We start from the raw sequence: 127,990 nt of genomic DNA on the forward strand, positions 1-127,990 counted from the left end.
ACAAACAAAACCCCACATACTTCTGAAAATGGAAGCGAAACGCAGATCCGTCCGATGTGCAGAGGCACTGAGGACTTGCAGCTCCAAACACAGGCACAAGGAGCAGCTGCTGCTGTTCTGTAGGGGATTTGCTGGTCCTGGAGGATGGAAACGGTCCTCGGGGTAAGGGTGGAAAAACCATGGCCATATACCAAAGCCACAGGCTGTGGCAGTAGCTGCAGTAGGAAGGCTCTCAGTCCAAAATGTGCCCTTTCCTTTCCTCCAAGGAAGGCAGACAGGGAGCTCTGGGGGAATCTGGGACTCCCACAATGAGCAGGGTAACTCCCTCCTGTGCTGTCTGTTGAAGCGATGTAAATTTTGCAGATGAGGTGAAATGAAAGGGAAAAGATATCAAATGTAGTCAAAGCAAAAAAAAAAAAAAAGGCAAAGGGTGCTTGTTGTTCTTCCTGTATTTCCTAATGAACACATGCATGTAGAGGTGCAGGAAACAAAGAGGATGTGTCCTCACCCATCGTTTCCTGGCCAGAACATCAGCCAGCAGAGAACAAACGGCAGCCCCCAGCGAGAGCCGTCCCCAGCAGGTGCAGGAGTCGAGGTGTTCATTCCCACTTGCTGCTGGACACCTCGGAGGCACACCCCCTTCATTTCTTGCCTTGTTGCCATGCTTACTTTCGACACATCAATTTGGACTGCAAACCCCAGGACTGTGACCTGCAGCAGGGTTTGGAGGGGGATGCGAGGCGCACAGAGGCGGCAGCAGCTGCTCCTTAGAGGCGCCGGAGGCAGGGAGCTGCAAGCCCAGGGGAGCACCTGCAGGTCCCATCTTTTCTGCGGCAGAAAAAGGGGATGAAATTTTAAGCAGACCTTCCCACAGATTTTGTGGAGCTGGAAGTGAGGGCCTCAGCTTGCTGCTCCACCTACACCTGCATCCATCTTATATGCACCATCTTACATACACCATCTGCAGACCCGGCTCAGAGCATTGCAGGGTCTGGCTTTCCCCAGGATTTCAAGCCACCTGATTTACTCTCCTTTCTATCAAGAGACCTGCTCGATCTCTAATTTATATCTTTTAATCAGGGGACCAAAGTGTGGGAGAGCTCAAGGGAAACATGCCCCTTTTTAAACAAAGTTATTGCTTTAATAAACATGGGAAGGAGGCAGTAACGGACTAGGGCGCTTCCCCTGCTTAAAAAATTAGTAATTAAGCCCTGCTCTTAATTTAAGGGAAGATTGGTCCTAGGGAACAGAAACTTACTCTTTGGCAAGGTGATAGCAGCAGTGGTGTGACGGTGGGGACGTGCAGAGGTCCCTTGCCACTGGGGGGACTTTGTCCCACAGAGGGCACGGCTCTCCCTCTGCCCACAGCAAGCCCAAGTCCTGGGAGCCCCGGAGGTTTTGTCCGAGCCCAAGCCGGCCTTCACCGTGGCAGCGAGGGCACAGGGAGCTGGTCAGAGCACTTAGACATCATTAGTTAATTAATTAGCCACTATGCAAAGTGTAACCGCGAGCTGCAGAATTAAGGCAGGAGCTCTAAGCTGCTACACAGCAGACCTTCTTCAAGAAGCGGTGCGTTGTTATTTCATTATTATTATTATTATTATGGCCTGGTTTCCAGTGGTATTTTGGTAAAAATCTGCAACGATCTCGAGTGCTGCAGTGGGAATTCAGGAGTGCCGTGCGGGAGCAGCGTATCCCACTGGGGTGCTTGCCCCGGGGTCCTGGGAACGCTGCCGGCACCTTGCTGAGCCCCACATCTGTGTGAGCACCCCAACCCCAAAAGCAGGCTGCCCTCTTACAGCAGCAGCAAGTTGTCTTCCCTCCCTCCTGCCTCCTTTCTTCCAAGCAGAAGTCAGCTCACAGAGCGAGGTGACTGTGAGCAGTAAGAACACGAGCTGTCAGCTTCGCCCAGCAGGAAGACGGCCGGTGTGTGACCCAGGTGGGATTTCCTCCCTGAGCAATTTAACGCGCCGTCCCCTGGCTGCTGTCGTTTGGGAGAGGTGAGGTGTAGCCTCGCTGGCTGCCTGCCTCCCGTCGAGAGGGAATAGCTCCGTGCACAGCACAGATTTGGGGTGGGACAGGCGCTGCTTTATTCATCGTGTTCTTTTAGCGGGGCAGGAGGGCACGCCAGAGGCATTTGTGCTACCAAAGGCTGCCAAGGATGTATCTCAAATGCACCGAGCACCCCTTGTGGACCAAGGGCTGATGAAGAAGGCCCTGCAGTTCCTGCAGTAAGCACCTCATCAAAGAAAACGTTCGACACAGCTAGCCGGTTTTCTTAATAACAATATAATGTTACAGTGCAAAGCCACTGCTTGAAACTAATCGGGGCGTTCGGCTAATCCTGTTCTATTCACCGTAATTTAATTTGAAAACAACTTTAAAGCTTCATTTGCTCCATGTTTCCCTTCAGTCCATGCTCCCTTACAGGAAGGAGCATCGAGCAGTGCCCACAAGGCTTTGTCCCCGTGGACCCACAGCAGCTGGGGACCGCAGGTCCCATCCCAGTGCTCCTCGGATGGCCGAAACATCCTCACCAGGGAGGAGAATCCAAGAGGGTGAATTCAGCCTGTGAATTCAGTTGGTGCCACCCTGTGTGGCCCCTGGGATGAGGGTTTTGGGGTGCTCACAGACAGCAATTGAAGGTTGGAGGAGCCACAGCTCCTGCACACTCACACGGGTGGTATTTTAGCAGGACCTGCAGGGCTCCCGGCCGTGCTGCGGGGCCGTGGTGGCAGCTGGCAGTGGTGGGACGCTGAGAGCTGGCCAGGGTCCAGGCAGGCAGCTTGCAGAGAGGGCTCCAGTTGCTGCCGTTTGCCTTTCTGCTGTGATTTATTGCTCCGTCTGCTCCCAGCTGGAACGGGAAGCAGGGCTTTGGGAAAGGGGTTGCGGCACAATCCAAGCATAACCTTGGGGGATTTCGGAGTTGCCTTTTTATTTTCCTTCTTGCTGTTACTGGAAGAAGTTCCAGAGTGAAATATAAAACACAGTGGGAAGCCCTTCAGGGCTTGGTTTTCTCAAACGCCACGCTGTAACTTGGGGGAGCAACAGTGACTTGCAAAACGCAGCAATTGCCGTGATGAATCTGAAGGGCGAGGTGCGCTGAGATGTTGGTTTCTGGGCTTTAGGCTGATTTACGGTGTTCTCAGAGCAGCTGTCCTGCTCCTTCACTGCCGTCCTTCTCTCTTGCACACACACAGATAAATTTTCTGCAGATCCCCACTTTTAGTGCTCAATTTTAAGTTGTGGTGCAAGTTGATGCCAGAAGATACACGCTCCCCTCTCCCATCCATGAGGCACATGGCCTCCCTGCTCTTTCAGGTTTTTTTTTTCTCCACGAGCATGTTTTTTCAGCATCCCCAGCCTGCAGATCCGCAGGCTGCTGCCTTTAGGGCTTCTTTCCTTGCTGGGACAGGAGGAGGAGGGAGGTATTCTGTCCGCTCTCAGCTCTTGCGACTGCTTTCTGATGATGCCCGTGCCCTAACTTTGATCTAGGTAATGACTCCGAGCTCTCGTTAAAGCACCATTTCATGTCGTGCCTTTCATGCTTCCTTGTCATCTTGTTTATTCTGCCGCACCCTTTGAAGTGACGAAGCCGTACGTGCTGCACATCGCAGCAGGCTCCGACGCTGGGCATCATCATCATTATGTTTAAGAAGGAGTTTGCAGAGCAGCAGCAAGGCTGCCCCAGCATGAAGGAGCCCCCACAAGGACGGGGCAGCAGCAGGAGCCGGGGCAGGGGGACGTGGGGTGCTTGCTGAGCCCCACCAGTGACAGCAGGGCCTCAGGTGGCACTCAGGCTGCGGTGCTCGGTGTGGCACAGGGACTGATCTCCAGCAGAGCCATTGCTTGGTGTCCACACTTTTAAAAAGCAGTAACAACAGCTGCTTGAGAACAGCCCCGGTGATGCTGCCACCACTCGTTTTCCCTGTTAGCTAATGAAGTCATCAGGTCGCGAGCAACAGCCTCGTCTCAGGCCATAGGAGTGTGACTGTCCTTTTATTCTGCCTTTCAGCTTCTTGCCCCTCTGTGCACGTGTAAAGGAGTAATTCTGTGTCATATCTTGCTTGGCAGCACGTCGGAAGCCCATGCCAGGCAAAGTGGGAAGTGTGGCTGAAGAATTCCCTTTATGCGTTCACTTGTAATTAAAATAATCTCGGTGTTCACCAGGTTGTTCTGCGTTTGCCCATGAAAATGCTCCTTGGGCAGAAATCTCACACCTAGCTTTGCCCACCTGGACTGAACCTCCCGGGGCCTGGACACGAGGTCTGGTTTTTCCCTGAGCGGCTGCAGCTCTGCAGTCGAACAGGAGCTGGAAACACGAGGCCAGCATCCCACCAGGTGTGCACAGCAAGGAGACAAAGGTAGCAGGAAGGGTTTTTTTGCAAGGCAAGTTAGTGTGAAAGGTGTTTTCTCATTCCTGACCATTTGCAGGTGAAACAAAGCCTTTCTTCTTGACGTTCACGTGCTTGGGATTCTTCCTAGAAGTGCTGTGAGCCCTTCCATCTCAGACAGCGCTGCCCTGCACTGGAAATTCTGGTGATCTGACCTGGAGATGGGTGCTGTAAAACATCCCACAGATACCCGGTGTTTCCTGCTGTGGTGTTCTGCTGCGGGGCCTTTGCACCATGTATATATTAGCCCTGCTTTCTGCAGCGTAATGAATCCGGGCCTTTAGGGAGAATTAGCAGTGTATTAACACTGCATCTGAAAAATTAAAGGAATAGTCAAGCAAATTTCTTTTTATTGACTTTTAGCGAGCCATTTAATCCAAACATCTCGTTAACTGCAATATAACTATACTATATAATGGGTTTTGCAATAAGAACAATTAGCTTCGCAATTAGCATAAGAGTGAGCGCTCTGCAACTGCCTGCAATTGGCAACGGGCCTATTAAAAATGTGTCCTGTAGAGGAAAAATAATAGCATTTCAGATGGGTAGATTGAAACCATTTGACTTTAAGCACCAATAATATTTCTTCTATTGATCCGGTGTCCCAGATGATCTAGGAGCGAGGAGGGAAGGTTAGCTGCTCACGGCAAACTTATTGCTCCTCTGTCATTGGCATGGCGTCAGTCAGAGTGATTTGCAGGGTAAACCACGGAGTCCTGCAGTAATTAGCCCGTCCCATTAATACTCGGGCTGCTTGATCACCCTCACTCGGTAGTGATGGAGCTGCAGGGTCCCCAGGGCTGCGGGTGGCTCAGCCTCCGGCGGGCACACGCCTGCGTGGGCTGCACATCTGATGGCAGAGGTGGAGATTTCTGCTCTTGGGATTTTCCCTGTCAAAGGTCTGAATGTCCCCGTGCCACCTCTGGAACCCCTTCCCAGCAAAATGTTTGTCCGGGGGGGTGCTGAAGCTCACGAGGAAATTGTGTTCCATCACCTGTGCGACAGTCACCGGCCTCTCCTCGGAGCGTCTCTTGCTTACAAAACCGAAGACAACAGGCTTTGACATAGGCTAGTGAATAAATAACAAGCATCAGAAATGTCAGCAGGCAGGTTTTACTTAAATCTCCGAGCCAACAACGCTAACTTAAACTTAATGATGCACCATTACAGCCTCTCGGAGCATCCTGCCTGCCAAACAATATGCTCTGTGAAAACTGATATCATCTGCCTGTTATCTCCAGCACAGCCTCGTCGGGGTGCTTTATTGATTTTCTGCACAATCACAGGAAAAAGTCTTTCCTTTTTTTTCCCTCTTGTGTCTTTTATGATTCTGGAGGATTTGTTTCCACTCATCTGTCATTTTTCACCCACTCATATCTCAGCTGTTTTATAATGGTAAAAGAAAAAAACACAAAGCACTGTTGATTTGCTCAGCCACGTTAACAAACATAAAGCTGAGGAGCAGAGGTGGCGATCGCCACCAGCAGCCACGGGGACAGACAGACAGGAGCAGGAGCTTCGCTGCCAGAAAGAAAACCCAACCGTTTTTCCAATTCCCAGAAACCACAAGAAGAAATATTTTCCAACAACTCTCTGAAAGCTATCAAAACCCACTTTTTTCACTTCTCTATGCCCCCCACTCACGGCACACCATTTATTAATTATTGCACCCCCAGCCCGCAGCTCCTTGGTGGCAATTAACAGCGTCCCTGTTCTCAGGAGGGAAAACACAGGAGCAAAAACCAGCTCTGGTGTTTTCACCACCAATGTGATCGCAAAGAGAGCGTTCCAGCCACTGATAAAAATAATTCCTGCCTGGCAGTCAGCTGTTGGCCTATCGCAGGGCCTGAGCCCAAGTCCCTTTGGGCCACACGAACGACCTCCCAGCTTTGTAACGCTGGCCCAGTGGCCGGGTGCCTCTCACAGGTCACCCACAGATGTCTTGATCCCCCGTGTGAACACCCAGGTGCTCACCCAGTGACTTTCCAACTCATTAAAGTCCCCATTAAATCAGCTGCCCCCCACCTCGTGGGCCAAGCAACCCCAAAGATCAGCCTGGCTGCTGCAGAGCTGGTCCCATTGCCTTGGGAGCAGCACCCCCGACACCAAACGGCTGAGCCAGAGGGGAAATCAAAGAAAAACCAGCGGTGCTGACGTTCTCAGAGAGCTCAGAGCTGCCACCCGGCCTCATTGCCTCATGGCTGGGTTTGTGCTTGCCTCCAAAACGTCGCAGCGATGGCACAGCATCTTGCAGCCCAGGAATAATTGCGACATGAGCTGGAGCCAAGGGCTGAGCTGCCCCGCTGCCCTCTTTCCTCTCCAACAGGCTAAATCGCCAGCAATAATCTGAAGTCAGCTTGGTAAGACAACTGGGGAGATTCCCTCTTGATGAATGCCTGTCTGCCTTTAGTTTGTTGCATGACGATGAGACTTAAAGGAACGGTTTGGCCTTTGGAAAAGAGTCCTCTTAAGACACTTGAATTTCTGAACTTTTGTATCATTTACTCCATGATTTTCCAGGGGCTCTGTTGTAACCCCCAGCATCTTCAGTGCAGGATTTTCTGCACCCTTCACATTTTCTAACATAGCTGGCTGAGTATTTTACATTTATGACGCCTACCTGTGCCATGGTGTTGTTTAGGTGCTTTGAAATGTCACTCGCCGTATGCTGCCGATATTATTACAAACGAGCTCTGCTAAAGAGCTTTGCTCGTGGTTCCGTAGAGCCACCCTCTGCCCTTCACAGAGTGCCAAACCAGCCCCTCCTTTAAATACCAGGATTAATCCTGTCCTTGCCCAGCACAGCACCTGCCTAATTTTCAGCATCTGAGCCCATCCTGCTGGACATCAAGTGGCAGATTCAGGGGGGCTGTAGTGGATTTGTGCTGGGCTTGTGACAGCCACCAGCGTCTCCTGGCAATGCTGGGATTTTGGAGACCAGGACTGGGACCTGCCAGGGTTTGAAGGAATGTACTTGTTCATCACCTGGTGTGACAGTGTCCCACGCTGGAGCACCGAGGCAGTACTGGCGTGCAGCTAAACAACTCCATCAGCATGCCAAGCACCTCAGTGCTGCCTGCTTCTGCAGGGGACATGGAGTGCGATCCCAGGTCCCAAAACAGGGCTGGTGTCTTTGGCTCTTCCCTCGCAACTTTGCTGCAACTTTGCTTTAAAGAAGGCAAGGATACAGAGGGGAAGAAAAAATCTCTTTGCATTTCTGAGAGTTATGAAATAATTATGCCGTGTTTCCCTTCATCACTGCTAATCGCAAGAGCAAGCTCTCACAAAGAATTAGCGTGCACCAAACCTCTCATAAATCTCTGAAGCCACAGATGAGAGATCGCAGAGCTGGAGCTTATGAGTTTTAAGTTCAATTCATTACGTCAAATTAGCATCAAACTGCACAGCCTTGTAAGCAGAGCTCTCGCTTACCAAACCCCCCAACCCGAGCAGTTAGCTGTTCACAGCTGAGCGCAGCGTTAGTCAGAGCAGGCGTGGAGAAGAGCAAAGCTAGAGGGGAGCAGCTCATATTGGATTGCGTTCAAAAAACTTTCTTCTCTCCTGCTAGGATGTGTCACTGCTTTATTAGGCAAAATGGATTTTAGCATTGATTTTCTATCCCCTCTGGAAAGACTTCTCGCTCTGGTGCTCCGTTTAGCCTGAGTTTAGCAGCCCATGCATGAGACACAGCAGGCACATGCCCCATGCAGCTGCCCGAGCCATGCAGGGGGACCCGGAGAGGGGCAGGGGGCACGGGGCCATCCCTGCTTTCCTCCCTGGGAAACTTCACCTCAGATGTGCAGGGCAGGGCACGACATCAGCACGTGCCACAGTGCCCACCAGGGTCTCCTCACGCTCTGGGTGTCCCCCAGCAGCAGGTGATGCTGCAGCTGCAGTGCAGCTCATCACAAGGCTGGGTGTAACTCGGCTCCTGCTCAGGCAGGAGCAGACTCCCCAGGGAAGAGAATCGGAGCAGGAAGGCTCCTGGATCCCGTCCCTGCCTTGAGCAGCGTGTCTTCCTGTGCCCTCCTAGTACGTCCCTGCAGGTTCCCGTGCTGCTGCACACTGAGCACGCAACAGCTCCCCAGCCCAGGCACGCTGCAGAGCACCCATCGGTCCAGCACAGCCGTGCAGTGTAAGGCAGGTGGCGAGGGAGGAAGGAAATCTGCTTTTAAACTTCAGTGGTGCGTGTTAATATTTCCTCGATAGGAGCAGAAACAGGGCAGGCAGGTGCTGGATATTATTATTTGGACCTATCAAGAGAAAAAGTCTCTTGCAACCTGAAGAGGTTAGAGGAAGGAGCTGCGGGCAGGGATGGTGGCTTCAGCTGCCCTGCTCCTGGGGGAAAATGTGTGAATAAATTACTGTGACTCCTAGAACAGTGGCAACTTCAGAAATAATTTCTGAAACTGATGAAGCCCATCTTCTGGTGAGCTCCACTTCCAGTGCTTCGTTTCAGTGTAGGACATGGATAAATGCACAAGCTGGTGCTTGAGCATCTTTCAAGATACCTTGCTCCCCTCACACACACAGTTTCAACGGAGTCTGCTGGAGCCCCCCAGGAGGAGAAGGGTCCCTCCAGCCCTTTTCCAGCCCTGGGCACTGCTGCCCCAGCCTCCCCTGTGCAGAGTGGCTGTCTGCAGAGGCACTCATCGCTCAACACACCATCTAGATTTATTTATACTTGCACGATGGAGGGAAATGGCTTTGCTGCCAGGATCAATCCTTCAATCTAATGCCTCTCACTCCATTGTAACTGTATTTCATGACCTTCTCAGGGACTTTTCAGTTTTTCACTTGAAGGAACAAGAGCTGCAGAGAAAGGGAGGCACAAATAAAGGAAACAGCTCCTTGGTTTCCATTCAGTGCAGAATGACCTGGGCAGAAAAGGAAAACTCCTGAGCTATGAGAAGCAGCTCAGATCTTTGCTGCACCCAGCAATGCTCTGTGCTAGGCTTTGTATTTTCTTTATGCAGAGGTCACCTTCTTGAGCACCTGCTGCTGCTCATGAAACCCTCCTGCCAACACATCGTCCTCGATTCTGCTCCTGCCACCTTCTCCTGGGGATTTGTCACCGGCAGAGGGAGACCCTCAGGGTGCGGGGCGGCTGGGCAGAGGATCCTGTGGCTGCAGCAGGCAGGGATGCTGCTGCTCTCCGCCTCTCCTTGCTCTGGGGTGCTGCACTCAGCCTGAACCAAATGCCAAGCGGGCTGGGGGCTGCCCAGCCCCTCCTCGGAGCACTCCATCAAGTGATGCTCCAGTGAGCCAGAAACTGAGCTGTAAAAGCTATTAGATCTCAGCGACGACACCACCAACCTCATTGCTCTCAGCCCACAAGACAGCGCTGTCTCCCAGGACAGAGACCTGGGGCTTCCTCTCTCCCAACCTCGTTTTCATGCATTTTTCATCGCCCTGACAGCGCTGGGATGCAGAGAGCATCGCGGCCCTCCTAGGGGCATTGCTGGTATGGCATTTTCTCCTTCGGGTTTTTAAATAATAAAATCTTTCTGACTGGCGTGGCTGGGCAGAACAAAAAAGATATTTATTTAATGTCTCACCGGATGGCCTGGGACGTCAGTTTGGGGCTGAGGCGCAGAGGCTGCATTTTGCAGAAATGCTGCGTGCATGGGCAGAAAAACGTGGGTGCAGCTCTGCTTCTGCAAGCACTGAGAACAACCGCTTGGCACAGACCTGAAATGGAAATTATGCCTTTGCAACGCTGGGAAGAAGAGACGGCATCCTGCTGAGCCGGGAGTCACACAGGGCAGCACACAGGTACAGCTGGGGGTAATCACCCGTCTGCCGCGCTGCTGCGAGCGTGAGACCGAGCAGTGCGCAGCATCCCCGAGAGAATTAACCATACCCCTGGAAACATCCCCAGGGAACACCCCAGCAACTGAAGCTCATGGGGCTCATGAAGTCCCGGGGCAGAAGTCAGCCTCTAAGTGGGCAATAGTTGCAGTAAAATCCTGGTCCCTGTGACACAGGTCCCTGTGGATACAGGGGGACCCGGGACCAGACCTCTGCCCCAAGCTCTGTCCCACCACAGAAGGCCCCAAGGCGCTTGTCCCCTACAGCAGCAGCACACTAACAGCCCATTAATTATGCAGTTTAATTAGATAACGAATATTCATATTTCCACCATGACTCCGCTGTTCATGCTGTATTTAGCTCCTCGTGCTGCGGTGACACAGCCTTTCCCCGTTCGCTCGCTCCTAATGAACAACCACTTAGAATTTTAAAAAGTGGAGGATATCTTTCTGAGTTAATTAGCTTGAAATTAGCTTAATCACAGCTCATTTAAACTTATCTAAACAACAGCACGAGGAACTCCAGGAAAACTTGGGCTCAGCCTTACTCAGCTTTTCCCCCAAAGATGCTGGCTGCCTGGGGATGCCCGACCAGGGCAGGAAAACGCCTGCACCTGGGAGCGAGAGCACTGCGTGGGCTGCCCTGAGCCAGCCATCTGCGGTCCCGGACCTTGGTTTCCCCATCTGAAAGCTGTGCCCACACCCAGAGGCTCTGTGCAGAGCCTCTGCACCCATCTGCATGGCTCCCACGGCCCCTCCTTCCTCTGCTGGGGCTCGGGATGGTGTGGCACCTTCGGTGGCTCCTCTTTTCCACCCTCTGCAGCACGGGGAAGGCACGTCTGGCACCGCTCGTCGCAAGAAGCGGTGCTGCAGGCTGCCGAAGCAGCAGCATCCCGAGGCTGGGACCCGGGAGCCATCAGCACTGCCCTGGGAGGCCGGGCGGATGGGGGGACGTGGCACCACCGCCTGCCCCCGTACCATCAGCCCCGCGGTGGTACTTCAGAGGTCACTCCTGTCTCAGCACCTTTCCAGTGCTCCCTGGTAATTACAAAAGCCAGCACAACCAGCAAGACGTGAGGTAATTTAGACTGTCACTGCTGCTGCAATTAAGCATGCTATTCCTCATCCTGCTATCTCCAAATGCAGGTGTAAGGCACAATAAACATCCCTTTGAGGTCATGCTCCCTCAGATTGCCTTCCCACAGCCAGCAGAGCCACAGAGCTGCTTTGTGCTGCGAGCAGCGATGTTTCAACCCAGTTCTCTAATCACCATAATCGCTGCGATGGCACCAGGGTGAGGCACAGCCTTGCTCTGTGCAGCAGCACGAGCAAAGAAAAGCACAGTGCAAAGGTCCCTGGTGCCAAAGACTGATGTTACTGGGACCCTTTGTGCCTGAAAAGCAGTGGAGCAGTAAATGGTAGCTGGCTTTCCATGCAGCTCTGTCCCATGCTACTCCTTGACCACAGCATGTAGGAGCTTGGGAAAGTGCCCTCCACCTCCCGTGTCCTCAGCAATGCAATCTGCACCAGCGCACTGGGACCCTAGCACCCAGATATGGGGCTGCAGCACCCAAATCCTACCCGTGGATGGGAGCAGGGGTGCTCCTGATATGCCTGAAGTCATCCACAGCCTCCTAGGGAACATTTTTCTCCCCCTGGTCTTTCCCTGCGTGGTTTGCTTCTGATGGTAGCTTCTCATTTCATCGCCTCCTGGCTGGACCCTGCAGTGCCAGGTGGCAGATGGGCCAAAATTCTCTGATTTTGGGCTCATCTACACCCAGGGGGTCAGTGAGGTGGCAGCAGCATCCCAGGAAGATGCAGGCGGACAGCTCTGTGCCCTTGCTGCCTGACATCTCCCACAGGGCCGTCCCAAACGTCTGTTAGCCTTTGCACTCCCGCAGCAAGCCTCCCCTGCGGCAGAAAGCCAGAAATAGCCTTCATTAATATGTTGTTTCCCTTGGTTTTAACTCAGTTCCCAACTTGGTAATCACTTGTGACCCTCTGTACGTCCATTTCCAGCAGCTGCTGCAGCTGCTGACAAGTAATTTCACTGCCTGTCTGCCGGTGATGAGCTTGAAGAGTCCTCCCTGGCTGGGCTTTAAAAAAAAATTACCTGTAACTCTTAACATCTAATTTTTTCCACTTCCATTTGTCCAAGGACCCCTCCCTCATCTGAAATGTCACATCTGCCGTGGTTCGAGCCTCACTGCTCCCCACCGAGGGAAGAGACAGCTTTGCCTTGTCCTTTAGTGAGTGCTTGAGGTGTTTGTGGGGAAGAACACCACGAAAACACACAAAAAATGATTAATTATCACTTCTAGAGATAAAAACGGAGCTGGCTGCCCTGCATTTGAAATGTAAGCTAAGGCTTGAGCACAAGGCAATGTCACCCATCTCGGCCAGGAGGAGCTGCGGGTGTTTGGGAGAACATCTGGCGGGGGGAAGCGATGCCAGAGCCTGGCGGCTGCCGTCAGATTTCATCCCCGTCCCCCTGTTTCAGTCCTCGAGTCCTCCCAGCTCCTCCTGTGCAATGTTTCTGTGCCTCTCGTAGGGCACGTGCAGACCCCAGTACGAGGAGCATGGTGCTGCTTTCTGCATCGGGTTGATTTGAGTATTAATTGTGTGTGACCTGTTGACTTCAGCTCAGGCAGAACCCACCCTGCAATTAGTTTACTGAGCTCCTCCGTCTCCTGCAATAGCTGTCAAGAATAATGAATTAACCCTGAGTTTGATCCTGAACAGAGAAACTTTGCTGGAACAAGTTTATTATTTCATGTGCTTTTCAGAGTTGTTGAACTCGGTGTTAAGATCTAATCAATTGAACATCTGGGTTTCCTGGAGGCTGAGGCAGGATCATGCAATATTTACATCAATATTCTGAGATCAAAGATCTCTACAGGTCTTGGGAAAAAATCCTCAATGGAAGGGGATAAAGCAGAGCAGAGGAAATCGGAGCTGGGATCCGAGTCCCACCCTGTCCAGGCAAAGCCTGGCTAGGAGGGGACACAAGGACGAGCTCTCTGTAGGGCTGGGCTGGCGGTGGCTGGGGGGGCTCTGAGGACCCCTTCCCATGGCTGGAGCTCCTGCCTGGTCCCAGGGATGGGGGCAGCCTCATGTCCCCCCTCTGCTGCAGCCCTGTCCCCATAAGCTGCCTGTGTGGGGACACCTCTGCCACCACACTCGGTGTCCCCTGGATGTGCCCAGTGATGCTCAGGGAGCAAGCTCCTTTGGTTTGCTATCAAAAAGATGCAAGGAAGGCAGCTTTATCGTCTTTCACCAGAAAGAGCGGATCACTTTGCCAGCACAGCTCCTGAAGAATTCAGTTTCTGTGTATGTTTGGTGTATGCCTTCCCTTACGTGCGGCCATGCAAATGTGGCACCCTGGGGGACAGGGCACTGCTTCCCTCTCTGAAGAGATGGAGAGGCACAGAGTGCTGAAATGCACGATTTATCATTTAATTAGGGAAATTTCTGGCAGGCTCTGATGCTGATCTCACAGAGCACGGCCATCTTTGCTGGGTTTGTGAGGCCTGGGCTCTTCACCCACCAGTGTTTGTGCATCTTACCCGAGTTTGGGAATTTTCAGCCTGGTTGTGCTGGGGAGAAGCTGGGAAAGAGCAGGGCGAGGAGGAGGAGGGAAGGGATCCACTCGATCTCTCTTGGCGTGCTGCAGACAGCGATGGCACACCACAGGAGCTTATTCATTCCCGGGCTCCCTCCCTAAAACCACCACATCACTAAACTGCTCTTTGCTTCGGCTGTGAAGGGGAAGGAAGCCCCTTTAATGCCAAATTTTGCAGAACAAGTTCTGTGACCAATTCCCCACGAAAGTGCCCGAGAGCTGGAGGCAGCAGGAGATCGATGCTGATGGCAGCACCAGCCCGCTGCCAGTACAGATACAGAGGAGAGCGGAGAAGGGTGAAACCAGAAACCCTCGGAGATCTCATTAGCGGGAAGCATCCTCCAGCAGATGCCTTATGGTTGTCGAGCCCCCCCCGGGCCTACTCGAGCATTCAACCAAGAGGATAAAGAAATCTGTGCCCTGTGTGGGAGGGGGGAGCACCGCAGACAGGCTCTGGGCCCCGGAGGTGCAATGACCTCCGATGAGAGAGGTCTGGGTGGTGGTTTGTACCCATTGTGTGCTGATGTGTACCCGTGTGTGCGGAGCTGTACCTGTGTGTGCCAAGCTGTGCCGGCAGCCTGCTGCCTGCCCCCTCGCTGCAGAGAGGGACAGCGGCCCGGCCTTACCCACCGCAGCAGCGCACACGAGCAGAGGCCGCTGCTTTTCTCACAGAAGCATCTCCACCTCCTTTCCATCCCCTTCCTGAATGACACCAAACGAAAGCTGTTTTCTGAGCCAGCACACCCACGAACCCACGTGTGTGTGTCTTAGAGCAGGGCTCACAAAAGCCCATGTGCGTGCGGGTTTGGAAGTGGCTTTTGCAGCCCCTCACATCCCCTCCTGCACAGCAGTGCCGGGTCAGGACCAAAGCAGGCCCCAAATCCGAGCTGCTGCCGCTCGGCCTGGCCGTGCACAGCCTCGGCTGGCGGAGGCTGAGCGGGGCTGGGCCTCGTTCACCCGTGCCCCTCTGCTGATAACGAAGTGGGAGGTGGGTTCTGGCAGGCCCACGCTTACGGCCTCATGACATGGGGCTGAGGCACGTTCGGGTGCAGAGCGCCAGGCAGCCCCGCCAGTCCGCTCTCTAATTGCAGGTTTGCTACCTGAACAAATGATTTCCGCCACGCCAGCACTTACCAGAAGCAGCTCCCTTCAGGGACGCTCTTATTTCCCATTCCATGAAAAATGTAAGCACTATTTAGGGCCTGTTTTACTGTTCTGGTATTTGTGCAGCTCTCATTAGCAGTAGTGGGAAGCATTGTGCTGCTCTTATGGTGAAAGTGACCCCCGTGTTTTTAAGTCAGACACCACACAGAAATACTTCGGGGCTCCTTCAGAAGAGAAATGAACACAGCTCTCACCACTGCAAAGAGATACTCGGTCCCTCTGGCTTCATCATTTAGTCTGCAGTTAGCAGCAAGGTGAATTTTAATTCCAGACCCCTCTTTTAGTCAGTCCTGCTGTTCTTTATTTGCCTGCATGCTCCTTTCCTGACAACAATGCAAGCCATATGGTGCCTCCAGCGCTGGGACTGCAGCCGTTGGGGTAACAGATGCAAAATGGCCCAAGACAATAGATTTTAAAGTTTGTCTTCTCACTTTGGAGGAGTTGGAAAAGCTACCAAACACAACAGCATGAAATATTCAGCCAACTAAGCATGGCTGCAGTAGATAAAGGCCAACCCTTCTGGAAATGATTTCTTCTGGGTACTCCTCCTAGGACACGTTGCAGGCACAGCTCCACAAAGCATGTCTGCAGGATGGTGCTGAGCAGGGGCTGCCAAAGAGCAGCTACAATATCCATCACTGGATCCCTGCAGGAACTGGCCTAAAAATGTCCGTCAGAGATGGGGCAGGTAGGCCTGGAGCAGCAGAGAGGTCAGAGGCACCCTGAGGTCCTTCCCTTCCCTGGGGATGAAATTCCTGGACCTTTTCTTGCATTTTCCTGCCCAGAAGCTGGCTGTGCCTGTGGCACTCCAGGCAGGCAGGTCCCTTTCTCCAAGAACTTCTAATCCCCCCAGCTCAAAATAATGGAGGCAAAATTAAAATAAGGCTTTAGGGATAACTGCCCCTGCTCCTGCAAAGAGCAGAGTCTTGGTAGAGAGCAAGTCAGAGCGGTTCCCAAACCGTGCCAACACACGGCCTTGGCCGTGCCAGAGCTTGGCTTCATCTCCTGCTCTTGCTGGGAGTCTGCTCCCTGGCCCTTTGGGCCTGTTCCTGCCAAAGGGGAAGGAGAAATTTGGAAAGCAGACATGGCAAAGCTCTCCAGGCCTGCAAGTCTGCGGAGCTTATAGAGGCTTCATTGCTTTCATCACACGGCCTGATTTGCGCAGAACTAATATTGCTCATTAGAAGAGGCATTAAAACATGACTTACAAATGACTGCAGAGTTCCCCAAATGTCACTTCCATCGAACTCTTATTAGCTTATTGATTCATATTAAACAAGTAGATAAATACTTAATCTGAGCAGCAACAGCACTCTCATAAAGTGAATTAGTGTTTAAAGTGTGTCTGGCTCATTAGCAGACTTATTGCACTTTGTCACCGTTTCCAGGACCGTCAGCCAAACCTCTTAATTACCCGCCTTCGCAGCAGAACTAATCAGCTGAGCTCCCCCCGACTGCGAAACTGGGCCGAGCCGGGGGCTCAGCCAAGGAGACGCGCATGGAGGTGGCAGTGCCACCTGAAACCAGTCCGGATGGGCCCCCCCATCCAGCACACACCAGTGGGTGCCTCTGCGGCTTGCAGGATGCTGTCCCAGCAGTGGAGAGCCTCCTGCCCAGGCTGGTGCTGAGCACCGTGCAGCTTGTGCGTGGTGTAGGAGTAAGAGAAGAGGCAGCAAGGGGCAGATGTGGGTGGAAGGATGCGTAAGGACACAGCTAGTGCAGTGAGGGATATCCCTCCTGCTGCTGAGGACTGTGGAGGAGCCACGAGGGCTGCTCCAGCCTTCCCTGGCTGTTCCAATGAAGCCACCCTGCCTGGCCACTGCATCCCTGCAGGGGAGGAGGTCTGGGCTCAACCAGGCCACAGGAGCCAGCCCAGCTGCCCCCATCGCTGCCTCCGTGAGCAGCATCCTGCTCTCTACCTCCTACCAGATGGGGTTGGAAACCCTGAGGTGAAGCTTCTCCCCCAGCGCTGGTTTCTCTGAAAGGAGCCAGCTCGCTATCAGCCTGCTGTTGCCTTTGGAACACCGAGGGAACACCTTCTCCCGGAAAAGTTTATAAGGTCAAGTGATAAACTGCAGTCACAGCCCGTGAAATACAGCCCCGACCTGCAGGCAGCTGGGGAACAGCCGGTGAAGCCAGCAAATGTGCTGTCAGGGACCACGAGAGGCAGGGCTGGCTGACGGCCCTGCTCACCATCCCCGGGTGAGGAGCGTGCAGCTGGCAGAGCCTGGGGCTCCCTGCTCCATCCTCATGGGTCTGCGGTTCTCTGCTTGATACGAAGGATACAGAGATGCTGTGCTGCTTTGAAATGTTTTCCTCTCTTCTGGCGAAGAAAATCATCGCCACGCCTCTCCTCCTCTTGTCTGGCTCTACAACTGCAGCACTGCCCAGAAATACAAGCAATTGTGACTGGGCAGGGTAATTGGGAGGAATTGCTCCCAAAATGTGAACTCCGTACCTGCGAGGTGCTGAGCAGCACACAGGCTTCTCCGGCAACGTCCACTAAGCCCCCCGGGCTGCGGGGCCAGGCGCTCTTCCCTTTCCCGCAGAGATGAATGCCATTAATCTGCAGGCAGACAGTCAGTTTAGTTTCCCAGTGCTCCTCCTTCAGGTGCTAACGTGACGGCTTCCTGAGCAGCTGCGTCTGCTCCCGAGCTGCCTGCACGCCACTGGAATATTGCTGGGTGTGCAGGCAGAGCGTTTCATTAGGCACTGATGAGTCAAGCCTCTCGCAGCCCAGTTGATTTTGCTCTCTCTGGCTGCTGTAAATAATACTAGAGGGGACTGAGCCTCCCCTGCTCCATCTCGGGTTGTGCATGGCCTCCATGCCAACCCTGCAATGGGAGCAGGGGTTTGAGCACGCAACGCCACGTGTGGCCTCGGACCCCGTCCCGTTATTGACTAACAAGGGGATACCAACAAGGCAAGAATACTCAGCTGCTGGATACAGGAAAACAGGAAAAAAAAAAGGCCATTACCTGGTACAGAACTTTATATATTATTTTCCCCCATGGGCCCTTTTTGGTGCTCAGCCCTGGTTTTCACCCCGTAAGGCATTTAAATAGCAGGAAAATGTCTTTGGAAGCAGCTGCAGCATGGGAAGTGCTGTAGCTGGCTCGGTGCAGGGAGCGCGCTGGATGGGCTCATCCTGCCCCATGTTTTGCACCACTCTGCTCTGCCCAGGACCACAAGGCCAACAAGTCTGGTGTCATTTAGGTGGCACCAAGTGAGCCCAAGCAGCTGCTTGGAGACGTGGAGAGAGCAGCGCCCCTTGCAGCTGCAGCACAGGAAGCAGGAGGTGCCCAGGGGCAGGAGCTGGGTCCCAACTGTCCCTGTACACGCTGGGCTTTGCAGGTGGAAGATGTCAGAGGGTGAAGGCTGGCCACCTGTAGGCACACAAGGACTTTTTCTGCTCTGTTAGTCTGCAGCTGCTGCAGGGCGTGCAGCTCTGACCCTCTCCACACCGCACTCCAGGGCAGACAATCGTGGCTGATTGCCATTCATGCCCGACACTGTGCGGCAGCAATTACTCCTGATAGCCAGAAAATGAGACCAGAGCCTGGCCTCGCCCTCCCTGCGGGTGCTGGAGCTGATTTCCCTGCAGGGCCTCTGGTCGGGGTGCTCCTGACCCAGCCCCACACCACTGCCAGGCCAGGAGCTGCTGGTGGGTGCTCCCAGGGTGAACCCACAGAGCTGCAGCTTGCCTTCATCCCTGCAGGTTCCCCGGGAACACCCCAGCATCCCGACTGGCCTCAGCAGCCGGAGTCCGAGCTCCAGCTTTTTGTATTTAAGTGGTTTAAGAGTGGAAGCAGCGCGTGCCCTGCAGCACCGGGTGCTGGCGCTGGAGGTGGCTGCGTGGCGTGGGGCTGGCAGGCACAGCAAGGAGGAGGGAGAGCTTTAAGTAGGTTGGAAAGGTAATTAAAACTTTGGACAAGTTTCTTATTACAGGTGGGAACTGATATTGATAATGCTATTTCTGGGCTATTCTCATGTGAAAGGCATTGCTTCAGAAAAGCAACTGAATGGAATATTAAAAAAAAAAAATCCATTCTCATCATCCCCCTTCACATCCCATCTCCTTTCCCAGGGCACCTCCTCTCCTTCCTTCACCTATCAACGAGCAGTTTGGGTCTAATTACGTCGGACAAGCATTAAAGTCAGGAGCTGAGAGCCCGGCAAGATGGATGGGTGGGTGCGCTGCTCCGCACCTTGGCTTTGTGTCCCACCGCAGGAGGTGTGGAGCAGTCTGGGCTGATTTACTTTAGATTTGAGCTGGGAGTAAATTGCAAGGCATGAATCATCTTGACGCAGACGCTCCGGAGATGGATTACCTGGTTTGGCAGCTCGCTCTTCTCTTTCCACAGCCTTCCTTGCTTGATGCCTTTCAGTGCAGAGTTTCATCTCCAAGGCACAGCAGAGGGCTCCTGCTCCGCGGTCCTGACCCCAGCACACCTTGGAGCCCAGTACTGGCCCCCAGGTGCTGCTGGCTGTGAGCGTGAATCCCCACCAAACCCAGGCCTGCGGCTGGCCTGGCCACGTTCCCCCCTTCACCCAGCGCTGCCAAACCGACCAGAAGTAGCTTCAGGCCAAAGTAATGATATATTAGCTCCAACTCCCCCGTAAAGCGGGTACAGAGCACTCCGGGCCTCTCCCTCCCCAGGCTGCTGTTGGCTCACCAAATGGCTCCTCGGCTCTTCCATTTCTGAGCTCTTCCTTCCAGGAATTGCCTCTTTCAAGACACGGGGCTGTGATCTGCTACGTGCAAGGAGCAAGCTTCTGCCCGGGGCTGAGCTGCTGCTGCCCCTCGTTAACAAGCGACTTTTGCCTCCACCGCCGGTTGCCCCGTGGCACCCGGGGCTGGAAGCGCAGTAAATAACGCTGCTCCATGTTTTATTAACCACAAGCAGCAATGCTCTCCCACTGCCATCTCTGCTGCTCCGACTCAGGGAGGGGTGCCCGAGATGCATGCGTGACTTTTTCCATTTGTAAAATGCTGCAGAGCAGGAATCGCAGCCCCCGCTCTGCCCCAGCGAGGCTAAATCGCTGCTTAAATGTGTCCAGAAACCTTCCCACCTTAACGCATTCAGCACTTCACCCCACAAATTATGTGCAAAACAGGCAAATAAACCTCAGCCCCATTTTCCGGTGATTGCAGCAATCAGAGTCCAAGTCTGACTTGCACCCAGGGACCATAAATCTGGAGCTCTGCAAGCGCAGCCCCCGGGCTGATAACGAGTGATTAGCCTTAATTCCACCTCTTCCCCTGTTGTAAGATGGTTCGTCTGCTCCCCCCCACGGTGATCCTACTAATCCCAGCCCCGTGCTTGCAGGGCACTGCAGGTGCCCAGGCAATGCACGGGGCAGGGGGGCTCACCCTGTCCTTGCTCCCCATGTCGATTTCCTTTTTGTCTCCAGCCTCACCTCTGCTGGCGGTGATTTTTCACTGGTGGCAGTGGGATTTTGAAGCAGAGGGAAATCAGAGCAGCACCTTCCCGAGGGGGCTCATGGAGGAGCCTTTCTCCCTGCACAAGCTGCCAGCAGTGTCAGCCTGGGGCGGGCACATTTCGGGAGCCAGCCCCTCCTGGCACTGACTTCAGACCTTTCCCATCGCTTCCTTGAAGCTATTTCCAGACATTTTAGTGGGTAGTATTGGTGATAGGAGGACGGTTGGACTAGATGATCTTGTAGGTCCTTTCCAACCTTGTGTTTCTATGATCCTATGATCCTAATCTTTGCATTCCCCAGTGTTTCCACCACGCCTTTGGGGCTCTGAAGCCCGTCTGAGGAACGGGAGGTAGGATGCAGGTTTGTCTGCGTTTATTTCTTGGAGAGGTGGTGGCTTTCTGAGAGCAGCCTGCCTTCCTTTCCCCCTGTTTGTCTCTTTTTCCTGCTCCCTTTGAACAAATCCGTCCTTTCGCAGAGTCCCGTTGTTTAATTTTGCCGAGCGCTGAGTCTCAACCTCCTGTTAATTGGTTTTGCCCATCTTTGTGCATTCCGTTAAATGAGAAAATGCCACACATAAAATTTTAATTTTGAAAGCCGCCTTGTTTGTTTTATATTGAAATTACCCACGCCGCTCCGGCCGGCAGAAACAGACGCTTTCTCATTTCATTAAAAACTCTTTGTGATGATAAAAAAGCAGCAGAAATGAGATAAAAAGTGGTGTTCCCTTAAAGGCACATGAAAGGGAGGGAGATAAATCCCATGTATTGTAGGGGATCAAACCCAACGCAGGGCTGCAGTGGGGCGATATTGGGGAGGGGGCTGGGCTGGCGGCAGCTCCTCTCCCAGGATGGAGCGGGCTCGGTGCCAGCCCAGGACCTGGTGCTCAGCTGAGGGGCTGCTGCGTGGCACCCGAGAGGCTGAATGCTTCCCCAGGGCTGTGCCTAGCCCTGCTGTCCCCTCCTGAAGGCAGACCTCGGGGAGCCCCATGAAGGGCTGGCACCGTGCGACCATCACCGTGGCTTCGGGTCAGGCCAGAAACGTGGGTGTTGCGTGGGCAGGAAGGAAACCAGCACCCAAAACAAGGGCAGCAGGGCCCTTTGCTGCCTGCACCTTCCTCTTCCAGCTCCTGCATGAAACCCAGAGCCCAGCCGTGGTCTGCGAGCACCCCCAGGTGTTTTAAGTGGGTTCAGGAAGGGACCTGCAGAAGGACCCGAGCAGTCCCAGCCTGGCCACTAACATCTGCTGGTCAGGACAAAGTTCCCTGTTATGCACTTTCTGCAATCACCTGCTTTGCTCTTTCTTTCTCTGGAGCAAACGGATCTGACATACCAGCCAAAATGGGGCTTGGTGCAGTCGAGGTCCCTGTGCTCACTGATCTGCTGGTTTTTTTTTAGTGCTCTCATATTTATTCTGCCAAACAGGACCTGGAAATCAGTGCAAATACAGAACAAACTTCCAGCTTCGCACTTGATTGCTTCACTTTTTTTTTTTCCCCAATCCCTGAACATCAAAGTCTTTTTTTCTTCTTGATTTTCAGTATTCTTTAGCAGCTGCTGAATTGCTATTCAGCTTTACCGAATTTTTTCCACCCACTGCCATTTTAAAGGTCATTTAATTATTATTACAAAGAATTACAGAAAGATAGAGAATTGTCTAAATGCCTTAAGCTGCAGTGGTTATTAGCATGGATTTTTTGTCGTCACGTTAAATGGACTGATAGTTGCAGCTTTGTGCTATGCAGAGCTCGGGAGGGTCTTGGCACCGGACTGTGTCACCCATTGATCATTTTTCATGGCAGTGCTGGGACTGACCCGCGGTGGTGATGCTCAGCGTGTTGGCCAGCACTGCCGAGCACAGCACAGCGCGGTCTGAAGCAGGAGGGGATGTCTCCTGCAAACACAGACACACAGAGGTGTTTCTTTGGGGATTTCAGACCCGGTTTCCCACCCCTGGACTCCTGGCCCTCACAAGAGATAAGCCACTTCGGTGAATCTGAGGTCATTGTTTCTGACTTAGGCTGTACAAGATGATGCTAGGTGTTGCTGGAAAAATAAAAGGTCTTTTATTTTTCCTGAAATAGTATTTTTGCCAGTAGGAGAGCCAGTGATGTATAAAGGGTATCTTCCTTAAATCCTGGGAAAGGTCAGCAACAAACTTAAACTGCTCAGGGTGGCAGAAGCAGTGAAAAATAAAATAAAATAAAAATAAAATAAAATAATAAAATAAAATTAAAATAAAATAAAATATCAGCAGGGTTTAACTTAACAGGTGTGGATGGGGATGGCAGCCCACGGGTGGGTGTCAGCCTCACAGGTGGGTGGGTGTCAGCCCCACGGGTGGGTGCCAGCCCCCGGGGGTGACTGGGTGCTCGGGCCCCGTCACCCCCGTGACGGCATTTTCCATCAGAGGGGCTGACTCACCGCTTTGTCGAAACACCGGGAAACTTGCCGGGGGATTGCAACACCTCGTTTAATCCTCTAGGTGGGAGGCTGCGAACACGAATCCGGTGAGGGGAGCCCCCGGGCTCCGCCGGGAGCCCCGCCGGGCCCTGCCCCAGCTCCCCCGCAGGGCTCAGGCGCAGCCCCGGGGCTGAGCCCTGCCGGAGCCCGAGCACCCAACGAGGCCTGGAGAAGCCGGGACTGGGGCTGAATGCTGGGCTTTCTGCCCCCCTTCTACAGCACCGGCTGTCTGCACCTTTGGGTCTCTCTGGGCCATGGTTTCTGAAAGGAGAGGATGAGGTTTGACGTCTTCTCTTTGAGGCTCTTTCTTCATCCTGGCACTGCAGGTGTGTGCTCGGTGTAGGAGCAGCCCAAGGTGTGCAGTGACAGCAGCACCCTGCGTGGAGGCTGCTGGGGCACGATATTTGGCAGCTGGAGCCTTCCCCAAGCAAGAAGCTAGAGCAGACCATCGGGTTAACGCTGTTGATGTTCCTTAAGGGACTGTTGCATGCGCGGGTTTTTTCCTCCATTTCAACAGCACGTCAGTGTGCAGCGTCACTGCTAAAGCAGACCCGACTGTAAACCAAAAGTCTTCTGTTTTCGTGAAAATATGTTTTCTACCAAAAGCAGTTATCTCTGGTAAACAGCCAGCTTTTCAGCCTTCACAGAGACACTGTGCATAGATCAGGAAGGAAGAAGAGAAGGCTGTGCTGCTCGGTCCAACCTGCAAATAGGCAGGGTGGCAAGACAAGGCCTTGGAAAAGGCACACAAGATTTGTCTGTTGTTCTCACAATCAGAAGTTGTTGGTATTTACTGTACAGAGAATTCAAGGCTATAAATTGAAGGGAATCTTTCTATTTCTGCTCATCAGATTTGGACAGACAGGCCCAGAAATGCAGCACGCCATATATCAAATGGCGTTAGCTGAGCATTAGGCTGTCAATAACCTCCTCTCTGTATTGTGTCAGCCAATTTTCCTTCCACAAAGCTGGAACAAACAAGAAGAAAGTTGAGCAAAAAAAAGTTGAACAAAAAAGAAGAAAGAGGAAAACCTAATTATTAGAAAAGTGGTGATTTGTCTCAAAGAGCAAAGCTGGAAGTGTAATCACTTCTCTGCCCTCTTCGCTTGCTGTCAGATGTGAATCAGGCGTGTGGGCTGGGAGGACGTTGTAGAAGGTTTGTGAGTTCGTGCGCTGAAAGAGCCTGACAAACAGACCTCAGATCCCACAGACTGCCCATGAATATTGTGTCTCTTGGCTCTCCTGTTCCATACGCTGTTTTGCAATGAATGCATCACTTCTTTTGTACACTGTTGTGCAAAAGTGGAAAGACGGGCTGAGGCCTGGCTGGGCTCTCCTGCTGCTGTCTGTTGGTCAGACCGAGCAGAGCTGGATTGGTGCTGGGCGGCGCAGGATGTGGCAGGGGCTGCAGCAGCCTGCTGGGAGCAGGGCTGTGCCGGAGGGCAGCTCCTCATGCAGAAATTCCCCACTGTCCAGAGCAGGCAGAGCCCGGGGCTGCTCCGGCTCCACCACGGCGCTCCTGGCGCGGGGAAATCCCCAGCCAAAGGCAGCGAAAGCACAGCCTTGCCCCACAGAGGCAGACCGCTGAACACCACCGTAAGTGCAGGGACAGGCCAGCCCTGTTTGCACTTCTGCATTGTGCCCGTTGCACAACGGCTATGAGCTGCACGACGCGCGGAGCCTTTGCTCCGAAACCAGCCGGCTCCATCCCCGGCCGCGCTCGTGGCCGTCTGCCAAACATCACGAACAAGCTTTGGCACAGCTAGGCGGGCTGATTTAATAACACCTTCTCTGCTTTTGTAGCCTGCGCAGGTAGGAAAGCACCCCCTGGACCCTGCCGGCCGGATCCCCGGGCTGCCACGCTGACACACACTGAGTCAGATCAGATCGGCGAGCGGAGCGGCTCCTGCCGCCACTGACATCATGGGAGCCGAGGGGAGAGCTGTGCAGGCTGTTTGTCTTTCTGCCCCGGCTGACACACATCCGTCTTGTGGGAGGGCTCTGGGGTAGCCAGCGCTGTCCCGCATTGCGCAGGCACCCACCGGCACAGCGCCGATGGTGAAGGCCAGCCCCGTGTCCGGAGCGAGCCACCGGCCCCAAGCACCTTGCCGGAGGAAATGAGAGCTCTGAGAGCTTCCTGAGCTGCGCCGCGTGCTGCGGTGCTGTGCCGGGCAGAGCGGAGTGCCCCCTTACACGCAGCTCTACCGGGAACCTCCGGGCCGTGGGGTGAGACACAGCCTGCGTCCCAAAGCTGGTGCCATCGGCACAAGAGGTCCCAAAGGAATTAACCTCTTGGGTTTTAGAAGGGAAGGAGTGTGGAGGTTCCCTGTCCTGGCACTCTGGGCGCACAGAGCTGTGCTCCCGGGTGGGGTGATTCCCAAAATGACAGACCCCAAGCCGGGATGAGCATCACAGGGTGCCCCCTCCACGCTCCCCCAAGTTCTGGGTGCTGCCGGGTGAGAGCACCTCTCCCTGACCCGGGGAGAGCTCCTGCTCTCGGGGTCAGACACACACCAGCAAACCACGGCACAGACAGCGCTGGCACGTGTGTCCATTTGCTCAGGAAGCGATTGCCACTTCTGATACGTCTCCATTCATCCCCGAGCCGTGCCCACAGCTGACTAACAGCTCCGAGCCATGACGCTGCTGCCTCAGCTCCTCGCTGCGACCTGACTCACCCAGAGCCCTCGTGCAGAGGCAGGGCACGATGCCACCGCGTGCCCACACACTGGGAGGCACGTGGTGGACACATGGACACAAGGCTGAGGGCAGGACGGGTCTGCTGCGGGGTCCTGTGCTCTGTTTTTGAGCAAGGGCTCTCCGCAAGGAGGTGCAGGAGGGCTCCCTGCGCTGCCACTCACTCCTGTGCCGGCGTGCTGTGCTCACTCCCCACCAAAAATGTGTTTCCCAGATGGATGTGACCTCCTCAGGAGGCATTTGCTCTGCTATAGGTACAAATCCTCTGCTCCTCACATGCTCTGGGTGGGCTAAAATACTCTGCGATCGTCTATTTAAACATCTCACATTGCTTCCATGAAATGTTTGTTCGACATACATTATTCTTTTAGCTCTGAAGTAGTAAACGCTCCTGGGCACATCAGAGTACAGCAAATCCATGGCTACAGATGCTGCTCCTAAACAAAACCTCAGGCTGCATGGGCAGGGATATTTCCAGAGAAGGGGACGTTTCTGGAGAAGGGGACAGCTGATATTTTCCAGCAGAGGGGCAGAGACTGGGAAGGGCTTAGCGAAACGGTAACTAGCTGCTGTCACAGACACTTGCGTAACCACTCGGTTTTCCCCACCATTATTTATTAGTTGAGTCTGTTGCTTCTCTCCCCTTCTGACTCTGCTGTGGTAAACCCGAGGTTACCCAGTAAGTCCAGAGCACTGCTTGAGGAGAGGCTGCTGCCTGAGTGCAAGAGCTCTGGGTATTTCTGTTAAATATATTTTCTGGGACAAGTTGATTGCTGGAAGGAATCACCCAGATAATCAATCACTGATGCATCCTGGGCAGGATTTGGCATGGGGATGTGGCTGAATCACTCTCCCAGGCCCAGCCAAGGCCTTTTGGTGTTGCCAGGACAGCCAGCAACAGGGTTTTGGGGGAGCTATCCTGCCCCCAGCGGTGCTGTGCCAGTGCCTGGCTGCTGGCTGTCTCCACCTCCCATGGAAGGCTTTGGGGGACACACTCAGAGCTGCTCAGCCCTTGGGTTCCTTGGTGGGATGGAGCAGGAGGGTTCATTTCACAGTTCCCTTGGAGGGCACCTGTCTCAGCATCCCGGCTGCTCAGCCGAGATCCCACACCAGCAGCCACTGGGACAGCCAGGGTGATGGTAAGGCTTCTGCTGTCTCCGTCTCCTCAACCTTCAGCAATAACATAGGTTTACAGAGTGAAAAAGACCTCTAAAAGATTGGCTCAATTGCTTGATGGAAGCTCAAGAGAAATAAATGGTCAGGGTGTGCCTGCTCCATCTGTCGCTGAGGAAACACGCCCATCCTCCTCTAACTTAACACCATCATTCACCAAGACCAAAGGTAGAGATCAAGGCTGCCTACTCAGAGTAGTACCTAACGCCGTGTCTACTCAGGCACACACGAGTCGTGGTGACAGCCTGATAAATTTCTCCAGTGTGGTCCCTCCGGAGTGGTTTGCTGTGTGTGCTCTCTCCCAGAGGAAGTGTTCATCCCCATAACGGGTCTGCTCTGTGAGGAGCCCTCGGGCTACGCAGGGTGTAAGTTACCATGCAGAGCATTTACAAAGATCTCCTTATAATCCAGGAAATAAGTTCAAGAGAGAATATTTCAGAGAAAAACGAGTCTATTTTTCTGCAGCTGCAAAGGAATCCCACACTCGTGGATGAAGGCAGCAGCGCTGGGAAGACAGCTAGCAATACCACAAGCACCGTGGGCACACAGGCTCAAAACACAAGTCAGCAAGTTCTGCAAATCCGTGTTTAGTTTCTCCTTTTAGTGCCGCACTTTCCTTTTTGCACAGCAGACTCAAGGTACCTTTGCCCTTTCGAATCTCTGTGGCATAGCGCTGGGGCTGGGAGGCCAGGACTCCTGGCTCGGCTCGCGTGCACCGGCGTGGAGCTGGGCAGTGAGAAGGAAGCAAGCCTCTGCTGGTGCCTGCTCCGGGCTCAATTCCAAGCCGGAGCCATGCGTCAGCTGATGGAGTCGCACTCTGGCAACAAGCTCCGATGCTGCCATCAGAGACGTCTTTATTGAAGCAAGCAAGAGGAGCAGATGGTCTCTCAGTCAGCACCACCATAAATGTGAGTGCTCGTGGCTATAAAAGCAAGCTGCTATAAAGAGATGTTGCTAAGCTTTCCTTCCAGCATTATTGCTCAGCTTTCCTCGCGAGGCATGGTGACCCTCCTCCAAAGAAAGGGCGTAAATCAGCACTTGCTTCCCCCTTTAATTCCTGGGTGTGCTGGGGACTACGTAATAAATTACACTGCTCACTTTAAAAGAAAATCCAGATGCAGCCCTGCCAGCTTCTGAATCCCTACATTGCAGGTCATGGGAGGACTCAGTTAAACTACCTGGTATTGCTCTCATCACACAGGAACACGTGTTGATAAATGGGGAGACCAGCCAGCAGGTCGCCTGTTTATTTGGGCTTCAGCTATAGTAAACCAGGACCCTTCTGCTCCTGGATGAATGCACTGGCACGAGGAGTTGATGGAGTTTTAGCCCATCGGCACTGATCGGACCTCCCTAGTGAACACCTCCACCTCCAAAGCCAGACCTCAGAGTGCCCGCAGCTCCGTGGCTGAAGGCACAAATAGTTTACAAGCTCACGCAGTGCAGTGTTTGCTCTTGCCATGCTGTCTGCCCTATTTCCTGCTCCACAGGCAAAAGGGATTTAGGACTCCAAAGCTGTGGGGAATGCACAGCTCCCAAGACAGCCAGGCTCTGCCCCTTCCCCTCCCAGAGCAGCTGTTGGCTGAGCTCAAGCTCTGAGCAGATACGGATGTGCCTTCCCCTAATTGCTCGGGGCTTGTCTACACAGGATTTTTAAGAAAGTTAACGTGAAGTAACTAATCCAAAGTGGATTAAAGACCATTAAAATTCTGCATAAAACTCTCATTCAGAATTAAAGTGGCCTTAATTCAGTTTAATTTACTCCCAAATGCTACTAAATAAGGCCATCTAAATTGTCCTTAATTAACATAAGTGTTCCCGTGTAGGCATTTATAAATGAGGTTTAATTAGCCCATTTAAAAAAGCTAGATCTGAGTGAGCTGTCTTGAGTTTCTGCAGGTAGGCAAGCCAGGTCCGTGGCCACTTTGCTGACAAGGCTCCTGATTGAGGCTAGTTAGCAATAGTTTTGTAGAGTTGGCATCTCTTCACCAGGAACTGGCACTAGACCAGCTTCCTCCCCACCAGCAAATAATAAAATCCTCGCATACCACCTATTTTGACTGTATTAAGTGTATGAGCGGGAGATGAAAGGCTTTGCAAGGGGATGAGCTCTTCCTATAAATCCAGGACAAGGGAGTGGTAATCCCTAGAAAAATCCCTAGAAAAGTGTGATGTCAGGACTTTCTGGGACTTGTTCGTGAGCATGAAACAAGCCAGGAGAAAAGCACTGCTTTGCATTGAGTCAGCAAGGAACTGAAAGGAGATGGAGGACCAGGAGGGACGGAGCCCATCCCTGGGACAGGGCTCCTGCTATTTCAGGCTACCCAGCCACCACAACTGCCTCTGGCTGCTTTTGCCTCTTTTTGGCTTAGCAGAAGCACTGATTCTGAAAAGATAACCCTTCCACGGCAGGAAACACGCCGCTGGCCACCCGCGATGGCCAGATCCGGCGTGTCGTGTGGTCTCGCATCTGGCTTGGCCTGCCCGCTGCCCTCCCCCTCTGCTCTCACAAGTTCCTTGTCAGGAAAGGCCCTGTGCATGCGTGCTCGGGAGGGGATTTCCGCGCCGCCTTCCTGTGAATGCACGTCTCTAGCAACGGGACTGAGCCACCAGCACAGCCCAACTCAACCCGAAATAGCAGCTGGCGGTGCCGAAGGGACTGCCCTCTCCCCACTCAGGCCTTCCCTCGACAGAAAGAGGATGATGCAGACACAAGGCTGCTGACTCAGCGCTCTGCCTTCTGCTCAGCACCGCTCCGGCGCGGTCACGCACCGCTGCCCAAAGGCTCCAGCCCCCCTCGGTAAGCCTCCTGCCCCTCTGGGACTGGGCCTGCGTGTCCCAGCACTCCGTCTAGCCCTGCCAGCCTAGCAGAAAGAAAGTTGAAGTGATGTCAGAGCGATGAGGACCTGACCTTTTGGGACAGGCTGGGGCACAACTCAGCATCTTGGGTTGTGCAAGACCACTTCCCTAAAACACAGTGGTGTTTGTTGGCCTCTGGACAGGGAAGCTGGGTGTGCAAGACAGAATGCACTTCAGCAAAATGCTGTTGGAGGTACGCAGGTCCCTTTATGAAATCCACTGAATGGTTATTAGCGTGTCTCTGGCAGACTTGGTGCTTCAGGCTCCTCCAAATATGCCTCCCTTCGCTTCTCTTGGACAAGTTCTCTGTTGTGCAACTCCTCCGGCATTCCCCGGCCTGGGACAAGTCGCTGCTCAAAAACTGATGTTTGTGGGCTGCTGCTATCAGCGTTGGCTGCAAGGTATTGTTCACAAGGCAATGACTTCACTGAAGTCCTGCTGGATGTTACACCCCAAAGTGAACAGAGAGGCTTGTCTGGAGAAAGCAAGACAAGCAAGTTTCTGGAAACGACATGCTGAAAGGCAGTAAAGCAGAACCTTACAGCATGAGGTCTGGGGGACGGAGAAGGAGAGACGTGACTGTCCCTGCTGTGGCATTGCTGAAAAAGCTGCAGGCTTGTTTGCACAAGGAGTTTAACTGTAGTTGCTCCTCCTCCATGTTGTGGAGTGGGTCAATATATTTCAATACCACTTTAAAAAGAGGCAGCTTTTGCTGTGGGACTGAGAAGCTGCACAAGCCTTTCTGACAAAAAGCTAGAGAGGAGGCAGTGTTGCAGGACAGCTGTTACTGCTGCTCACTCCGCTCAGAGGAGTCTTTGTGTTCTTTTGTGTAGAAAAAAACTCTCTTAAATTATATATGACAGTGAATGGCTTCTGTCCATCAGTGATTCCGTCGGTGGCTTTGGTCTGCAAATCTTCATGTCCTCAGAAGCTGCAGCTTCCCCAAGAATCTTTGCAATGCCAACTGCAGTAAACTTTCTCTTCAAAGCAATTTGCAAATGTGAAAAAAAAATCAAAAGTAACCACCGAGAGTTCTGGGGTGTGGCCAGTGTATGAACCCTTTCGACTTTTAGGGTGGAGAAGCCAACATACCCTCTCCCTGTCCTGGCTTCTCTTTCAATGAAAAAAGGCAGCATGCGGCTGCTGTCACTGCTTTGCATAAATCAAAAGATCCAGCTTAGTGGATCTTGCGTGGGGTATTTCCTATAAAAAGCACATATGTGGCCATACTTTTTGGTGCAATAGACTTTAGCCTGGAAGCAAAAGCACACAAACAAATGCTAAATTCATGCTGACTGGAGTAGATTCCAAGGGAAAGAAGAGTTGGGAAAGCACCTACTTAAGTACTGACTAAGGATATTATCTCTGATCTGAATCTAGCCTATGTGTGTGTGTTACTGTTGAGTACACAGTGCGGTTTCAGACATGGCCAGAGACAAGAAAAAAATGATTGTTTCAGGGTAACCACAAGGAAGATGAATGCAAATGTATTCCTGTAACTGGGAGAGTTCCCTTGCTCTTAAGTTGGGCACCGGCACATGGCCTCAGGGAAGCAAATTTGCAACTACCTTCATTAAATTGTTTAGGAATGATTAATCAGAAGTCAGAGTTGTACAATTTTTGCACATTGTGAAATGGTAGTTCAATTCCTGCAGTTACGTATGGTCCGTAAGAGTGGCTTTAACCAATAGTCAGGGACTCAGTACTGCCTGTTGCTAGGTGCTTCCTGCCCGCTCTTATCTCCTCCAAAAGCTGGGGTTGATAAATCTCCACTGGCTGAGTCACCGCTACCTGCATCGCGCAGGGATCAAAGCAGCAGCTCAACATGACAAACCCATGTCTGTCAGCCCTGCCAGCTGCAGGGTGCACACCCTGCATGTGGTGTGTGTGGGCATCCTACGGATGGTCACTGCTGACCAAGGTGGGCCACCACAGCCAGAGCTGCTGCCACCAACCCTGACCGCCTCGGCAGTGTCTGTCCATCGGGTGACGGCAGTGTCAATATGTGCTGTGCCCACGCACCAGCTGCTCATAAAGAACACACAAATACATCAAGTACCCTTGCTGATATGCCTGAAGCACGTGGCTGCACATTCACGCATTCATTTTGTGCAAAGCTGGCCACTGCCTGGGCTTAGCTTGAACACTGTTTTTGCATTTTCAGTAGTACCCTGGGTGAGTTTGCACTTGAAAATTTACAACCTACAGTTCCCTGCCCTCTGTCCCGTTTCTCTCCCTTTCCAGTTTCAGCCTGCGGGCTTCCTGTGCTTTCCTAAGGACTGAAGTGCACTGAGACTTGGAGTGACGTTTTCCTGACAGCTAGGTCAAAGACTGCTCTTTGCCATGGTGAGGATCAGCCGGCTTGATCCTGCCTGATGTACAGGTCAGGAGACATACGCTTGCTCAGCAGGCACTGAGCACACATTTCGAGCTCTGGGACTCGATCACCACTTGATATCCACCTCTAAAACTGCAGCTGTACCTCACCTGAGCTGGGGGGAGGAAGGAAGAAAGAGCTAGGGTTGGAGTCCTTGTGAAACACACCTTTTAATGGTTTTCACCTCAGAACAGCAGCAGCCAAGGACAAGCTGGAAAGCTGTCTGAGAAACCAGCTGCTCTACCACATCGACCTCTTTGATCCGGGGTTTCACCCGCGTGTGCTAACTCGGGGTTTTGCCGGGTCTCCTGCTCCACTCGCAACCCCGAATCAGCCAGGTGAAAGTGCAGCAGATCGCAAAATCGAGAGTAAAGGCTGTCTCCGCAAGCAGACCAGGAAGAAGATGAATGAATTTACCTAACGAGCGCACTTGTCGGGGCAAATCTGCCTTTATTGCAACACGATTTGCATAAAAACCAGGTGTTTGCAGAAAAGGACCTGTCTCTACATCCACCGGGGTTCATTCCGCGAGGAGGCACTCGGCGGGGGCTGGAAAGAGACCAAAGGGAACAGAAGGGGCCGGGGCAAAGCGGCGGGGATAGGGCCGGGCCTCCCCCACCAGGCGGCGGGGCCCGGGGGCTCGGCGGGGCCGCTGGCGAGGCCCCAGGGGAGGCCGCACGCCCGGGCCGGGCCGGGCCTGGCCCCGCCGCCTCCCGGCCTCTCCCCGGGGCCGCGGCCGGGCGGGGCGCGGGGCGGACCGGGAAGCGGCCTCCGCTCCGCCCCGGCCCGCTCTGCCCTTCCGCGTTGGCGCAGCGCTCCCGGAGCCCCGGTATAAAGCAGCAGGCAGCGGCGGCGGCCGCCGCCTGGTCCCTCTCCGGCCTTATGGAGACGCTGCGGAGGCCCGAAGGGAGGAGGCCGGTAAGGGGAGAAGGGCCGGGGTCGGGGAAGAGCACGCGGGGAGGCCGGGCCGGGTGCTCGGGGCCTCGGGGAGGCGGCCCCGGACGGAGGCCCGGGATGGGGGGGGGGGGGGAGGCCGGGGCGAGGCCCGCCGGGATTCTCTAACGCCGCCGTTGTTGTCCCGCAGGTCCCGGGGGTGAGCGGAGGCCGGGAGGCAGCCGAGGGCAAGCATGAGTGCAGGCAGCATCTCCTCCCTGCTGGGCTGCCCCGGTTGGCGTGAGGCGTTCCCGGTGGGCAGACAGCAGGTCTCTCGGCTGGATGAGAGGATGAGCTCCAGAGATCCGTGTGAGAGCGGGTACCTCAGCCTGGGCGTCCCGCTGCCTGCCCGGGCTGTGAGTCGTGAGGAGGGAGGCCAGCCCGCCATGCTGGGCGCAGAGCCTCCCGAGGCAGCGGGGAGCCCCACGCAGGAGCCCCCCGACAGCCTGGAGATGCAGCTGAAGGTGGACTTCTTCCGCAAGCTGGGCTACTCCTCGGAGGAGATCTACATTGTCCTCCAGAAGCTTGGCCTCAGTGCTGACACCAACACTGTCCTTGGGGAGCTGGTGAAGCATGGCCCGGCTGAGCGGGACCCTATGGAGACCCCGCAGGAGACCAAGGAGGCTCCTCTGGTCCCTCGGGGAGGAGCTGCCAACAAGACCCCTGCACCCATGCCGACTCCAGAGGAGAAGGAGAGTGATAACCTGAAGCCCATTGTTATTGATGGAAGCAATGTGGCAATGAGGTGTGTTTGGGGTTTTGAAGTGGGGACAATAGTGGGTACAAATCGATGCTGCTTGTCCTCAGTGCTGTCCTAAAGTGACCCTGTAAGGTGGTGATTTTCTATGACCCTCTAGCTGTGAGGTGTGCCAAGATCTATGAGCTTAGAGTCTGATAAAACTCAGGATTTTTCACAAAAACTACAACTGGATGTTTTGGTGGTGGCTGGTAATATTTTCCGAGATACCTCACTAGTGTGTGTAGTCCTCTCTGGAGGATGAATGTCACATTTGCAGATGCAGTCTGTCCTGCTGGTCTCTGCCAGCACTTAGCAGTGGTCAAAGGGTGCCCATTCTGACAACAGATGTTAGTTACCTCATGGGGAAACAGAAGCTTCCTTCTGTATTCTAGATGCTGAGGAGAATAACTGAAGATACGTTGTCCTCTTACCTAATGGCTTTATATAAGTTTCTCTAGCAGGAAGTTGCTCAATAAATAAGTACAGGTTAATTAGAGAAGGCTTTGTAATATGGAGCCGTCTCCTGTGCTGAAGGCCAGTCTCCAAATTGGCATTCCTGTATTTTCATTGAATTTCTTTAAAGTAGAGAGAATGCAGGAGTCTGCAAAGGGACAATCTGGCAAAAATGCCCGGAATGGGCAATTCTGCCACTGGTGACACTGACATCAGGGCAGTGCTGCGACTCATCCTTGGTGTCTCTGGCATTCTGGTGTTGGTAGAGAGGTTCTGTCAGGCACTACAAACAAAGAAGGCCTATGGAGCCCCTTGGGTTGGAACAGTAACTTGGGGATACAAAAACCCTAATATTTATTGAGCACCTGGAGTCCTTGTGCTGGTTATTTATTGGTTTGTCCATGTTGATTCTCCTTTCACCTTGGCTTTTGGTTCCCCGTCAGTGAGAGTTATCTGCCACCACCCCAGCTCCTGATGTTGAACTTTCCCCCAGTACACAGATGGGTTCTGGGTTCCGTTTACTTTTTGTACCAGGTTTTGAAGTTGGGTTCCGCAGTTAAAATGAGCTTTTTCACTGCTTTAGTTTTATAGGTCTTGTATGTTTGTGTGCACGTGCTTACTTATTAAAAATGGGTGCACAGAGCTGTTGTGTACTCCAGAGACCTTTTGTAAGGTGAAAGTGCTGAACACAGACTTGATTGCAGGTGTGGTTTTCCCTAAGCCTGTCAGCCATGGCTGACAGTTCTCAAAATAGAACTGAGAAAAGATAGGAGACAGTCTGTGTGACCAGCTGACAGATCCTGTGAGTTCCCGTGTGTTCTGGTGACAGTAGGTTGGGGCCAGGGAGTGAAACATTTGACTTTGGAGTCTTCAGGAAAGTACTGACCTCAGCAGCTGCGTGGTCAATTGAGAAAAAAGGCCTATTGAGAGATGTGGGCTGATAAGTATGATTCTTGTGGTGATGTTTACCTTGGTTAAGTAGTTTGGCTTAAACAACAGAAATGGTTTCATTTATTGAATGAGGAGGCTCTTACCCATGAGAGTTACCCCATAAAGCGCAGGAGAGATTACAGCAAATGTGACTCAGGGCAAGCCAGGCGGTAATAACAGCGGCGATAGGACAGTTTGACATGAGAAACATAGTCTGGCTTTTTTAAGCAATTTGCTAGAAGGGGAATTCCATTCTGAAACTTCCTGTATTGATGGTGTGTGATGTTCCCTGCTGATTCATTTGCAGTGTGTACAGCGGCCTCCCTGAACAGCTCTTGACAAACATATGCAAATCATAGTGGAAATTAGCTTTTACTTCCTTCTAAGGGAATTTTTTCTTGGCTGCTGCCAAATCAGATCAGCCCAATTAGTTACCTTCTGTAGACTCTAGAGCGGTAGCAGGGACTCAATAAATAAGAAATAAGCAGAGATTTTTTCTGTAAGTTAACTGATTATAATAAAAACAATCGGATATTGGAACAGCTCTAGATAATCTGTTTTCCGATTGTTAATGTCAGCCTTTCTGTAACTTGGGATTCTTAAGGAAACACTGAACGCTTTTCATTAGGTGTTAGTTCTGTTGTTAAATGCTTAGCTCTTCTAGAATAATTCTTCTGGTAAAACTCTTCAAAAAACTTTTCAATTTTCTTAATAGCTTCAGAGAAGGGTGAGGACAGGAGAAGGAAAAGTAAATTTTTTTCTAATGGCACAGTTGTACTAGCAGTAATGCCTCTGGGATGTAAGCTGTTAGTAGCTTATAAGGAAGTTTGACCCTGAAGAAGGCGTCTTGCTGGGTTTTGGAAGTAGAGCATGCAGTGTTGGCTGGGTTTGGCTTCCCAAGCCCTCTAGAAAACAAACTGCTGGCTTTGGTTGCTGTAGAGGTGGGTGGGGGAAAACACTAAACTTATTCACCTAGGAAGTGGCTTTTTGCATATGCAAAACAAATCTGGGTTATATTTAAGAAGCCTTGTGTATTTGCTGAAATATAATACAGCACAATGTGATGACAGTTGGAAAATAATCTATTAGATCCATAATTCCTTTGTCTTGAAAGCAAAGAAGCAACAGTGTATGTTCGTAGGCCTGGGAGATACTTGCATGTTTTTAATCCATTAATAGGATAACAGCCCTCTTTTTATCCAAATGCATAGTGTTGTGTGTCTAGTCTCTTTTGTTTTCATTCCCTTTGATACCTACTGGTCTTAAGTGATTTTCATGATGACATAAGAGGTTTGACATTTCAGAAAGTGGGGGAGTTTAAATGCAAACTTGTCAGCAAACTAGTATAGGCTAAACACCTTTGAAAACTATTGATGTTGATGTGTTCTTGAGAGCTGGGCATGAGTGGAGCTCAGCAGTAGTGCTTTGTTGTATGGGGTAGGAGCTACTGGTGATGTCCCCTGTGGTCTTTCCCTTGCTGACATTGCATGAAGAGGCTTCAGCCCTTTCACACAGCTGTGCTTCAGCTTTTCTTTTACAGTTGATTGGTTTCATTTGTGCTCTTTAGGGGTAAGTGTAACCTGCTGGCTGTTAAGTTTCCACATTTGAGGGCAGTGTCTCCTCTGATTATAGGACAGTTTCTCTGCTGTAAGCCTGTGTACACCCTGCTTTACTCTGCTACGTGATGCTGTTTTAACTTTTCCCCTAGTACTTATGTTCATCTTTCTCTCCCTCTCCCCTTCTGCACTTGAAACATTTCCCTTGAGGCTCTCTATGTGCATTCAGACAATATCCGATTGTAGTGTGCTTGCTGCTTTGCTCTGCATACTGCACTGGGCAGTCATGGAGTTGATGGACCTCTGTAATAGCATGTGCTTGTCTAGGATTTAGTCTTCAGCACTGATCCTGCCATGCCCCAGAGCTATGGGCCCTGTTTGTAATGAGTCTTTGAATACTGGAAGTCTGTATAAACATCCAGAGGCGTAACTAAGCATCTGTCCTGTTTAATACTATGCAAGAAATTTCACTTACAGAAGTGAAGGCTTATGAACAGTTGTCACCAGTGCCCCTAACTTGTTGTTACATCTTGTGTTGCATCGAGGCTCTTCTGCTGCTGGCTCCCCAGCTGCTCACGCAGGTGGCCACTGAGATCAGGCAGTGTCACCTTCCACACAAGGCTGACATCTGTTCACTGGCAGGATAAATGGTGTTGGGATTTGAAAATTCATTCAAGTGTAGATAGAATAAGATTTGAGGAAGTAGTGCCCAGATAGGGAAAATCTTGCTGAACTGTGAGACCAGTTATCTTCAGCACAGCCCATGTCAGAGTGTCATCCCAAAATGCAGCCTCTCAGATCCCCGGAATGACAAATCAGGCTGTAACAGAAATACTGAAAGGCTGCCAGAACCATTATCAACAGGAGAGCTGATAACACTGTAAATACTGGCACTCATAGAACAGGACTGGTAGTTTCCTCTTCGAAGTTCTGGAAACTTACTGATATGAACGAATAATGAAGCAGCAGTTTTTTATATTGGTAGGTAGTTTCTGACGCTGTTGTCAAACTTCGTTCCTTAGCTGCCAAGTGCTGTTAACGACATTTGGCACTGATTGTGTTAAGGGAAGCATTGCTGTTTCATGGAAATAGCATGTTTATAGCTGACTCTTTGGGCCATAATATAATGAAACATCTTGCCTTGGTGCTGATGTCCTTGAGGTGCAGAATAACATAAGCAAAGCACCTTGTGAAGGTGCAGCTTGCCATGGCAGAGGTTGGCCACTGGCAGTAGCTAGCAGAAAAGGACAAAGGAAGTTCAAGATCACATTGTGCTCAGGGCTAAAAATAAAGATCTAGGGTCTAGAATTAAAGCAAAAGGCTCTGCTTCAAAGAAGCAATTACTGAATTACTGCTGCTTTGTCTCTCCCATTGAGGATTTGGCTATTTATTCATATACTGAGGTGCTAAAAGCAATAGTGAAAATGAAGATCTTGGTGCTGCTATTTGAGATAAGCAACAAATACTGAGTCTGCTACTCTGACACTCATTTAAGGTTGTCCGAATTGCTGGATCCATTTGTCTAGTGTTTCCTGACTAAGCTGTACTAACCTGAATATTGAAATCCTCATTTTTTTCTTTAATGCAGCCATGGGAATAAAGAAGTGTTCTCCTGCAGAGGTATCCTGCTGGCTGTGCAGTGGTTCTGGGACAGGGGCCACAAGGATATCACAGTCTTTGTGCCGTCTTGGAGGAAGGAGCAGCCACGACCAGATGTACTTATAACAGGTGTGGAAATATGAAAACCAAAAGCAGCTTTTCAGGCTTACTGCTCTGTTGCTTAATGAGCTTGCAAAGTTCTGGCTAGTTAGTAATTAACTTATGAATGGAAGATCTGAGTAGCAGGAGATCCAATAAGCAATGCTGGCCAGCGAGATTTAAAGTCATTAAATTCTCCCCTAAGCAAGTTCTTGCTTGGATCAGTTGGAATAATTCAGAGAACAAAGAATGTAATACTACTCAGCTTAACTTCTTTCATAATTATTGAATTATTCTCCTTTCAGGGACACGCCTTCATGCTATGTGTTTGACACGACACTGTAGACTGTACAGTTTCTACAGGCGAAAAGTAAAACCTCGACAGTGTGGTCATTTTTTTTCAAATTGAGGGGGGTTTACTCTGAATTTACAAACAGCAGAGATTTGAGTGAATTGACTCAAAAGGAACTTACTATGCATGTGGTGTGGCACTGTAAAAGATACCAGCCTGCCAATCTTAAATGCAAATCAATAGTTCAATGTATGCAAAGGATTAGGTGGATGGGACTCACTGTATTCCAGTGGCCTCTAGCACCTGAGTGTTCTCAGGTGCCACATAGGCACTGGGGCTGGGAATCCACCTCTGATGAACCTAACAGCTGGTATGGAGAAAGATGAGAGTACAGGCTGGGTTGCAGAGAGATTAAATTAATTTTCATGTATTTTGTTGTTTGTTTCTTTATCTGTGGGAGGGCCTTCGGGCTGTGCACATTTGTGTAAGTGTGTTCACTGTTGTTTGTTCTAGACCAGTACATTCTCCGTGACCTTGAAAAGAAGAAAATTCTGGTCTTCACTCCTTCCAGGCGGGTTGGAGGCAAGCGTATTGTCTGTTATGATGATCGGTTCATTGTGAAACTGGCACACGAGTCTGATGGCATTGTGGTTTCCAACGATACTTATCGGGACCTGCAGAATGAGCGTCCTGAGTGGAAGAAATTCATCGAGGAGCGTCTGCTGATGTATTCCTTTGTAAATGACAAGTACGTTCCCAATCTTCCTTTGCTTAAAAATGTGAGCATGCAGCTTGTTTTTAGGAAGTAGTAACAAGGGAGACATGAAAAGAGCAAAATGGGGCTGCAGAATGAAAACAACAGTCCCACAGAGATGTTTTTGTAGAAGGAGGAGTGACAGGAAGAACTCCTACCCAACTGTGGTGAGGTACAAAGGTGTGAAGAATTGGAGTAGTCTTTCAGAGCTGTTTGTGGTTTGCAGCTAGGAGCTGTGCTCTAGAGGACTTCCTGGGAAAGCTCAAGGGCTTGATTTCCTCACAGCACAATCATTAGCAGGCCCAGCTACAAGTACTGCTTCTGGTCAGCAGCAGAGCACAAAGACTCTTCTGTGAAGAGAAGTGCTTCTTGCCAGAGGTTAGCAGGTGACTAGAGTTGTCTCTGCAGTGAAATGAGAGATTTTTAGGGCTCAGATAGCTCTTAATATCCAGTGAAATGGAAGATTTCTACAAGAAAAGAAATCTTGACCCAGGAAAGTGAACTGCTCCTGACTGAGATTTATTTTTCCTAGGTTTATGCCTCCAGATGATCCCCTAGGACGACATGGCCCCAGCCTGGATAACTTCCTGAGAAAAAAACCTGTGGTGCCAGAACACAAGAAGCAGCAGTGCCCTTATGGTAAGACCTGCCTTCTAAACTGAAGACCAGTGTCTGTACAAGTATAATTTGTGTGTTTAGTAAAATTCAGCTGTCATTCCATGCTATGCCTTTTCCTTGCAGGGAAGAAATGCACTTATGGAATTAAGTGTAAATTCTACCACCCTGAAAGGATCAATCAACCCCAGCGCTCGTTAGCTGATGAACTCCGAGCCAATGCAAGGCTGTCTCCTACCAGAAGTACCAGTGCTGTCAAGGAGGAGAAAAAGGGCAAAAGAAGTTCCCAGGCAGAGAGTGATAAAAGCTCTTTGCAGAAGGTCTCTGCAGAGAGGAAAAGCTTGACCCATAAAACAAAGCCCGGTGATGTTCCACTTCAGGTCAAAGGCTGTGTGTCAGGCAGTGTTCCTCCTACCAGTGGGAGCCATAGGTCCTCTGAAAGGTACCAGCATCCTCACATGGACTCTCTGCCTTATATCTCTCAGGAGCATCTTGACTCAGGCATTGGGTCTCTGGAGAACCAAATGTCTGACATGTGGCCTTACAGATCTACCAGTCACTGTGATCACTCCCATGCTGAGCAGGTGGCAGTCTGCACCTGCAGTAGGCAGAGATCTGTCTACCCACACTCTTCCAGCTTAGAGCAAAATGGTCTGGTCCCTTATAAGCATGGTTCCCATAAATCTTCTGCCTCTGGTGCTAGCTTCTTGCAGTATAACCCTGAGATATCTCACTCAGGGCCACCTCACTCTTTCTCAGGCTATGGAGTACCCATACACCCAACTAATGCAGGGCAGTACAGCCTGCCCAATGAGTATAACGCCCCTCCGTCTCATTCTCGTGAGTACTGGTCTGAACCATACCAGATGCCTCCTCCTCAGGTGAGATCTACCAGTGTGCAAGATCCTCGGTCAGTGCAGAGAGCCCCGGGGCCAACATACGGGGACTCCTGCCAGTGGGTGTCTGACCAGTTTGTAGAGGAGAGGGCCAACGTGCATGTCAAGCTGTGTGGCATATTTCATCCCCATTTAGTCGATGCTGTGATGAGCCGTTTCCCTCTGCTTTTGGATCCCCAAAGGCTAGCTGCAGAGATACTAACATACAAGTCTCAGAATCCAGGTATATGAGGCAGATGCCAAGGGCAGCTGGCATGCCAAGCTTGCAGGGCAGTGTTTGCACCCTGTAGCTGCCATAGATGCCTTTTGAGGGCTCCTCCTTGTTCCTTGGAAGTCTTAGGCTCCAGCTGGAGGCTGGATACCAGATGTGGTATGCTCACAGTGATTTCTGGTGTAGTCATGACAGTGTGCCCCTTAAAGGTGTGAGAGCAGTCTGTGGCCCTGTCCTCCCCAGATGATGCTGAAGAGAGTCTGGGTACTGGGCAGGAGGAGAGGCTGCTGTTTCGGAGCAGGGTTTTTCCCCTGGGGGTTACATGGTGAGTCAGGTACACCCTAAATTCCTGCAGTTCAGAACTGAGCATGGCTTTACTCCTCCCAGTAGCTCAAGTTTTGAGATGGCTCAGTGTATGATCAGGCATGCAGAGGGAGGACTTTGTGGGGCCTGTGAAAGATAAGGGGATACCACACTCTGTAGTGGAGTGAGGCTTTATGTGAAAACTGAAATGCATTGTCGAGACTGTTCCTAGCCCTTTACTGAGCATCTTTACTAAACTGTACTATGCAGATCTGTGGAAAATGTTGGGTTATAAATCTAGTATGAAGCTAGGTTTAGCTGACTTTAATTTGGCTTTATTGGTGCAATTCTTTAATGATACTTTCCATGCCCCTCCCACTTAAGCTTACCTTCCTGAGACAAGGTAATTCTATGGTCTGTACCCCAAGTGCTCAGCAAGCTGCTCAGCTCCCAGAAATAAGAGGAGCTAGGAATATAATCCTTCCTTTCTCAGGATGAAACACCTGACACTGCTCCAAAGCTGCATGTGAGTTGTTTGGCATTTGCTGGAAAAGGCATTAGTCAAAACGTGTGGCTGACCACGCTGTTGATGCTGCTCTAAAACATTGGCCTTGCCTGGTATCCTGTCTTTGGCTTTTCTCTGTGTAACACTGACAAAGAGAATTTATGATACTGTGCCTTTTGTCTTGAGACAGCAATAGTTTTGAGCATTCAGTAAAACAGCTGTAGTCATGTCTGGACTGCTGCCAATACTGTTCCTGAGGATTCCTTAATATTCTTTGTAAAGCTGTTGCTTCATCTTCCTTCTCACTATTTTGCTGTCCCCTTAAGCTTTGTCAAACTGTAACAGCATCCAGAAATGTAGAATGAGACTTACTTGGTAAGACTGTTCCCCTTTCGTTCCCTGTTACTCTGTAAGATGTTTTTTTTTTTTACTGTAGATACTGTAACAGATTTTAAATATGCAAAAACAATTGCTGTAGTAATTGGTTCTGGTCCTGGAATTTCATTGTGCGTAGAGTGCAAAGAGGTTTCTTGCACTGCAGGCCAGAAGCAGTTGATTTGTTGATACACATTGTATCTGTGTTTTGTTTTGTTTTTTTAATGTCCATCTTGTGGTTAAACCAAGGTTGTTGAGTGGCAAGTTATGAAGGGGAGAGTGGAATACAGCTATTGCCGAGAACTCCTGAGGAATGGTTTTGTGTATTACTGTTCTTCCCTCTGTCTAAGGAGTGACCTACCCAAACTGGCACCATGTGCCATAAAAACCACAGGGACACAGAAACCTGTATACCTGGTTAATTATGATACATTACAAATTAGTAATGTTTCATGTTAGTAAGCAAAATGCTTCTTAATTTTAAGTAACCTGATACTTTGCATATTTGTAAATTACAGGAAAAATGGTTTTTAATGTTATTGTCAGCAACTTGCTGCTTGATGCTGGTTTTAATTAGTACTATTCTCGACTCAGCCATTGTGTTACTTGGCGTAGTGTTTTTGTTTTTCTGGCAGAATGCTGATATATGCTTCTCTTGCAATCAGAAGACTAACAATTTATACTCAAAAGTTGACATTTTACTGAACTTTCTGTATCCTTACGCAGTATATAGTTTATGTACTGAATGGAGGCAGCTGTGTGAAAGCCATGGCAAAGTAAGAACTTGTGTTATATAAATAAAAACTGCTGAGTTGAATTATTTGGGCTCTGGTGGCTTTTTGGAAGACCATTCAACATGTAGCTTGCTTTCCAGGGAAGTCAGAAGATATCCTGCCTCCCTGGGGATCCTCTGGTGGTCTCAGATCTCCACACACAGGTGAACAGCAGCAGCAGTCTGGCTGGATGTTGACAGGCTTAATTGATGCAGTATGATAGGTTAAAAAAAATTGTTCCAAATTGCTGTAGTAGATAATAGCATGTCCAGTTATTTGTTTACTATGGCATTACTGAGTCAATCCATGGCACAGGGGATGCACTGGCAATTAAGGTGTGATTAAGGCAGCAACGCAGTGGTATACGTGACTCTGACTTGGCAGTACGAAAACTGCAGTGTTGGGTATCTCGGTTGATAACACATAGTACACTCCTGATTATTACGGAGGAAAGTGTGGGCTGTGGATCAATTTTAATCTAAAATTTAGTAGTTCTAAAGTACAGAAACAAATGCACATTTTCTCCGGTTATGCAGCACGTCTGTGCCAGATATGAGCGTGATGGTGTGCTCATTGTAACGTGTCAAGACTTTGCTCTAAAGCTTTGTTATGAGCTGGGAAGGAAAAGCAGTAAGAACTGAAGTGCTTGCATTTCAGGAGATGAATCTTCCCCTCCCACCTGCTATATTGTAGTACAGCATGTTCTTATCTGACTTGGCAAATAATTTTATGGTCCTTATTCAAATTTGTGCTCTTAATACAGGGCAATGACTATTTCTAGTTAACAAAAACAAGAAGAGCAGGTGCTCCTGGGAATATTGTTTTGCTTCAAAAAACAAATCTGAAGTCTGAGCCTCATTATCTGAAAGGTCATTATCTGTTGCAGAGGAATCCTTGGAAGGATGTTGCATGTGAAGTAAGCCTGTGTGGCTCTGTGTGCATGTGATGGGCCGTGGTGAGGGGGAATTAAGTGATGGGTCAGATTGGAGCCGATCTTTTAACTGGGTAAAGACCTCTTTGCAGTGGGGTTTGTATCTGCTATGAGTTGTTGGGTATAAGGTGAGGTGTTTGGTGTTAGCTGACAGCCAGTTAAACATTCTTGCCCCTAAATTACTTCCTCTCTAGAGGCGTTCCTGGCAGTGACATTTCTTGTAACCCAGAATGAAATCTGTACAGCTGAAAAATGTTACAGGATTTCAGGGCTGGGTCTTCCTGTAAAATCCTAATAAATGTTAGTTCTTCGGGATGCGTACATGTGGGGGAAATTCTTTTTTTTATTTGTTAAACTGGAACTGATACAACTAAAAGGATCTTTACAGAAACAGTTCCACTGCCGTAACCAGGAGGGGAAGAGCTGGTGCGGGCTTGGTTTAGCTGTGATGTTAACACCTCGTTTCCATTGCAGAGGTCGTCCTGGTGGCGTAGGGACTGACCCTCCCAAATCTCTCCATAACACAAAACTGATCAAACCCATACCCACAAACTGCTGCTGTGTACGTTGCAATGCCACCTGGAAAACCCAGCTGAAATCCAGCCACTGTTCTTCTGAATTCTCTCGTGAGGTTCCTGTGTAGGTGAACCTGCCCCTGCTTGAGCGTAAGTACAGCTTCTGCTCGACATGCCCGTGGTTATGTTCACTGTGGTGCTGAGATGGTCATGAATCACGGGGAACGCTGGTCAGAGTTGTCACTGGTGGGTATTTGGGTATTTTTTCTCCTTGCACAATCGTCCACGTCAAGTTACATGCGCCTGCCTACCTGCACAGGGGGTGGCTGGCCCTCGGCTCCGCTGTTATTGTGGAATTGCAAAGACATCCTGTGGCTCACCGCTTCCTGGTCTAAAATACGTTAAATCTTCTCATCAGCTTACTGATCTCTCACATGCAGGTGAGGTCACACACAGGCACCCTGCTTGAAAGTTTTCTGTACTTGGGCAGGGTGGCCCTGCCAACGAGAGGGGTCGGGGTAGGGAAATCCCCTTGTGAAAGTGAGGAGGCTGAGCTGGGGGTGCTTGTGAAGAGGAGTTCACTGATAGGCTTTGGGGGTAGAGGAGGAGAGCCATCTCTTTGCCTTCCGCGTTGTATTAGAAATAGGTGCAAAGGTAGTTGAATATCATAACTCAACTTTCCCTTTCTTCTTTAGAGTATTTAAAAAAAAAAAGAGCTGTGCTGTGGCAAAGGTCAGGGCAGAGACTGCTGCATTCCTGCCTTGCCTTCCCATGTGCAGGGGACCCAGCGTGGTCTCAGGGGCTCTGCTCTCCTCGCCCCTGGGCCCTTCTTGCTGAACTTCCCCCTGAACCCGCCTGGCTCCCTCCCACCGGGGGATTTCCAGGATGTGGCTGTCTCAGCTCTAACATTTTAAGGCGTCTTCAGAGGCAGGAATCTGACCTAAGACTCCAGCCTGGGCCGTGGGAAAGGGGCTGCACCCTCGTGTGTGATGATCCTGCCCGTCTGGGGCAGGCTGTGTCACAAGGAAGCATTTACAGCACAAGGGCAGAGGGGGAAAGTGATGCAGGAAGCAGCTCCCCAGCCCTGCAGCAACCAGCTGGGGAGGGTCTGGGTGCTGCGAGAGGGAAGGGAAGCAAGGCTGGGAGGCTGCTGGGTGCTGGGGATGCTGCATGTGCAGGTACCTGCCAGGGCTCACCCCTCTGGCTGCACGTTTCTCACTGCGCCTCGTGCTCCTCGATGCCTTGGGGTCTGAGCCCTGAATATCCCTGCGCTCCTTAGGGCCAGGGTTTGCAAGTGAAAAACGTTCCCTTCAGGGAGTTGCGTCAGGGCAGCGGGAGCACTTTCTCTATCCTTTCTCCATCCCTGCTGCTCCCAGAGCAAACCGCCCAGAGCAGGAGGCAGAGCTCAGCCCCTGGCTGCAGCAGCGGAGGGAAGCAGCAGCCAATGTAGCCCCTGCGGGGAAGCCTCAGATGAGCAGCGAGGAGCAGCCCCGTGCTTCCCCCCGGCTGCCTCCCCCGCTCCCCTGAAGGCCCGCATTGCACAAGTGCTTTGGAGTAAATTCAGCATCTGGTTGAGCAATAGGTCAGGAGGATTTGCATGGTGCAGGGGCCCTGGGGAAAGGTTTCCCAGCTCCTGCTCAGCCGGCAAAGGCGCTGCGAGGACTGCTGGGGGGGGAGCGCTGTGCGAGCAGGGCTGGTGCCAGCTGGTTGCGCTCCCGCCTGTGGCAGAGGCAGGGAGCAGCTCTCCGCATGGAGCTGGCAGGGGATTTCCAGCACAGCCCCATCCGTGGCGACGTGCCATGCGTTTGCCTGCTCTGCCTGCAGTGTTTGTGTTGCTTTGGCCCCAAGGAAGAGCTGGGGACCCGTGTGCTGGGAGCTCCTGCACCCGTGGAAGCAGCCCTGGCACAAAGACCCCGTGACGAGCAGGTTGGGAGCAGCCCATGACCCAGCCGGGGAAGCAGATGTCTGTCCTGGGGCTTGCTGCTGACCACAGGGCTGTGGCCAAGCTGCTCGGTGCTGCCCCAGTTTCCCCATCGGTGCAGTGGGATCCCAGGGGGCTTTCAGATTCCTTTCAGCGCTTCTCAAAGTGCTCAGAGTGGCTGCAGGAACTGCAGGATGGTCAATAACGTTTCTGGGCAGGTGGAGCTCTATGATTTCGTGCCTCTTTGCAGTGCGTACTGGTAACCTGGGAGGTGAAGCACTAGAGAAGGGGCAGTGCCTGAGAATTGACTGTTTCTCAATGTTTTGTTGCTTTTCTAGCTCAGAAAGAGGATGAGGGAGAGGCAGGGTCTGCTGCACCCACGTTTGCAGGTGCTGGCCCTGGGGGGAGCTGCCTGAAGTGACCAAGCAAATGCGTGGTCTTTGCCCAGAGGTCCTTCCAGTGGCTGCAGCGTTGATCCCTGTGGAGGTGGCTGCTTTGGGACTCGCGTTGTGCTGCAGCAGAGCCTCAGGCGTGGCTCATTTGCGGGGCCCCACTGCTTCTGGCGCTTCTGAGAAGCGTGGGGCCATCCCACCTGAGGCAGGGTGCAGGAGCCAGGTCAGCGCAGGCTGAGTCAGGCTGCTGCTATGTGCATTGCATCAGGGCCCTGGGTGCGGGGCGCTGCATGGGCACGTCAGGAGGAGCCCTGCTCACTGCTGTCCCCTGCACCCCACCAGCCCCGGGGGAGCAGGGGCTGCAGAGGGGCTGTGCAATGGTTCCCTTGGGCTTCCCAGAACCCCGGGACTGGTGCAGGATCGGGCTCGTGGCAGCCACTGCACAGCACTGCGTTAATTCACGAGCAGCAGCAAACAAATCTGCCTGGCGCTGGCACCAAAAGCAGTATGGAAATAACTCCCAAAAAAGCCTCTGTGCTGGAGGCCAGGTCTCGTGGCTGCGGGACGGAGACAAGCAGGGTCACACGCTCACTGGCTGACCTTCAGAGGGGAGCCAAGGCAGAGCTCTGTGCTCGGGCCAGGTAAACTCCAGCCCATAGCAAGCAGCAGCTGGAGAGAAAGCAGATAAGTTTTTTTCCTTTTTTTTTTTTCCTCTTTTTTTCTGGCCCATCCCAGATACCCTTTATCTGGATATTGTTGGGGTTGTTAAGTGCCAAGGGTGCAGGTAGCTGATGGTGGCAGCTGGTGCTGTGCTTGCCGGGAAGGGCTGAGCACGTGGGGCTGGAGATGCGGCGTGAGCAGTGGGAACATCCACGGAGGGAGTTTGCCCATCTCCTGGCAAGGAGCGGCTGGTTTGCATAGCCTTCTCAGCAGGCAGGATTATCTCGGCAGCAGGAAGCGCCGCTGCCACATGCTCCTTTGAACAACAGGAGCCCAGCTACAAATTTGCCCTGAACACTTCCGTGAGTGAATCACGGCGCCGGCACACATGGGTCCCCTCCTGGCACCCGGTGCCATGTGTTGGAGCTGGGCTGTGCTGTGCTTTGGGGGGCACCTGGAGCAGGGACCCCTTGTCAGCAACGGGGGCTTTGCTGCGTGGTGCTGGGGTGGTGCTGAGACCCATCCTTGCCTGGTGGAGTCAAAAAGCTGAGCAAAGGAGACAAAGCAGGAGGCTGCTGCCTTTATTTCGTAGGGGCAGAATAGAGGCTGGGGGGGAGCGGTGGGGTTCCTCTCCCCTGTTTCAGGCTGAGGTTTCAGGGCTGTGGGACCAAGTCTGTTGTTTGGGAAGGGGTAGAGGTGGGTTGGCACTGGTGCAGCTCAGCATCACTCAGGATCGAGCCCCTGCAGTGCCCTGTCCCACCCCAAGAAGCTCGTCCCACCCCTGGGCTGAGCCCCTCGGCCCCTCCCTGGGCGCTGGGTCCCTTCCAGCAGGGCCCCGGCTGGGTTGCAACATGCACAGGGGATGCTGACGGAGCCGATGGATTTGTCCAAGGAGGAAGTAAACGGGGCAGTGCTTGGCTTTTGCAATCCCTCTATTGCTCCAGCATCTTCAGCTTGTGAAAGGCGCCGATGGGGGCTTTTGGTGATTGTTCTCCTTGTTCCTGGATGCTTCCAATGAGTTGCAACAGATAAAGGAGATGCTCTAAGCTGAGCTCCCCGGGGAGCACCTACCCATGCTGCAGTCACATTCAGTGGATGGCCCTGGCTGTGGGAACGGTGGGGACCTGCCCTGGGGCAGAGCAGGAGGCAGTGCGTGGCCTGGGGTGGTGCTCAGCCCCCCATTTCCTTGCTGGTACTGGCTGTGGTGGGTACGGCAGGAGCTGCATGTGGCCAGGGCTCCATCCTGTCCCCTAAGGCACCGTCCCGATGCCAGGTGTGGGCAGCCTCCTGGCATTTCCATGTTTTTGGGAAATGGTTGCAGTTCTGCTAAATGGGCAGGGCAAGGCAGGGCTGGGCAGGACGGGGCAGGGCCCGGCTGGCACCACGTGTTGTGGGGTGGAGGCTGATGACATGGGTGCGTACAGGGACACGGGAACCTGAGGGGATGGCGCTGTCCTGGCTCCGCTGGGGTGCCTGGGCAGGGTCCCCAGCGCTGAGCAGACCCCGAGGTACCCAGCTCCCATCGGCACTTACAGCTCCTGCCTGTCACAGACCCCCGGTCCCAAAAAGTTGCCTGGGCATGGGACGGGCTGTCAGGGCTGCTCCATCCACTGCCGTCCTTTAACAGAGCACAAGGGTGAGCTGGCGCTGTGGGAGCACCGAGCCAGGCTCCCAGCGATGCCCAGCCACCAGTGCAGGAGCCGGGAGCAGCACACAGGCACTGAGGATGTCTTGGGGTGGCAGCCACGTTGTGGGGGCCTTGTTCTTCCCCAAGCACTGTCTCCATGACCCGGAGTCCCCACTCATACCTGCTGGGCCCTCTCCCTCGCTCCTGCTGGTGTTTGGCTCCTCTACGTCTCCAGGCAGCTCGGGGCTGTCCCCACCATCCCATTGCAGCGGGCGCTCCTGCAGCTGGGACAGGGCACGAGTGGCTGGGGGTGCCCAGGGACCAGGGGACCCCCCCCCCCCGGGGGCACTCACCTGCTGCCGTAGGCCTTGCTGCTCCCGCAGCAGCTCCAGGAACCGGCTGCTCCACAGCAGTTTCTCGGCACCCAGCTCGGTGCAGAGGAAGCGGACGTCGGCCTCCAGCGCCTCCAGCCTCCCCAGCGCGGCCTCGCTGGCCTCACGCAGCCGCTGCAGCTCCACCACTGCCCTGGCACCACAGCTTTGCTCCACCAGCGCCCACCGTGCCTGATCCAGCACCAGGGACCCTCCTGCCCACCCTGGTCACAGCCCCCAGGGACCCACCTGCCTCCCTGGGCTCCAGCACAGCAGCAGAGGCCCTGTCCACCTCCTCCTCTTCCTCCTCCTCCTCCTCGCTCCCCTCACCGCTGTTTTCCAGCCTCAGCAGCAGCACTGAGCCGAGCTGAAAGCCGCCATGGACAGCAGGGAGTGACACAGCTGTGGGCAGCTGAGCCCCACAGCCTTCAGCACTGACCCCGAGTGAGGAACCCCATTGTGCCATGGCCCCCAGGGACCTACAACCCCACTGCCACCACCAGAGAGCCGCCCGGCAGACCATGGCACCAGAAGTCTGGTGTCTCACCGCAGCACCCAGGAGAGGCCCTGCAAGTATTGGGGCACGTCTGGGGATTTACCTCCTCGGTGAACTGGAAAGCAAAGTCCCAGCAGCTCTTGTAGCAGATCAGCAGGTACTGGAGGGAGAGGGCAGCGGGTTCAAACCCACCTCTGGCAGGGCAGATCCTGGAGCAGGGAGCAAAGGCCCCGCATCCCCAGGGCTATAAACCATACAGTGCTGAGAACCGGCACCTCCTGCCCCAGGGATCAGGGTCTGAGTCCCACAGTGATGCGGCTGAATAGGGCAGTGACCTCAGTGGCACCAAAACCACAGCCCCCCCCCCCCCCCCCCAACACAAACAGGTGCTTTCATCCCACAGGATGGGCCCCCACCCTACGCCCTGGTCCCATGGCGTGTTTGGAGCCCACACATGCATGGAAAGTCCTTAGGGAAGGAGGAGCCCCATGGTACTGACCCACGCCAGCCTCCAGAGCCGCCGCAGCCCCTCGAGAGCCATCCTGGAGAGTGACAGGAGCCACCAGCACCCAGTGCACAGGAGCGGCCTCCACCGCAGCACCAACGGGCTGCGCCGCTTCCCCATGGGGACCCTGTGGACCCGGAGGTGGAGAGGTGACGTGCTGCAGCCCTGGGAGCTGCTGCCTCGCTCACCTGCCACGCGCCAGGCACCGACGGGACATGTGGCTGCAGTGCTACGTGTTGGCACCAGGCTCTGCTCGCCCAGTGCCAGGCTCACAAGAAGAAGGGTGAGCACCTGGGGAGGTCCTGCTCCCCCTTGGCTCTGCCCACTTACCTGGCAAAGCAGCCCAGCCCAGCACGGTGCTGCAGGCAGGAGGCTGCGGGGGAGAGCTCAGCTGTGCCTGGCAAGCAAGCCCGATGTGGCCATGGAGGCTGCTGCTCCTCCTGCCTGTTTGTAGCCTCTCGGCTGCTTGCTTGGGATCGACAAATGCCTGCCTAAGCCTCTTGGTGATGAGGCTGTGCAGGGGATTAGCGTTTCTCCTGCTCTGCCTCCAGTCACTATGAGGACAGCTGCTGTTCAGGATTCATCTTCAGCAAGCAAAGGACTTGAGACTTCATTTAACTATTTTCAGCTTTCATTAGCATTCAGGTAAGAGCTTGTGCAGCTCTCTGACTCCAATTTCAAGGCAAGTCACTGGCTATCCGGGGAATCTTCAGTCCCCCAGGCTGTTTAAGAAGAAAAATAGAAGACTTAGGAAATAAAAAAGGTTTAGGCACAACTGCCAGAGTCAGACTTCAGGCTCTGTCTCACACCACTTTGTAGGTGACAGTGCTCATGTCCCCAGACATGATCAGAGCACCCGTTACATTGGCACCACAGCTGCAGAGCTGTCACAAGCAGTTCTTGCTCTGGGACAAGCAAATCTGCTCCCTCTGCTGGAATAGACCCAGTGGGCACCGCAGCCTTTTAATCTCACCTCTTGTGGCAGCCAAAGAGCTGCTGCCCATCAGCAGGACATGGGAGGGAAGAGCTGCCAATCAGCAGATCTGGGTTCCTTTAACTACACACAGTGTTTCCCATGTAGCCTTCTAGCCCTGCTCGCTCCCCAGGGCTCCTAGCATTAGAGCCTGTCCTAATGAGCAGTGGCTGTCCCCTTCTTTTAGGGACAAACACTGCTGGGAGGCTGGAAAGGTTGCATTTTCACCTCGTCCCTGCAGCACCGATAGGTATCCCAGGGAAAGCAGAGCTGATTGACAGTTTGCCGTATAAAGTGCTCGTACATCTAGGTCTCCAAGGTACGTGAGCCCTTTTGCTGTTCCTCTGCAGGGAAATGTTTTGGCCAAAAACAGCTTTCCTTGAGGTCAAAGAGGTGGAGCAAGGACCCTCTTGAGTTCAGGCCCTCTTATAAGCCTTGCTTTGGAACAGCAGTATCAGTGTGAGAAAAGCGTTTTTTGTACCAAGGCCAAGTAGTCAGAAACCATCAGACAAGTCATCTTTTTCCTGTAACTATAGAAAAGTAAGGCCTTTTAGGAGTTTATGGCATTTCCGCATCTTCCATCCCACTGTATATAACTTCTTAAGAGGAACAACTTAAAACACAAAAAAGTAGGACAGCTTTGCTGCTCTCCCATTAAGCCATTACATCCCAACTTCCCCGCAGATAAGCAGCAGTCAGCCCGACAGGACAGTACAAGGGATACCTCCAGAGGGTCATGAGACAAGGAACAACTACTATGTGAAAATGGAAGAACTCCAGCAAAGTCCTCATGATCAGATGGAGAATAAAAAGCACTAGGAGTCAAAATTTTGACTGAACGAAACATGAGAAGAGAGACAAATGTAACTTTTATTGTTTATGTACAAATGACAGAAGTTTGTATTAAAAAGAGAATCCACCCAACCTCAAAGACAGCACACAGCAAGTTGGCTTTGAGCTCCTGCCTTCCCTGCATCTAAAAGCAGTGTGTAAACTTTAGGGGATGGTGTTCAAAATAAAAGTTAGAGAAAATGGTTAGCCACCTTGTTCTCTGCTCGCGTAAGAATCAAACTGAGGATGTTCCACAAAATGAAGTACCTTCCTCTCTACATGGATTACAACAAACAAACCAAAAGCCAATTCATTAACTACACACTTTGGTTGAAAACAAAACAAAAACAACCAAAAAAACCTCCCACCTACAACCAAAAAAAAACAAAACAAAATATAAACAACAAAAAAAAAACATGAAGCTAAGTATCAGTAACAAAAAGTAATCTAAGCCTTACAACATGGATGGGACAAACTGAATCATACCCCAATTCCAGCAGAAAAGAAAATGCCTCTCCATGGTTTTACAGATGACAGGGGTGGCAGCAGCAAGATCAGCCAATTGTAGGAAGTTCCCAACTGAGCTGGAAGCACAGAATAGTCAGGAATTCAAGACTACTACTACTACACCTTTGTCTTCCTGTAAGTCAGGTGATTTAAAAATGATGCAAAGTACATGGTCCAAGACTTTCTCCCCCAATCTGAGTTCTTTAGAGTGAACCACTCCCTTCTGCATACACTTGGCCAAAGAGCTGCCATCGTGCTCATTCAGTTGACTGGCATTTTTCTTGGTGGGGATTCATGTAGACCTAAATCCCAGAGGCTTCATCACTGATGAGTCTAGTAGTCCTGCAGAGAAAGGAAAAGACGGGCACATTAAGACCTTTCTACTTCCAACTCTGCTTGCAGAGCTGGGATTCTTAGTTTCCTCTCATTTCTACATACCATTAGCTGAAGGCAAAACAGAAAAGAGATGATTTATTTTTTCTTGTAGCTGAACATTTAAAAGAAAGGACCCTTCAAAACCTTAGTTCAAGAACGCATCAACCAAAACCAGGTGCTTTTAATATTGCACTTCATGACAAGACAGAAGGACGCAAACCAGCCGTTTTCATAAGAGGTGCATGTGACTTGATTGTGACCTAGCTTCATAACAAGCCTGCCTGGACTTATTTATTGTTAAATCCACAAGACAACGATTACTTCATAATAAGAAAAACAACATCCTAAATTACAGCAGAAGGAGGCTTTTTACGATTAGGGATCAGTCAGCCACTCAAGTCTATGGATGAGCAATGAAAACAATGACAGAGCACTGATACTTACGGCTCTTGGCTTTTTGTTTAACTTGAGATCAATCCTGTGGTTGGAAAGATAAGAGAAATGTCCATTTCAATACATTAAACAAACACTAGAGTTCAAAGAACCAGCTACTGCATATGGCACAGGCTACAACAAAGACTATTTGGTTAATTCAATCCACATTCTCAATTCGGCTGAGCCAAATCACTGTCCCAATATTACTGGACAAAAGAGCAGCAAAGAGAGGGAGAGTGGATTCTTTATTCTTTGCCAAAATGCATAATCCGTTCCATTCAAAAAAAGAGTTAATAAAGGTTCATAATAAAAAGTCACAGGGAAGTTACGCAGCATAAAGAAATAAGGTTAAATACGCATGCTCTATGTTAATTTGTTAGATGTGTAACTATGCCATAGGTAATTACTCAGACATAGTGGTAATGGTTATTTATTTTGAATAGAGATAGGAGTTTAAGATGACAGGAATTACACGAGTCAAAGGTACTGAGTTTATTACATTTTCCAGAAAGAAATATCCAAGTCTACACTAAACTCCTTAAGAAGCAAAGCCAGAAGAATCAGTTTTTAAACTAAGTTGTAAAGTTAAAAAGTTTATCTATTTAAAAATGAAATAGAGAGGTAAAGAAGAGTGAAGTTAATTTAATTTTGCTGAAGTTATTAAATAAAATGTTACCTCCATCACGCTTTTCTGTTTTTAAAAAAAACTTCCCAGCCTAACCTAATATACATACCTACAATTAAACAGATAAACTATGGGTTAGAAAGGTCTCAAAAGGCACATTGGTGTCTACACACTAACAACACAGCACAAGTACTAATTCAAGTCAAACTTACTCAAAGTCATAATCAAACATGCCAGACGGGCTGAGGGGCAGCATTTGAAAGGAAGAAAGCAATAGAAATTAATATACTAATGAATTAAATAAATTAGTTGATTAGCCACCCTAGCGAGATTACTAAAAAAAAAATAAAGAAAAAAGTAAAGCCAGTGTTCAAATGCCATAAAGTTCTTAAGATATCTTAAACAGAATTGGGCACAAAAAGCACTCCAGATTTGACAATCCAGAGTCCCCCTCCCCAATTGGATTTCTGGGAAAAAGAGGTGTTAAAACAGAGGCAGAGTAGTTTTATGGAGGGAATATTAAGTGCTGAAAAAGGAAACTATCAGGTTCTTAAGAGTGCGCGCTAGCTCACAGGCAAAGAAAAAAACTGATTTGCTTGCAAAAACAAATGGGTGGTCAGAAAGCAGTGGCTTTGTCTAGATTACTAAGCAAAGCAAAGCTTGTTCAGGCAGAGAGGTGGCGACAACCATAAAATTATGTGTCCAGCTATGCATTCAAATGTTCTCAAAATGCACACACACACACACACACACACCCTCTTACACTCACTTCCTTTAGAGAGCTAAAACGGTAACACGGAGAATTGGCCGAATCTAATTACAGTTTGGTTACATTCCCACCCCTTGTCTCAGCATTCACCCTGACACCACAGCACTATCTCTAAAAGCAGTTCTGTCCCAGAGCTAATAGCTGTATTGGTCAGAGAGGACTCATCATCAACTCATCTGTAACTTAGAAGCTTCTCAGCATCAAATTTCTAAGAGGTTGCAGTATTGTTTTCTCCTGAAACACTTTGTAGCCAGGAAAATTGCTGAATGCAGAAAATAATCATCTTGGCCTTTTTGTGGTCTGAGGGAAGAGAGGACAGCTTCAACAGCAACACTTCCATCTGATTCCCTCTTTTAACTGTTAGAAATTTAACCACCTATTCACGGGAGTTCTGCCCAATCTGAATCCAGCTCTCCCTACTGCTCTTGATGGCAATTAAATTAGAAAAACCTAAGCTACGCAAGTGGAGTCAGTGCACCTCCAGGGTGTCTGTTCCCAGCACCGGCCAATTCTTCAGGAACAGGTGAGCAGAACTCAAATGTATGCTGGCAAATGAAAGAGCTTCTGAACAAGATCTGCCATGAAAAGGTTGGGACTGGTTTTTGTTTTGTTAAAACCTAGATATACTTGAAAATTGTTTGGTCTCTTCTGCTGAAATTTAGGGGATAGTCATTAACAGCAATCACAAGTTTAACAGAGTTTGTGCTACAGACAAATTGAATTATCTTCATTATCTGGCCATGCTAAGCATCACAGAATAGTCAATTACTAATTGCAAAAACCCTTCTGTAATTTAGATGTGACTGATGTATCTCTTAGGATGATAAGAAGTGCCATACCAGATCAGACCAGGGCTCCTCATGTCCAATATTCTGTCTCCGACAGTAGCCAGTACGAGCTGCTTCAGTGGAAGGAATGCAGAAGAAACCCCAAAGCAACACAACCTTTCAGTAGGGCAGTTTCTTCCTAACTCTTGGCACTAAAGTTTGGGTTATGTAATGGAGCAAAAGAATTTATATTATTTACGGCATTTGTACTGGACCCCACTGTATCTGCAGTGGATTGGTTTGTTGTCCATATAAGTGCAGAATATAATCATAAAATTTGTTTGAAATAGCAATTTTCTTATGCTGTACTTCAGTTCTACAGGTTGTTTCTCTGAACTGGTTTATAAACGTAGTTTCTTGTGTTACTGCTGACCTTCTTTCCAATTATCTACAGGCAAAAAAAAGACCTCTGAACTGCTTTTGATTCCTAGCTCATAAGGAACCAAAGAGGACATCCAATACTTGAGGATGTTTGCCTGATTCAGACTGCTGTAGGAGGAGAATCCTGATCTAAGAATTAAAGACATGCTAATGACTCAAAACCTAATGAAGAAGTAGTAGTTAAACAGTATTCAAGCACTACACCTACCTCCGTATCTCGCAGACCAACCTTCCCCCAGCAATCCTTGGGAATCTTTACCACTTTTCTTTAAAACATTTCTCTTGCAATTGTATGGGAAGGTCCCTCAAAGAGGGAAATCCATCCACACACAATGCGAGCAAGCTCAAAGGTAGCAACACTTAATTTTTTAAAAACTCCTTTACTTAATTATTTAAAGCTTCTTTGCTTCCAATAATCTTTAGGTATCAGTTCCTGCAATCATTTTCAGAGAAGTGTAGTTCTGCAGTTACGTCTCTGTCTCTTTCTTTCCAAAAACATGGATTTCCACAGACTTTCTCCCCTGAGGGCACAGCACTATTGCACTCCACAGAAATCCTTGGGCTATACCAAGGGGGTTCTGAGGCACGGTAAGAAGCAGGGTATGTTGGCCCTGGGAGAGCATCACTATAAAGCAGTTAGATTATTTCTGATTTCTGAGCCATCAGCCTATGCCGCATCATGCCGTAAAGGCCAGAATCGGTCATCTAAATTCAACCATACAGAGTTCAGGAACTGTGTTTCGCATGAATTTCAGGCCAGTTTAGTAACACTCTGAGGTTAAAAAAGGTTGAGAAAGCAACTCGTGCATGTCATAATCAAAAACTCTCAGCTTGGGACATGACAACAGGAAAGGTTTGGAGTGGAAATCGTAGCAAAGATACTCAGAGTGTCCACAACCCCCAAAACATTTTGTTGTTTTTTCCATCCTCCTTCTCCAAAGAAAGCACTGACATTCCTATCTTCCTCGGTTCTAGAGAAATCAAGAAGCACACACAGGAAGCCACAATGTAATCTTCCTCTAGTGGAGGGAAGAAAGCTTTACTCTCCTTGACAGAGAAAAGAATTGATAAGGCCTTGTCAAAAGCAGAGCTGTACCAGAGCTGCAATCAGTACCCTGTGCTGACTGCTTGTGTAGCTACCTCAGCATGTTCTCCTCCTTGACACAATGGGTGCAATGGGATCCTGATGAATACTACATGGTGCACACAACTTAAAAACAAGTGGAATTACCAAAACAAATGACCCGAGCTGTTCATTATTCTAACAAGTTACTAGTTCCTTTCACGTATTAAAGCCTATTCAACAACAGCTAGCCATTCACAAGGCATTCCTAGAAGGCTGCTGGTATCACTAACCTGTGTCGATTTTTGTTCTTCCGTTTTTTGTGGCTGCTATGGTGGCTCCCAGAAGTGGAGGAAGCAGCTTTCTGGGGTTTCACCCCCTGCACGGATCCATCCAGCTCTTCAGCATCTTCCTGGCTGGGCTCATTCTCCTGATTGTGAAAGTCTGGAGAAGTGTCACTCTCTGTCCCACTGCCTGGCTCCCCTAGAGTGGGACAAACACAGAAGAGCCCAGTGGTTACCTCCCCACAGCTCACATCCCAGGCTGCTCCCGTGCAGCCCCGCGCAGAAGTCAAACACCCAGCAACAATACATAAGGCACCAGAGGTATACTGAGCCTTAGACCAGGAGATAAATAAGAGAACCTGAAAAATCGTTCTAAAGTACAACAAGCTACCTCGCCAGTGACTGAAGCATGCTAGAATTGCATCTGATTTGCTATTAATTACATAAATATTCAAAAAAAAAATCAAACTAATCGCAAGTGGCAAATATCCTCGAAAAATTAGGGGAAGAAGTATGAAAATTAAAATTTCTAGTACCAAGCACTGGAAATGCAGCACTGCTTCTTCATCAGCACATAACACATAAGTTACAGTGGCAGCAAGACTAACTCAGGAGGAAAGGTCTAAACATTGAGAGCTCACAAGTAGTTTCCGAAAGTGGAGCTCCCAGCTCCTCCTAAAATCACTTGCAACTGACTGAAAGACACACAAACAGAAATGGATTACTTCAGTTCTTCTAGCCTTTTTCTCCAAAGAGCACCAAATCCATATAAATATATTTTATGCACAGCAAACTCTTACAAAACATAAAAGTTCACGCAACAAATTGAGCTCAACTTTACTCCTGTTTCTTACAGTGTCACTGTTGAATTTACTTGAATTTGAACACTCAGGAGCTGGCCTGGGCGGACCAGCGTCAGACCCCTGATGGGGAGAGCTCCAGGGTGCCAGATAGTAGGGCAGGAATCCAGAGAACCGAAGACAAAGCTCAGTTGCACTGAGAACCCGAGCGCTTTCCAATTCTGCCAGTTCAGAGAGAAATGAAGAGGTGACTTACGCTTCTCAATGAGCTGGTCTTGAACTCCAGCTAATGCACTGACCGCCTAGAAAATTGAAAGGGACGTTAATGACAGCAGTAACTCACTCTCCACTTGTCACACGCTCAAAAAGCGCGGCAAACCGCCTCACAGAGAAAGACGCATCAGGTCTTTGCCTCAGAGAACTTGCAACCAAGCACCAGCACGGCACAGCAGGAAGGAGTTAGGAGCAAAAAGAAGATGAGAACGGCAACAAGTGCACAGCATGGGTGGTTGTTGGCTGTGGTTACCTTTCACCTCTCCAGGTGCTAGGAAAAGGGTTTCTGCAAGAGACTGCAAGGTGGGAATGAAGATGCTTGGGACGGGGAGGTAGGGAAGGTAGAGGATATGATACAGAAAGGTGGTCTCGCAGCGGTGAGCACCGCGGGACCTGCCAGGACCAACACTCACCGCCGCCGAGGTGACTGAGGACTTGCTGAAGAGCCTCTCGGCCTCCTTGAACTTGCGGTTCCTCCGGTCGTTTTTGCTGTTGGAGTTCCTAAAAACGGAGAAAACCAGCATGGCGGGGGGGGCCCGGCGGGGCGGGCCGGGGCCGGGCCAGGGGCAGGGGCCGGGCCGGGACTCACTTCTGGTTGGTGAGGTAGCGGTCCCAGCCGCGGATGATGTTGCCGTACATCTGCGTGTCCTCCAGGTAGCTGCCCTCGAAGGCGTAGATCTGCCGCTCCAGGTTGGCCAGCGTCTCCTGCCGGGCACAGCGCGGGGCATGGAGCGGGACCGGCCCCCGCGGCCTAGGCCCCGCCGCCCGCCTCCAGCCCCGCGGCCTAGGCCCGGCCCTGCCCGGCCCGGTGCCCCCCGGTCCCCTCCCGGCCCGGGAGCCGTCCCCGCCGCCTCACCGCCAGCTCCTGCTTGCGCTTCACCAGCTCGGCCAGCTCCCGCCGGGTGTCGGGGATCTGCGGGGGGCCGCCGGCCTTGGCGTGCAGCGCGGCCATGGCGGCCTGAGGCGGGCGGGCGGGCGGGCGGCGGCGGGGATGGAGGCTGCGGTGCCCGGTGGTGCCGCCGGGGGCAGCGCTGAGCCCGGCCGAGGCCACGGATCCGCCCCGGTTCCTGCTCCAGTCCCGGCCCCGGGTCCGCCCCCGGTGCCGGTTTCGGTCCCCGCCCGCTGCTCGCAACGGGAAAAAGCGGGGCCGGGTCCCCCCCGGTGCGACCCCGCCGGGATGGGGGTCCCCGCCCCGCCCCGCGAGTTATATTCGGCGTTTTCGTTTAAAAGAGGCTTCGTGAGGGTTTGCTGCACGGAAATGTGCGGGAAGGGTGTCTGCACTGTGCCCCGTGCTGCAGGGATGGGGTAGGGACAGGCAGGTGAAACCCCCAGACTGAGGGGTTTTCCCCATTACTGAGGGGAAAACAATAATCACAAAATACAGACGTCCGTACAGAGCAGCTTGAACGGCCTCCAGGGAGTTCTCAAAGGTTTGGTGCCACTCAGTGCGAACGTACAATGCTCGACGCGATTCTTTGACTGCAGCAGCAGCAGCTTGTTTGAAACCACAGACGAGCATTCATCAGTAGATGCAGGCAAAGATCCTGGTCAGGATGAGCCGGGTTCACAGAAGGGCGTGGAGAAAGCACAGAAATGATCCTGAACTTTCCTGCTCAGCTCACAGAGACCCCCAGCCAGCGTGCCCGTGCATCAGCTGTGTAACATTGCTCAGCAATCTTCAGCGTGCACTGGTGTGTAAACATGCTGAGAACTCAGGTATCTTCAGAACATAAGGAAACTTTACACTGAAAGTAAGGCAATAAAATATGAGACCTGGCATTCAAATGCTGCACCGCTTGTAAAAGAGGGTTACTTTTGTGTTCATCACCACTTGGTCCATTGCAGCTCCTTGAATCCCATCATTCTGGAGGAAAACAGGCTGCTTATAAAACCAATTAGTAAAAATGGTACAGCAAAAATCAAGAGCATGGATGTGCTATTATAACATACTCAGGTTTGTAAAAATTAATTTGCAAAATAGATGCAGTAAAGTGTAGAGTATTTGGGGATTTCACTTGTCTCTTTTTGTGTTTCCAGCCCAAGGACTGAACAGGACTTGAGCCTGAAACCAGCCGAGGCCATTTCCTAGCAAGGTGTGAAAGGGTCACAAGTGGCAACCCAGCAGGGTCATGTAAAAAAACTGAACCAATCCGAAAAAGTAAAAAAGTTTCATTTAAGCAAGACAATATCATCTCTCTTCTCTGTCTCAGCTGTAAGGATTCCATCTTCATGACTTCCCTTTGTGAAGAAATAACCCCAAGTGGATCATTTCGACATGTTCTAGAAGTAGCTGAGCATACTCTGCACACATTTTTGTCTGATTTGAACTTTTTAGTTGGGTTCAAGTCTCTAAACTATGCTAGTTTATTTAAATGCTCTGAAATAAGTGCGACTTGATGGGCTGGTTTGCCCTTTCGTGCTACTGATATCCCTGGCTTAAACCCCAGCTGTTTCCTAGCAAGAGCCTGTCTGCATCCAAGGGCAAGCAGCCCGGACACAGCACTAAGCTACCTGCTGCACGCTCAGCTCAGAAAGGCCTGAGCAAAGAAAAGCGCTACAAGCCCTTACCGTCCTCCAACCTCACAGCACCTGCAGCACACAAATCACGCAAACTTTTCTTTTTAGAACTTCTTTCACGTTCTTAACATGGAAATGAGTACTTTGATAGCATGGGACGAAAGACACACAGGTAGCAGACCGCAATTGCTGTGGGTGCTGCAGGGTCAAAGTCAGAGGTGCTGGGGAAGTGGCAATCGGTGGTAGTGTGCCCACGGTGCACGCGGTCCGACAGAGCACACACACACACGCACCGTGGTTCTTCAGGGTATTGACACGGGACCTGTAACTGAGGCAGCTGCAACCTTACCAGTCCCGAGGTAACGTGGCACCATCTATTCAGTCCTGCTTTTACTAAAAGATAATGCTGAAGTAACAAAAAAGTTGCATGAGTTACAACAGGATGGTATTTGTTAATTCTACACTTTCCAACCGCTGAACCACTTTGTTGAACGTCACAGCTGTGATAATTTATACCTTCAGCATCTCTCTCACCTTTCCAGGCTTGTCAAAACACAAAATGCACCTATTTCAAGGAATATAAAGGAAGAGAGGGACACTAGAAAAATCTTATAACTAAAACGAATTAGGGCTAAATTTACAAATTCTTTATTTAAAAACCCCTGGAGTATATATAAAGGAGATCCTCCTAGTCAAAACTCATTCTGCCTACTGCTTGAAAACCTACGCCAATGCCCCATATTTACACCGTCAATGTTCTAGCCTGTGTATACAGTATGCAGCCCCTGCATACACCAAGTATATACACAGCACGTAGGAATCGCATGTGTGACCACAGAACAAACATCCAGGCAAATTAGGAAACAGTGTGGAAAACATTACATTTCTTACATCGTAAAGCAAACCATGGGAAGTAGACATCCGAAAATATGCAAGACGCAAGTACTTGCAGTAAGTAGAATCGGTTTTTCTCTTCCTAAAGTATTGTTTTCATTTACGGGGGGGGGGAGGGGGGGTAGAAGAATATTTTAAACAAATGGCGGTTTAACTTTTTATATATAAAAAAAAAGACTTAAATAGTGCAAACTGGTTAAAACGTGCCACCACAGAACAGGTACTATACGTAATACAAACAAAACCAAGAAGTTACTCGCGGGGCAGTGGTGCTGTCGGAGATAAAGGCCCTACCTTTAGGACTAGATATTCAACACCCAGTAACAGTTTCAGCATCCTCTGCTGCAACACACGCTGGGCATACACCGACCCGGGCCTCAGCCCTCCCAAATCAAGTTACTGTAACCTAAAATTCGAGGAAGCGCTTCCTTCAGTTTCCATTTGCGTTATAATTTCCAGGTAGTCGTCTGGTAAAATGCCCACGGCTGAAAGTTATCGTAACGCAATCTAACTACCCAAAACATACAGACGCAAGGGGGGCTTTGCAACACTTGTGCCTTTTTAGTAGGAAGGCCGGTAAATTGTCCTGTCTAGAACTAACCTGGCAAGAAATTTGGCAAACTCTACCAAACAAGACACGTTACAAAGTGTATCGGGTCACCTCCTAACTAAGATCTCAGTTAAGTAGCATTTTCAAAGGGTTATGACAAAACAGGTAATAAAAATAGTTTTAAATATGCTCGCTGTGTTTTACATCGTTTTCTAAAAGAGAAGTCTTTTAACGTTTGCTGAATATTTCCAGCATCACAACATTCACATCCAGGTGCTCTTTTTGCTTGTCAGGGGAAAAAAAAACAAAAAAAAAAAAGAAAACACAAAGCTGGATTTCCTGAAACGCAGAACTATCAAAGGTGAATAATCAGCGAAGTCCCCCCAAAATAAAGCATGACAACTGATCAGCAACAGAAGGACTTTAAGGCAATAAGAGGCATCAGTGCTTTGATGCTCCCATGTTTACATCCCAACGTATGTTCTCTTGAAAAAGTTTCTCTCCCCTGCTCCCACCCCCCCAGTTTCCTCCTCATCTGTTAACTGTCAGACTCTTCCTCCTTCTCCTCCTCCTCATCATCGTCCTTTGTGTTGGCCTCAGATTTATCTGAAGATTCGTGGAGGAGAACGTACTCCCTGCTGCTGAACCCGAACTTCAGCACATCCTTCTCTTTCAGTTCATAGTAACGCTGAGGTTCAATCCGCTGGTTGTTGAGGAAAGTGCCATTGCCAGAGCCGAGGTCAATGATGTACGGCCTGACCCTCCGGCCGACCGTACCGTCGGCACGAGTGTACTCCACAAGCCTAGCGAGACAAAAAACACCATTCCAGTCAAGGCAGCGAACGAGAAAATCCCCTGCTCCACACGCAGACGGCTTTTGGAGCGCATCGGCCCCAGTGCAGTTAGGGGTTAACTGTACTTCAGAGATCTGAACGAGTAAAACGTGAGAAGCGAGAGACGGGATGAGAACGGGAAAATCCCCGAAACGTTCCGACAGCCATCACCTCCTGCAACTGACTGCGATCTAAGGCAGTAACTCCTAACACACAACAGATGGCTCTTCCTTAAGAGAGCAGCTCTGTCTTCCAAAGCACGCAACCCCTGCTGCTTCAACAGGAGCTCAGCAGTCTTTGCTGTGAAAACCCAAATGCAAACCTCCCCTTGAAACGCTTTTACTGCCAATTACACCTGCTACTCATTCCAGCTCAGACGTACGCGCAGTTCTGCGTTTAACCCTGCTGGGTTGTTTGAGTAAAAGGCTGCTTGTGGTTAAATGAGAGGAATTGCAAATAGTTTTGATTGCTGCTAGGATGTTGTGCAGCAGTCATAAAAAAAAGAAACAGCTTACAACACACACGTACTTGTAAACCATGCGTAACTACTTATTTTTTTTTCCCCCCCGTTTATTTTATTTTTTCACAAATTACTGAATAACCCCGTGCCACCAGCAGGCACGCAGAGGAATACCTACCGGTACTGGAACACAGCATGCTGCTTTGAGCAGGACGGGTGGTCGATGGGAATATCTGCAATCCTGCGGTGCCTGCCCAGGAGGTAAGCGCTCTGCCTGTGAATGTACATGACCGGGAGGAACTCGTCGTTTTTAAAAGGGTAGAGGCGCCACCGCTTCTTCGGAATCCGAGCCTCGGGGGGCTCGCTGTACTTGATCACGACCCCTCGGAAGGTGTTGGTGTCCTCCAGAAGAGCCCCAGACAGTTCAAAGCTTGGTTTTTCTTTCTTTACAGCAGCTTTATCTTTTGGTTTGTTATCAGACTGCCCGAGTTCTGGATTCTGGTCAACGCCGCTCCCTTCGTTGTTTTGCCGGTGCTCTCGCCTTCTCTCGTTATAAAACTCTCTCTCCGCTTGCTGCTCGCGCATGTTCTGAGCATCCCTCTCTCGCTCGTGGCCTCGACCTCCAGGCCTTTCACTGGGGTCTTTCCTTCTGTCTGCGTGATCTCTGTGTCTGTCTCTGTCACCGCTTCTGTCTCGCCTGTGTTCCTGCTCCGATGGGTATTTCTGCTTTCGCTCCTCATTTCCTCTGCGAGGATGTTCGTCTCGCTCCTGTAAGGAAGAGCCGCTTAGGGTGAGGTGTTTAGAATTAGAACAAAGACGCAGCAAATCTACTTCGGCAAAGGTGACCGAGGCTGAGCTCACCGGCAGGCAGGAACACTGAGCTACTTACAGCAAGACTCGAAGCGCGGAGCGGTGAGACGTTACCCTATGAGACTCTTTTAATTCCCAAGGCATTTTACAAGGATTTGAGGAAGAAAACTGCCGGACCAGAGGCTGGTTTCCGGACCTCCCCAAGCCGAGCCTCTCGGAAGCCGCAGGAGGAGCCCCGCTACGAGCCCCGCGGGCCGAGCCGAGCCGCGGGCAGCGCACAGGACCGTGCCCGTCCGTTAACGCCTCCCTTTACCTGCTTCACCTTCACCGCGCCGTGGTGCGGGCTGCGGCTCCGCCTGCCGCGCGGGGACCTGCTCCGGCGGCCGGCCCGGCTCCGCCGCTTGGGCGACCTTTAAGGCAAGGAGAGGAGGAGCAGTGAGAGGCGGGAACCGGGCCGGGCACAGCGCCGGGCCCGCGGCCACCGCCCGGGCCTACCTGCTGCTGCCCCCGCGGCCTCCCCGCCGCTCGTCGGCCGGCGGCGACTGGCTGCCCCCCCGCGCCGAGCGGGAAGCGGAGCGCCGCGGGCTGCGCTTCTCGACCTTCACCACCACCTCCCCGCCCCGCCGCCGCTGCTGCTGCTGCTCGGCCCGGTGCTGCCGCTGCTCGCCCCGCCGCCGCTGCTCCGCCGCCTCCTCCATGGCCGCCGCCGCCGCCGGCCGCCACCGCCGGAAGTGGGCGCCGCTTCCGGCCCTGCCCCGGAGTGCTTCCGCCGGGGCGTCCGGTTGCTCCGCGCGGCGCATGCGCTTTAGGGAAACACGAGGGGCGGAGTCTCCATAGCAACAACGGCGCCAGCAGGGCGGTAGCGCTGTGGCCGTAGCGACAGCGCCACCCCTCCCATAGCAACAGCGCCGCCTCCATAGCAACAAGGGCGCCGCCGCCACAGCAAGAAGGGCGCCGCCATGATCCCGCCGCCGGACTCGCTGCTGCGCTACGAGCCGCCGGTGCTGGTCAGCCGCCGCGCCGAGAAGCGCTCCCCGGAGGTGAGCGGGGCCCGGGGGCACGGCCGGGGCCTGCCCGAGGCCTGTCCCGGCCCCACGTTGCTCTCTCCCGCCCCCTCCCCTCCGCAGGCCCGCCCGTTGAAGGGGACCCCGCAGCCGCCGCCGCCGCAGCCCGGCCCCGGCCCGCAGCCCCGGCCCCGGCCCGCTGCTGCCGCGGCCGCCGCCGAGTGCAGGCAGCCCCAGGAGCTGCTGAACGCCATCCTGCCGCCGCGGTGAGACCGGGGGGGGGGGGGGGGAAGCCACCGAGAGGGCCCAGGTGGGCCTCCCGGCGGTCCCCATCCATCACCGCCCTCCCGGTGCTTTTGGGTGCAGGGAGTGGGAGGAGGACAAGCAGCTGTGGGTGCAGCAGGTGTCCAGCGTGCCCAGCACCCGCCTGGACGTCGTGCACCTCCAGGAGCAGCTGGACCTGAGGCTGCAGCAGCGGCAGGCGCGGGAGACCGGCATCTGCCCCGTGCGCAGGGAGCTCTACTCGCAGTGCTTCGGTCAGTACCGGCGGTCACAAAAACACCGCTCCTCTGCCTCAGTCCTTGTCCGCCTCACTGCTGCTCTTTCCACGTTTCGCACAGCCTTGAACCCCGCAAGAAGGGATACAAGGCCAGGGTTGCCTTTCCAGCAGCCACGCTGCACCTGCCTTCCCTGCCCCTCATCAGTGCTCTGCAGCTCCGACTGTGTGTCTGTAACACTTACCTACCCACGCTGAGAGCTGTCAGAGATGTAGCATTTTGTGTCCCATTATCCACAAAAATGACATGGTGTGATAGTAATCTTACGTATATGTAAAAGATACAAAGAGGCTTAATCTTGGCTTAGTTGTTCATAACCTGAATAGTTAAACTAACCTAAAACACAGCTTAACTCTTAAATACTCTTATACCCTCTGCAAAAGTGTTAAATTCCCTTACTTCTCTGATCTTCCCAAATGCAAGAGACTGCTGTTTGAGCAGAATTCTTCCAGAGGCTCTTGCTTCTTCTGACAACTGCATAGAATCATTGCAAGTTTTAAGGGGTTTGCTGTTATGCTTTCCGTGGGACAGAAACAGTCCTTACCAGAGTTTCTATACACCACACTGCTGCATGTTAATGGATTTATTTGACAGCGCTTCACGCTGTAGCTGTAAAGTAACAAAACCAAAATTACGACCATCTCCTGTAAACCAACGTTGCTCTCGTAGTGCAAAGAACAGGTAAAAACCAAGAACTTCGGGACCCTGTGCATCTCCAGCATTCCCAGATAAATGTCAGGAAGTTACTCAATAGTTTTGTACCTTTTCTTTAAAGATGAATTGATCCGTGAAATTACAATCAACTGTGCAGAGCGAGGACTATTGCTGCTTCGAGTCAGGGATGAAATCCAAATGACAATTGCTGCTTACCAGACGCTGTATGAGAGCAGCACTGCGTTTGGCATGCGGAAGGCGCTGCAAGCTGAGCAAGGCAAACATGACATGGAAAAGAGAGTAAGTCGGTCTGTTAAACCAATAATACTTTTCTACATGTGATATGGCATAAGAATGTTTTATATAAAAATCAATTATTTCTACTTCCACTGGGTGGCAGTAAAGATCATCAAAATAACTGTCGTGCTGCTTCCCTAAGGCTTAATTGCGTTTCATAAGCTATTATACCTGTAGCGCTTTAAAGACTGTACAACATAGTGTAAAATTGAGAAATCAAATGAAAATTGACGGTTAACAAACAAAACTTGAGAGATCTGTACTATTTTCTAAGATTGCAGAGCTAGAAGAGGAAAAGCGGGAGCTGGAAAGACAGGTGAGCGAACAGAAAGCTAAATGTGAGGCTATTGAAAAGCGTGAAAACGAAAGGCGGCAGATAGAGGAAAAGAAACACACTGAAGAGGTTCAGTTCCTGAAGCGAATGAATCAACAGCTGAAGGTTAGCACAGAAATGCAATTCTAAATAGCAATGGTAAACTTTGGCATTTTTAATTAGAAAGATGTAAAACTAACTTTCTCCTTCCCGTTTATAGTAGTTACATTTATGATGCACTCGTATTAATGTCCCGCTTTCTTTAAATTCTCGAGGAAGTGGGAAGATAGCAAGGATTTATTGTACTTGTGCCTTCTTAATGGAACTATTTAGCAGCAGAGTTGAAGTGTGGTGGCAGCGCCATCACATTTTCTTGGAACTTCCTATCTCCATCTAAGATAACAGAGCTATAGACAATGCAAAACAAAACCTAGGAAGGGCAAGCGCATATTGCTGACTGGATTTCTAGGCCTCTAAACGTCTGTTACGTCACATCTGAAGTGTAGCTACTATATTATAGTAAAAGCACTCTTCTATTCACTTCTTGCTTGCTAACAGGCTCTCACGGAAAACACTGAAGCAATTTGTCCTATGGTGATTTGACTGGATCACTGAAATTGTTTTGGATCTGACAGGAGTAATTTTGTGCATGCTACTTGAATGAAAAGAGAGGTTCTGTTAATTGCTTTGCTTTTGGAAGGAATCATAAACAACTGTAAACGTTTCTGGCTAGAGCGAAAATACTTCCTTTACACCCAGCTGCTTTCCTTATCTCCACTATTCCTAGTTTTCCTTTCTAAACCATTAACATCCTCAGGCCATCTTGAAGTATTTTAGGGCACGAAATAGAGTAACTGTTAGAGCAAATGTGTGCTGCCACCGGACCCATGTTTCTTCCTTTAAGTACAAGTATTTTAACAGCTGTGTATATACCACTGTTGTAGTTTATTTTTATGGCAGCTCTAGGAAGAGGACAACCTAGGAGTCCTGGAAGCTTCACACACTACACGCTCCCCAAGCACGGGTAGCACTCTGATCAATCTCTTTAACTGGGCGTCAAGTTGTCTCAGTAACTGAAAAACTTGCTGTTCCCAGCTACTTTTGTCCCAGAGTCAGTTTGTGTTCCAAACCCTAGAGAGCCAAATATTTAATTTAGCTAACATAGTCCAGCCTGAAATCAGAGAATTCAGACCACTGTTTCAACAGCTTTTATTTAATTTCCTCTTCAATGCTTTACATTATAAAATGAGCCTTTCATTGTATGGAACCAAGGCCAGCTCTTTTCTTCTCAGAATGCAAAAAGTGTGTATGCCAAGAATGAAAAGCTAATTTATAAAACATGTAGTAAGGAATGGAATAGCTAGGGAAAAACCCTGGCCTGTTTCTCTTGAAGTATTGCAGCATCCCTCAGCTCCTCGCTTTGAATATCTAACAAATTTATCACTTTTCATCAACGTACGTTTATTTTTTAGATTGAATCTAATTTGACTTACTGTCTCATTTGTTTTTCAGGCCCAACTTGAAAGCATCATTGCACCGAATACGTAGGTTTTTTTTTTGGTGCCCTCCAGGCAGTGCTCAAAAGAGCTGTCAGAGCAAGAAGTTTGCAATTAGTGACAAAGATCTGTCTTCAAAAAAACAATACTGAATTTTCACTTACCGGTAACTGAAGGCAGTGTAATTGTATTATTTGTCCCTTTTTCTCTTGAAGAGTTGAAATTCAAAAGCTCCATTAGTTACTGTGCCCTCTTTCAGTGCCATCTCAGCATGTAGCTCCTTGAATAGTGAACATGTCTGGGACTTGCTTGTCGGTAATATGCTAATGACCTTCAAAGCAATAAACTACTAAATGCTTTTACAAACGAGCATCTCTGTAATGTTATTACTCTGAAAATGTTGTAGAAAACTTTGAAATCATATGCGAAGTGTCTACAACTAATGTGTCACATTCATTATTAATCAATTTTTAGATATCTCCTGGACAGAAGTGGTTTGGTGGGTATTTCCCTGAGTATGTGGCAGTTGGTGTTAACTGTACATCAAAATCCCTTTTCAGAAGTGGTGTAACCTAGGACGAACAATACCCAAGCTTTCCAAATGCTTATTTCTAATGAAACAAAGAGGTACGATGCCGTTCCAAGCACCCCTACTCAGTGAAAGCAAACGAAAACTTGAGTTGAGGTACCTGTATAGCTCGTTGGTTATATATAGCAAGCTGACATAGGAAAAACCTCACTGTAGTCATTTGAGCAGCTCTGTAAAAGCTAGCTTCCAGAAAAGGAAAATCTGAAGAACGTTTCAGGATGTGTTTTGCGAACGCAACATTTACTGGCCTTAGATGGTGATGTGGAAACACCACGATCTCCAGTTGCATAAAGAACTTTCAGATGATGCAGAAGAGCGAGATGTTACTCCTGGGAACAAGACAGACAAGGCTAACAGCTTTGACTAGGAACTGCGAGTTTTATATTAAAAAAAGGCACTGCGTACTAGAGCTGTTTTATGTAAAATTTAATAGAATAAGCAGTTATTACTTATGTTTATATTTTTTGTGCTTTGATCTTTGTGCCTCCAAGCCAGTTTTTTTTCTTGTTCTTATTCTTATTTTTCACGTTGTGGGTTTCATAATACCGGACTCCGACTTTCTTGGAGCGCTGCTGCCTCTCAGCTCGTCTCCTCTGTAAATACACACAAAACATATTAGCAAGTCCACAGTATCCATAGCCTGAATTTGTTTGCATTCTTTCAAATGGTGTTTGCTTTGTACTCCAATACCTTAAGTGAAATAAATAACTTAATAGGAAACATTACTGATGTCCATGGTCACGTTAGAGAACTTTAACAGAAGATGTGACCAAACATGAATAGAATTCAGTCTTCCATTCCCCTTTGACAGTCATAGCAGTGCTCTAAAAACCCCCTTGCTGTACAAGATTTGCTTACAAATCCTATTTAAAGTCCTACAAACGGTCTCTCTCTCTTAGTATTTAAGTTACACTGGAAGAATTGTTCAGACTTGATTAACAAGAAAAGGAAACAGCAGCAGCATTTCCCTTTGAAAACAGAACAGAACTGCCAGTGACTTTTTGCCCATCTAGGTCCTCATTTTCGCACCTCAGCATTTAGATCCCTCCTCTCTTACCAGCACCAGTAGGCAAGCTAACACTGAAAGCAGAACAGTTCTCTACAAAGGATTCTCCCTTTCAACACTCTTTCCATCACTGTCACCAGCTTGTCCCTCCTAGGGGCCCATGCTCAGCTGGAACACTATTGTCACATCTCGTGTCAGCAGCAGGTCACCGTCTTCACATTCCCCCCGCCTCACCTACAGGCCTTGCGCTCTCTTCCTGCTAATAGTGCCAGGTCTCAAACCTCTTATATTGATACTGAGCAAGCTAAGTAGGAAAAAAGCCAGCTCTATTACTCCGCCTGTCTGTTATACTACAGGGGATCTCACTTACTTCTTTGGATGTAAGTTTCTTGCAAGGCTGTTCAGCCAAATGGTCATCGTCATCTTCTTCTTCTGCTTTCCTTTTTCTTTTATTCTGCGTGCTGCCTGCAAACAGCAACGATCACATACTCAAGCATCTTCCAAAACACCCATCTGCTCACAGAACTTAAGGCTGGAGTCACTGCCCCATCTACTTTGGCAAAGCAATCCTTTGGTCACGCTTGAATAGTTTTTACTAAAAACCCATGAATGTCCCTTACCAGAAAATCACTCCCTGTTACGCTGAAAAACCGCTCTTGATAAGCAGATTGCTTAAAGCAACATGTAAGTCTAGAAATATTTCATAGCCTTGTCGGAATAAGGTTCTCCCACATTATTTTGCCTTTAATCAAACTTGCTTTGGAAACTGAAGACACAGACTCTCAAAAGCGACCGCAGTAAAACCTATAGCCTGAAGTAGCTCTGTGCTTTTACAGTGTCATAAAACACTTCCATCGCCGCCTGTGTAATGCTGTACCACGTGGAACGGATGTTGCTCAGACTGAAATCTGCCCACAGCAGCACCCTGCTCTGAACACAGCATTTGTCTTCACTTTATCTTTGTTCACTAGTAGAGGACATCTTACTGCACAGACCATCCAGTCCTACAGAAAAGCTAAAGCAAGGTCATGAGGCAGCCCTTACGATCGCTATGGAAAGATTTAAATAAGTTAAGGGAAAGAACTTGCAGTCAGGAACTAATGAACACTCTCCCCTTATCTCCCCCCTCTTGCTTAGTGGATTTCCAAATGTGGATTAGGAACATCTATTAATCTTGTTTTACCTCTGTCTTCATCTTCTTTGGGTTCTTCACACTTCTGCATTGATTTTGCAAACACTTTTTCACTCAGCTGCTTAGGGATTCTACAAAAGATAAAACAGGGAATAGAAGAGTGTCATAATACAAAATGTAGCCACGCGCAAGGAGTGATCAATCTCCAGCAGGTCCCAGTGGTCTGACGTCAGCAAAGCCACAGTCTTCGCATGGAAGAGAGATTCCAATAGTCTTATCTCTGGGGTTACTGGACTTGTGCTTGGCACAAAGAGACAAAAATTAACACTGACATCTTCGTCCTCACAAAGCTGATAGATGAGCTCTGCTAAAACTGGGCCTGCTGTATGAGCTAGGATACTCCTGTACATGCACAGAGACCCGATTAACATATTCGGGTAGGACATCAGCCTTGGTATTGCTCAAGAAAGAGCTGAGCATTAAGGAGAGATCGAAGAAAGAAATATTGCTACCCAGAATATCCACAGGTTTCTAAACCATACTGTAAGAGGCAACTTTCCAAAAGTGAGAACATTTCTAGTTAGGATGGCCAATAGGACTTGGAATATTCTTTCAAAAACAAACTGCTGCTCAGCCAACTTTCAAATATTTATGACTAAACTAGAGAAGCCATGGCAACAAGTCAAAAATGGAGTGAAACTGCAGCAGAAACACATTAACCCTCTTGTCCCCCTGTGAAAATACATGAGTCGCTGAGCATTCAGATACCTTATTGCTGAGAATCTCTTGGCTTTGGCTCTATCCAGAAATTTCTTGCATTTTGCAATCTTCTCCTCCAAAGCCTTAAGAACTGCCTTAGAGCTCTCCCTGGCACCTTGTGCAGCCACCTGTGATTCATTCTCTACCAAATCTTGATGTTGCTCATTTTCCTCTTCCTCCTCCTCCTCCGCAGGAGAATCACTGTCTGTTTCATCAAAGCCTGGCACATCTACAGGAACCAGGTCTTCTTCTGAGAACTGCGGTGCCACATTAATCCTCCCAAAGTTTTGCCGAACGTGTGACATGAGTTGCTTAATTTCACTGTCTGTATTATTCTTCTCTTCTACTGGCTCCACACTTGATGCTGCCAACTCAGAGATTTCCGGCTTGTCATTATCTTGGCTTGATGTCATCGCTCCTTCTCCTTCCAACGCAGGAGGCTACAAGAAGGGGTGTAACAGATAAAATAATATTATCCACAGAGTCAGTCTGTCCAAACGATCTCTTTGGAAGAAACCTAAGACAATTAATTACTGGCATTTCTGCTAGTAGATGATTGCAAAACAGCTCAGACAGTTCTGTGGAAGAGCACTGCCACCTCATCCTCTCCACGTACTTCCCAACTTTGAGTGCCACTTTAATCACTAGTCAGAGCCCAAAGACATGCCCTGCCCAAGGTACTCCAGGAAAAGCACCAGTGAATACCATTAGGAAAACTGAGTAATACGCAAGAAGAAAAGGCACGAGCGTCACATCCTCACCTGGGGACCTGTTTCTGCATTTGGTGGCTTCACAAAGAATGGAATTCTGCCCCTCTGCCAGTCATTGAGAACCATCTTGCTGACCGTTTGCAGATCAGGCTCACCACCCTGAAAGAATCCAGTAACAGTTTCTGTCCGCGTCTGCAGGGCATACCACCTTTATATTACCTTTGCAAATGAAACATTCCTATTACCCAGGTTCAGTGCAGAAACTGACCCACACACTCTTCCAACCTGCAAATGCAGGAAGATCGCAGAATCCTAAAATCATTAAGGTTGGAAAAGCCCTCCAAGATTACCTGGTACAACCACCCCCCTACCGCCACCATCACCCGCTAACCATGTCCCCAAGCCCCACGTCCAACCTCTCCTTGAACGCCCCCAGGGACGGTGACTCCGCCACCTCCCTGGGCAACCCGTCCCAACGCCCGACCGCTCTTTCTGAGGAGAAATGTCTCCTCATTTCCAGCCTGAACCTCCCCTGGCACAACTTGAGGCCATTCCCTCTTGTCCTAAAGTTGTCACACCTTTAGCAGTTTTCCAGTCCTAGAAGCAAGCTTCTCAAGAAAGTCTTCCGCATCTTTCCAGGAATCAATTTTGTACGTCTTTCTGATGTACTCTGGTTTGGCCCTTTCCAGCACCGCACTAATATGATCTTCAGGGCTTTTAATCTTTTCAACTTGAACCTGAAAATGAATGTCAGAGTATTAACCCTTTGGAAAGCGTGCATTCACTTATTTCAACCCACCACAATGACAACAGCGAGAATTTTCCAGCGTTTAGCACAGATACATACCACTCCCTTCAGCACAATGTCTGTTTCTGAGTCTCCAGATGGATAAACTACACCTGGGCAGTCTATGAGAAAAATCCTCCTCATCAGGGTAATGTACTGCCACACCTGAAAAAGATCGGCAGTCATCTGTGTTACCTCCTTCCATGCACAGCCCTTTGTTCTGCTTTTAAATAGACAGTTCTAAAATATAGGAGTCACCTTAGAAACTTGGTATTAACGCACAGAAACAGAACTTAACTTGGCATTCTTGTTAGACAGCCAAGAAATTTTGCACCTTGCGCCTCTTTAATGCGGGAATCTCTTCCTACCTTAGTTTCACCTGCAATAGGAGCCACATTGCAGACCTTCTTAGACCGTAACGTATTGATCACCGAGCTTTTGCCAACGTTGGGATAACCAATGAAACCCACGCTGATCTGTTTCTTGTCAGAGTGTAACTGTTAAGAAACAACATTTCTTTTAATACTTAAAGCAAATACAAGCAGCAGCTGGGGACAGCATATAGCACTAGTCTCAAGACAAGAAAAACCATCTTGCTTTGGAAAATGAAGACACTTAAAATGAGAATATATTAACAGACTATGCATAGATGCATGATGTTAACAAGCCTGAAATATGTTCCCTTCTTCTACACATTCAAGTCAGACCTAGGAGTATCAATGGAATACTCTGTCTACAAGAAACTGAGGCCAAACAGTGACAGTTAAACCAACTCTTTGGGATCTCCTCAGTTTGATGTACATTTAGAACATGTTTGAAGGAGTATTTTCCATTTGCTCACCACAGAATGATGGCCACAAGAAAGTGTATTGAACCTCAAACACTAAAAATCCCACACTAAACAGGCATTCCCCACTCTCCTCCCCCCCAACAAAAACAAATCCCCAATACAAAGCCCCCAGATTGTTCTGTACCTTTCCAAACTGCCTTAAAAGCTGTATGAAGGCACCTTTGCCAAAAGGGTTTGTGAGGCTGGCGTGAAAAGCAAGCGTTGGATACTCCTGGGAAAGGACAGCAACCCAGCGCTTCTAAAGAGGAAAATACTGCTCAGTTAGGGATTCTGTGCTGCAGAGGCGGTGAAACAATCTGCTTATGAGAAGAACACAGCATCTTCGCTTGGGTCACAAATGCAGCTGTCTATGAAAATTGCTTTGTAAGAACCTTTGAAGCATTTCACCAACCCAATAGCTAAAAGCACTGCCTATTGTTTTTTATAAAAAGACAATTTCCCAAAAACGCCTTCACTGCTAGCTAAAACTAATTAGTTTAACAATATAAAACAGACCAGCTGTGGTGGATATGGATCTTAAGCGGACTAACATTTAGCACACTCTGGAGATACCAGCTGAACTGTTAAATCCAGACAGAGGAAGTAGAGAATTTGTGGCTGGTGACTGTTGCTCAACTGAGCCAAACTTGGAGGGGTTTAAATGGTAATTGTTACTTTTATAGCAAACAAGCAGAGAGTTCCCATTATCCCAGTTACATTTACGCCCTTTGAGACCAGCCTGAGGACTGGTAACAGAATTAAAGCTGAGGCTACAAAAGGAACAAAGAAGGTCCAGAGCACAACAGGCAGGACTGTACTTACAGTAGCCCAGGTAGGAACAAGATCACATTTGTTCAGGACAAAAATGAGATGCTTCCAGTGTTTCTCTTTTTTCAGGAAAGATTCCACATGAGGCGAGCGAGTGCCCATGGGGTCTCTGGCATCAAGAACTTGAACAACAACATCTGATGAGTCTATCACCTAGAAAAAAAAATCACGCAGAAGGAAAGTGTTAGACATAAACCTCCAAAATGAACGTTAGTAATTTTCTAATCTGCATCATTAATTTAAAAACCTTGTATCCTTCATGAACAATTGTCACTTTCCTGTGACAGAACCTCAGACTAATACCCATTGATCCTCCACTCTCTCTTCCCATACTCCCCTCCAAATTCAGGCTGGACAGCCCTGTAGCTTTTATGCACTATAGCTCCCTACTCACTAGAAAGATGTTTGCAGCACTTGGAAAAGTAAACACTGCAACCAAACGAGAAAACGAATTGCTTTAGCAGACAGAAACAATGTTCTCCATCCATTCTGCAGCAATTCAATTCCACCATTTCATAAAGGATCGGTGTATAAAAAGTGTTTTCTGGATCAATATGAAACACAACCAAGTAGGAACCTGCTGTTAGTCCACTAAGCATCTACAGCGGGGAGCTGTCAGTTTATGACTTGCTTTGAGCCAAGTGAATTTGTTTCACAGCTATTTCCTGCATTTTTGGCAGCGCCTCACTGAAATCTGTTTTGCTCTATCATTCCCGCCGCTTTTAGATCTAAGTGAGAAAGTTTTAAGCTACATTCAGAAATTCAGAACGAGAAATCAAGCAATTTCACATCTAACAGTCACTGAGAGCACAAACTGCTCTTACAACCCTGACTCATTCTCAGCTCCATTCCTCTAGCAGTCAAGGTGACTCACTGGAACATGAACGGCAGAGCACTCCAAAGAAGACCCTATCAACATGCCAGATGTTTCCAGTCTAATGAAACATAAGGGTATCTGACTGCTTTATTTGTGGTAAAGCCCCAGGAATCCAAGCGAAGCTTACACCTTTGGCTCTGCCAGTCCATCTTTAGATCATGTACTTTACAGATGTCTGTCCCACTGGGACAAGAGCTCAAGGATCAAGCTCAGTCAAGCACAGATGTGAAAATGAATCCCTACTCTCTTCTACAGCTGTTTTTTTCTGTTCCAGTTGATGTACTGGATCAGTACCAGACCGATGTCAGAAAAGGGTGTATGGTGTCAAGTCACTCAGTACAGTTAGGCTAACAGGAAAATGAGGAAGCAAGTTACATACTCAGGACATCTCCGCATGAACGAAGACAGTCTTAACGTTTCTAAGAAACTTTACAGCACATTCAGTTGTCATCAAAGCTTCCCTAACATGGCAAGATCTATAAATGAAGGGTTTTCAGAGCTTTTCTGATTACTGCTGTACAAGATTTCCAATGCTGTGCTGAAGCATTGGCCTTTGAAAAGACTGAAAGACAGAAAAAAACCTGCTGCAAATTATAAATGTTACTGACCTTGTAGAGCTCACCCCAGATTCTTTTGGACTGTCCTTTCTTATATATATCCTCTTGTGCTTCATCCCTGGAAGCGGATTACCACAGACATCAGCAACCACAATAACACGGTTATAGTGCTCTCTCCTCTAAAGCCATTTGGCTGTTTACAGACAGAAAAGGAGAGGAGGCCGAGCCCCCTGTTTAACCCAAAAACCGAGTTTGCAGATTTTCAGACATGCAACAGGAAATTAGTTATGAATGAATACAGAAGGGTCCCACGGGAGCAATAGTTCAGTTAAACATACTGGGACGAAACAGAACTAAAACAAGTCCCAGCCAAATTCAACTGATTTCACTTTGCTTACTCATCAGACAGTAGCAGCACTGATGGAAGAACTAGATGCACGTTTTTTTTTTAATAAAGCTGACTTTCAAGGTATGTAAACAAAGAATAATTTCTCCTTTCCATTTACCTTACACCGGAGTCTTCTGTGACCAGGTCCCGGTCCTTGCCCTGATCGTAAGATTCCGATGAGGCCTCAGCATTCTCCAGCAGGGACTGCACATCGCTTGCAGAGAGATTTGGCCTTTTTCTTTGTGCTTTGGGGCCAAATGTTGTTTCAAACGTTTCTGTGTCAAGAATGTGAACTCTGGAGGTCTAAGGAAAGATGGGTTGGTAAAACGAAAACAAAACCAAAAACTGTTTTCCATCTCTCGTGACACGCAGCGTACAAGACCTTAGTTCAATGCAACTCTGCAACCTGTGACAAGACTTAGAGGCACTTCCCTGACAGTGTTTGAGTTTTGCAGCTTAATCTCTGAGAAGCATAAGAGTGGATATTTAGTAAGCAACAAAACACACTGCACTTGCCAAAGAACTATGCTTCGGTTCTCTCTGCATAAATGATGTCAAAAGTAATTAAGGCTACAATGATGAAAATTTAGCTGCTATCTTTGATCATTTCTTATTTTTCTAACAAGTGCACAGATCTCGCCAAATTCACAGAATTTTGTCAGGGACAATTACAGTCAAAATCACAGATTTTAAAGCCTGTAGTGAATGCCAACTTTTATTGGAACAGCACACGATTCAGAGCTGAAAGAAGTCATTTGTTTTTATAACGCACATTTTAGTTTGTGGTAACCTTTTCTTCAATTTAGGAAACATTTTTATGACACAAACCTGGCAGATTTCCACACGAAAAAATACCCAACAATAACCCAAAATAATATTTCAGACTTTAGGAAAGAAGCCTGGTAATAACTAAAATTATGTACTTGAAACTTGATTCTACTTGAAAAGGCGTCTGCATGCGCAAGAATGTCTGGTTCAAGATAAAAAGCACATATTTGAGCTCAGAGTCATGGCACAAGAGCGGGCTAGCAGCATGATGCATCCTCAAAAAAAGAAGTCTACCTTTCACACGAGGAATTAGAAGCATTACAGCGATGTTTTCAAAAACATCCCTCCCCCAGTCATCTGCCCTAACTCCTTCCAATACTCCTACAAACGCATCAAATCTCCCACAGGTAAATAATATTCACGACATCTGTGCGCACAGCCCAGCCTTCACAAGGTGCAGAGGAACGATACCTACGTGAGGTTTAATCCGATCATGGAAAAGGGACATCGGTAGCTTGGTTTGCTTCATCACCACTCTGTACGGATCTTTCATGACGGTTTCCATTTCCTCTTGAAATTTCTGTAGGGACGACTGCTTGATCACACGAGTATTTCCTGCAGGTAAAAATCAAGGTTCCCCACGTTAACTGCTTCAGAGGCACAGGGAACATTAATAAAATATTAACACTCCATCTGGAATCAAAATACGAGTGACAAGAAGTAGAAGACTTTACTTGAGACAACCCCAACATTTGGCATATATAAGCCAATCCCTTTCTTTTCCATAATTTAAGGAAACTTTTACAAGTTTACACACCCAAGCTACAACGTGGGTACACATGGATAAATCCCACAAAATAACCAAAGGAGACAAAAACCCACACTTGTCAGCAGTGTATGGGAAGCAAACACCCCACGTACAGGTACAGGCAAGGTGTGAGCCAATGCCCTTGCCTACAGCAGCAGTTTTTTTGCCTTCTTTTCCAGTATCTGTCCCACACAGCACTGAGATGACAACTCCTAAATACTCACACTCTAAAAACACAAAGTCCAACAGCTTCTGAGCCTGCTGAGTCTGAAAGTAGAATAAAAAAAACTTACCAAACCATTTAATATTTGGTTCCACTCTTGCAACTGTGCCTGGTGCCACTGTTGACTGATACTGCAGGGGTTTAATCACTTTGCCACGTTTGTTTCTAAGTGAAAAATGAGAAGGCATGTAAATTCACAATGACGCATACACCCCTCTAGCACTTTTGCTTACTAGAGTAGAAGTGGATCCATAAAATCCGGAAAGACCCTTCCTTTCGAACTGGTACCCCGGGGTACCTTGACGTCAGACTGGAAGGTTCCCCTGTCGCTGCAGTTCAAAGGCCACAAATGATCCTGTCCTGATATTTTTCTGTGTCAAACCACATGGCAATGTCTCTGAAAAACACCTCGCTAAGAGTTGCTGTAATTTGAACTCTGTACTTTTCCACAAGAGTACAAGTAACTACACGTATTTATAAGATTGGCCTGGGGACAAGTTAAGAACAAGGGATAAAAGTTAGCATGCGATACGCAGAGCAAAATAGAATGCCAATTCCCTACAAAACATCTCAAAACTCCTCATTCTCACTCCAACTTGGCTAAACTCTTCACGAAGGCTGCACATGAATGCTATACTGGGGTGCAAAAAGCACTAAAGTATGATTTCCTAACAAAAAACACTTTCTTCTCTTGTGCTCGCATGCGACTTTCTAATCGGCTGAACCCATCAGCTTGCAGTGAACGCTGATTGTAAGATAAAGCTCCCCATTGAAACCTGGCTTAAGTTGAGTAGTTTTTAAGATACATATTCCCCAGTCCTCTCTCAAAACAAAGAGGAATCTGGCAAAACAAGACAAAGCTGCTAATCTGAACCAGAACCTTAAGTAACCCCAACGGCATCCACAGCATGGCAGAGGCGTGTGTTTATAAGGTGGGACTGCGTTGCAGCCACAGGTTCTCACGTAGAGGGAAGGAATCTCTTAGGAAGAGAGCCTTGAGGACTTCAGGCTCCTCAGATGTTCTGAGGTGAGCTTTTGAGTTGGACGTGGTGGAAATCTGGGCTTTTGGGGGTTCGTGACATTCCAGCGAGATCATATCAGCTGCTCCATGCCACGCGTTTTCCAGCTGAGCCGCACCCCCTGATAGCATCGCTGGCCTGGTTGGACCTCGAGATAAAGCTTCCCGGCTCCTGACTCGGAGCAAAGGAGGGGCTCTGCTCCAACCGGCGGGCCCTCTGTCACCAGACGAGGCACCAGCACCTCTCTGCGCAGCTCCCGGCCCGCACCACCGGACAGACAGCGGGGCCCGGCGGCTCAGCGCCACGCACCGGTAGCACCGATGTGACCGGGCCCTGCTCACCTCCGCTCCTTCTGCCGGTACATGTTGAGGCGCCGGATGGTGGCTCGGTCCCGCATGTTGTTGCCTCCCGCGCCAGCAACGCGATCTGGGGAGAGAAGGCAGCGTTAGGCCCGGCCCGGCCCGGTACAGTAGGGTAAGGCCGGGCCCGTCCCGGTAAGGCCCGACCCGTCCCGGTAAGGCCCTGCCCGCGTCCCCAGACGTACCGGGGTTGGTGCTGGCGCGGGAGGGGTTGATGGTGCTGCGGCCCTTGTACCGTGGCTTCACCATGGCGCCGCCGTGCCGGGGCCGCTCTCGCCGCCCGCTCCGCCACACGCACCGGGCCGGAAGAGCTGCCACAGCCACTTCCGGCGTGAGGGGGGCAGCGGCGTGACGTCATTCCGCCGGCTCCAGTTCCCTACTGCGCAGGCGCCTGCACGTTGCCTTGACAACCACTCGCGGCCTCCCTCCCCTCCCCTCCCGGCTGCAGTTGCCATGGCAACGCGTGGCGCGGCCTGGCCTGGCCCGGCCCGGCCCGCTGCGGCCTACCCCCGGCCCCACCGCCCCCTCGGCCCCGGCCGGTGCCCGCCAGGCTCCGCCGGTGCCTGGGAGCCCGGCCCGCAGTGCCCGAGAAGGGCAAGAGCTCCGCGTTGTCCCTCTGTTGTGCCGGCCTCCGTTGTCTGCCCCGGGCAGCGAGGCGGACTGCAGGCGTTCAAAGGCGTTGTAATAAAAAGGGCGCTGGCACAAGAATCCTCATTGTTGTGTTGGTTCTTTTTTTTCGAAATGGTGTTGTTCGCAGAAACATAATCAGAATCATTTGGGAGCTTGGCATTAGTACTTATTTCCATTTGCAGATGAATGCATGTGGTCAGCAAACTGGTTCCTTGGTGCTGCTGGGAGCGCTGGCGCTTGGGTGCAGGCTGGCAGGCAGCGGGGTTGGGTTGGAAGGGTGTTTATAGGCACACGGGGCTCCTTGTCCTGGCTTCCTGGCACCCGCTTTTAAAATTTAGGAATAACAACACTCCCTTTTTTGTTTGCATGTAAAGAGTTGCATGGACGGCTCAATAACTTAAATCAAATTTAGGCAAATTATAGGTCTGAAGGCTAAGCCTACATTCATGTTACTGCCAGTTTTTACTAGAAGTTGGAAAGATCCTCACCTAGGAGGAATTAACATAACTCCAGTGAAATTGTGTTAATTTGTACCAGACACTGGGCTGGGACCAGGCTGCTCAGCACACTGGGGAGCCATTCGCCAAAATGAAGGCCTGGCCCATCATTTCTAAATGATTATTAGCAGCAGAGTATTCATGGCTATTTCAATTTCCTTCAAGTTCTGCTAATGCTCTTCTAAATCCAGAGCAATAACAGAGTCTCTGAGATTCTGTTCTTTTAATGATTTTCAGCATTTTGCTTTCAGGTAGTGCATAGTCCCTGCTGCACATAGTCGTAATTAGTCAAGACTTGTGAGATGTTTTGTAAGATGGCAGTCTTGCATTTTCAGTCTGTTTTGTTTAAGCCTACGATTTCTGGTGTTGGTTTTTTTTGTTTGTTTTTTGTTTGTTGGTTTTTTATTACTTTTCTCTCCTCCTCTTAATAGAATTATCTATGCCTTAGGCATTTAAAAAATACACAGTGATGTGGGCATAAAAAATTAATTCCAAATTGTAGATAATTGTTTAAGCTATCAGACTTGAGGCTTATGTAGAAGAGTTTTTCTCAGGACAAGTGTGTTTTCTATTAGAGTTGATATTAATCTGTCAGAAGATCCTTTTGATTTTCAAATTTTTAGACTAAATAGTTGAGTAATACTCGCCCTGTTCTCCCCCACTCTTTCTTCCTTCTCCTTAAGAAAACACTCTTTTTATTGTTAGCAAAATATCTTGGAATGCATCTAGAAAATTGCTGTCTCTTTCTTTGTAAGAATAGAAAAAGTGTTAGACATTAGGTTATGTCATGGAGAACTTTTGTTTGTAATACATCTGAGTTAATCATTGGATCTCCACTTTGAAATCTGTGATGCTGAAGTCTCAGCACCGCTTTGTTCCCAGCATCACTTATGGTGAGCCCTGTCATCCAAATCAGAGTGAGCTATAGCCCTGAATTTTCTGTCATTAGGAAAGATTACACTGGTAACATATGGGAATTGTATTCAAATTAGAATATTTTTTTTTTTTCAGCTGCGCTCACCTCTCTCAAGTTTTTTCTGGACCAAACTTACATTACTGAGGCTAACTGTTAGTATTTAACTTGCAGCATCTCTGTAGCTGTGGTTGTTGGAATTGCTTATCTGCTAACATACGAGTCAGCTTAGTTTACTCCACTAAACTAATTTTATTTTTCTGCATGATTCACTAGCTTTTCATTTGCCATTGATGCATGCTTTCATTTCTTTCCTTTTTTTTTCTTTTTTTTCTTTTTTTCTTCTTTTAAATTTTCTGCAGTGGGATGCTGTCTATACGGTGTACCGAGCAGGACAGGGGGCTCGGTGATGTATGCCAGGCCCGGCAGAGCTGCCAAACAGCCTTAGTTTCATAGACAAGACTAGCCTGACCATTGTTGAATTTAAATCATTTGGAATTTTCTGTGGCCTCTTCCTTGTCAAAATCCCAGTGAATGTGGTTATGTGATGCCATCAGAATGACTCATTGCCATAATTGCATATGTTCTAAGGGGTTATTCCCATTGTATTATTAAAAACTAGTGATGTTTGATTTTTGGCAGGGACTGTCTTCCTTGTATGATCTACAGATTTTGTCAATTAAATGAAAGGAAAATAGATTTCCAAGACTTAAGAACAAGACTGGACTTGTACTCAGAGCACTTTTTTAGTGTGTTATTGAGCTACTTTGCGTTATTTAATTGGATAAGGGCAACACCAGCCATCTTACTCTCCATGTTGCAGTGATTCCCTGCAGAGTACAAGGACAGAAGTGAGTTTCATATCTTTCAAAATTATCCAGAGCACTGCCAGAAGATACCGTAGATTATTTATCACTGCAATCATTTTCCCAACTCAGTTTCTCAGGAGTTAGTTTTCAGGAGTTAGTTTATACAGGAGTGGGAGGCAAGGCTCCTTGGCAAAAGGCTCCAGGTTTGATGTCTCCTTAACCGAAAAAAACAAGAGTGATCTCAGATATCGTTGCCTTGGATTTAAGAGATCTAAAACGGCAACTACAAGCAATAGGGGAAAGCCAGAGGGAGGAGAGAGGAGAACACTGAAGTCAAGCAAAAAAGTCAAAAAGTTGAAGAAGGACTTTGAGAGCCAAGACAGTTCTGTGCCCCCAGAATCAATCCCTCAGAGCAAAAGTCGTGCTGAATCCTGTGCAGTTCTCGCAGACACACAGAGCTTTCTGCATTACTGTCTGACCTTAGGCTGCAGATCTCTCTCAGGAATTAAGTGTTTACTAGCAATCTGGAAGTTAAAGCATTTGCATGTAACTAATTTACTTTTGCTCTTTGATTTTAATGGTGAAGAAAAGTGGCTTCTTTTCTGGAAAGCTGCACATGCTGCGCCATACATTTTAGCCTTGTAAGTCTCTAGATTTGGCCTTTTTGCAAGCTGCCTCAGCAGTAATGGCAAACGAGGTCTTAACCCAACATTTTTGCTTGTGCTGTAAATAGCTATAGTATCTACCTCATTGCCTCTTTTTTTCTCCAAGAAAGATCCTGCTGTTCTTCAAAAATTATGGAGATTCTGGCATGCACCTCCAGCTACACTATGATTTGGCATTCGGTTGGGTATAATATGCTATTATGTGTATAAATGCCATCAGTGTGATTTATTTATGGTGACTGGTTATACAGAGCTGATATTTCTGTCATTTTAATAGAGATTTTATTTGTTTTGTTTTGTTTTGTTTTTAAATTGTTATGCCTAACATCTCATCCTGTGAAGACTATTGACTTAGTAAAATCTGTAAGTAAATACATATAGAAAAGGGCCCTTCTGATGGTTTAAGACAATGTAATCCAAATAACAATATTAGTAATAACCATTTTCACTTTCCTACTATATTTCCTTTAATCGAAGCTTTCTTCTGTGTGAGAAATCAATTTAACATAAACATGAACTAAAAGTCTACACATCGCCTTCATCTCCATAGGGATATAAAGCTAGTAAATTATTGTTTGAGGAATATGTGTGCACACATTTAACTTGACTGTAGCTGATGAGAAACACAGATTTATCTTGCACAGAAAGGATAAGAATGTAATGCAACCAACCTGTGTGAAATTTGTCTGCCTCAGCTCCTAAATCTCAGCAAATGAGATAGAAATTAAACAGTTCCAAACAGTAAGCTGTTAATGCATTATTCCTTGCACTTTGTTCCCCTTTACCTAGGAATATTTATCCAAAAGCTAAGTAAACTACCTAGAAACCATCCTGCAAATTTTGAGTTGGTCTGTCCAGTGAATAAACATTGGTTGGCTCATGAGTATACATGAAGACCTTTTCTATTCAAAGGAGTTTCCTACAAAGGATCTGTCTCGCTGTCTATACATCTAGCAACTACTTTTCCAGTTCAGCAAATAGGTCGTCAAAGTACAGAACATGAATACATGCAGAATCCACAGCACTAACATTTCCGTGCCGTGACTCACGGAGGTACATTTGGCTTCTGGATGGTAGTGAGTGGCCAAATTACTTCAGGAGAGACTTAGTCGCACATTCTAGATATTTTTGACCAGTTGGAATTTGACTCTGTTTTTGGTGAATAAACAAACAAAGCTTGTTCAGCAAACCCATTTCTTTATTTATTTGTTTAAAGAAGCATATTTTACAGTGATGCCACGGAGAGAACACCACAACAGATTTTATTTGGTGGGCTGAAAGAGAGCATTCACGTGCATGTGAGTTGAGATGATATCAACCTATCTAAGGAGATCTCCATTTTGGACTGTCGAGCTCAGCATGCAAAACACGTTGGTCAAAGGCAAAAGGTTTCTAAATTCTGAAATGAACCAGCTGTCTGAGAGTGGGCATAAGCACTATTCTTGAGCTGATTAAAGAAAGGAAATTGATCTTTTTTTTTTTATAATTTCCTTCTAATTTTTCTAAAACAGTTTCATTTTTAATCATCCATAATGAAAAATCATGGATTTTCTTAATACACATTTTAAACTTTCATTTGCCTTCCTCCCTTTTTCTTCCCATTTCACTATGAAAAAGGAAGAAAGAAGGGAAAAGAGTGCAACAGAAAGAAGTTCTTCAGTTTTTCTAAAAAAACCTCTAGAAAAGTCTACAAGATATGTTGTGTTGATTTATTATATGCTGTTTAGTTTTGAAATATTTGCACTAATATTGCCATGAGTTAGGGAATCCAGTCAGTTAACAGAGCCTTAGTGTCTAAAACCTTACTAATGCACTCTCTCTTCTCTTTAATCCTTGTTGAGAACTGGATTGAGATACTGAAGCAGGAGGGAAGAAAGAGTGGGTTATGAATTAGCAAGCTGAGGTTCATGAAAGGGTTACTGATTATTGCTGCTAAAAAGCGGAAGGGAAAAATGATTCTGCTTACATGCAGTGCCATGTCACAAACAAAATACTTATCTCACAGGCTAGCTGAGGCTAGAAAGCAAAGTGAGATCTGATCTTTCAACTGGGAGGCCTTCAGGAGTCGTCTGAACATGATCCATAAACAACTCAAAGGATGACTTTAAGAACCTCTTTCTCTCTCTGCTTGGTATGCTGGTCGTTTATCATTGTGCTGAAATGGAATCCCCTTTAAAAGATATAACGGCTTCTTGTTTACTTAAACACAAAGTGGATGATGGGCTGAAAGGTTTTGCTGCCAGCAGAGCAGTCACGGAGAGCTTGGTACAGCCCTGGGGCTGAAACAACTATGCAGCTCCCACGTCCTGACCTCTGCCAAAGCAGCCGCAGTGCAACGGGGCAAGAGGAGCCTCGGCTGTCCCCACCAGAGCTGCACCGCCCGCATCCCCTCGTGGAAGAGCACCGGCACCCCGCCGGGGAGGCACCCAGAACCACGTCCCAGGGGCTTTCCACCACAGGCAACCCCTGCGAGGCAGAGGCAGCGGTACAAAAGCAAGGGCAGTGCTACTTGGGTTGGACAGCTTTAGCTTTGGGGTTGGCTTTTCCCTGCCCCTTGTCTTACCGGGGGAGCCGGGAGCTTCAGCGGTGCAGCACTGCACGTCACTGGGGACCTCCCCGGCTCCATCCCTTGGGACCAGAGGGGTTTTGCTGAACTGTAGAAGAATTAAATATCTGCCCCTATTTATATCGAGGAAGCACGATTTAAAATATAAGGGAAACTGAGCGAGGTGCCATGTTATGTCAAGGGCAAGGCTCTCCGTGCCGAGAAGGGCAGTGTGAAGCATGCGCCCGCTCCGGTCTCACCACGTCTCCATCCAGCACCGTCCTCCTCCTGGCTCCTCTGCCCAGGTGCCAATTCCTGCAGAGCAGGAGCATTTTTGCTCAATCCAGGACATTCCCGTTGGTGACGCGGAGACCAGTGCTTTCTACCAAACTTAAACGTTTGCTTTTCTTCATGGGGCCTGAACCGTGCCGTCCCCCTCCCGCCTTCATTCCCTCTTAGTGTGTGTTGGGGCAGTGCTGGGCCAAACGGACAGGCCCGGCCTGGAGTCTGGTAGCTGTGACCGTATGAACAAAGTCACAACGTTTCGGCAACCTGCGGTGTGTTGTAACCTCTCATTTTCTTGAGCTGGGTCCTTTAACGGGAACTTCCTCGGGGGGTGGCGGGGAGCAGCGTGGGTCCTGTGCGGGCAGCGGGGCTGAGCTCGGGCTGCAACGCAGCTGGCAGCATTTTCTGGGGTTTTCTTACAGCTTTTGTGTGTTTCTCTTCCACAAGTGAGTCTCGTCCTGTGGGACACCAGCCTCCATAGGGGCCAAGGCATGAACCACACACTCAGGAAGCTGGTTGTCATCTTTTTTTTTTTTTTTTTTTTTTTTTTTTTTGTTTAATTTGAAATAACTCTTTGAAGCAGATTCAGGGCAGATACCACTGACCTCTTACCACAAATGTTTAACATGTATTATTCTCAATGATAAAGTCATACAGCTTAAAACACAAAATAAAGGGGAGGGGAAGAGAAAGAGGCCACTGCCTTTGTGTGAGTGCAGTTCCCTGGTCTGGAAGAGCAGAAATTCAGTCCCAGCTGTGTCCGCCAGGCTGCCACCGTGCTGTGCCGGGGCCAGGCGGCTGGCTCGGCGTGGAGGCACTGTGTCATAAGGTCCTGTGCCCTTGTCCTTTGCTCTGGTTCATCCTCACCTCTTGTCCCCGCAGCGTCCCACTGCCACGGAGGGGTGCCATCCGCGTCCTGGGGGTGCAGCCTCCTTAAGTATCGTGTATGTGGCTTCTGTCGGGTCTAGTCTAGGAGTATATGTCTGTCTTTCGGAACATGTGTAATGTTGTGTAGCAGTGCTCTGGTTCAATAAAGCTTTCATATACATAGCAGCAATGAAGTCTTGCCATCAGGTGACGGAAAGGGGCAGCTATTGGGTAGGGCTGGCAGATGTGGCAGGGACCACAGCCCCTCTCTGTTTGCTCTTCCTCTTCTTGGTGCCAGACTTAGCATCTTTGGTGTCTTTCCGATTTCTGTTCCCATTGGTATTATCTTGTTTTCCTTGCTCTTCTTTTTTCTTCCTTTTCCCTGCAGTAAAGCAAAGGGCAGGGGTGAGGTTCCTGGCAGGACGAGCATGCCCAGCAGGGTCCTGAGGGCTCCCGGCATGGCTTGAGGGGCAGCTGAGCCCCTTCCAACCACAGAGGTGCCCACCTGCCAGCCTGCTCTTTGTACTGCGAGCTGTTCCTAAATACACACAGGGAAGGGGGATCAAACCTGGATTTAGCTTTGCAGTTTCCAGCCTCTGGCAGGAGATATGACACTTGCATCTCCCTGCTGCTGCAGCCTGTTCCCCTTTGCTAACGCACCTTGCTGCCTGCACCACTTGCAGCCAGGCGGGGCTCATCCCCTCCTCCCTGCTCGCTGGTCCCGTGCTGTTACTCACTGCTCAGAACCGGTTCCCCTCCAAGCAGTCAGCCTAGCCACAATCTTGTCCATCCCGTAAGGGGATGACCAAGCCACCATTCATCCTGTGGACACAGCAATTCCTGGGAAAAGCACAGACCTAAGCATTCCTACAAAGGAGATGACAACTCCCATCTGCGCAGCACACAGAGCTTGCTCAGCCACCTTGTTTGCTCTTTGCCCAAAGGAGCTAAAACACCCGAAGCCTGCAGGACAGGCAGCAAGCTGTGCTGGGGATCTGTGCCAGCTGCACCAAGGGTCTGCCCAGCTGCCCTATCACACCGGGGTCCCTGGGGGAACTTTGTTTGTGCAAAATGCAGAGCAACATCAAGTCTTTTAGTACCTGTAGCACAGAGGGGTGCTGAGATCTACAGCACATTTATGGTGCTGGGCCATTAGGCTAAATACTGACATGTGGCGTGGTGCTGGGGAGAGGTGGTGAAACGCTTGGTGCTCGCTCACCTTCGGGGCACTGGCTCTTCTGCACGGTGCACCTCCGCACCTCCGTGGTGGCGGGGCACAGGGACACGTCTCCAGAGGGAGCCTGCAGGATCCGCCGCGTTCGATCCTCATTACCCTTCTTGAAGCCACACAGCTTCCTCTTCTTGGAGCAGGGCCCCCAGGGCCCCCACTCACTCATTTCACATTGTGCTGCCAGAAAACAAGAAAGGCCAGAGGTAACTCTTGTCTCTCCACGGCTGCCTCTGTCCTCCCAGGAGCCCTCCCGCAGCATTGCACCTCTCCCCGCCTGAGGCTGGAGGAGTGTGTGTGCTTCCCCAGCAGCTTTCTAGGCTTTCACAGCACCCCTTTCCTACCATATGGTGAACTCTGAGCTGTACACACTCCACGAGCAGTTTGCAGTGACACCATGGTGCTACAGTGCCAAGCAGGCTCCAAAGGGCTGGGTACAGGGACACCTGTACCATCACCCACTAGACACCAGTACAACACCATCTCTGAAGAGTTTGTTTTATCATCTAAGCCAACCTGAAGAAATACATGCTACTGGACCTGACAGATGCATAGAAAGCTCAGTGCAAGGTGCCTGAGCATCGCTTACCAGGACTGCTGCACTCCATGGTGCCGTTGGCAGCAGAGTAGCCTTCAGGGCATGTGACGTAACATCTCCCTTTGTGCAAATACAAACCTTCCTTACATTTTGTGCAAAAGTTTCGGCTGAAACAGGACTCACAGTTCTCAATTTTGCATTCTGGGGGAAACAAAAACACAAAGCCATCACGCAGTCTGACGCGAACACAAGTGCTGGCAGGCTGGGCTAGCCTGAGCAGCACACAGGAGCTGTGATTTGCGCTGTGTGCCTGTGCCGGGCTGAGGCTGCGGCTGTGCAGGCAGGGCAGCTTGGGGAGGGTGCCAGTGGACAGGGAGCAGGCATGGGCAGTGAAAGAGCTGAGTCCAAAGGCTCAGGAAGCTCCTGACCTCTCTCACCAGTTTGCTTCTGGCTCCAAGGAGGCTGCAAGCAGCCAGGGCGAGTCTTTGGGTGCCCTGCCAGGCTTGGTTGTGCTACTTGAATGGACGTTAGTTTTCTTTGCATTGTTCCCTGCTACAGGACAGAGCCACTGTGCTGCAGCGGCAGCTTCCAGGTGGAAATCAGGCAGGGTGGAAAAGGTCTGGGCTTGTGTTCAGCCTGAGCACCAACTGGCTGAAGTGGGAAAGCAGAAAAAACAAAGCCCAGTCTCAGCTGCTCCAGCTGCAGCTATAGTATGGGCTGCAAAGAAACCGAGCTGGACAGAAACCTGGCCTTCAGGGTGGTTTGCACGAAACTGCCAGGGAAGTGATCACATTTTTCCACGTCCAGTTTCCTTCTGGTGCTCTGGCTGAACAAGGCAGCCCCAGGCTGAAGTTCTCACTTAGAGAGCTGCTTCATGACCATGGATGGGCAGAGGAGAGGAGCACCACGATCTGCCCGCAACACGGAGAGACCACTGATACTCACTGATGCACTTGTTCATGTCTGTATTGCGAAGGCCAAAGTATCCCAGTGGACAGGAAGGTAGGCAGATCCCAATTTGCCGGATATCATTCCTCTCCAGAAGGATGAAGAGCTTGGGGGAACATCTCAGGCACCCGTTGAACTCGGAGCACAGGTCGCAGCCCCTGGCACAGCCCTGACTCAGCTCAGTGCTAACTGGAAAAGCAGGAGAGGCAACGGTGAGCACCCACCCCACGGGCACCGGGACACCAGAGCTCTGCAATTCTGTGATTTTTCCCCAGCCTTGTCCTTTCTGATGGTCCCCGGGGCTTGGGGTTGTCCCACGAGGGAGGACACGGCACCACGGCCAGCTTGAGACGGGGAATCACTGCTGAGCCCTGCCACTCGAGTAAGAGCCAGCTCTTTGGAGGGCGGCCAGCAACTTCCTGGAGACAAATGCCCCTCTGAGGGAAGCTGCCATAAATATTTGATGCAAAGTATGAGTTCATGTCCTGACATAAGTGCCGCCCGGAGAGAACAAATCAAACCCAGCTCAATAATTCATTAGCCCTGTCCCTGCGCATGGCTTTGCCCAGGGGACCCCTTGGCCCCCCTGCACTCGCTGCAGCTCTGGATCCGCTATGTCCAGGACCCCAAAGCAGTCACCAGCTACAAACAGCACCCCACTGCCTAAATGTCCTGTTAGGGCAGGACTTCACCCAAACAGAGGTCACACAGCGGTGCCGCTCCAGGCACCTCCAGGGCAAGCAGGGACTGGAGCCATGCAGTGCTGGAGGGAAACGCTCTGAGTAATCCTGCCTTGTGCTCTGAGCCGGGCTGAGGCCAAGCTACATCGCACTGTGACCCCTCTTACGTTCACTGTATCTGGCAGCGTAGGAGATTTCACTGCCCCCAAAATAGAGATGTGTTCTCAGCTCCTAGATTCAGTCCAAAAAAAATACTCAATCCCATGTCTTGAGAGTTTTCTGCTTTTAATTATCATGTAAAATGCTGCTTGTTTTGAAACCAATAGCATTCTTTGCAGGCTAGAATGCAGGTTATTTTTATTAGTTTATTATGCAAGCAGTGTCCTTGTTTATAGAGAGACTGTGTATTTTAAAACGTATTCCTTTAAAAGCTGTGTTTACTACACTTCAAAAGCAAGTGCGGAGCACCAGAGTGTTCACATGCCAGCCTGAGAGGTGGGGAAGCTTTCCTCTCCCTCCCACCGTGACCTGGGGTGCCAGCAGCTCCCCTGCTCCTTGTCCTTGCCTTGTCACCAGTCCCCACTTGTCTGCACAGTGCAGAGGCTGCTGTAGCCTCGGACAACGAGACAGAAAGCAAGAGGGGTCCCCAGCCTGGGGACCCGCAGCACTCGGCTGCCAGGAGGGCTGGCCAGGTCTGGGCCAACCTCCCTGCTGTATTTTGGATTCTGGAAGCAGGAATCCTCATAGGGATTCAGCCCCATCCCTCCTGCACCCCACAGTACTGAAGTTTGCTTCTGTGGCAAAGGTACGAACCGAGACTCGCTGGGAATTGTGCTTAATAGCATTAGCCACGACATCGAGTTTTCCCTGTTCTCACGGAGCTCCAGCAGTCCCAGTTTTAACATAAAATCATTTTTCTATAATTCAATTTAAACCCGTTTGAAGCAAACCAGTTCTAAAACGAGCTCGCCTAAATGAGGGGAAACCCATGCAGCTGCTTTTGTGTGTTTCAGGCTGCTTGAGTCCCTGGGTGGGGCTGGCTGAAGCCAGTCCTGGCCGCAGGGGATAATTAAAACCCGTGCTTGCCATGCACCTTGGGTTGCAGCTCCCCGGCACAGGAAAAGGGACCACAGCAGGCAGGAATCTGCGAGTAGCAGAGCTGCAGAGGACCAGGGGAGGACTGAGACCTCGCTGGGCACCAGGAGGCTCTGCCCAACCCTGCGCATCTACAAACATTCCCGGTCTGCACGAACGGCAGCGCATCACGAGGAGCAGAGAAGAAGAAAACCATTTCATACGTACTTCGTCTTTGCCTCTTGCCCTTCACCACTTTGCTGCTGCCTGTTAGATCCATCGAGCTCAGAAAAACCACCACCACAAGCAGTCCAAGCTGCATAGTAACTCTCCAGCGCTGCAGCCCTGTATCGCAGGGTGATCGGAGTCCGTCCCACGCCTGGGGGGGCTCTGCTGCCACTAAAACCTCTGGGGCTTGCTCAGAGCTGAGAGTCTGTGTGCGAAGCCTGGTGCAGGACCATATCCACAAGCTCCCGGTGCAGCAGCAGAGGCCTTAGGTAGCAGGTAACATGGTTCTGCCTTCATCCCCATATGGAGCGCAGGAGCTTGGGTCTAGTCCCATCTGGGGGCTCAGGCAGTGAGCGTTAGCTGCTCGTAGTTTCCACGGGCACACGCAGGAACTGGAAAGGAAGAGGAGAAAGGATTAGCTCCACCAGATAATGAACACTGGTCTCCATCGTTCCTGTACGGATTGGGTCAGCACGGTGCCAAGCGTAGAGCAAAATCTGGGGGAGAAGCACATGGAGGGGGAACACCCTCCGACCCCACCTGCACGTCACTGCTCTCCTTAATAACTGCACACAGTTCTTTTACATGGAAATGCCTGCCGTGGTCTTGCCATCTGTGGATGCTGAACCTGACTGCAGCTGTAACTTGTTCGTTGCAGTGCCAGTGCTCCTCAGCCCCTGCTCGCCAAGCAGCAGACGGCCACTGCGGGCTGCCAAGCGCACAAGATGTTTCCTATCAAAGGGGCACCTCTGGGGGCTGGGAGTCGAGCTGGGTGTGCAGCGCTGTCCCAGGGGACAGGGAGGGATAGTCCTGGGAGCATTCCGAAATGCTGTGGTTCTGCTCCGAGGGCAATTGCAACCCCCTGAGCTCCCCGTCCTTCAGAATGCAGTGCTGCTGCGGCGTGCAGCTGGGGGAAGCCCTGCACCGGGCAGCAAATGCAGCTCTGGGAAATGGAGGAATGGCTGTGGAGGTGGATTTGGGTGCTCCAGAAGCGGAGGAAGCACAACTCCCAGGCTGAGCAGAAAGCTCTGGCACAGCACAGCGGTGCTGCGCTCTTCTGCACGCAGCTGGCAGAGTGCAGCCCCACCAACTGCTGCCATTGTGTGGGAATAAAGGCGACAACATTCACTCTGTGAGGTCAAATGAAACAGAAAATGGTTTTAATCCCTTTATAATAACTGTGCAGTCACTGATGCCCCCAATGGCCAGTGGCGATGGGGCTGGAACGGTGCCCGGCTGCAGCCCCGGGCATCACAAAGGGGTGCAGGACCCTGCTGCTCACACACCTTGCACTCATCTGTCCTGGGGAGACACCTTCCATCCCCATGGCATGCAGGGACCAAAGAAACCATGGGAGCCCACCCAGCTCCAGCTGGGAGCAAGCCCTGCACCCAGGAAGGTGCTTCCAGAGGCTGACTGCACCCCAACGTCACCACCAGGAGCCCCGAGCAGGCACGCACGCAGCAGAAAAGCTCTTGGAAACTCTGCTGCTTGTAGCAGCAGTAGCAGGTTGGCAACATCTCGAGGTAGCAGCTGGAGAAAGATGTGACCCGTGTGTTGCCGGGCCTTGCAGCAGCACGTCTCAATGCTGAGCTGAGCACCAGAGCGGGAGCCTCGGGGCAGCGTTGGTTCAAGCACACCGACGCTGTCGGGAGGGCACGTGGCACCGCGGGGTGCTGCTGGCATCCTCCCGCCCCAACAGCTTTGAACTTTTCACCGTATCCCCACTGCGACTCCCCTGAGAGCTGCTGGGGCAAGAGCACAGCGCTGCCCATGTGCTTGTCGTTACAGCCCGCAGCATCATCCAGGGGATTTTCAAATAAATAATTAGTCACTTGTGTAAACACCAACTTGTTCTGCACTTCCAAGCCTGTTTGCTGCAAGCTGCTTTATAAACACTGTCAAGTGCTTAAGCTGGGCTGTTGGGAGTGTTTACCGGAGTGGAGATCTGTGCAGAGATCACAACCCTGGCCCGCTGCAGCCTCCCTGCGCTCAGCATCCATGGGCACACGTGTGGGGCACCCCTGCATGGAGGGGTGAAGGCAGCACAGCTGCCTGCATCCTCTGGGCAGCACAGCATGGCACGACATGGCATGGCACAAGGTGATGTGGCATGGCACGGCATGGCATGGCACGGCACGGCATGGCACACCTTGGCATGGCATGGCATGATGTGGTGTGGCATGACACGGCGCAGCATAGCGCGGCACAGCCAGGAGGACCCCAGGGATGCTCACCAAGGTGAGCAGGGCCGTGTCAGCGCAGCGCAGCCCAAACCCTCCCCAAATTAGCCCTGAAAGGCAGCTGCACTGGTGGGAGCACTGCCGCTACCTGCTCTGGCTGCCCCTTGTTGCTAATCCCAGCACTCATGCAGGTGACGTGCCCCGCAGGACACACACGCTGGACCTGCTCCACGTCCTTCCGTGTTTACACAACAGTCGCAGCTCAGACAAACCTCCGCTGCTGTTTCGGGGCAGCAGCAGGGATGTTCGCAAGGAGCAAACACTCCCCCAGCGTGCCAAGAGCCAGCGTGAGGCTTGAACCTCAGCCGTATGAGCCCATCCCTTAGGGCTCGCTCGGTGCAGGGGCAGGGATGTGCCATGGAAAACCTGGAACACAAACTCAGCAAACGCTTTTTCCTCCTTCTTTTCTTGCAGCCTAGCCCAAAAAGAGCCTGAGCCTCCAGCAACAGCTGCTCACTCAGCACAGAAAAGCTACTGGATGCTGAGAAGCCCGTGCCACGGTGGGTCCCCAGCACATTCTCCACATTCAACCCCCCCCAAAATCTCTCCGCAGGACTTGTGCCTGTGGCCTGCCCCCCAGGAGAGGAGCCGGGTTCCCAGCTCTTCCCACCCTCACCTCAGGACACAAATTATGATTCTTGATGCTATTGCAGCCATCAGTCAAGCTCAGGTTGCTGCAAACAATTTCCAGTCTAAACATTAGCAGGATTTATGCCATTATCCCATCGACAGGAAGAATTCGGGGTAACCTGAATTGCTCTGAATTCATTTATGGAGAGACCTGGCCCCTGCATCTGAGATGACAGTAAGCCTTGTTTGCAATTCAATCAGGATAAATTGGTCCTTGGGAGCTCCAATACAAACCAGAAAATGTAAACCATCCAGATAATTTACCATTAGTCCTCCTACACACAAGGTGAGAAAGACCAACGTTATATCCCTGGGATATTCGAGACCTAATCCGCAATAACTAAATTGCTGATATATTGCCTCTCACCGAACGTATCGGGCTATCAGTAATGTAAACGGGCTCTCCGAAGGTTTACTGAAGCCGGGAGAGAAGGACCAGATGCTGGAGGGCTGGAGGCAGGACAGCGGCCAAGTGCAGCAGCAGCGGTAATGAACCCCAGGACCTGCCCGCTCGGCTGCCAGCACCCGGCTGGACACCGGCCCCGAGTGCGGAGGATTTAGAGTTTCCACATCCTAGAGCTGGGGAGAAAACTTGAATGTCACCTTGGCAGCCTGCTTGGGCGGTGGGAGCGGTGCAAATATGCTAGGAGACCGGACTCCAGAAATTTATTCATTCTTCCCATTTTTTTTCTCAATTTCTAACTAATTTCCGTTTCCATTTCCATTTCCATTTCCATTTCCATTTCCATTTCCATTTCCATTTCAATTTCCCTGTCCAGCCCTGCTGCTGCAGCAGAGCCGAGTCCCACCAGGTGGGACATAGCCAGCAGGAGAGGAGGCACCTTTCAAACAAGCAGAAGCCCACACACGCGTTTATCTCGCTGCATGCCTTGCCCTCCCTTGGCAAAAGCCTCCGGCAGCCTCCCCGAGACATCTGAAGCTCGCAGTCTGAGGTGGGGCTGGGAGCCGGGCGGGCTCCGAACGCACCCCTTTGGGTGCCCTGGAGCCGCGGGTGTCAGGATCCAGCCCCAGGGGGCCCCATCCCAGCACCTTTGGAGCTCCTCACATCAGAGGGGCTTCCCCAGGGCTGGCCTTGGCGAGCTGAGCACAGATGGGGAGTGGAGCAAAGAGGTAAGAACCAGAGAGCAGCTCAACACCAGCCACCTGCACGTGGCCCCTGTGAATGCAGAAGCCCACCAAGCACCCACAAGGTGGGTGAGGGCTGCAAGGACACTGCGAGCTGCAAGAGGAGCAGCAACGCCAAGCACCCCATCCGCCTGCAAGCCCCCAGGCATCTTCCTTGGCCGTGCCACACCGTTACGCCTACTTGATCCAGAGATGTGCCCACCTTGCACGTCCGTGGGCGCTCCCTGCACCCAGTGCCTGTGCCCTGCCTGCCCCGTGCTGCCTGCAGGGTCACCCCGCGCAGCTGGGGACCCCCAGGGTCACCCGTCACAGCTGGGGACCCCCAGGGTCACCCCGCACGCAGGGGTGGCTCGCCCGTGGGATGCCCATGCTGCAGAATCGGCACAGAAAGGACAGTTTCCACCAAAAGCACATTGTGCTCACTGCTAGGACAGTCTTGCTCTCAGTCAGCAAGGCAGAGAGAGCTACATGCTACAAAAGAAGCTCTTTGAAGCCCTGGGTGGTGGAGAGTCCCATGGGTGCCCGGCATGGGCATCGCGGCTGCCGCAGGGTGTCTCACCCAGCCAGCGGCCCCGTGCAGCACATGCAGAGCCACTTCGTTCTGCCTAATCCTTGAAGCAATAAAAGAAGGCTGCATTAAGTCAAATTTCCGAACCAGAAGGTCTTCATTTGATATTATATCCGAGTGCCAAGTTCTGCAAAATCCCTAACCCATAAACTTCACTGAAAAGAAAAAAAATAATAAAATAATAAAAACCAATCTGGCAGCGGAGCTCTCCGCAGCATTGTTGAGGTCTGACTCCTTCCACCAGCTTCTGCACTGCATTCCCCCACATCTGCGGAGCCGTGCTGTGACCCTGCAGACGGGGAACGCGACGAGGAGGGGTCCAGCCAGCGGGCACCCCCCTGCCCAGCCCCCAGCAGCAGCCCCCAGCCCTGGTGAGCTCGGGCTCCCCGCGCAGCACGCACAGCAGCAGCTGCTCCAAGTGCTCCTGCGATTAACAGTGCCACAGTCCTCTCTCTGGGAGCGCTTGTGCTCGGCACTGTAAAACACCAGGAAATTTTTTACTGGGGGATTTCCACTGCCCTTGCTGCTAGCACTGGGACGAGGAGCAGCAGCGAAGCTCTGCGGCAGGCTGCAGGCTCTGCCGTGCCCACGGGAGCAGGGCAGGAGCTGCAAGGCAGGAGCTCAGCTGGGGTCCCAGAAGGGATCCAGCCCGTTTTGTTTTTTAGGTACAACTTCACGTGGCTTTAAGCCTCCCCTAAAGCTCAGTAACTCACCAAATGCCAGCTGGTGACGAGACGCACTGCAACGGTAGCAACCAAAGCAAATTTCAGGCCAGGGATTTCAAACCAGAGCATTTTGGACCAGTGCAGACGGGGCGGACTAAAACCCAGAGCTTCCCACCAAAAAAAAAAAATCCTCAACAACCCTTAGAGGCCGTGCTGCCGCACAGTGGGATGCTCCCTGGCAGCCAGGGAGGTGCAGGGCAGACACACACGGTGTCAGCCCCACGGCCCCCACATGTGTGGGCATTTAATGCAATGTCCTACGTGAGCACGCACCAGCTCAGTTCAATGCCCAGCTCCCCTCTCACTTCCCTGCGAATGTGGCCAAACGAGGGTTTTCAGCAATATCATACAATTGACTCTAAATGCATGGTTTTAAAAGCAAACTTCCCAGGCTGACAGCAGCCCAGTGAGGCACAAGCTGCCGTGTAACCCGCTCCTCTGGGCACAAGCAGAAGTGAAGCCCGGGGCAAAGACCCTAAGCAGCACGTGGGGCTTTCTGCTTGGCCATACGCAAAAGAAGTATCCTCCAAGTGGGAGCTCCCCACGAGGACTCCCTGTGTGTCGGCTCTGCCACCGAATTGTCACGGCATGGGAAACCTGAGCCTCTAAGAGCCCAGCGAGCAGCACTGATTTCAGGAGCAGAAGGAAAAACACAACAGGAAAAACAGCCAGGAGCCTCAGCTTTGGGCATCAGGGCAGGGCCAGGAGTTGTGCTGGTGGGAGGCAGCGAGCAGGGCAGCCCGAGCTTTCTCCTGGCCAGCTATTGCTGCAAACACTTTTGATGTTTTTTTTCTTTTTTTGCAAGAATTTTTTCTATCACAGAGGATCATCGCAGCAACAGGTTGCCTGTGGGCATGGCTGGACAGCTGCGTCTGTACCAGGGTCTCCAGCCAACACCTCCATCCTTGGGGGAGATGACACTTTCCCACCCTGTGGCTGTCCCCACAGGCTGTCCCATCCCCTCCAGTTCTTGCTTTGCCAGCAGAGCCTCCCAGCCCCATAGTTGGGGGCAGAAAGGTGCTTGGGTCTAGCTTGGGCAATGGTACCACAGGGTTGGCTGTGGCTGGCTTATTTCGGGTGTGCTGGCGGGGTCGCATCCATGCCCCCTCTGCCACCAGAGCGGGTGCTCCCGCGCCCCGCAATCGCTCCCCGCCATGTCCCTCAGGGTGGTGCTGCTGCTCTCGCAGCCGGGGCCGGGGCACAGAGCCAGCTGGAAGGAGCCTCTTCCCCAGGGTGGCTTCCAGGCATGGCACAGAGCCCGCGTCCCGCAGAGCCACCGCGTCCCCGGCCCGGGCCGGAGGTGAGCTGGCAGGCAGGAGGTCAGGGACACAGGTGGACTCCAGGCAAAATAATTCACAGTGGATGGAGCTGCGGGCAGAGGTTTCACTGCAAGTGCTGGGTCCCCACGGGATCTCAGCTAAAGCCTGGCCACCAAACAGCACCTTTAAACACTGCCTCAAGTTCACGGACCTTCACCTTGCGGGGCTTCCTGCACTGGTGGCCATTGACCTGTGCACAGGAGAGCAAAGGCTCCATCCCTACCATGCCGTGCAACATTTGCTTCTGCCAGTACTGCCTTATTTTAATGCCTTTTGCTGTAAAACACTCCTTTAAACCCAAAGCACATCACCTGCATGCCCCCACACCCATCTCGAGGGCCGTTCAGGGGAACGCACATGCCTGAACCTATAGAAACCGTAGGAGCCCAAGGATGAGACTCCCCCAGCGCCTGCATCATGCTGCAGCCCAGCTCTGTAGGTGCACAGGACCACGAGGATGGGTCTGAGACTTCGCCACGATCCGAGCACATGTTGGGGACACCCAGAAGGGAGCCAGGTCCCTGCCCAGCCGTGGGATCACAGCAGCACGGAGCCCAAACCCCTGCTAACCCCCGGGCTTGTCCGCCCAGCGCCCAGACACGGCAGCACTTCCCCTACACGGCAGCACCCGGGGTGTTAACACGGCCGTGTAATTATTCCCATGATCACCGTTAACCATTTCCCCACTGATCCCACGTCCAAAACCCCCGGGAGCACTTACTTACCCCGCGCTCCTCGGCTGCCCGCCGTGCCCCCATGGGTGCCGTCCTCCGCAGGAGGCTGAATTAAGGGTCGGTATCGAGGCAGGGACCACTTAACGGGTCGGTCCCCAAATTGTGCAGCCCGAGCCCACTCCTCTCCCCGCGAGCCGGTGCACGGCAGCACACCGAGCAGCCGCAGCCGGTCCAGGAGCTGTAACGAGCTCCGCGCACTAATGAGTGTCACCGACTCGCTCTGCACGCCCCAGTGCCAGCTTTGGGAAAGGAAAGCAGCAGGAACGGGAGAGAGAGGCAGCCCGGCTCCCCTGCACAGCCCCGCTCACCTTGGGGGTGGGGGAGCCGGGGATCTCGGCAGATCGGGCTGTGATTTCTCCCAGCTTTCATTGTCTGAACTCATTATCCGCGTTGCACAAGGCAAAGCCGCAAGTCGGATGCTGACAAGGCTCGCGTTCCTCATTAGCAGCCCACATTGCAAAAGCTTCATCTAAACAAACATGCATTCTGAAGCCCTTACCTCTGACTTTGTCACTCCCTCATCACTGCTGAAAAGACTCTTACTGGTTTCCCAGCTTTAAAACACTACAAGACCAACTACAAAAATCCTCGGTTCCTCCAGAGAAAGTTACATGCACGTTTCTGTCAAAAAAAATGAAAAATACTTTCATGGCGAGTTCATGGAGAAGTCTGGTGCATTTGGGTCTGGGGGTTTTGTTGACTTGTTTTTTAAAAGCAGGTTTCTAACAGCTTCCCAGGTTTTGCGCAGAGAAACAAACCCTTCTGTGATGTGCAGGATTTCAGCTCGTAAAGATCGCCCAGGCTAGTTCATACTCCATCAGCCCACGCTGCTCCCTGTGTATGCAAAGCAGAAAGTATGTGATCATATCAGAGCAATTTGCACATTAATAAATCCTGGTCTCAGTGCCGTAGACTCCATCCCCATCCACCAGGTAGGGTTTTTTTATTATTATTATTACCGGAGTATCCAGCTTTGTAAAGGCATCTAGTGCAAACTCCTGCATGAGGGAATTCCACCCCACTAGTACCACCTCCTAAGACAATATCCAGCCAAAATATTGTGACTGTTGCAAAACCCGGACTGGAGCTCAACAAAGGACCTTCCAGTGTTGCATCCAGAGCCAACGGGGTCTCAGTAAATTACTGCAGAGTGACACAACATCCCGTTCTCTTTGTAGTCTTTTTTATTTATGACAGTTAATTCCGAGTTATTACTAACATTTCAGTGGTAACTGGCATATGAAGTCATCAGCTGTCACAACTGCATCTGTTAATAAACATGTCAAATATTAAAAGCAGCTTATTATCCTCGGGAGGGAGGAAGGCACCAAGGCGATGAGCTTTAAAGCCTGGTTATTTTTCCATCCCTAGCTGTGCAATGGGAGGAAATGCTCACGCGTGGGAAAACGTCCCCACGGTGGAGCCCTGCTGCTCCCTGCCCTGCGTCGCACCCAGGCAGCCCACGAGCCCTCTCCCCTCTCCCTCCTCGCTGCTGCACCATCCTCATCCCCCTTCCCCTTCTCCTCCCAGGACAGACTCTGCTCCACAAGGGGTGTGGGGTGTAAAGGGGAAAGCCGAGGTGTGGGCACCTTGCTGGTGTCCCCGAGAGCTGCTGTGCCCAGGGGGCTGAGCAGGATCTGGCCCCAGCAGCACGCAGCCACCACCCTCACCAGCATGCGCTGCTGCATGCAGCATGCCTGCTGCACCAGGGGCTCGGGAGAGGGATGGCAGCAGTGTCCCCGTGTGTCACCGACCCTCATCCCAGCTCCCGGGGGGCAGACACAGTGCCTGCAACACGGGCACCTGCTGGGAGCCCCAACAGCTCATCCACCAGTGCTGCTCCATTGGCACCCGGAGCCAGAAATCAGGGTCTTGAGCCCACTCCCACCCACGGGTGGGTTTGGGAGGACACATGGGTGCTGTGCAAGGAACAGCAATGTCTATGCCATCTTCTTCCCTACCATTCGAGACCATCATCCCTAGCACAGGAGAATGTAGCATGTCTGCTCCTGCGCTCTGTCTATGCGGCTGCTCCACGTTCCTCGTCCCTCGGTGGCAATCCCAGGCACAAAGTCTGCTCCTGCCCGAGGCTCTCCTTGTGGCGCTGCCTCTGCCTGTCTCTGAAGGTAATCTGCGGTCTTTGAGGGGTGATATAGAAATCGGTGGTGATATCTTCTGAACTCTCTACTTAGGGGTTATTTGGTGATAACCCAACCAAGCGGTTCCCTTAAAGCCCAGACGTGTGACTTGCAGTGGGCAGAGTCTGGGGAGCTGCAGAAGGTGATGCACAAAATGCTCCATCCTTGCCTTTTGTCTCTCATTCCTCCTCCTCCAGCCATCTTCCCTGTGGCACTACATGTGTTTGAACCAGAAGACGGGCGATTATCCCCAGAAACCACCACCAGTGGAGCTTGCCCAGGCTCAGGCTGCTGGCTCCTTACGGGGAGGAAGCCCCACCTGCATGGTGCTATGAGCGGGGTGGAAGGAGGCAGAGCTTCAGGGCTGGCGGCTGAACAGTCCCGGCTCTGCAGAGCAGGGAGAGGAGCTCCAGGCTCCCAGCTCACTCCTGCTCCTGTTCTGCATCTTCAGCAAAGCCTTACCTTTGCCACAGCCCAGAGACCGCTGCGATGCTCACCGCAACGGAGCAATCTGCTCTGGGGCTGGCGTCCCTCAGAACAAGGAAAGAGTCAGCAGGAAGGATCCCATACCCAGCTCTGTCCCGTGCCCGGAGGTGCCTCCCCTCTGCAGCACACAGGAGCAGGGATTTCCTCCAGCACAGCCCCTGCTCCTGCCTTTCGGTGCAACGCAGCCACCAGCGCCTCTTCCGCCAGCTGTGACCGCGGCCGGCTCCAGACGGCTGCGCTCCCCCGGGAAGTGGGTCAGCTCCTCTAACCATCTGAACACATGTCAGCATTTATTTTAGGTGTAAGATCCACTCGAGCAGATGCCATAATTCTTCTGTAATGAATAAAATTCTGTCTCAGCTTCCAAGTTTTCCTAGGGACATTACAGGACAGCATGCTGACATATGAGCGATGCCAAGCAGGGTGACTCACCAGGCAGTGAGTAGCAAAAGTCTCGTACAAATGAGCTGCATTATCTTCACTTCATCTTCCCCAAGCTTTCACAGCTCCTGGCTGAAAGGCAAAGGGCACAGGCTCTTCCTCAGGCTGTCATGGGACTGATGGTGAGCTCCTGAACCCTCCTCTGGGTCCCTTGCTCGGGTTCAGGGCAGGTCCCTGCTGATGCTCCACGAGCCACCACTGAAGATGTGTCTCTGGGCATCCTCAGCAGCCTCTGGCAGGAGTCCTGGAGCTCTTCACCATGAGGAAGAGGAGGGATGCCATAGTGGACATGGCATGAAGCCCCCCAAACACGCGGGGAATCTGTGTTCTTCAGGTATGAGGACAATAATGCAAAACAAGAACAGACAACAAAGAAAATTCACCCTTCATGCAGATTTTCCTTTGCATTGTGTATGCGTTAATGCATGTGAATATGGATGTTTTATTTGTCCTGAATTGTCTTCGGCACGTCTTTAAATGTCCCTGGTTTCCTACTTGTAAACAACATCTTCTGGGCTCGTTGCTGTCTCGTAGGAGCATTAGGGAATGTGGTCTGAATATTGCACAGATGTTACGTGGTCACTACTGTCAGTCTCCGTATTAAAGACCTTTTTTATTTATATTTAGAGGTTTTCTACTTTCTATTCTAGGAAGTTCTGAGGGGCCATCAGACATCGCTCTGGGACAAAGTCATGAAATTAACCGAAGAGTGAAAAATCTCACAAACTGAAGATTTTGAATGCTATGCTTGCATCGGATAGCCAAACCTTTTTCTTTCTAATCTTTCTCGGATCACTGCAGCTCCATTTGACAGCTGTAGATCAAGTTTCAGTGTGGAGCAAATGTTTACAAGCGAGCAATAAACCCCTGAAGACAGAGCTTTATAATGGAAACGCTGACAAATCCAGCAGTAGGACCAGGGCTACCGGGCGCATCAATAATTAGCGAGCAGCACAGTGTATCCGACTGAAGGCAAGGCGATGTGCTTGCCAGCTCCCTGGTGTTAGAAGGTATCGTTGCAGAGGACAGTAAATCACACTAAATCCTGCCTTAACACCCTCCATAATAAATCCAGCATCAAGTCCCACATTTCTTCCCCTTCTGACAGGCAGCTAATTTACCGTTTTGTTTTGCTTTAGCTAATGGCTCTTGAGGCTGATCCTAAATTAATCCTAAACAGGCTGTTTCTCTCTTGTACAAAAGGACACGAAATTCCACATTTTCACAGGGCAAAAACGCCAAGCCACTCCAGATTGAAAGCAGAGCCGCTGACTCAGGAGGTTTTCCTTGCAGCCCGCGCAGGTGCTGGGGCAGCATGGTGGGCTCCAGCCGTCCCCGTTCCTTGTGCTCTGCTCCCAGGGGCTGCCCCAATACTTCCTTCCCAGCAGCTTCTCCTCTCGTTTGCAAGATGCCTGAATGCAATCGAGAAGGAAAGGCTCGTGAATAAATAGCTCGCCAGATTTGCTCCTCCAACAGCCAGGACATCAGCCCAGTGAAGCGCCGCGCTGACTCCAGCAGGACTTGGATGCTGCCTGCAGTTGCCAAAAGGATTGACGGCCGGTTCTCCATCATCCGTACATTTGTTCACGTTATTGAGGTGAGATGAAAAGCCTCTGGTCCTAACCCAGAGCCTGTGCAGTGCCCAGCATGTGGCAGACCTGGTGCTCCTGCCTAAACCCAGAGCAGGAAAAGGAGCAGGGCACCTCGCTCCATGCGCTGGTTGCTCCTTGGTTTGGAGCTGGCTCCAGACCTTCAGCTGAAAAGGTCCCGGTCATGGGGACAAGGACACGAGCAGGCTGCAGGGGTGTTCCTCCATGGGGATGGCGCAGCACAACCTGGGGCAGATGCATCCCTGTCCCAAATCCCACCCTTATGAACAGTCTGTGCAGGGAAGGAGGTGTTACCAAGCAGACGTAGGCCACCTGAATTCAGTGTTTTTTGTTGCTTTCGGTAGAAAAGCCAGCTGCAGGTCTCATCCTCACCTACACCAGCCTGGATAACTCTGCCCAGGTCCGGCCATTCCCTCACAGGGCTCCATGCCTCACTCCACACAAACCATCACTGTGCCTGCTCCGAGGGGGAGCCTCCCCCCGTTTCTGCAGAGAAAACGGTGACTCCCACACCCCCAAACCCAGTGCTGGAGCACTTGGTTCCCCTCCCCATTAAAACCCTGCCTTTACCTGGTGGAGCTCGCCCAGCCGCGGCTCCGGTCCCGCATCCCCTTGTGCCCCCAGCTGCCAGGTGACAGCAATCCCCCCACGGAGACCCCATAGTGCCTGGGGACCGTGGGGACACCCCGGATGGGACCCGTTGGTCCCTTCCCCCCCCCCCCCCAGCAGCTCCAGCAGCGAGCAGCACAGCTCCTGGCAGACCAGGGCTCTGGCATTAACCCTGTCTGCAGGAGCAGATACCAGCACCTACAAGTTCTCAGCTGGCACAGAGGATGTATTACTCATCCCCAGTGCCTCATCAGCCTTCGATAATATCTCAGCATAAGCAAAAAGCAGAAAAGACGCTCGCTGAGACACCAGAAGGAAAGGGAGAATGGTCTGAAACCTCTGCAGCACTGCGGCCCCAGCCCTTCCCCGTGCTGTTTCTCTGCACCCTTCTCGGACACAAAGGTCTGCTTTTCAGGGGGCTTATCTAGCGCAGGATGATTGATAGCCTGGGCAATTGTTTTTAATAATATCTGCACACCTGCAGTCCTCAGTCCCCGGTAATACAGTTATCCCAAGTGCCTAACTTCTTGCATAAACAACCGCTCTGGTTGCAAAGACAACTATCAAGTTCCCATCGCAGCCTGCAGAAGCCCCGCTCGGGGGTCAGGCACGGGGGCACGCGGGATCATTCCTTCCACGGGGCCACGGGAGAGCCAGCAGAAAGGGGGCTGCTCTGCTATGGGGGCATCACCGGGACGTGCCTCTTTTCCCAGGGCAGAGCGAGCACCTCGAGGCTACCCAGTGCCCGCAGAATGACTGGGGCATCCCGTGTGCTCCGTGCTCGCCGGGCACGGAGGAGAAGGGGAAGAATGTAGGAGAGGGCAGCATGTGGGTGGCGAATTCATGCTCCCAGCAAGCCGTCCTGCATCCAGCACCTCGCCTCGGGGCCAGACACCGCGTGCAGGCTGGGCGCTTCGCCTCTGCCTTGGAGCGGCGTTACGCGCATGCTGGGAAACGCTCCCCTCCCGCTCGCTTCGAAGGCCCTTTTCCCCTGTTGTTTGAGGAATGCTGTTTGAATTAGCTCCACGGATTGCAAACAGACCCCGTTGTTTTCCTTTTCCCGGTGCAGGGAGGCTTCTGTTCTCTTTGGCCCGCTGGATTAACCAGGGGGCCTCACACGCTGACCCCTCTGCAGCTCAGGGAAGCTAATTTAATCCCAATATTGTTACAGATCACAGCAGGACAGATCTCACAGATTCCTTGAGGCAAACCAGCGCTGAGCTCTGGCAGGGACAGCAGCGCGCTGTGTTTGTGGAGGCAGGAGCCTCTGCCATTTTTTTGAAGAAAATTTCCTCTACAAAACTCAGGAGGCCAGCACCGGGGTTGTGGGGCAGCCCCAGGCACGGGGAGCTCCCACCAGGGAGCTGCTGCCCCTGCACCCCACAGCATCCCCGGGCACACAGGAGGGTGGGGGGCAGAGGTGAAGGCGATGCAGGCTGGCATCACTTCATTATTTTTTTCTCCTCCTTATTTTTCCCCATTGGATGCTCCTGGAGCTGCATTTTTGAGGTGTGTTGTTGTCAAGTCGTACAGAAAAGCCACAGCCAAGCTGTGCCTGCTCCCAGCACCCGTCACCTGCCCCATCCCTGTGTCACTCCCCCAGACAGGTCTCGTCTCTTCACATCTGCAAGGTGGACCAGGGCTCCATCCCTGGCCCTGCTGGAGCTGCCACGGTCCTTGCACCAAGTGCTGGGCAGAATTGGGCTCCCCCTGCCCTGATTGTGCATTGTCCCCAACACCGCCCCAGGCATTGCCCCCTGCATTGCCCCATGCATTGCCCTCTGCTGGCTCTATCCACATTTATCGTTTCCCTTCTGTCTGTAGAAGGCAGGCACGATCCCAAACACCCTGCTCAGCTCTGCCCCAGCTCGGTTCCTTTCTGCCCTCCTTCCCCACACGCAGGACACGGCCCCACGAGGTCAGCCAGAGCAGAACCGCAGGCAGCCACGGGCACTCCTCCCTGCTGCTTCTCCTGTCCCGTGCTGCAGGGAGATGGGGAGCTGCTGATTCCTGGGTGGTTGCTCGCCATGCCAGGGCAGCGCCCACGCACCTTTGTGGTGCTTTGCTTCAGGAAAAGGCATCCGGCACCTTTGTAGCAGGGCAATCATACAAACCTCACTTGTGCTTTAATGTGTGCTGTAATTTCCTTTCTCCTGGAGAATTTCGCTTCTCTTCCTGCGCACAGCACCTCAGCTCTTCCTCCCCTTGACCTCCCCTACCTGAGACACACCGGTAGCTCTGGGATTAAAGTCAATTTTTCTATTTAACAAACCCGCAGAAACCCTCCACTACCGCCCAGTGTACCTCTCCAAACCACATCATGCTTTTCTTTCAGGCTGAAGCAGGATCTGCTCCAGAGGGAAGCCAGCCTGTGGTGCCACCACCACCACCCAGGACCGTGTCCAGCACCAGCAGCAGGGGTCCTGCTGCTCCTGAGCGTTGGTGCCAGCGGTGCGGGGAAGCCCTGCCCCCCCCAGCATCACTCCGGGGGGCTTTGATGTTCGGGAAACGTAAATTGCTTTGAGACACTATTAAAGTCAAGCTTAAATGATGACAGGCCACAGGGCTGGGACTTCCAGCACGTCTCGTAACTCTGTCCAGAACTGGAGCTGGGAGAAGCACAGCGAAGAGGACACGAAACCCGGAGCGTTTGCAGCGGGGGCTGCCCCACGAGCAGCTTCTCCCTCCCCGGGTTTCTGCCCTGCTGCCAGGGCTGGTGCTGCCATGAGCGTGGGGCTGGGGGGGCCCCAAAGAGCTGCTGGAGCCCAGCCTCCCCTCGGCCACGAGTGGCTCTTGGGAACATTCCTGCTGGATGACATTTCCCAGGGCACTGAGAAAAGAAAAAAAAAAAAAAGGCACTTTTTCCCAATATAAATTCTTGCAACATTAAAAAAAATATATAACACAATAGCTGTAAACTCTGAAATGGCTAGGGGTGAAAAAGCTACAGCTTGGCGTGGAAATAGCACTGCCATCCTCACCGACTGGTCGGATCCCAGATGTGAGACATCATGCGTGACAAAAACCCCAGGGGAAGGCCACGCAAGAAGCTTGTAATTGCTGTGGACTCCCACCCCGGCATGGGGACACACACGGGTGACCTCAGGAGTCCCCAGCGCTGGTGTCAGTCACCTGCAGTGGCGCGAGCAGAGCTGGGGTGGCCCTGGACCCTCCCCAGGGTCAGCCAAAGCCCGTGGAGGTGGCGAGGAATATCGCTGTTTTGAAATCAGGGGAAATAAACCATTTGTACAGCAAAAGCGAAAGTATAGCAAAACCAGCGAAGTATTTTTCTGTACCAGTATAGCAAAAGCTGTAGAAATGTGCTTGCTTGCTGCGTTCCCTGAGACATTTGCAGCACATCTATAATTATTTTAATTATAATTAAAGGCTATATGCTGTGAGTGTGCTGAAGGAGCATGGCTAAGGCTGCGCATACGGCCTTAATTCTGCTGCACTCTGGCTTTTGAGAGGTTTCCAGTGGAGCCCTCAGCTTTGCTGGTGCGGATGGGATATGTCTATGTATTGTGTTTTAAACTATATAATTAATTGAGTGCAATGCTCTGCAAGGAGCTAATTCTGCCTAGGGATTTGGGTAATTCTATAAACATGGAGAAGCAGCAACGCCCAGCCCCGCCGCCGCGCTTGGTGAGGGGCTGCAGGGAGGAGGCTGGGCTATGCTGGGAGCTGGGTCTTGGGGTTGCAGAAAGCGGGGACTGGGGCTCCTGGGGTCTTGGGGGAAAGGGAAGGGAGAGGCAGAGATCGGGAGGATGAAGGGGAAGATGAGAAAGTGGAGGGCTGGGGGTAGGGGATAGTCGGTGCCACCCCACGGCCGCACCGCGGCACTTCTGCGCATGCTGTCTGCTTCGAGGTCGGCGTCTGCACGGAAAAAGCCTGCGCATATTTTAAATATCTTCAAGATGACGGCGCGAGGAAGAGAATGGATCGTGCATGGCTCGAAAAGATGGCAGAGCTGAAAACAATGGTCTGAGGCAAAGGAAAGAATGCTTCAGCGAGGCCTTAGCCAGAGAGCCGTGCGGGGCGGCAGAGCAGATGCTCGCGACGTCTGCTTTGGGGCTTGGCGGTTTTAGACAGTCAGTGCAAGTTCAGATGAGCCATTCTGTGGGAAAATGCAGTGACGCCTCCAGGGTGCACAGGGGAATGACTGAGAGACTCTTCTCATCTGCATGAAATATGTCCCAAACCCTCCGCCGCCACCCTCCCCGCGGGGACAACCATCCTGCGTGGCCCCACGCCCCCCGCCGCTCGGGTGGCGCTGAGCCACAAGGTTCAGAAAAGGTGGATTTAAAAAAAATATATCAGTGAAATAACCCAGGGAGCTTGGATATTCAGAAGCTCCGGGTGATGGGCAGCTCCTCTCCTGCCGGTCAGTGGCAAGAGGTTTGAAGCACAAACCACGTAGGGCCACTTGTCTGATTCTCTGTTTGGGGGTTTTGGTGACTGAGGGAGATGCTCGGGCACAAAGTATAGGAGACAGCCACCCCAAAAGGGACAGGACCATCCAGGAGCCCTGCACCACAGGGACTCATCCAGCTTCCACCCCACGTGTGTGCTGCAGACAGCACTGACAGCCCGGGGCACTGACAGAGGGGTGAGGGGCAGGTCGGAGCCACGCTCCTGGTTAAAGTTAATGGGAAATGAGCATCTATTTCCCCGTTGTGCCTTTTATAATCTCCTCCAAGCCGCTCATGCAGATTCCAGGCATGTGCAGCGGGATCTGTGAAGGGCACGGGGCGTGCGTGGGAAGCGCCTTGCTGCTGCTGGCAGGAGGCTGCGGCTTCGCGCCTCTGCTCCCCGAGGAAGAGCCGGGGCTGAGCCGCACAAAACCCACGGCCAGCCCCTCTCTCCAGCACTGCTGCAGGAAGAGGCAGGAGATGTTATTTCTTGGAGATGCCTTCTCGTTTGCTAGGAGGGAGAGCGACTCTCCAGTGATTGCAGTGTCAGCAAGAGCTACCATGGACGTGACAGCCTCTCATGGAGCCTCTGCCCTGGGAGCGCCGGGGTTTCATTTCCAATTAAGTTTTTCATATGGTAGCATTCAGAACTTTGATGGGAGATGAGGCTACTTTTGTCTAAGAGAGAACATACTTTCACTGTTGCACCCGGCCCAGAAATGACTTCTCCGCTATTAAAATGTAATTTAATTTATCTGCATGCATTCTGCGATGACTAGGACTTGTTCTAAGGAGACCTTTAAAGGAGAACTTTCGCGTTATTAAATGTATGTGCTAGGAAGTTGAGTTCTGGCATCCTCTGATAACCAAATTTCTTTTCTAGCCTCCACTATATCCATCATGATAAAAGCCCCTGCCAAAGCCCTAACTCAAGCCATGCTTCTGGCATATTGTGAAACGAATCAGGGTGGGGGGTGGGGGTGGGGAGAAACCCACAAGATGCTCCAGTCCAGTATTTTTTTTTTAATCAAAGTTTCAAGGATATTGATGGTTTACCTCATAAGGTAAACATTTGTAGCCCAGTTGCTTTCCCAGGGTTAAACCAGAAACAAGTGGCTATCTGAAACTGCAACTGATTTGCTCTGACAGACTCCAGTCAGCTTCAAAATGAGTTTTCTTAAAAATCACAGGCCCTCGATACGCGTGGAGCGGTGGCGTTAGTGCTTCCCCCAAGGACCACAGGACGATCACATTTTGGGGAGAAAAACCCGCTCCCTCCCCACAGTGCGGTGCCTGTCCTCTCCGGACACTCGGCTCCTGCACCACTGGGGGGGACCCCAGCAGCTCCCACTGCTGCCCAGCCTGGGGCACAGCACCCATGGGTGCATCCCCCCAGCCTGTCCCCACGCTCTGCACTTGTGGTGGTCGTGCACCGTGGGCAGCAATGGGTGAGGGATTCTTGCTCCTTGCCACTGTCTCACCACCATCCGGGGTGGCCTTGGGCAGGTCGTTGTGTGCTGCACCAAAGTCCCCCTCAGACCCTCTGCCACCCCCAGATTTACCACCCGGCTCTTGTGCCAGCCACCCCTTTGGGTGCCACTCATGGTGCACCCGGAGGGTCTCCCGCCACCCAGGACAGGCACTGAGGGTGTCAGGGTGCCCCTCAGCCTCCCCAACAGCACCATTCTTGCAGCCCTCCCACAGCACCATCACGGTTAACCCCAAACCGAGCTGCAGCGGGGCTGGCTGGAATCGGGGAGCAAAACCCAGGCTCAGGCTGGACCAAGCCGTCCAGGCAGGGGGGATGCCGCTGTCTGCTCGGGCAGCGGGTGGTTAACAGCAGCATCCTGCTGCTCTGCCTCCTGCAAGCTGCCTGCAGCAGCCTGGGGCACAGCACAGCTCGCAGGGCTCTATTTATTCTGCACTGACAGCTGGCTCGCTGAGGATATCACCGTGCCAGCCTTTCTCCTTGGCAGACCCAAGATTAACACAGCCCCAGCTCCGCGTACGCTACCTGCTAACAGATCCCGGGTCCGATGCCAGCCAGCACCCACTGACGTGTCAGCTGCTAGCCTACAGAAACCTCAGCACCTCGAGCTTCAGGCCCTCTCTGCCCTCCCAAACCTCATCTGGGAGGCACCGGCCGTGTCCCCCCTTCCTAGCAGTCCCCCCGATGCTCATCCAGCCAAGGGGCGTGCGGCTCGGCAAAGCTGCGCGCTGGGGAACGGCACGAGGGAGCTTTAATTCAGTTCAAGACGAGCAGCGCTACTGTGCTCGCTATTAAAAGCTCCACGCAGAGCGTGAGATTTCCTGCGCACAAAGAGGAAGGTATCTTTTTTTAGAGCCTAATTTTATTGTTTCCCCAATGTATTAGCTCGTGGACCGGAGCCACGGCAAACCGTGCTGTGAAAGGAGCTCCCTTCCGTAAAAGCGTCTCCAGGGCACAACAACGGCTCCGGAGCAGGGACAGTGCCAAGATGCTTTCACCACCAGGGCTGGCATCGCCCCCGGGACTCTGCACATGGCACAGCACCACGCTGGCACCGCTGGCGTGCCTGCCTGGCACAACGTGCCCACGCAGCCCTGGCTCCCGACCGCAGTGAGCTGCTGCTCTGTTCTGAGTATAAGTCAGAACCTGTAAGCGGCTCGTTACGGAGACGCTCGCTGTTCGAGGAGGCTGGAGACGGAGAAGGGAAAGAACTGCCAGACCCCAGCTGGTCTGGGCTCTGGGAGTTGATGGAGGATTAGCCCAGCAGCGTGTCTTTACAAATCGCTGGTTCCCAGAGCACACAAAGCAAAGCTCTGAGCGTCTCGGCAGCGAGGCAGAGACAATTACTTGGGGGAAACAACAGTGTTTTCCTGCAGGGCGCACGCTGACGGGACCCTGGCTTCCCACAGCTCCTGTCCCACAGCGGGCACAGCACCGGGGCTGGGCTGAGCACAGCCCTCCTGCTGCAGCCTCTGCATTCCGGGCTTGTGCCTCCCAAACCAGAGAGGGTTTGCAGAGCTGCTCCAGTCCCTCCTGGCATGGCCTGGAGCAAGGAAGCTGTCTGACCCAGGAGACGGGGAGGCTGCTGGGGATGGTTTCTCTGCTCGGCACAGCCTTGTGCCTTCTCTGCAAGGTGTCCGCAAGCCCTCGGGCTCAGGACCGACTAAAACCCTGCGAGAGCCTGCAGGCAGGCCCCAAAGTGCACTGACCACGGATACGGCCCGACTCCTGCACCCCTCCCAGCGCGTCCTGACCCAGATAGGGAGGGAAATCCAGGGCTGCACTGGCTCATGGCAGAATTATCCATCCCAACACCCCCAGCTGACTCCACTGCTGCCACAACCCGCTGCCAGCCCCGGTCCCTGTGCCCATTGTCCCCCTGCCCACTGCCCTCCCCGGGCTGGGGCCTCCCCGCCGGCCACCCCACCGCAGGCAGCGGCCGAGCTGGAAGCGCTCGCTACTTGTTTCACGGGCACTTCCGACATTTCCAAAATTGTTTTCGTTCTGGCTTGGAATGAAGACAAATATTTCAGAAATTTCCTGGATAACATAAAGTTTAAAATATCCTCCAAACTAAAATAGAAATAATAGGCTATCTCAGCTCTCGTATTATGTCATATCATGCCAGCTCATGGTACACTGTGCAGGATTACAGATGGCTCGTGACGAGCAGATGTAAACAAAAATACAAATAATGTCAACAAGAGAGGAGAAATGAAATGCTGAAACGAGAAATTCTCTAAAACGATCTTTTTTTTTCTGCCTCGTGCAAATTAATTCTCCATGGGAAATCGCTGGGATTTCATAAAAGAGCACAGTCTGGTCAAAGCAGCCTTGTCTGGAGGAGGAGAGACGCCCCGGGAGCGCTCCCCACCAGCGATGCCGCGGCGGCGGGGCTGGGCGCAGGCTGTCCCTGGTGCCCCTCGCCTTCCTGCCCCCTCCTCCCCTTCCACCTCTTATCTGCTTGATGGAAAGCCAAGGCGAGCGTGGGGCCAGCCCCGCTGCGCACCCCCAGGTCCGCGCTGTCGGGCGGCAGAGATAAAGCCAAGATGGATAAAGCCGGGCGCCGGGGTTAACCGTGGAGAGCAGCAGCTCGGAGGGGAGCGGAGTGCTCGTGGTCCCCCCCCGGCCACGCAGAGGGGCTGGGTGGGCTCTTACCTGGGGCTGGTTCCTGCCGTCCCTGCTCATCTCCCACCCGGACGGGCGCTCAGCGCCGGCACCGCTGCCCCACGACGGGGCTCTGTGCCGGGCGGACCGCCGGGCGCTGGCTGGCACCCATCCCCGCCTGTCCCGTGCCTCTCCAGAAAGGCTCTGCTGGGAAGCAGCGCCGAACCTCATGTCTCCGACGCTGTATCCACCCCTTCCCACCCTCTTGGGGTTCGGTCCTGCCAGTTCCACTTGTGGGCTGTCCTCACCACTTTGGGCCTTTCTACCGCTCCCCTTCTTGTGGCTCCGGATGTCACCACAGACACGCTTTTATGAGAGTGGGCTTGTGCAAGGCTTGTATAAAGTGTTCTCAGAAATACGAGGTCCTGTCATTTGTAAAACTAATAAAAATGTCCAATAATTTTTACAAGGGAAAAATGAGTCATTGGATGGCACATTTCTCATTACTGGCATTTTACAATTAAAATGAGTATCTATTGAATCAACCCAAAGCTCTTATTGTTAGCAGACACTAATAACTTCCTGAGCTATTGAAGATACTTTTTTTCTGAAGAAACATGACCCCTGACCACTGCATTTCTCGTCGAGAGTGGTATCCAGCTGAGACCAGCTCTGCTCAGCTCCTGCTGGAGTAGTTTCAAACACATCCTGATGAGACTGGTGGCTATAGCTGGGTGGGAAATTGTTTTTGAGCCCTCAAAAATGTTCAAGATTTCAAAATTTTTCCCGTTCCACATGGGGATGAATCCAGAATTGTTCAACTTTTTTTTTCTTTTCGAACAAAAAAAAAAAAAAAAAAATCATGGAAACCAGCTCCGGAATAGCCAATAGCCATCGGTCGCACAGAGCCAAACGAAAGGGGGACTCCCGCCCGCGGCTCGGACCGCGGCGCTGGTGGCTGCGCTGGCAGGAGCCGACTTCTCCTCCCAGTGTGGGACATCCACCCTGGACCTCCTGACCTTCTCTGGTGACAAATGAAGCCAGGACAACTTTCCCGATTCACCGCAGCACTCGCGCATGCTCCGCTGAGTGCTGCTCTGCGCCACGGGCAGCTGCCAGCAGAGCGAGACGGGGCCATCGCCACCTTCTGCCCTGGGAGGATGGGGATTGCTGCAGCTGCTTGCGTTGTCAGAACCCGCTAGAAACTTCAGGAGAGTTTAGAAATGGCCTAATTTTCAACAGGCACTAAGCTTGTCTGCTGGTAGCTCTAAAAGTCAGCCTCTATTCATCTTGGGATGGATCTGAATTGCCTCCTGCTTTAATGCACACCCGTATGGGCACTGCGGGGTATTTTGGCAGAAGGGCCCCAGCAGCCTCGGTGGTGCAGCCTCCTACGTGGGTGCATAATGCAGTCAATTTTGGGGAGGGGTTGTGCATGCTGGGGGCGAAGGGTTGCTAATGAGCAATGAAACAGGCTCCTGATGGAAGAGATCAAGGAGAAACAGCCCTGCAGCAGCTCCGAGGCTTCGCTTCCCCCAGCCATTCCTGCTCTGCCCACGAGGGCTCATTGCCTCTTCATGAGATTACTACGAGAAGCCAAGTGGAGTGCAGGAATTACTCCTGAAAGCTGTTCCAGATGAAGCAAAAGTGATTAAAATGCAAAGCCCATGTAACTGCTACGGCAGAGCATCCAGGGAAAGCTCCTGCTATGGGCTTTAGGAGGGAAGCTCATGGCTGCTGCATGGCCAGCTGCAGCCAAAATCCCGGCACATGCCCTGATGTGCACCCCCTGGGAGAAGGTGTTGAGGACAGTGTCACTGGTGCTGGGGACAGTGCCACCGGTGTACCCCTGGGGTTTCTGCTCACCCAGACTCTTGCTCTTGATATCCAAGCTGGTATATTTGTCCTGAACCCCCAGGCTTTTTTTTTTTGGGGGGGGGGGGGGGGGTGCTTTTTTCCCACCTGCACATCCCAAGGGCAGAGGAAGAAACTGTTTCATTGACATGACACCAGAAAAGAGAAGCCAAATTCTCCCCACATGCACCAAGAATACAGTGAGTATCTAGACGGGAATGGCCATCATTCCTCCAAAATCCCAGTGGAGCCTGGGCAGCCAGGCTGCTGTCACATGTGGGGAAGTTCAGTCCCTATTCATACGTTCAAACACGTGCAAAGCTGATGAAAAACTACCATGAAATCCCATTGCACAGCAGTAACAATGAGCAAGTGCTGGCTTCTAAACACCGAGTGCCCTGCCAAGGAGCAGGCAAGTACCGATCCTGCTGGGCTGCGGGGTCCAGGCGCTGCTTTTGCCATCACAGCTCCTCTCTGAGCAGGTCTGCACGAGACCAGACCCCGTCCAGCTGCATCTCCGAGCCCTCTGCCAGAAACGAATGCCCAGAAAAGTCTGATGGAGACTTTACTCTGTCCTTGCTAGAGGAGTTCTTATCCACGACAAGCAGAGGGCTGGAGAAGGCACCACGTGTTTGCTGGTTGAGCAGTCGAGGGGGCGCATGGGGAGGATGCTGGGCTCTGCTCCTTACACACCACTCTCTCTCTGGACCCTCCTTGGACTCCATCCTCCCGATTTAGCTCTGGAGGAGATGGCTCTTTCTCTTGGGAAAATGCCGTGGGAGTGGGGATGCGGGGCCCAGATGCTGGGGACAAGCAGATGAAATTGTTTTCCATTCTCTCTTATTGTGCAATGGCTCCAGAGCTGGAGACACTTTTCCTTTGCTACTGAACGTGGGGGCTGGGACGACAATGTGTATTGTCATTTGTAAGTACTCTAAGTCTCTCCTGGGACCTACGTGCGTAAATCTTGTATTTGCTTTAGCATCCTTTTTCCCTGTTGCATTTTTGCATCTCAGCTTCTGCCTACGCCGTCTATGTGAGACTGAGCTCTACAGACACCGGAGTCCTGTTTCCAGCAGCATCCAGTTAGTGCTGCTGCCATCCCCGTCTCCTGCTGTGAAGGGAGTGCCGTGGGAGCTGGCTGCTCACCGAACGCCATGAGCTGCTCACCAAATCCATCCCAGCCACCGTCCTGCTGCGGTGCCAGGTGCCTGGGTGAGGCGCTCGCAGCAGGCATTGCTGAGAGCCTGCAAGTATTGCCAAGAGCTTCCCTTTATGGCTTCGTCTTTGCTGTTAAAAGTTTTATGGGATTTCCTCGGCACTCAGATTTACGAACGTGCTCGCCCAGCCGTGGGTGCCACCAGCCTGGCCCCGGGGATGGCTCCCAGGTGGCACCGCAGACGCTCAGCTCCTGTCCCCGCAGGGCTGCGCTGCGCCTGGCCCTGCAGCGACTTTGGCGTCCCCGCCGCGGGGACTTATCGGCTGATGCCGCAGGATTTCCTCGCCCCGCCAGGGTCGCACAATAGCGAGGACAGGCTGCTCCGCAGACACCCTAATCCCCGTGCGATTGTGCGGCGTTTCGGGGGGTGACGGTAGTTCAATGACACTTTGCAAGGTTAGCAGGAATGTTAATCCACACAGAAGAAAAAGGTGACAATTATTTAATGCCGTGGCCGGGAGCTTTTGTGCTGCCCTTAGGATGATGGGCTCATACCGGGTGATGTTTTAGGGCACTGCTGAGGACCAGCACTGTATGGGCCACCTGGGCACTAACCACCCTGCTGGGGCACAGGGAGGGAGAGGGGATGGCACTGCCAGATGTCTGTGCAGCCTGGCCCGGCTTCTGCTCCGTCCCTTTGAATTTTCATACGAGTAACTCAGTTTCTGCCAGCACCCAATGAAAGCACAAACACGCACATGGCCAGAGCACACACGGACAGCTCTGGAGAGCAGCAGAGTTACTTATTGTCTGAATTCAATTTCCAGAAAATTGGGTGTCTCTTACAATTCTGAGATGCCTCAGCAGAAGGGCAGCTGATGAGCTCCTGCTCTCCGGCTGCACGCTGCGGCGCGGGGACTTGTTGGGGGACAGCGCGGGGTGCACAGCCTGCTGAGGGAACTGCAATGAACAGGCTCTGGATACCCATGGAGGTGTGGGGCAGGCGGTGTGGCTGTCTCTTCCCTGAAGAGGTGGCTGGGTATGGTGCGAAGCATCTTAGGAGGCTGCAAACAGATGCTGGGTACCAAAGGAGCATGCATGTGCTGCCCTGTCTGTGCAAAGCCTTGGCCGCTCCCCGCAGGACGGTTCCACTGGCATTGGTAAGATGCTGGGAGGTGGAGGAGTGAAACAGCCTCGGAACTGCCAGCCGGAGATCCCTGACAGCCACCCAGGGATTTCTCATCCGCAGGAAGGGCAGGGTGGGATAAAGCACTGAGATAGCAGGCGGGATGCTGCCCACTTGCCTGGGGCCAGCACAGCACCACAGCACATCTCTGCGACCTGCTCCACAGTACAGGAGCTGGCACGCTGTCCCCGCCTGACCCCGCACACATCCCCACCACACACTGAGAGCCAGCAGCATCCCGACAGCCTGGTCTGGTGGCTCCACGGTGGCCTGGGCAAGGCCAGCCTCAAGGTGACCTCTGGGCAGTGCCTGGTGACAGCAGGGACATGCACGTGGCTGGGGAGCAAGGGACAGAGCCCACGGTGGAGGGCACAGAGCACGGCCGTGGTGCAAGGCAGCGTGTGCAAGCGGTGCTGGTGCAGCCCCGCTCATCTGGCGGTGTGCATGTGTGCGCGCTCCTATGTGCGTGTCTAAATCATCGCGGCTCAGTGGATTTCAGGCACTGCAGGCAGAAAGTACAAATCTGCATTCGATTAAAAGAGCCCTTTGTAATATAACCTATATGAGCCTGCACTTAACACCCATCATCCTGAGGAAAGCCCAGGCACTCTTCCAGCCAGTTGGGCTGCGTGCCTCCGGGGCAGATCTCCCAGGGACATGAGACTGCCGGGGCAGGAACTTGGACCGAGTTTCTGTGCGGATTCTTCCCCCTTCGAGAGAGGCACAATGGGGCTTTGCATGAGTGATACAAACATGCCAGTTGTACTTAAGGTTGACAAATAATGTAAACCACACAATCTGGTTTGAGGGAAACGACTTCACCACAATTTATTTTAGTGCTTTAAACATCACGCCAAACTCTGTAGTGAATTGCTAAATTAATGCCGGGCTGCCATCTAAATAGACATCTTCAGATCACAAGCATGTTATAGGGGGAACGGTTTCCTTTGAAATGGTTCCCACAGCTTAAAGGCTGTGCAGAGAAAAAATGTGCCCAGGATTCAATTGCTGCCAACATGTGGTGGCCACATTTCTCTGCCGCTATTGGCCAAGATGCTCCGCAAAGCCGAGGAAGCATCACTGAGGTGGAGAGATAAACTGGTAACCATGGGGAGACAGGGAATGCCATAAGCGGCTCGCTCCATGGAAAAGGATAAAGAAGAGTGCTCACTTCCAAGCTATAAGCCTGGAAAAGATGTGCCCTGCTCAGGCAGGGACCTCTCTGTCCCCACCACGCACTGTCTGGGCTGCTCATGATGCAGCAGAGAAGCCCGGCAAAAGCACAGTGTATGTTTATTCCACTCTTGATTTTCCATCAGCTTCTTGGCTGATGTAATCAGCGTCGCTGCATTAACTCTGCTCCCCTGGCGGCCAGAGATCAATGGCAATTTCCACCAGCTTACAGCGGTGTCCCAGTTCTCCTAAAAGGAAAGCTCGTCGGGTTCATTGGGCGAGGGCAGCCAGGCTCCTGGGGGACAGAGCTGGCTCACTGGTGCTGGGAGGCTGTGTGTGGGAATCACAAGGAACTAGAAGCTGCTTTCACACCTTCCTTGTCCCAAAGTCCACGACTGGTGCAGATTGGAGAGGTGCAAAGTGTCTGCGGGCATTTGAGCAGGACTTGGTGAGGATGGATGGCAGCGGTGGGGGTTACAGAGAGCAGAGGTGAGCCTGCCCCTTGGCTAGAGCAGCCAGGTGGGGTGGGAGCTGGGAGCTGGATGAGGGACGTGCTGAGGATGTCCTCATCCCCATCCTCATCCTCATTACCTTTACCTTGGGTGGCTCCAGCTGCTGGGTGCTGGAGAGCTCACGGGAGCAAATCCTCATCCCAAAGCACACCCCAGCACCCTGCTGTGACAACAGGTCCAGGAGAGCTGCCCCTTGAAGCCCAAAGGAGCAGGGGGGGCTCGTGGTGGGCACACACGCCCCATGTGTGCTTCACATCTGCACTTCAAACGCCGCAGATAGCTTTGCATCCAGTGGCCAGGCTGCTAGCAAGCACCCTGTAGACAAAGGATGAGAAGACAAAGGAAAGGGAAGGGAGCTGTCACTTGGCCACCGTTCCCACCCAGGCAACTTGGTTTTTATTTCCCCATCACCAACCCGAAATCCATCTTCCATGCTTTCGTGGCTCAGTCGCTCTTTCCCCTTATGGTTTCCTTCAGCTGAGCTGGAGGAAGAATAAAGAAATGTCTCTCAGGGCCCCAGCCTCTTACAAGGCTCATAAATATGTCTCTGCTTAAAAACTCAAGGATTAATTAACTCATGAGTATCTCCTACCCAAAGCTCTGTGAAAGAGCACCCTCCTGTGCAGGACGCAGCCCTTCTGCAGGAGCTTTGCCCGAGCGGGAGGGGGACAGGGACGGGTGACTGTGCCCCCAGCTCCACGCCACCGCCAGGCTCCTGGGCCCCCGGCACCACCAGTGGGACCACCGCCAGTGGGACCGTGTTGCCTTCACAGTGTTTTCAATTAGGCACTCGACAATGCCCACGCTTGGTGGTCCGTCGTAAATTTTCAGGCTGACGGTGCCACGGGGGAAGCTTGGAACAAGGGGGCTGGTAGCTCTGGGCGCATCTCGGGGCCGAGCTTGCAGAAGCACTGCCCAACTTCCCTCCTGCGCCTCCTGGCCGGGTGCCCAAAATGTTGTGCTGCCACTGAGCCCTTTGCCTGGGGGCGCACGTTGGGGGTGCCTCTCCTGAGAGCTGCGGGGGTGCTTGCTGCCCTCATGCCCCTTGCCCGGCATAAAGGGGCACCAAACCCTGCAGCAATCACGGGGCAAAGTGGTGCTGGGCGTGCGAGGGCATCCCCTGCCCTCCCCGGGCTCCTATGCCCCTGCTGCCACACAGCACCTGGTCTGCAGCCCGGCCGCCCCGGGGTCCCGCGGGGGCCATGTCCCTCGCCCAGGCTCGGCCATGCCCAGCACGGCCCCCAGGCAGGGTGGGTGTCTGCAGCAGTCGTTTGGTCCTTGGCACAGCGTGACAGCCCAGCAATCGCCGGTCTCTGAAGAGCTGGAGCTGCCAGGAGCCACTCCTTCCTCAGTGGGCCCGCGCGGAGCTGGTACGAAACAAACAACTTTTGCAACATGTTTTGTTTTCCATCATTACATTTAAAAAGTAAATAAATTAAATCCATTTTGCTGCCACTTTGCTATGTCAAGTGTAACCTGAGCGTCGCTCGCGTGGGAGGCACGGCGCGGGGCCTCGCCGGGGCTTTGCAGCGCTCCGGAGCAGCGCAGGGAGGCTCTCGGAGAGCTGTGTCACACCTGCAACTGTCGCCAGGAGGGATGCCCCCATCCTGCCCATCACCTGGGTCCGGCAGGGCTTGAAGGGAGCAGAGAGGGGCACGGGAAGCTGAAGCACAAAGGGACCAGGGATGGCTTGGGCTGTGTCCCCAAGGAGAAGGCACCAGGTCTGTCCGCCCCCTGCTCTGTCTCCCATCTTCATCCCCCTGCTCCATCTCTCACCTTCCTCCCCCTGCTCCGTCTCCCACCTTCCTCTCCTCTCCTGCAGAGCCATGTGGGGAGGCACAAGCTGCACGGCCCCCTTCCCACACTGCTGTGCCTCCCGCTGGGCTGCAGCACCCAGCACCACCCAGCAAAGCACCAGCACAGGCAGGAGACACCGAAATGACCTGACCTCCCTCTCTCCTTTCCTTCGTGTCTCTCTCCAGGAAGAGTCTTTGTGGAGGAGAGGCCCCAGGGACAGCTCGCTGTGCCCAGAGCCGTGGAGGTGAAGGCATCTCACCTGCTGTGCTCCCACCTACCCGACCACAGCAGAGGCGGCCTGCGTCATAGCCCCGGGGCGATGCGCTCCAAACCCTCTCAAAAATGCAGAGCGGGGAGGGGATTGCTGGGAGCACCCTCCAGATGCCTGGGTTTTATCCTCTGCCCGAAGGAAGCTGTCTGCACCCCGGGACAGGCCCCAGTGCTGTTGGCACCGGACTCAAAGTGCCCACTGATGTCATGGGAAGTGCAACTTGGCCCTGGGTGCGAGAGGGCTCGGCGCAGCTTCCAGCTGGCCTCCTCACTGCTCCTCTCCCTGGCTCTGGGCCGTAATTAATTTGCTCTGCTGGAGGGGTAGTTCCCGGCTGAGGAGCAGGGATCCTCTGGGTTTGCCAGTTGGCAAAAGGGGTTTCCAAAGCACAGGCCACCCTTTCTGCTCAAGAGCTGGTTTAGAGCAGCGGCCACAGCACCTCTGGGTTCCTGCCCAGCACATCACCATGCTGCTTTCCACCCAAAATGTGAGAGCTTTCCACCCAAAATGTGAGAGCACGACGGCAAGCCCAGCTTCCACACGGGTCTATACACAGGGCGATTACCATGAGCATCGAAAGGAAGAGGAGCCCATGCCCCTGGGAGGAGGAAGAAGCTGCTGCTGAGGAAGCTGCTGCAGAAATTCAAGCTGTGATTTTTAGCTGCTTATTTGGTGCAGGATGCCAAGCCCTGCCTGCGGAGCTCTGGGCAGGCAGAGGGCACGCCGGCAGCCCGAGCAGAGAGCAGCACGTAGTTTTTCTGCTCCGAGCTGGAGAAGAGGAAACATTTCAGCAAACCATTTTACCAGAAAACACGCGAGTGACTTTTTTTTTAATAATAACATCCAAATGAAAACAATGTGGGCTTCAAAGTCCGTCCTCGGGATGCTTTGTGGTTCACCGGCTTTCCGAAAGGCGCGCTCCTTGTGAACCCACAGAACGAGCCCAAAAGCCCCAGTCCCTTTCCCAGAGGTGCCCACGGTGCCCTTGCTGCCCCGCGGTGCCCAGGTGTGGGCGGCCGGGCCGGGGGCTGCCCGTGGCAGCAGGGATGCTGAGATGCTTGGAATTGTGTCGCTGCACAAATGGGCCCTTTTGCGGCTTCCTCTCTCCCACCATTTGCCAGGAACAGAGGCAGGAGCCCTGACGATCAGCGTGGCGACCGCTGTGGTTGCTCTAAAAGCGGTCTCCTGTTACCGAAATGTAAATGTTGATGTTTCAGGAGGGGAGATGCTGATGAAAATGGAGCCGGCCCTGTTTGTTTGTTAAAGCAGCTATTTTAAACAAGTTCTGCTCACACAGCTTGCAATTCGGAAGGAAGTTTTTCCAGCCATAATATCCTAGCTCAGCGCTGGGCAGACAATGGTTCAGCAGTTGCCCTGGATTAGCTGGGTGAAGTCACCCCGTGGAGCCCCGGGAAGGGCTTCTGGGAAGCGGCGGGGCTTAATTCAGTGCCGCAGGGCAGGCGGCGGGGAGGGGACGCTCCCGCAGCGCTCAGCCACCCTGGGGAGCCCCGAGCAGGGCACCGAGCAGCCGCCCCGGCTGGCACCGGCCTGGCCCCTTGTCCCGGGACAGGGCTGCTCAGCACGTCTGCACCATGCTTTTTTTTCCCAAGGAATATGCTTGCATTTAAATGCATTTTTTTTAACAAACGCAGACTGTTTTTTTCCTTAAAACACTTTCTCGAGCAGTAAGCCCGGGGCACCTTCCCACCAGGAGCACCGGGAGCAGCATTGCAACACTATGGCCACCAACAGAGCCGATGGGATGAGGCTCCCCGAGCTGGGGAGGGCGCACGACACCTTTCAGAGCCTCCATCCCCGGCGCCCTGAGCGTGGCTGTGCCCAGTGCCCTGCACCAAGCCCCACATCCCACGCCGGGACCCGTGCCGAGCATCGCATCCCGCGCCGTGCCCTGCGCCGCGGCCGCCCGGGCGCCGAGGGCCTGGCGTCACGGCCGCTGCTCCCTGATGTGTTTGCTTCGGGAAAGCAGACGGGGCTCTTGGAGGGTGGCGGAGGCGGCAATGCCAATTCCTTTATTCATTACAGCCTCGTATACAAATAAAATCTTTACAAGCTTGCCTTGAGCTTTTAAAAATGCCGTTTAGGACGTGTCATTTGTATTGTCTGACTTCAGCTCCCTTGCACCACGACTGATCTCAGAGGCAGTAAAATCCTGCTTCCACGTAAAACCCAAATGAGTTTATTTTATTTGCTGGGGCAGGGCGAGGGAAGCACTTACTGAGCTGCTTCCTTGGCTCCGACCTGCCACCCTGCTGCCCTGGGCTGCGGAGGACACGGCCACCCTACCCAGTGGGGACGTCTGTGCCCTGCGTGCCCCCACCGTGCAATGTCCCTGTGGCTGCTGCTCCTGCAGGAACGCGGGCACCCGGCTGCTTTGCCTGCAGGAAAGCTTCCTGAGAGGTCTCTGCCCCATCCCTGCAGGGGCACAGCCGAGCCCCAGCTCCCCCAGGGCATCCCCGCCGCAGCCCTGTGCGTTTGCAGAAGGACGTGGGGCAGAGCCACCCACCACCCCACGTGTTCCCACTTGGGACATCCCAGCCAGCGGCTGCGGCAGTGCCTGCGATGCCACAAACATCAGAAGGAGATGCAAAAGATTAAAGTGAGGAAATCTCTGCCATCTCTTCGGCTGCTCGGCTAGTGCCAAGGCGTGAAGGCTCTGACTCCGGAGGTGCACATGGAAACGCTCCACGAAAGGGAATTAATTGCAGCAGCACTGGCCTGTAGCATGAAGATTTTTTTGTTAAGGGCTGAGATGAAGCTTTCCATTTCTTCTTCCTCTCGGTGAATCTCATTGTGATTAAATTAAAGGAATTCTTGTTAAAATGTTAATATCCTTCTAAGACTGTTTGTTGTTTTTCTCAGCTGCCTCTGGTCTCCCTTCAGAGCCTTTGCTGCTTTTTCCTAACGTTTTCCAGCTCTTCCTCCCTTTTCTCGCCGCCCTCCCCCCTTTTTCCGACACTCACTGGAAAGTTACAGCTGCGGCTGCCTGGTGGCTGCAGGCAGTGAGTCACACGAGGATCCCCATCGCAGCTCGTAAACAGGAGGGAGAAACACACGCTGCTGCCCCGGGCACCGGGCTGCGAGATGACAGCCCCCGGCCCTCCCCGGGGGCTGCCTGGGGGGCTCGCTGCACCCTGGTGCCCGGCAAGGGGATGGGATGGGATGGGATGGGATGGGATAGGATGGGATGGGATGGGATGGGATGGGGTGGGGTGGGATGGGGACAAGGATAGGCATGGTGAACAAGAAAAGGAACAGGGGAAAGGGATAGGGATTAGGATGGACACAGGGAAGGGGATGGGGACTGGGATAGGAATGGGAACGGGGACTGGACATGCCTTCCCCCTCCAGCCATACCTCTCTCCAGTAAGCAGTGCACAACCAGGGCAAATTCTATTTTCCTGTGCCCATCAGCAAACCATGGGTCAGAGGAGAACCCAGTCAAGGAGCTGGTGTCCCTGACTGCCCCGACCCCATCAGCACACCCTCTGCAGGCATCATGCAGGTGGGGACCAGCACCCCCCGTCACATTGCTGCTGCCACCAGGCACATGGCTGTCCCTTATGTGTGTCCCCCCACCTCCCATGTCCCTGGGTTTGTGGCTGCTGTGTGGGGTGAACCTGACAGAAACACCTACAAATTTACTAAAAAATTACCGAAAAGTACAGGAACAATGTTTATCTTTTCCACAGCTAGGGAAAAAATGTTTATTTGTGGGCATTTTCCATTCAGCAGCATCCAACACAAATGCATTGTTCCTCTTTAAATTCCTAAGCATATGGTATTTTGTGCTGTTAGAGTTTAATATTCTTTTCATTACTGATATCTAATACAGACAAGTCTTGAGGGTTACACAAAACATATGCGAACCTAATTTGTTTTTACTGTCCCACATGTTTTTACTCCCTGCATCATTCAATTAGCTTTTTTTTATATATATATCATGTGATCAGCAAAAACTTAATGCTATTTTTAAGCATGGTAAGAAAGTGAAAAACACATTTACTGTGACTGCAGAGTAAGAGGAGTGTAGATTCACCCTCTGCAAAAATAACTGTTACAGTGTGATAGCAAAATGTGGTGCTGCCACTGCGAACATGGCATTTCTTTAGCAGTGCAGCTTTTCGAAATGCTGCACAGCTTTTTAGACAAACTCCTAAGAGTTCTGGGTTTGGAATAATTTACCTGGTTGATAGAAATGAGAACAAGCTTTACAAATACATAGATCAGTGGTCAGCAAACATCACCTGCCCGTGTGTGATGAGAACTTGCCGTCTTCGTGCCCCCATCTTGCACCTCTTCATCCTCAGGAGCATTTTCCACCTCTTTTCCTGACAACTCTTCGGAGAGGTGGACATTAATTTATTGAATCCATCATCTTTAATGTTTTTTTGTTTTTTTTTCCCCAGGTGTTCACATGGGATCCATATTTGTATGGGAGATGCAAAAGGCTAAGTAGTTGTTAGTTGTGGTCAGCATGCCAACACTGATGAATTGGGGCTTTATTCTCTGCCATGCAGTTGCATTCCCCCTCCGTTGCTCAAGTTGGGGCTGAGCTTATTTGGGGATTTTGGAGTCTAGAAATGAGAGGAACAGGGAAAACAGAAGAGTTTGGGCAGAAGAGATTTGCTTTGCTGTGCAAACCAGCTTCCTGCACACAAGTCACTGCAAAGCAATTAACCAGTGCTAAACAAAAACCAGCCTGGGATGTAGGTGGCTCAAAATCTGAGCCCCTTGGAGATCAGCAGGGAAGAGGAGGCCAGTTGCCTGCCCATCTGGTTGCCTTCAGATGCTGGTGGCCACCCAAGCCCCCTCCACGCCAGAGCTGGTGCTCCGTGCAGGTGCGGAGGAGAAGCATGGTGATGGCAGCCCGACGGGTCAGGGAAACCTGACCCCGGTGGATCGTCGTGCCAGAGAGCTCCAGACAACCCCGAATGCAGGAAATCCTGGTGCTGCCACATGCTGCGTTCTCCGTTCCCACACATGGGCCTTATTAGCAGTGTCAGAAGCCTCCAGCTTGTGGGTGACTGCTAACCACAACCACCAGCATTAACCTCCTGCTTGGGGGTCATTTGCAACAGCCCGCAAAATGCCTCAGAACTGGGCCATGTTGAAAGAAGCTGGTGGGTCCTTAAAAAAAATAAATTAAAAAAAAAGCTTTATTATTTATTTATTTGGGCCTCTGAGGATTCTGGAGGACAGTAATAAAAAGGCTGTGGACATCTGGAGCCTTCCAGGCCAGGAATCCAAGGGTGGCCATGGGGTAGGAGAGCTCCATTCATGGGTTGAGGTCGTGTTTGCTGGGCTCCGTCCGCTTTGTTGCAGACATACATTGGTCCTTGCCTACCCTCTGGTGACCAAGAGATCCAGTGTCAAAACCATCCGGTCACACCAAGACAAGCCTGGTCGCAGGCCCAGGTCATGATAGCTGTCCTTAAGGAACATCTCCACCACATGTTGGCCTACAGCTGCTGCAGAGGGCTTTAATTGCAGTTAAAGATCTGAAGGGATCCAAACTTGGGGCACACAACAGCTTGGAAATGCACCTTTACCTCATGGCTTCCAGCACTAGATGTCCAAGCTCTTCCCAGCCCCATGGCAGCCTGGTCACAGGCCGGCTGTGGGTGCTGCTTCTGCCGGTGCCCTGGTAGCTCTGCTGGTCCCTCATCACAGGCCATGTCCTTTTTTTGGCATGTTGTGCTTGAGAATCCCGTCAATGCTCCATTCACCTGCCCAGAAGCACCGCACAGTCTGTGGGAGCCACGTCATGATAAAGGCACAGGAGGGTGCTCACCCCTCCGTGCACCATTTTGTGGAGCAGGATAAGAGAAGCAGCTCACCTCAGACAAGGAGAAATGAAATCCTCTTTCATTACATAATGCACGATGAAAGAGAAAAACAGGACAACCCAAAGCATTCCCAAAGCAGCCGTATCTGCTCCCTCCAGCAGGAAAAACCCTACAGAAACCAGAGCTAGGTGTCACTGAGGGGACCCCCGGCTTGCACAGGCCGGGTTCACCGCGCTCGGAGCCCAGAGGTTGGATGCCATTCGAGCCACGGGGCGCTGCACCACACATCTGTGTCAGATACTGCTAGCATAAATAATCCATTGTGCTCGGGAGCCTGAGTCAGCCGTGCAGCTGGGTTCTCCTGCAGGTCATGACTCACTCGGCCAAGACTCTGGATGTGTGTCATGGAGTATATCGAACCTGAGCCGCTTTTGTTAGGGGCAGGGCCCGGTCTTCAAAGGGTTAAGGGTAATTTGAATGATTCCTTTTGTTTAGATTCATTTCAGGTTTCGTGATTTCTGTTATTACTGCATAAAATCACTTGCAGGCGCT

The 127,990-nt window shown here is 51.4% G+C and overlaps 6 protein-coding genes and 2 long non-coding RNA genes across 13 annotated transcripts; 4 read left to right on the plus strand and 4 right to left on the minus strand.

Annotated features, from left to right (window-relative positions):
• Window positions 1-32,798: 32,798 nt before the first annotated feature.
• ZC3H12A (zinc finger CCCH-type containing 12A) lies at window positions 32,799-44,283 on the plus strand. Its single transcript, XM_035561989.2, has 6 exons — window positions 32,799-32,918; window positions 33,085-33,678; window positions 38,200-38,339; window positions 39,115-39,349; window positions 39,888-39,994; window positions 40,097-44,283. The coding sequence occupies exons 2-6, from the start codon at window positions 33,128-33,130 to the stop codon at window positions 41,095-41,097; spliced, it is 2,034 nt and encodes a 677-aa protein (XP_035417882.1). The 5' UTR covers window positions 32,799-32,918; window positions 33,085-33,127; the 3' UTR covers window positions 41,098-44,283.
• Window positions 44,284-52,274: 7,991 nt separating this feature from the next.
• On the minus strand, window positions 52,275-59,600 carry MEAF6 (MYST/Esa1 associated factor 6). 3 transcript variants are annotated; one of them, XR_004781026.2, is made up of 8 exons: window positions 59,451-59,585; window positions 59,184-59,299; window positions 59,008-59,095; window positions 58,578-58,623; window positions 57,531-57,720; window positions 54,249-54,306; window positions 53,582-53,615; window positions 53,047-53,104 (listed from the first exon to the last, which is right to left on the minus strand). XR_004781026.2 is itself a non-coding variant. In XM_035562263.2 (7 exons), the coding sequence occupies exons 1-7, from the start codon at window positions 59,544-59,546 to the stop codon at window positions 53,096-53,098; spliced, it is 579 nt and encodes a 192-aa protein (XP_035418156.1). In that variant the 5' UTR covers window positions 59,547-59,600; the 3' UTR covers window positions 52,275-53,095. The 3 variants fall into 3 exon arrangements, 2 of the variants coding, with proteins under 2 accessions (XP_035418156.1, XP_035418157.1); XM_035562263.2 differs by lacking the exon at window positions 54,249-54,306 and having other exon boundaries at window positions 52,275-53,104; window positions 59,451-59,600; XM_035562264.2 differs by lacking the exons at window positions 53,582-53,615; window positions 54,249-54,306 and having other exon boundaries at window positions 52,275-53,104.
• Window positions 59,157-60,739, plus strand: LOC118255781 (uncharacterized). Its single transcript, XR_004781027.2, has 3 exons — window positions 59,157-59,248; window positions 60,440-60,548; window positions 60,632-60,739. It is a non-coding gene; the product is annotated as an uncharacterized LOC118255781 (long non-coding RNA).
• A 2,222-nt stretch (window positions 60,740-62,961) lies between these two features.
• SNIP1 (Smad nuclear interacting protein 1) lies at window positions 62,962-65,385 on the minus strand. Its single transcript, XM_035562265.2, has 4 exons — window positions 65,154-65,385; window positions 64,972-65,068; window positions 64,027-64,616; window positions 62,962-63,358 (listed from the first exon to the last, which is right to left on the minus strand). The coding sequence occupies exons 1-4, from the start codon at window positions 65,354-65,356 to the stop codon at window positions 63,094-63,096; spliced, it is 1,155 nt and encodes a 384-aa protein (XP_035418158.1). The 5' UTR covers window positions 65,357-65,385; the 3' UTR covers window positions 62,962-63,093.
• Window positions 65,386-65,588: 203 nt separating this feature from the next.
• Window positions 65,589-69,926, plus strand: DNALI1 (dynein axonemal light intermediate chain 1). 2 transcript variants are annotated; one of them, XM_035562387.2, is made up of 6 exons: window positions 65,589-65,698; window positions 65,786-65,928; window positions 66,029-66,198; window positions 66,995-67,173; window positions 67,445-67,609; window positions 68,996-69,926. In XM_035562387.2, exons 1-6 carry the CDS (start codon window positions 65,618-65,620, stop codon window positions 69,029-69,031), a joined length of 774 nt encoding a protein of 257 aa, XP_035418280.1. In that variant the 5' UTR covers window positions 65,589-65,617; the 3' UTR covers window positions 69,032-69,926. The 2 variants fall into 2 exon arrangements, with proteins under 2 accessions (XP_035418280.1, XP_035418281.1); XM_035562388.2 differs by having other exon boundaries at window positions 67,445-67,486; window positions 68,996-69,847.
• A 53-nt stretch (window positions 69,927-69,979) lies between these two features.
• Window positions 69,980-80,994, minus strand: GNL2 (G protein nucleolar 2). Its single transcript, XM_035562381.2, is given in 17 exon segments — window positions 69,980-70,070; window positions 70,072-70,161; window positions 70,945-71,039; window positions 71,758-71,837; window positions 72,475-72,905; window positions 73,227-73,334; window positions 73,754-73,912; window positions 74,023-74,127; window positions 74,331-74,459; window positions 74,937-75,050; window positions 75,614-75,772; window positions 77,105-77,171; window positions 77,560-77,744; window positions 78,685-78,824; window positions 79,311-79,405; window positions 80,601-80,685; window positions 80,804-80,994. Coding segments are annotated over 17 exon segments (2,163 nt in total). The 5' UTR covers window positions 80,868-80,994; the 3' UTR covers window positions 69,980-70,013.
• Window positions 80,630-97,185, plus strand: LOC118255851 (uncharacterized). Its single transcript, XR_004781043.2, has 3 exons — window positions 80,630-80,753; window positions 95,183-95,268; window positions 96,178-97,185. It is a non-coding gene; the product is annotated as an uncharacterized LOC118255851 (long non-coding RNA).
• RSPO1 (R-spondin 1) lies at window positions 85,317-113,916 on the minus strand. Of its 3 annotated transcripts, XM_035562386.2 has the most exons (7): window positions 113,734-113,902; window positions 100,390-100,724; window positions 92,526-92,917; window positions 90,541-90,732; window positions 89,647-89,796; window positions 89,049-89,237; window positions 87,525-88,211 (listed from the first exon to the last, which is right to left on the minus strand). In XM_035562386.2, exons 3-7 carry the CDS (start codon window positions 92,617-92,619, stop codon window positions 88,054-88,056), a joined length of 783 nt encoding a protein of 260 aa, XP_035418279.1. In that variant the 5' UTR covers window positions 92,620-92,917; window positions 100,390-100,724; window positions 113,734-113,902; the 3' UTR covers window positions 87,525-88,053. The 3 variants fall into 3 exon arrangements, with proteins under 3 accessions (XP_035418278.1, XP_035418277.1, XP_035418279.1); XM_035562385.2 differs by lacking the exons at window positions 100,390-100,724; window positions 113,734-113,902 and adding an exon at window positions 99,882-100,286 and having other exon boundaries at window positions 85,317-88,211; XM_035562384.2 differs by lacking the exon at window positions 100,390-100,724 and having other exon boundaries at window positions 87,522-88,211; window positions 113,734-113,916.
• Between the last annotated feature and the right edge of the window lie 14,074 nt (window positions 113,917-127,990).

This window comes from Cygnus atratus, chromosome 23 (genome assembly GCF_013377495.2).
Source record: "Cygnus atratus isolate AKBS03 ecotype Queensland, Australia chromosome 23, CAtr_DNAZoo_HiC_assembly, whole genome shotgun sequence".
NCBI lineage: Eukaryota > Metazoa > Chordata > Aves > Anseriformes > Anatidae > Cygnus > Cygnus atratus.

What these genes read in the sequence shown, in the direction of transcription:
- ZC3H12A (XM_035561989.2), top strand. Translation starts at nt 33,128, where the DNA reads ATGAGTGCAGGCAGCATCTCCTCCCTGCTGGGCTGCCCCGGTTGGCGT. An exon ending in TATTCCTTTGTAAATGACAA is followed by an intron (nt 39,350 to 39,887) that starts GTACGTTCCCAA and finishes TATTTTTCCTAG; the next exon opens with GTTTATGCCTCCAGATGATC. An exon ending in GAAGCAGCAGTGCCCTTATG is followed by an intron (nt 39,995 to 40,096) that starts GTAAGACCTGCC and finishes TTTTCCTTGCAG; the next exon opens with GGAAGAAATGCACTTATGGA.
- MEAF6 (XM_035562263.2), bottom strand. Translation starts at nt 59,546, where the DNA reads ATGGCCGCGCTGCACGCCAAGGCCGGCGGCCCCCCGCAGATCCCCGAC. An exon ending in AGCGCAAGCAGGAGCTGGCG is followed by an intron (nt 59,300 to 59,450) that starts GTGAGGCGGCGG and finishes TGTGCCCGGCAG; the next exon opens with GAGACGCTGGCCAACCTGGA. An exon ending in CGCTACCTCACCAACCAGAA is followed by an intron (nt 59,096 to 59,183) that starts GTGAGTCCCGGC and finishes CTCCGTTTTTAG; the next exon opens with GAACTCCAACAGCAAAAACG.
- SNIP1 (XM_035562265.2), bottom strand. Translation starts at nt 65,356, where the DNA reads ATGGAGGAGGCGGCGGAGCAGCGGCGGCGGGGCGAGCAGCGGCAGCAC. An exon ending in GGCCGCGGGGGCAGCAGCAG is followed by an intron (nt 65,069 to 65,153) that starts GTAGGCCCGGGC and finishes CTTGCCTTAAAG; the next exon opens with GTCGCCCAAGCGGCGGAGCC. An exon ending in CATGCTGTGTTCCAGTACCG is followed by an intron (nt 63,359 to 64,026) that starts GTAGGTATTCCT and finishes TTGTCTCGCTAG; the next exon opens with GCTTGTGGAGTACACTCGTG.
- DNALI1 (XM_035562387.2), top strand. Translation starts at nt 65,618, where the DNA reads ATGATCCCGCCGCCGGACTCGCTGCTGCGCTACGAGCCGCCGGTGCTG. An exon ending in AACGCCATCCTGCCGCCGCG is followed by an intron (nt 65,929 to 66,028) that starts GTGAGACCGGGG and finishes TTTTGGGTGCAG; the next exon opens with GGAGTGGGAGGAGGACAAGC. An exon ending in GAATGAATCAACAGCTGAAG is followed by an intron (nt 67,610 to 68,995) that starts GTTAGCACAGAA and finishes TTTGTTTTTCAG; the next exon opens with GCCCAACTTGAAAGCATCAT.
- RSPO1 (XM_035562385.2), bottom strand. Translation starts at nt 92,619, where the DNA reads ATGCAGCTTGGACTGCTTGTGGTGGTGGTTTTTCTGAGCTCGATGGAT. An exon ending in AGACATGAACAAGTGCATCA is followed by an intron (nt 89,797 to 90,540) that starts GTGAGTATCAGT and finishes TGTTTCCCCCAG; the next exon opens with AATGCAAAATTGAGAACTGT. An exon ending in CATGGAGTGCAGCAGTCCTG is followed by an intron (nt 89,238 to 89,646) that starts GTAAGCGATGCT and finishes GTTTTCTGGCAG; the next exon opens with CACAATGTGAAATGAGTGAG.